General features: G+C 53.8%; 1 protein-coding gene, 5 long non-coding RNA genes and 1 other non-coding gene across 7 annotated transcripts; 2 read left to right on the top strand and 5 right to left on the bottom strand.

The window, feature by feature from the left end:
* Nucleotides 1-11,880: 11,880 nt before the first annotated feature.
* On the bottom strand, nt 11,881-61,726 carry ADGRL1 (adhesion G protein-coupled receptor L1). The gene is made up of 23 exons (XM_055543001.1): nt 61,452-61,726; nt 43,083-43,245; nt 38,737-38,950; nt 33,756-33,865; nt 25,668-26,468; nt 24,335-24,649; nt 23,495-23,598; nt 23,057-23,242; nt 22,686-22,724; nt 22,351-22,534; nt 22,059-22,181; nt 21,338-21,552; nt 20,871-21,041; nt 20,246-20,455; nt 19,907-20,127; nt 19,594-19,660; nt 19,031-19,122; nt 18,200-18,368; nt 16,826-16,954; nt 16,583-16,679; nt 16,373-16,501; nt 16,197-16,214; nt 11,881-15,734 (listed from the first exon to the last, which is right to left on the bottom strand). The coding sequence occupies exons 2-23, from the start codon at nt 43,150-43,152 to the stop codon at nt 14,995-14,997; spliced, it is 4,404 nt and encodes a 1,467-aa protein (XP_055398976.1). The 5' UTR covers nt 43,153-43,245; nt 61,452-61,726; the 3' UTR covers nt 11,881-14,994.
* Nucleotides 61,727-66,961: 5,235 nt separating this feature from the next.
* LOC129624777 (uncharacterized) lies at nt 66,962-67,681 on the bottom strand. The gene is made up of 2 exons (XR_008701165.1): nt 67,555-67,681; nt 66,962-67,451 (listed from the first exon to the last, which is right to left on the bottom strand). It is a non-coding gene; the product is annotated as an uncharacterized LOC129624777 (long non-coding RNA).
* Nucleotides 67,682-67,821: 140 nt separating this feature from the next.
* Nucleotides 67,822-80,580, top strand: LOC129624772 (uncharacterized). Its single transcript, XR_008701163.1, has 3 exons — nt 67,822-67,940; nt 77,272-77,468; nt 80,301-80,580. It is a non-coding gene; the product is annotated as an uncharacterized LOC129624772 (long non-coding RNA).
* Nucleotides 69,822-74,851, bottom strand: LOC129624779 (uncharacterized). Its single transcript, XR_008701166.1, has 2 exons — nt 73,957-74,851; nt 69,822-70,138 (listed from the first exon to the last, which is right to left on the bottom strand). It is a non-coding gene; the product is annotated as an uncharacterized LOC129624779 (long non-coding RNA).
* Nucleotides 80,581-86,912: 6,332 nt separating the features above from the next.
* Nucleotides 86,913-90,047, bottom strand: LOC129624774 (uncharacterized). The gene is made up of 3 exons (XR_008701164.1): nt 89,709-90,047; nt 88,302-88,392; nt 86,913-88,161 (listed from the first exon to the last, which is right to left on the bottom strand). It is a non-coding gene; the product is annotated as an uncharacterized LOC129624774 (long non-coding RNA).
* Nucleotides 90,048-96,276: 6,229 nt separating this feature from the next.
* TRNAC-ACA (transfer RNA cysteine (anticodon ACA)) lies at nt 96,277-96,348 on the top strand. Its single transcript has one exon. It is a non-coding gene; the product is annotated as a tRNA-Cys (tRNA).
* Nucleotides 96,349-96,603: 255 nt separating this feature from the next.
* Nucleotides 96,604-100,990, bottom strand: LOC129624721 (uncharacterized). Its single transcript, XR_008701119.1, has 3 exons — nt 100,932-100,990; nt 99,586-99,685; nt 96,604-97,580 (listed from the first exon to the last, which is right to left on the bottom strand). It is a non-coding gene; the product is annotated as an uncharacterized LOC129624721 (long non-coding RNA).
* Between the last annotated feature and the right edge of the window lie 246 nt (nt 100,991-101,236).

Here is a 101,236-nt window from a genome sequence, read left to right as displayed (position 1 = left end):
AGTCACACAAGTGCCAACCTGTACTTGTATGACTCTGAAGGCAAGTGCCTCCTACAATTTTGTCTAGACACCTAGCTTGCCTCTGGTGCTAGCCCTACCTTCTGAAACTTGCATTTTTTTGGTCAAGCATAATACTTTTAAGATGTATTTGTGACACATGTATAGCTGCAGTCATTTATTTTCCCTGCTGTATAGCTGTGCTGTATGATGTGGTAGCCATTAGCCATGTGTGGCTATTTTTTTTTCCAGTTAATCCAAATTAAATGAAAAATTTAGCTCCCTGGTTACTTAGTCACACTTCATATGTTTAATAGACACCATGGCTTGTGGCTGCCACATTAGACAACTCCAATAAAGAATACTTGCTTGATCACAGAAAGTTTTGTTGGACAGAATTTACTTATCCATCCACCTCTTGCTTGTTACTTGTTTCCACTTTTCTATTTTTTCCCTAAATTTAAAAAATTTACTTATGTTTGGCTGTGCTGGGTCACGATGCTGTACTGGCTTTTTTCTAGCTGTGACAAGCAGGGGCTACCCTCTAGTTGTGACGTGTGGGCTTCTTACCACGGTGGCTTCTCATTGCAGAACACAGGCTCTAGGGTTCACAGGCTTCAGTAGTTTTGGCTCCTGGGCTCTAAAGCACAGGCTCAATATTTGTGGCACACGGACTTAGTTGCTCCTCGTCATGTGGGATCTTCCCGGACCAGGGATCTAACCCATGTCTCCTACATTGGCAGGTGGATTCTTGACCATAGAGACACCAGGGAAGCCCAGTTTCCAGTCTTCTACTCTTAAAAACAGCACTGTAGTGTTCATTGTTGTGCATGGCTCTTGGTGTACATGTGCAGGAGTTTCCCTGGGATGCATACTTAGGTGATGATTTGCTGAGGTTTGGGAATATTTACCTTGACTAGATATTGCTAGTGTGTTCTTCAAAAGGATGGATCCAGTTCTCACTCCTGCCAACAAAGTTGCTGTTGCTGTGTCCTTATTACACTTGCTGTTGTCAGACTTGTCCTTATGAGGGGTGTGAATTACTGGTTTCAGTTTGCATTACCCTGATTAACAAGGGAAATTGAACTGTTTTCATGTTTGTTTGACCATTTGCTTTCGTGAATTGCCTGTTCATATCTTTGTCCATTTTCCTGCTGGATTGTCTTCATTTTACTGAGTGCAGGACTTCTTATAAGTGAGGTGTGCCTTTTTGTTTGTATGGTGTCTTTTTCATTTTTTAAAAAAATGTTTATTTGGCTGCACTGGGTCTTAGTTCTCTCTAGTTGTGGCGTGTAGGCTTAGTTGGTCTGAGGCATGTGGAACATTAGTTCCCCAGTAGTGAGTGAAGTCTGTCAGTTGTGTCCGACTCTTTGCGGCCCCATGGACTGTAGCCTACCAGGCTCCTCAGTCCATGGAATTTTCCAGGCAAGAGTACTGGAGTGGGTTGCCATTTCCTTCTCCAATTAGTTCCCCAACTGGGGATCAAACCCAAATCCCCTGCGTTGCAAGGCAGATTCTTAACCCCTGGACTGCCAGAGAAGTTGCGCTGTGATGTCTACTGATGTTCAGAATTTATTATTATTACTGTCACCATCATCATTATTTTAATGTCATCAGAATTATAAATCTACTTACGGTTTGTGTTTTTGTGTCTTGCTTAAGAAATTTTACACTAAAGTCAATAAGATATCTTGCTATATTTCTTCTGGAAGTTCTATTCATATTTAGCTTAAAAAAATCAAACTGGAATTTATTTTTGTTTATGATGTGAGGTAGGTTTAATTTTTTTCAGATGGATAACCAGTTGTTCCAGCTTCAGCTCCATTTATTGAGCAGTCCAGTGGTTCTCAAAATATAGTCCCTTGGGGATCCCTAAGACCCTTTCAGGGAATCCATGAGATAAACTGTTTTCATAATTTTCTAAGCATTATTTGCCTTTTTCATTGGTGCTCTGTTGTCTGTGTACTGTTGGTACAGAAGCAACAGTTAGTAAAACTACTGGCTGCTTCCAGCAATCAGTGCAGCGTCACTGTATTATGTAGTGGTCGTCGTGTATTCCTCACCACCTCACACACTCAGTGTTGAAACAGTTTCACTGAAGAATGTCCTTGAAGGAGCAGTGAAAGTATAATTGTGTTAAAGCTTAGCTCTGCAGCAGGTCTTCCTAATATTATGGGTGGTGAAATGGGACCTTTGCATAGAGCACTTGTATTGCATGCTGGAGAATGACGGTAAGGAGGTAATGCACTTATCCAGTTTGAGTGGAGGTGGAACAGCCTACTTTTTTCATGAACACCATTTTTACTGAATAATCGCTAATTATTAATTATTCAGATTAGGATATTGGCCATGTATTTTCTCAGAAATGAATGAAGTGAGTTGTCACTAGGAGGAAGATTGACAGTGTGTTGTCAGTGATAATATTTGAGCTTTTAAGCAAAACAGACATTTGGGAAGCTTTTATTCATCACCGTGAGCCTGATAACATATATATATATATATATATATATATATATGGCTGTTCCAGCTCTTAGTTAGTTGGGGCACATGGGATATTCAGTCTTCATTGTGGCATGTAGGATCTTTAGTTGTGGCATGTGGGATCTAGTTCCCTGACCAGAGATTGAACCCATGCTCTCTATTTGGAGCACCAGGGAAGTCCCCAACTTTTCCGTATTTGAAGGCTTTCCTGATGAGATCAGTGGTGATACAATTAACATATATTTTAAAAAATACTATATAGTGAAATATAATAACTCAGCATATTAATGTTTTCCTAAAGACCAATGCATGATGTTATAAAATCAGTCATAAAAGATCAAAATTTGTAAAATAGACCAATGAGTTCCAGTGTAACAGTATGAAAAATTTATTGCTAGAGTTTCATACTCTACATTGTAACTAACTTAATACACTACCACTTGTTGAGTTTTGATATAGTAACCAAGTAAAATATCCCAAATTAGTTGAAAAGTCTATAATACTCCTCCCTTTTCCAACTATATGTCTTTGTTAGGCTGGCTTTTCTTCATATACTTCAACCAGAACAGCATACTGCAATGGATTGATTGTAGAAACCTATGTGAGAATCCAGCTCTTCTATTACGCTAGAGGGTAGGAACTTTACAAATATGTAAAACAATGCCATTCTTTTCACTACCTGTTTTTTCAAAATACACAGTTATTTTTAATAGGTTATTTTAACATTTAAAAGATTTATTACCTAATCTAAATATTTTAAATTTTTCTCAGTTTTAATTTCCAATTTAGTAAATATAAATAGATATAATCTGTAGTCCCATAAAGAACAGCTCATTAGGGTCCTCATTAATTTTTTTAAAATTAATTTTTTAGAGCAGTTTTAGGTTCATGACAGATTTCTCACATCCCCTTCTGCCTCCTGCTTGCATAGTATCCCCCACTGTTAACATCCACCACCAAAGTGGTGAATTTGTTACAATTGATGAACCTATACTGACACATCATTATCACCTAAAATCCACAACTTACAGAAAGGTTCACTCTTGGTGTACATTCTATGGACTTCAACAAATGTGTGACATATATTCATCATTATAGTATCATACAGAGTATCTTTACTGCCCTAAAAATCCTCTGTGCTCCTCCCAAACAGCCCCTTCCCTACCATTATTTTTAAAATAAGTTTTTAAAAGTGAAGGGAGCTCAAGACCAGAAAATATCAGATCCTCTGGATTAATCCATCCTTTTCCTGCTGCTGCTGCTGCTGCTGCTAAGTCTCTTCAGTCGTGTCCGACTCTGTGCGACCCCATAGACGGCAGCCCACCAGGCTCCCCCGTCCCTGGGATTCTCCAGGCAAGAGTACTGGAGTGGGTTGCCATTGCCTTCTCCAATGCATGAAAGTGAAAAGTGAAAGTGAAGTCACTCAGTCGTGTCCCACCCGTCATGACCCCATGGACTGCAGCCCACCAGGCTCCTCCATCCATGGGATTTTCCAGGCAAGAGTACTGGAGTGGAGTGCCATTGCCTTCTCCGATCCTTTTCCTAGTGATTTGTAATCTCTGCCTAGAGCAAGTTCTCATCTAGCCACAGGTCTCTTCCCTCAGACTTTTCGTCTCTTCCCCTGCCAACACCCCATTGTGTGAAATATTAACACACTATAACCAGTCTTGGCAAGGCTAATTCCCCACCTTGTTCTTTCTTCTTCCATTTGTGTTGGTTATCCTTGGCCTTTTGTTCCTCCATAGAAAGTAGGACACACAAATACTTTTTCCTGTTGCAAAAGTAATATATGTGTAATGCAAACAATTTTTAAAATACAGAGTTTCAAGAAAGTTAAAGTTACCCCTGTTAATATTCTGATGTTTAGCTTTATATTCTGCATATATTTTATATTTATACACATACATACAGTGTCATGTTTCTGTATACACACTTTTTATATATACATGCCATCACAACAAAAGTAAAGTCATACTTTACCTTGTTTTTATATATAGGTTTTTACCCTTAGGATTATTATGAATATATTTTCACATTATTTAGTGTTCTTCTATATTATCATTTTAAGTGGCTGCATATGGATGTGCATTATTCACATAACAGTTCTCTGTGCTGAAATTTTAGATTATCTAGTGTTTCACTCTTAGAAGCCTTGTTGCAGTGAACCTTCTTGTTGCAGTCTTCATGGACATGGGTGTTTCCTTAGGATCAATTCCCAGGAGAGGACTGGTTGGCTTAAAATGAGGGCTTCAGGTTGTGAGAAGCTGGGATCACTTGGACAGAGGCAAAGGGTGGTGGAAAACAGTGGCCAGGACAGATAGAAGAGTCGTGGTTACAAGGGTTTTCATCAAGGAGAGGCCCAGTGACATAGGAAGGGATGCAGGTGGGAGCGGGTCCTGTCATCGCAGCTTGTTGCCATGACTGAGATGTTTGAAAAGGTGAGAGGAGCAGAATAAGCCTGAGGAGAGACTTTTCTGGTGACCCTGCTGTTAAGAACCCACCTGCCAATGAACAGGACACAGGTTTAGTATCCGGTCCGGGAAGATTCCACATGCCACAGGGCAGCTAAGCCCAGGCACTGCAACTACTGAAGCCCATGTGCTCTAGAGCCCATGCTCCGCAATAGGAGAAGCCACGAGAAATCCTGTGTACCGCAGCTTGAGCGCAGCCCCCACTCACCGCAACTAGAGAAGGCCCATGTGCAGTAACGAAGACCCAGTGCAGCCAAAAATAAGAAAGAATACTGTATCTCAGGGAACTCAAACAGGGGCTCTGTATCAACCTAGAGGGGGAAGATGGGAGGGAGGTTCAAGAGAGAGGGGACATATGTATACCTATGGCTGATTCCCTATAGCTCAAATAGTAAAGAATGCCTGCAATGCAGGAGACCAGGGTTCGATCCCTGGATCGGGAAGATCCTCTGGAGAAGGGAACGACAATCCACTCCAGTATTCTTGGCTAGAGAATCTCATGGACAGAGAAGCCTGCAGGCTGCAGTCTATGGGGTTGCAAAGAGTCAGACACGGCTGAGCGACTGACACACACATGGCTGATTCATGTTGAGGTTTGACAGAAAACAACAAAATTCTGTAAAGCATTTATCCTTCAATTGCCGAATAAATTTTTAAAAAAAGAATAAACTTGAGGATATTGTGGGGATAAAGGGGTAGCCTCAGCCTAGCACCTCTAGACCTTCCCAAGAGTTCATGGGAGAGAGGAGGTTTTCTCAACAACAGAGGCTCCAGTGTTTTCAGCCCTTTGGGTATCTGAGAGAATCCGCCATTGCTCTGCATCAGGGCCTTCCCTCTAGCTTAACTCACATGAATCCACTCTGGATAGTCCTCTAACATACTAGCTACGTGGGGACCATCAGGGTGTGGCACAGTTTTTGGGCATCTCTGATGTGGGGAGCCCATATAGTCAGCCCCCCTTAGTGTGATCTGATAGATAGAGTGCCTGATGAGCTATGGAATGAGATTCATGACATTGTGCAGGAGACAGGGATCAAGACCATCCCCATGGAAAAGAAATGCAAAAAAGCAAAATGGCTGTCTGGGAAGGCCTTACAAATAGCTGTGAAAAGAAGAGAAGCGAAAAGCAAAGGAGAAAAGGAAAGATATAAACATCTGAATGCAGAGTTCCAAAGAATAGCAAGAAGAGATAAGAAAGCCTTCTTCAGCGATCAATGCAAAGAAATAGAGGAAGACAACAGAATGGGAAAGACTAGAGATCTCGTCAAGAAAATCAGAGATACCAAAGGAACATTTCATGCAAAGATGGGCTCGATAAAGGACAGAAATGGTATGGACCTAACAGAAGCAGAAGATATTAAGAAGAGATGGCAAGAATACACAGAAGAACTGTACAAAAAAGAGCTTCACGACCCACATAATCACGATGGTGTGATCACTGACCTAGAGCCAGACATCCTGGAATGTGAAGTCAAGTGGGCCTTAGAAAGCATCACTATGAACAAAGCTAGTGGAGGTGATAGAATTCCAGTTGAGCTATTCCAAATCCTGAAAGATGATGCTGTGAAAGTGCTGCACTCAATATGCCAGCAAATTTGGAAGACTCAGCAGTGGCCACAGGACTGGAAAAGATCAGTTTTCATTCCAATCCCAAAGAAAGGCAATGCCAAAGAATGCTCAAACTACCACACAGTTGCACTCATCTCACACGCTAGTAAAGTAATGCTTAAAATTCTCCAAGCCAGGTTTCAGCAATATGTGAACCGTGAACTTCCTGATGTTCAAGGTGGTTTTAGAAAAGGCAGAGGAACCAGAGATCAAATTGCCAACATCTGCTGGATCATGGAAAAAGCAAGAGAGTTCCAGAAAAACATCTATTTCTGCTTTATTGACTATGCCAAAGCCTTTGACTGTGGATCACAATAAACTGTGGAAAATTCTTCAAGAGATGGGAATACCAGACCACCTGACCTGCCTCTTGAGAAATTTGTATGCAGGTCAGGAAGCAACAGTTAGAACTGGGCATGGAACAACAGACTGGTTCCAGATAGGAAAAGGAGTAGGTCAAGGCTGTATATTGTCACCCTGTTTATTTAACTTATATGCAGAGTACATCATGAGAAACGCTGGACTGGAAGAAACACAAGCTGGAATCAAGATTGCTGGGAGAAATATCAGTAACCTCAGATATGCAGATGACACCACCCTTATGGCAGAAAGTGAAGAGGAACTAAAAAGCCTCTTGATGAAGGTGAAAGTGGAGAGTGAAAAAGTTGGCTTAAAGCTCAACATTCAGAAAACGAAGATCATGGCATCCGGTCCCATCACTTCATGGGAAATAGATGGGGAAACAGTGGAACAGACTTTATTTTTCTGGGCTCCAAAATCACTGCAGATGGTGACTGCAGCCATGAAATTAAAAGACGCTTACTCCTTGGAAGGAAAGTTATGTCCAACCTAGATCGCATATTCAAAAGCAGAGACATTACTTTGCCAACAAAGGTCTGTCTAGTCAAGGCTATGGTTTTTCCTGTGGTCATGTATGGATGTGAGAGTTGGACTGTGAAGAAGGCTGAGCGCCGAAGAATTGATGCTTTTGAACTGTGGTGTTGGAGAAGACGCTTGAGAGTCCCTTGGACTGCAAAGAGATCCAACCAGTCCGTTCTAAAGGAGATCAGCCCTGGGATTTCTTTGGAAGGAATGATGCTAAAGCTGAAACTCCAATACTTTGGCCGCCCCATGCGAAGAGTTGACTCATTGGAAAAGACTCTGATGCTGGGAGGGATTGGGGGCAGGAGGAGAAGGGGACGACAGAGGATGAGATGGCTGGATGGCATCACTGACTCGATGGACGTGAGTCTGAGTGAACTCCGGGAGTTGGTGATGGACAGGGAGGCCTGGCGTGCTGCGATTCATGGGGTCGCAGAGAGTCGGACACGACTGAGCTACTGATCTGATCTGATCTGATCTGATCTGAGTGGGCTTGGCAGGAAGGGGGACGGTGCTGGGAAACCGCAGCTGAGTGCAGACAACCCTAGATGCAGCCCCTGGGATCAGAAGACCAAGATGGAGGCCTGGTCCAACTTTCTCTTTTTAGCCAGGTGAACGTCGGTGTGTTTCAGCTTCTGCACGTGTAAAATGGAACTAAGTAAAACCTGTCTCATTGGGTGGTTGGAAGGATTAAATTGGACAGTATACGTAAGGTATATACAGGGTGTGGGCACTTTGAACTGCTTAGTAATCTTACTTGAGTAAGTCATTTAATTATTCTTAACTTCAATTTCCTCATCTGATATGGGGATAATAATATATATCTTATGATAATTAAGATGAAATGTAGCAAAGAGCTTTGAAAGGAGTCTCAACTTAAGTGTTACTGTTCCTGGGCACATGCATATGGTTGACCCCAGTGTGGACGGATGCCAGTAACAAGCCCTGAGGGTCACAGGTTGTCCGGCACGGCAGGTTTCACTGTATGTGCGGAGGAAGGAGTCGTGTGTACAGTGCTGGGCAAAAAGGTGGAAGAACTGGCCTTGTTGTAGAATCTCATCTTATGCCAGGATTAAATTTCAAAGAGCATGAGATCAGAATCATATACAATTAAGTTTAACTATGCTTAAATCTCCCAAATTTGCTCACAGAGCATCTCTCAGTAAGTCCAGTAGAACTAGTTTCTCGTCAGCATAGGATATCATTGGGCATTAGCTAAACTGTTGAACTTAGATTTCAGGACCTTGCTGAGCTAACATCAGCATCACACAGAACAGTGTGTGGGAGCTGAGAGCTGCTGAGGGAAGGGTTTTAACTCATCTCAGGCCTACTCTGGGTCTGATGCTCAGTTCAGCTTTATGTCTTTTAACAAATATTCATTGATCACCTACAGTGTGTCAGACACTGCTAAACAGTAGGAAACAGCAGTGAAAAGAAAAAGACCCTTATGCATTATATTCTTGGGCTTATCTTGTGGCTCAGTTGGTAAAGAATCCACCTGCAATCTTCTCTGGGTTGGGAAGATCCCTGGAGAAGGGAAAGGCTACCAACTCCAGTATTCTGGCCTGGAGAATTCCATGGACTGTATAGTCCTTGGGGTCACAAAGAGTTGGATGAGACTTGTGCATTATATTCTAGTTTGGGAGGCAGACAATAAACAAGCAAAAAAGATAGTTTGTGAGATGGGAGACAAAGCAAGACGGGTTGGGAAATTCTGGAGCAGCAATTGCCATTTAAATGGAGTAGCCTGGTAAGGCCTGCTGGGAAGCTCTGATTTTCATATGCCCTGCAAGGAGAATAGGTGAACCCTAGGAACAGCCGGTGCAAATGTCCTGAGGCAGATAGGAGAGTGCCTGCATGTTTGTGGATGGTGAGGACCCCAATGTGACTGGAGTGGAGGGAAGGAGGAGAGCCATGGGGATGAGATCTGATGCTGGAGAGTCTTATGGGCCATTTTGTTGTCCTGGCCCTTTTGTCTGGGCCAGGAGGAGGCCTTCTGGGCTTTAAGCCGAGAAGGGACAAAAGTATGCTTATTGAGATCACTTTGGTTTCTGTGTTGAGAAAAGCCTGAAGAGAGACAAGGGAGCTAGTTCATGGACTGTTACCATGGTCCTGGTGAGAGACAGTGGGGGCTTGAACCAAGGTAGTAAGAACTAGTTAATTGGGTATTTTAAAGGTAGAGCCACCATTGCATCTGCTTCAGATTAGATGTGGGGTATGAAACAGCGAGTGAGTTCAAGGGAGGCTCCAAGGGTCTTATCTTGAATCTCAGGATGGACTTGCTGTTAATCAAGGTGAAGCCGGTAGGAGGAACTGGAGCAGGTGTGTGTGTGTGTGTATCTGTGGTATAGCTGGGTTCAGGACACATTACATTAGGAGGAACTGGAGCAGGTGTATGTAGCTGGGTTCAGGACACATTACATTTGAGATCTTACCAGACACCCAGGGGAAGATGTGGAGTGGTTCATCAGATGTAAATGAATCTAGAGCTCGAGATAGAAGTTCAGGCTGGAGCTCTACATTTGGAAGTCATCAGTAGAATAGATGGTACAGCTGACCTTGAGCAATGCAGGAGTTTGGGGTGCTGACCCTTGGCAATCAAAAATCCATGTGTAACTTTTTTTTTTTTCTGACTGCACTACACAGCATGTTCCCCAACCAGGGGTTGAACCCGTGTCCCCTGCAGTGGAAACACAGAGTCTTAACCACTGGACTGCTGGGGAAGTCTCTCCATGTATAACTTTTGTCTCCCCCAGAACTTAACTACTAATAGCCTACTGTTGACTGGAAGCCTTACCAATAACATAAAGTAAATTAATACATATTTTGTATATGTATTATATCCTGTATTCTTACAGTAAAATAAGCTATAGAAAAGAAACTATTAAGAAAATCATAAGAAAGAGAAAATACATTTAAGTTTACCTTCTCTGTCTACAAGATGAATTGTCTCTCAGTATCTACATCAATGTTTTCTTATATGATACAAAAAACACTATAGATGTTACACATATTCCTAGCAGTGGACATCAAAAATGAAATTAGATAACTGTGAAAAAGAAATTCATTTTTATTTACAGGTATAATGCTTCACACATTGGTAATGAAGAAGCAGCAATGATTGCTTTATGGGAGCCTTGCGTGGTCAGTGGCGCCATGTATGGTCTGTAAGTCCGAAAGCTTTGATAAGTTTTGACTTCAACTTTTTATAATCGATATGTATATATTTTATGATTGTTGTTTAGTCACTAAATCATGTCTGGCTCTTTTGTGACCCCACGACTGTAGCCCGCCATGCTCCTCTGTCCAGGTGATTTCCCAGGCAAGAACACTCGAGTGGGTTACCATTTCCTCCTCCAGGGCATCGTCCCAACCCAGGGATCGACCCAGGGTCTCCTGGATTGGCAGATAGTTTCTTTACTACTGAGCCACCTGGAAAGCCCACATTTTATAGTAGTAAATGATAAAATAGTATCTATATGTATTTTATGCATTCATGACATTCCTTTCTTAATTTTTAATATTTCTAGTCTATACCTGAGTTTTTACCAATTGTTGCAAATCTCCAAAAATGATTCCAATATACTTATTGAAAAAAAAAATCCTCATCTGAGTGGATCTGTGTGGTGGTGTGTTGAGCGCTCAAGGGTCAACTTTATTTAAAACCATGAAATGGGATGAGATCTTCCAGGGAGTGAGTGTAGGTAAAGGTCCAAGGCTGAACCCTTGGGCCTGTCAACATTAAGAGGTCAGGAGATGAGAGGGAACCAGCATGGAGACTGGGAAGGAGTAGCTGGGGAGAGGAATGGCGGAGGGTGGTACCCCAGATGCCTGTGTTGAGGGCAGACGGGTATGGAGAGAGGTTCTTGCACTGTTTGGTCATTCCTCTCTCTCTCTGAACACTGGCTGCTGTATTTGAGAAAGTGAAATACACATGATGCCATCCCACTGTGCTGTCACAATCAAAAATGCACCACTCCAGTAACATGTGGGAGTCCAGGAATGGCAGTTGGAATCACACAAGGCGCAGCGTATGGTCCCTGGGCTTGGCTCTCAACATAGCCTGTGGACAGCTGTCTGGGCCAAGAAGGGCTTGGCTGAGACACCATGTGGCACAGTGGCCTAGCCCAGAGACTGGGATGTGCATCCAGGTGCTACAGGCCTGTTTCCCCACTTGTCAAATGGAGCGCAAGCACCCTCCACCCAAAGCATTCATGAGGCTTGAGAGAGAAATTGCATCTGAATTACCCAGCTAGGCCCTTGAGCCCACCAAGTGCTGTGAACACTGGCTGACTCACCAGACGTCTGCCGTGGGTTCTGAACGGCAGTGCAGGCTCCTGTGTCACAGCCTCACAGGGATGCTCTGCAAAGAGCCGCTCACTCACCACACACCCCCAACCGCCCCCCGCCCCCACCTCAATGAGTCATGCCACTCTTGTCATTCCAAGAAATCTTAATTTCTTTATTGATTTTTGACTCAACAATTTTTTTTTAACTTTTTGTTTTTTTCTGAAACGTTCTTGTTGTTATGAGCCTTTTGTTTTGTTCTCGTTAAATGCACTCGACCCAAAATTGGTTTGGCATATCGAAAAGGAGACCAAGGAGGGACTGGGGTCATGGGAGAAGAGGGGAGGAGGCCCGAATGGACAGAGAGAAACTGAGGGTGAGAGAAGAGGAACACAGAGACAGTGAGACACAGGGGAAGAGGTGGAGACACTGAGAAAGGAAGGCAAGGAAAACCAAACCCCCCCCCCCCCAAAAAAAAACCAAAAAAACAAAAACACCAAACCCAGAGAAAAATAACAAGATTTCAAAGCAAATGAATTCAGGAGCCCAAGGAAGGGAGTAGGAGAGGAAACCAAGACCCTTCCTTCTCTACACTGTCCCAGCTGGGGTGGGGGCGTCAAGGCACCAGGTCTGGCGGGGGTGGGGGGACACCTGGGCGCTCAGGGTAGCCTCGTGCTGGACTGCGGCGTGTCCAGACCTACCGACCAGGGGGCCCTGCCACACAGCTCTGAGGCCTGGGAGCCCACATTGGGGATTCTGGCTGGAGTGGGACCCCGGGACCCTCTCTCCCCTTGATTGTCGGAGTCTGGAGAGAGAAAAGGACTCGGTAGGGAAGAGGAAGCGGGGCGCCTTGCTTGCCTCCAGTCCCCCGGACCTCTCCCCCCACTGCACCCAGCTCTTCCAGACCTCTCTGCTGGTGCCAGAGGCGGCCTGACTCTATAGCCTGGCTGATGCCTGGGCCAGGCCCACCCTTCCACCTACCCTCGTCTCCCAGCAGCTCTCTAGTCCCCAGAGAGGAGTTCTGGCCTAATGAAGTTGAGGAAAGCGGTGGAGCTGCCCCATACCTTCCTCACGGAGCCACCTGGGCAAGACCGTTCCCATCCTTCCTTCCCCTCCCCGCTCAGACCTGCCCATGGTCTGGTGAAAGGGGTTAACCCTCCCTTCCAGAAAACAGATGGAACCCAGCCTTACCTTCTCCCCATTCCTGTCCCCCGGCATGGGACAAACCAGCTTCTTTGGTCTGGCCCCTTCTCCCCTAACTGATGGGGACCAGCCAGCCCCAGCTCCTCAGGAGAAGGGAGGGGCTTTCTAGCAGCAAAAAGGGTCCCTCCAGCCACCCCTCCGCCCCTTTCCCCAGTTCCTCCCTAGAGTCCCTCCCCCTGAACCCGAAGTTCATGGCAGCAGCAGGCTGAGACCCGAAGATGTTTGAAAACTCATGGCACTTGTGAGAAAAGAGGGACAAAAGAGATGAGGGGTCAGAGCAAAGGTGGAGGGCTACCCTTGGGGAAATGGCAATGACAGGGCTGGGCTATGGCAATGGGACTACACTACCCCCGAAGAGGTCGGGGGAGGGGGAGGGTTGCTGGGAAGGCCAGGGAGACAGACTGGAGAGGGGGCAGGGAGAGGTCCTCAGGAGACACCCCAACCAGGCCCTAGTACCTGGCTTTGCCTCTCCTGCGGGATGGTGGAGGGGAGGCAAGGCGACCTCCCAGCTTCGGCCTCCCCACCCGGTGAAAGACCACCTCACCACTCCCATTCCTTCCTTCCCAGTCCTACCCGCCCCCAGCAAACACGGCTGCTCTCATTTTCCTTCCCATCAACGTCTCTAGGCAGGAAATCAGCCCCTTTTTCCCAGGCCCTGAGTCCCAGAAGCAATATACAAGAAGCAGGAACTCAAAGGGACAGCGCAGCCATCTCGGCAGAAGCATCTTTGGGCATGAGGGTGCCTCCCCGGGCCACAGGGAAGGGCAGGGGAGACAGGCCGAGCCCTGGGGCAGACAGTGAGGTACACGCCCCAGGAGGGCTGACTGATGCCGGGGAGAGGCGAACCGGGAGGGTCGGGGAAGGGGGGGGAGGGCGACAGAACCAGGTGCCGGGGGAAGGAAACGGTTCTTTGTTTCGATGTTGCTTCTAGATTTTGTTGTCTCTGGATTGTAAAAAGCTGCTCTGGTGGCCCGCCCACCCCGGCTGGGGGATGCACACATACATGGAGAAGTCCTGGCTGCCAGGGCCCAGCGGCGCAGCTCTGCTCCGGAAAAATCCCGGGCTGGCCAGGCCGCAGGCTCCCGGTGGCTTCAAGTGATGAGATTTTCTTTCTTTTTTTTTGTCTTTTTTTTTCTTTTCCATTTCATTGAAATATTTACAGCAATGGGGGAAGAGGAGGAGGAAAAAGAGAGAGGAGGGGGTAAGAGGGCCCCCTAGGGAAAGATCCAAGCCCAGGACCCACTCCCCAGGGAGCTCCAGACCCAAAATCTGCTCCCCAGATAGCCGAGCCCACAGGACTGGGAACTGCTCAAATACGGCCACCCCTGTGGGCTGGGGGCCCTGCGGGGAGTTGTGCTTCATCAGGAGTCGCCCCAAGGGAGGGGGTCATTGGGTGCACTCAGGGAGGGCTGAGGGGGCAGGCTTGCCGGGGAAAGCAGGGACGAAGAGCAGAGAGAAGGAGCTTCAGAGAAAGTTCCACCTGTAAACCACCAGCCACAACCGCCCATTCCTCTCACCCTGGGGCTTTCTCCCCCCAAGGGCGCTCTCCCAGGCCAGTGGCCCCAGTCTCCGAGGAGGAGCAGGGAACTGGAGTGCAGAGGAACCTGTCCATCTGTCCTGCGCCCACTGCTCCATCTGGGTGCAGCCGGCAGCACTTCCGGCTGCAAAGAGAGGAGCAGCTGACAGGCTTCATCCAGCAGGGCCTTTGGCCCAGGGCAAGCAGAACCCTCATTTCCCTCCAGGGACCAGGAAGGGTAGGGGGGCGGGGGAAGTCAAGGGTGGGCTGCACCCTTCCAATGTCTCCTTCCTCACTCCCCTGGGGGCCTCTTGGCTCCTCACTGCACTTCCCCCGAATTGAGCTGGTGCACATGGCTGGTGGGAAACCCTGTCTGTGAACCCTGCACCTCGGGCCCCCACAGTGCAGCCCCCAAGGGGCCTGGAGGGCCCACGGCGCCTGGAGAGAGTGGCCCATCGGCCACGGTCTCCATCCGTCTCCCTCTCCCACGAGCCCCGCCCAGAGGCCCCTCCCTGGCCCGGGCCACCAGCCCCCGGTCTGTGAGGTCCCTCAGAGACTGGTAACCAGTTGCATCTGCCCGTCCCCGTCGGGCCCTGGCCCTTCAAGGCCCGGGGCCGCCAGGTAGCCCTCGTGGCTGGGCCGCCGGACCTGGTAGTAGCCCTGCAGGGGGTTCCGGGCCACCAGGGCCGGCGGGCGCGAGGTGTAGTAGATTTCGGGGGGGCCAGGGGGTGCGGGTGGGGGTGGGGGCAGGGCCTCACTGGGCCCCTCGGGGCTGCTGTCCGGGTAGGAGGGCGAGTCCCGCAGGTTGGCCCCGCTGGCGTAGAGGGAGTCCCGGCCCGGAGGCGAGGAGAGGGGCCGGCTGGTGGCTCCATCCTCCGCCGTGCAGCTCTCCGACTCGTCCAGATCGCTCTGGTACAGCACCGACTGGGCCCGGGGCAGCAGCAGTGGCTCCTCCAGGGCCTTGTAGAGAAGTTCGATCTCTGCCCGGTCAGCCCCGGGCCCGCCGGCCTCTTCCTCCCCGCTGCCCCCTGGCACTGGCGGCACAGGGGGCTCCGGCGGTGGAGGACCCTTGGCTCCGCTGCTGCCCCCGCGCAGGTTGTTGTGCACCAGCTCCGAGATGATCATCTTCTCGAAGGCAGCGGCGTCAGCCAGGTTCCGGCCTCGAGGGGGCTCAGGGGCCCCGTCCCCGGGAGGGAAATCCCCGCTTCGCAAGGAGTAGCTGTTGTTGAAGTTGCCGTTGAGGGGCAGCGTGTCCATGCCGCAGGCTTCCCGGCCTCCCAAGGGGTGCTCTGCAGGCAGAAGGGAGCAGCTCAGGAGGAGAGCTGGGCAGTGGAAGGGATGTGGGCCACATGGGAGGTGGGTGTCTGCCTTCACCTGGCTTTCCCTGGGTTTACCCTGTCCCTGGGGTTTGGGGTCTTCTATTCCCTCTCTTCCTCACTGGCAGTGGGGAACCAGCTCAGCAGACTGTTAGTGGGGGTGGGGACTTATTTCCCCAGGGTCCCCTCCGATCTGGGGGCTTGGAGTCTCAGCAGTAAGAGGAGCCTGGGTGGCAAGGTCCCTTTCCCGTGATCTCCATCACCGTGACTCCCCACCTAATGCAACATCATCCAGCCGGCTGCCAAGCCAGAGACTCCTGTCTGTGTGGGGGGGCACCCCAGTTCTCTCTAAGGTGTGGTCACCTGAGGGGGCCGCTGTCGCATTCCCCTCTTGTCCCACCCTTGGAAACATCAACAGGAAACAGTCACACTTACTGGGTTCCCGGTAGCTCCCTGCAGGTGCCAGCCAGGAGGGAAGAGAGAGAAGGTGAGAGCAGGCTCAGAATGCCGGGTCTAGGCTCTGACCAGTTCGGGAGGCACGAGGGTGCCCCCCATAGAGACCCTCCCCACCCCCAGACCTGGCACCCTCTCCGGCACCAGCATGCCCTCACCTGGGGAGTTGAAGACTGGGGGCGAGGAGGGGTTGAAGCCCACCGACTCAGCAATGAGGGTGTTGTAGGGGCTGGTGCCCCCACGGGGCTGCAGCACAGGGTTGGTCAGCAGGTGGTTCCCCATGGTACCTGCCCAGGAGGGAGGACGTCACGAGGCAGCTGGGAGAACCTCAAAGGGAGCGCAGGCGGGGCTCAGGAGTGCCCCCTCACCTCGGTTCAGGGTAGGGGTGCTGTTGATGTCGCCCGCCATGAAGGAGGATTCCGTCTGCTTCCTCACGGTGTCGTTCCACATCCTCCGGATTCGGCTCTGGGGACGTAACCCAGACATGAGGGCCCTCAGGCTGCCCATCCTCCCCATGCCCAATGGGTACCACCAGGGACTGGGCGGAGAAGTGCCCTGCGCCTGGGGCGCTAGGTCTGGCCCTCAGCCCGGGGTGCGGGCCCTGCCTGTACCTGGGTCCCTGTGTAGTAGCGGGCGTTGCTCCGCATGGCTGAGGTCTTGAGTGAGCCGTGCGCACCCCCGGGTGGGGAGCGGATGCAGCAGTAGGAGTGCCGCAGGCACTTGCTGTACTCCTTATGCACCTGCGGGTGGGCGAGGAGGGCAGGCAGTTGGCAGACCCAAGACCAGGCTGCTGGTGGGCACCAGAAACCCTGCCATCCCCTCCTGCCTCCAGCAGTCAGCCCAGCAGGCTCTCTTCTCACTCAGGCCCATCTTCCTTTCTCCACCTTTACCATTAAGTTCTCATCTGTTCATCTGCTCAGCAGACCTTCAGGGAGCATCTTCTATGTGCCAAGTGTGGTTTAGGCCCCAAGGACAGATGCAAATCAGAAATAGAGCCCTCCTTCTCAGAGCTGGTATCTTCCAGCAGACAGAGACTGGACACCTCTACAGCAGCAGTGCGTTATGTGGGCTGTCTGCCCAGAGAACCATGGCTGGGGGTTAGGCAGGGCTGGCGGCGGGGGTGGGTGGTGATTTCCAATAGATGGGGGAGCGGGGGGACTCACTAAGGAGACATTTGGCAAAGACTTGAAAGAAACAAGGCAGTGGGCCCCGCAGAGATCTGGGGAGGGGGAGGGGACAAGCCCCGAGGAAGGCCCACGCCTGAGTGTCTGTGGACAGAAGACAAGAGCGTGGCTGGATGAACGGGGAGAAAAGGGGGGCCCAGGGTGGACCCCGTGGGCCAGTGGGGGAGCCCTGTAAGGATGCCACTGTCGCTGTGCGTCCAGTGCGGACCTGTCATCAGAACGGGAACACAGCTGACCTTGCAGCCAAGACCAGTGACCCCTGCCTTCTTCACTCCCTGTGCAGCCATGACCCACCTCACTGTCCTCCGAGACCAACAACGGCCTGACTGGGCCTCCCCACTGCTTTCAAGACGAAGTCTAACACTCCTTGGCTCCGTTTCCCTGGCTTCCGTCTTGAGTCTACAGCCTGTACGCTCTTCTCTACATTCCTCTGCTTCTGTTACCTCTTTATTTTATTTTTAAGATTCAGACTTTAACACCCTTTATTTATAAAGGAAACTTCCTGTCACCACAAAACTCATGGTTTACCCTGCGACTATTAAAGTAGGAAATGTTCTGTCTGGGTGGCACCCGGAGCTGTATTCCTCCACACGCTTGATCTACACCCCAAGCCATGGCCCTGAGCTCTCCCGACTCCCCATATCTGTCTTGCTTTCTCATTCCTCTGGGCTCCTGTGTCTTGCTCTCTTCCAGAACCCTCCTCACCACGGGCTAGAACCTGCCTGAGCCTGTGCTTCCCTCCAGGCAGACACAGGTCCCACTGCAGAAGACAGGCCCCTGACCCCCTTCCCCAGAACTCACCTTCTTCTGTAAGGCGCAGTGAAAGACGAAGATGAAGACCCCCTGGAAGGCGTTGAAGGTGGTGAAGAGATAGGCCATGACCACGGACTCCTTGTTGATGAAGAGAAGGCCGAAAGCCCACGTGAGGCCCAGCAGGAAGAGCAGCGCAATGGCCCCCAGGGCCCAGGATCTGGGGGGGGTGGTGGGGAGGAGACAGGACGTCAGAGTCCCCACCGTCGGGGACACCACCCCCAGGGCCCTGCTGCGCATCCCTATTTCAGCAAGTCTGGACAGTGCCGTGGCGTGAGCGGGCCTGCCCAGCGACACTCATCAGCCCAGCTAGGCCTGGGGGGCATGTGGAGGTCTGGGGGTCAGGGTTCTCTGAATAGCCGGTCATTCTCCTGTATCCTTCATCCTCTTGGCCACACTTCCAAACCTTTAATCTATCTTTTGCTGCCTATGTGTCTTTAAGTTACCCTGAAATGGACTCGCGTATTTTTTTCGGCCACCTTGCACAGCTTGCAGGATCTTTAGTTCCCCAGCCGGGGACTGAACCCACACCCTTGGCAGTGAAAGCACTGAATCCTGACCACCGGACCTCCAGGGGACTCCCTGCGCTTGCTTTGTGAACTCTCTCACCCTAAGCGGTGATGTGCCTGAAACCTTCATTGGATGTGCTAACACCGTGTTGTCTAATACTCGTTAAACAGACACACAAAGAACATAGTAAAACACCACCTTTGTCCTTAAAAAGCAACACAAGAGGTGAGAACACCACCTTTCAGGAAAGCCTGGGAGAGGCTGGGCCCAGCTCAGAGGTGCCAGGGCAGGGGTGCAGGGAGGGGTGCTCACTTAATGTTGTCAAGGCGACTGGAGTCAGGCTTGAGCACGGATGAGCTCCGGACCATCTTGTGCAGAGTCACCATGAGGAACACCAGGTTCACCTGCGGGCGGGCGAGGGGAGGGCTGGCCCGCGGCCCCTCTGCCTCCAGGCAGCGGCTTCTGACCGAATCCCAGCTGCCACCCCCGCCTCAGGGTCCCCTCTGCTGGTGTGTGTGCTCGGCCATGTCCAACTTTTTTGCAGCCCCATGGACTATACCCCCCAGGCTCCTCTATCCGTGGGATTTCCCAAGAAAGAATACTGTAGTGGGTGGCCATTTCCTGCCCCTAGGTGCCTGTTAATGTGGCTCCTGGGGCTGGAGGGACAGGGCTCGGGGGCCTGACATAGAGCAGGAGCTCACACCACAGCTAGACAGACAGACCTCAGTGCTGGAGCTTTACAGACACAAGCTGCTCTTTTTTGCCTCAGTTGGCTGCTCAGTTTTCAAGGGCTTGGGGAAAATGGGGGTCTGGGGGTCAGAGCTGGTCTGGATGAAGGACAGACTCAATGCTGGGGATACTGCCTTCCAACTCACCACAATAACAAAGGAGACGGGCCCAATGAAACTCCAGATGAAGTAATTGTCCACTCGGAGCCAACACCTGTAAAGGAAGCAGGGCCGGGAAGAGAGGTGTGGCGGTGGCGGGGAAGAGAAGTGAGGGGGGCAGGGGACAGGGGGTGCGCCCTTCCCTCCCTCTGACCCCCAGGGCCCAGGGACTCTAATGGCTCGGGCCCCAGAGCTCAGGAGAAGGGAGGCCAGTGCCCTGAGGGTCCTGGCTCAAGGGAAGCTGCTGAGCAGGGAACCAGAAGGAGGAGAGACTGGGTGGAGGGGTGGAGGGGGCACTCACGCCTTCTCGGTGCCGTAGCTGCGGTAGTCGATGGCAGCCGCAATGCCCACCACCAGGGCAGGGAAGCAGTACCCGCCCAGGTAGTAGTACTTGGTGCGGGAGTACTCGCTCTCAAACACCTCCACCAGCAGCAGGTAGAGATGCACACCCTCCAGGCACAGCCAGGAGAAGGCGGCCAGGAAGAAATAGTGCAGCAAGCCCGCGAAGATGGGGCAGGCGATCTGGGGGCAGGGGTGGGGAAGCAACGCAGGTAAGGGGCTGCCCTGGCTGCTGACCGGCCAGTGGGCATCACACCTCTCCTCCCCGCCCCTTCCGCTCCTGCCCCAGAGTCCCGCCCACCTCATACTGAGTCTTGTCTATCCCGACAAGGAAGAGCAGCTCTGCCAGGAAGAGGTTGATGCAGAGGTTCTTGTGGATGGTGTTCCGGTCGGTCTGCAGCCCCCGCAGGAAGCAGAAGGTGGAGATACAGATGGCCAGGCAGACCAGGGAGATGACGATGCCCACCCAAGTGATGACCGACAGCAGCAGCTCATTGATGCGGCCCTGGTACTGGGGAAGGAGCAGGGGGCATGCTGAGCACCTCTGGCCTTGCACACACACACGGGCCAGGCCGGGGGCCACGAGCTGCAACCCACTGGGCCTTCTGCCACCTACCTGGCCTTCTGCCCCACCCCAGTCTACTAGCCAGGACCCCACCCCTCTACAGGTGGCACGCTCACTTCCCATGCTCTGGCAGGCTTGTGGAGACATGACAAAGGTTGACACCAACTTGCTTCTCCAGCGGGCCTTTGGAAAAGGTGGAACTTGGACTAGGGAGAGCCAGACATGTGGCCTCCTGCCCTGGGCAAGACTCAGGGCCCCCCATGCCCATGAAGGTGGCCTTCCCTGGCACCACCCAAGAGGCCATGCAAGGCTGAGCCAGGAAGCAGGCCTGCCAGGAGGAGCGGGGTGCCAGCCAGCTTACGATCTCGCGGTGCGCCATGAGCACAGCAAAGTTGGTGAGGTGGCTGCAGGCACATGTGGTATGGGTCTTGTTGGACTCCACCAGGCGGCAGCCCTGGGTTGACCAGTAGCCCAGCATGGAGCGCTCTGAGTAGTTCCAGAAGGAGCAGTTAGCGTTGAAGTGGTTCTTGGCCTGTTGTGGGGTGGGGGCCAGGGGTTCAGAGCTGGGAGTCCAGCCCCAGTCCCCACACCCCACCATGGGGACAAGCAGGAGACACGCCTGGGGCTTCCAGCTCCAGGTCACAGCCTGAGATCTCTGGGGACAGATGGCCCGAGATGCTAAGGTGGGGGCTGGGGGGCTGCTTCTCCAGGGAGGGGTTGTAACTTGCTCTCGGGGTGGATGAACACACAGTGCGGGGTATGGATCTGTAGCCTGGGAAAGTGGAGGGTGCTGGAACACTCACGGAAGGAGTGGACATCTCAGCTCACCTCCAGGTGGGCCACAGTGAAGATGACAGGGTCCATCAGGAAGACTCGGCTGGACTCCTTGTTGATGGACGCTGCGATGACCTGCGAGTTCACCACCAGGGAGGCGCCCCCTGGGCCCCCTGAGCCTGCTTCACCCGCCAGCTTCACCGTGGCATTCTCGGTGGACAGGAAGAGGCCCAGGTTGTTGTAGAGAATGAAGACAACCTTGACCACTCCTAGGTAGGACAGGCCCAGCAGGCGTGTGTCAGCCCCTGGCTGGTGCCGCCCTCCAGTTACACTGGCCGCTGGGATTTTTGAAGTCAGGCTGCCGCCCAGGCAAGCGGGGCTCTAGGAGCCCTTCCGTGGGACTGCTGCTCAGTTGCAGGCAGTTCCCAATGGCAGGGTAGTGGTCCAGGACACACCTCACCCACCTCTCACTTTCTGTGTGACCTTGAGCAATTCCCTAACCTCTCCGGGCCTTAAATCTCAAATGGCACAACCTGCCCTAAACTCTGAGGATCATGCTGCTGTCACACAGGAGTGAGCCCTCCAAACTGTCTGAGGTTCTGTGGGGCTTTCTGGGGTCCCCCTGAATCCCTTGAAAAGTTACACTAGCTTGGATGAAGGACACCTCTGTGTGTTGCTATGGGCTCCAACCTCTCATCAGAGTCTTCAGCCTGTCAGAGTTAAGAACTTCCCCATGAGAAGAGCTGGGGTGCCGGCTCAGGGTTCGGACACTGACCGTTGCGGCTGTTCTGCTTGATGGTGTTGGCAGAAAGCTGGATTGAGTTCTCGCTCGGGTACTCCTGGGGGAACACCAGCTCCTGCACTTGGCCCTCGGTGTTCAGGACTGTGACCTCGAGGACTGTGGGGACAGGGGGTGGCAGGGCACACAAGGTTGGGGTCTGTCCACAGTCCAGAGGCCTGGGCAAGGTTGAGGGCCAGGGTAGCCCTGGGTTGTCCAGGAGGAACAGGGATCCCCCCCGTTCAAGTTCTGCACCCCGACTTGCCCCCCAGCTGACAGCAACACTCACCCACGTTCTGCTTGGCGGCCAGGAAGCGGGCCGGCTCCCTGACATTGTCCGCCAGTAGGAAGGCACCCTCTTCCAGGACGTCCAGCAGCATGGTGGCCGTGTGTGCCTGCTCGGTGGCATTCATGTCCTTCCAGGACTCAAGGGCCTCCGGCCGCAGCAGATTGTCCACTGTCTCCACCACAGCCTGCAAGTGTGGCGGGGCAACGCTGCAACTCCCCCCTCTGTCCCTCAGTCCCTCCAGCTGGGCTCCGCACCCCCTTCTCCGAACCTCTATCCCCCAGTGCCACCTGGGGCCAGCCCCACTCACTCAGGAGACAGGAGCCCCTGGGCCTCACCTTGATGTAGTCCTTGCAAGTTCTCTCCCGCTTGTGCATCTGGGAAAAGGAGGAGGTGGGGTGAGGGCTGGTCTCCCAGCCCCTCTCTCCTCGAACCCCGACACTCACGTCTGGGCACCAGAGAGATTCCTCTTCTGTCTCTGCCACTGACCTGGGGCTAGCCCACGAGCAAGAGCCATTGCTAAGGGAGCCCCATGGGAGCCCCCGCGCCCCCAGGACCATCCAGGAGGGAGTTCCGGCCGGCCTGGGCTCTGTCCCGCTTTCTCCTCTCCTGGCCGTGGATGGCCGCCCAGCTCTGCAGTGCCAGGCTGGGTGTCTCCCAAGTTCCTAGGGCGGTGCCCCTGCCCCACGGCCCCTGCCGCCAGGCCCACCTTGTTGTAGTTCTTGCCAGCTGACTCGCGCTCAATGGGCCGCAGCGCCTGTAGCTGGGCATCCAGAATGTCCAGCAGTTGCTCCATCAGCTTCACAGAGGAGGACACGTCACCCGCGTAGATGGAGCCCCGGGTGTGGCGGGCCAGCTCGCTGGCAATGTTGGCCGCGTTCTCCCCACTCTTGATCTGCAGGAGGCAGGAGGGGGAGGCCCCAGTCTCGTCAGGGACCATCCTGCTTCTCTCTCATCCCTCTCTGTGGTCCCTTCTCCCTGCCTGCCCTGGCCCTCCCCATCTGTCTGTCCCCTCTGGAGACTAGGGGTGGACCCCAGCCTGTCTCCCCAGGAGTTCCACCGCCCCCCGCTGTGCCCTGTGCCTGGGCACCCAGGGCCAGCAGGGTAAGCACGTGTGCCTGTCTGGGGGCAGGGTGGCTGCTGGTACCTTCTGGGCCACCTGGTTGACCCAGGGGGAGGTGCAGTTGCTGAGGTCAGGGCCCCGGGGATTCCAGAGCCCCAGGGCTGGTAGACACTGGAAGGAGGCAATTCCTGTAGGGACAGACACACAGGAACAGAGAAGGGAGCCACGGGGAGGGAGAGGGGGATGGGCCAGAGCAGGAAAAAGGAGATGGCAGAGAGAGGGGGACGAGCAGGTGAGGGAAGAGGTGAGGGGGCACGGAAGACCGGACATGAAACAGGCCAGACAGTCAAAGAGAGGTGTCACTCTGAAATGACATGAGCCACCCACTTCCCCTAAACCCTCCCTCTCGGCTCCTCTTCCAGCTTGGCCTACCACAGTCGGAGCCTTCCGGTCAAGCCTACCTTGGAAGCCCCACCACGCCTCTCGCAAAGCCTCTCTGACCCTTCCCTCAGATCCCTGGAGCCTGTGGTCCCGGCCCTGCCTTCTCTGGCGCGTCAGCTGCTGTGTCCTGACCCCCAGCTGCTCCTGGGCCTGTGTCCATTTCGGTCGGAGGCCAGGACTCAGGTTACCTCCCAGGGGCTCCCTGCAGGGTCCATCCAGGGCTTGGCATGGCAGGTGCTTAGAATTGCAGGAGGGGACAGGGGTGGAGCAGGGGGCACTAACTGAGCTGTGATTGTGCCCTGGAGACACAGCTGCAGACATGAAGCATGACCCTTGCATATAGCCCTCTTTGGCAGGGAAGGTGGACAGGTAAGTGCATCCAAGCTGAGTTAGGGGCATGTCCCCTGTCCCTTCCCTGGCCAGGCCAGCAGTGGCCTTTCCCCAAGCCAGCTGCAGCAAAGGTCACCTAGGCTCAGCACTCACCTCGAGTCCCCTTGGGGCAGGGTCTCTCCACCAGCATGCCCTGCTGGGTGGCCGGCCATTGGACCCGCCGCACCTCTCGAGGTTCACAAAAGAGTTCTGGGGACACGTGCAGATTGGGGGCAGGGGGCCGCCGGGTGCTGGGGGCCAGGGCGGTGGCTGGAGGTAGGTCAGGTCCCAGCTGGTTGATGGCACCCACGGGGTGCGTGGTGAGGGGTGCTCGACGGAGCGGGGTGGTGGCTGCGGGCGAGGCTGTGCTCGTCAGGGGTGTGGGCCGGGCTGTGGTGGTTGTGCTGAGGGGTGGGGAAGTGGCTGGGCCTGGAAGGGAGAGGGGATATGAGATGCGGTTACCCCCAGGGTTGGTCTCCCACTAGGTCTGAGAGATCTCCCCTAGCCCCTCTCTGCCCAGAGGCCCTGCACACCCCTGGGACTACACAGTGTCAGAAGGTGGCAGAAATCCACTCATTTGTCCTCTGAGGTCTGAGAGCAACCGCAGAGGACAAACCAGGAAGGTAGTGTTGCAGGCTCCCACCCTCATGCTCCTCTTACTCTGGGCTCTCTGGCCTGGCCACATCCCTTCCCTCTGGTGACCTCAGTTCCCCCTTTTTTATTCGAGGGGACTCTTCTTGAGCTGTGGGGCTGCACAGAGCTGGTTCAGGGTGGCTGAGGGGTTAGAACGAGACTGCCGAGGGGTTCCCAATCCTAGTCAATATCAGCAGTTCAGCTTTGCTGTTTTACTGGTACTCCCACCCAAGACTGGGGTTGAAGGGGCTCCAGGGCTCAAAACGCCCTTAGGAGACTCAGTGCAGCTTGGCTAAAAGCCCAGAGTCCTTGGTCTAGCTTCTCAAATAAGCAAGCTAGCTAGTCTCACATCCACCCAGTGCTTGTGTTTATGAAAGTCGCTCAGTTGTGTCCAACTCTGAGACCCCCATGGATTGTAGCCTGCCAGGCTCCTCTGTTCAGGGAATTCTCCAGGCCAGGATATTGGAGTGGGTAGCCATTCCCTTCTCCAGGGGACCTTCCTGACCCAGGGATCGAACCCAGGTGTCCCACATTGCAGGCTGATTCTTTCCCATCTGAGCCAGCAAGGAAGCTGACCCAGTGCTTGGGTTTCCTCATCTGTAAATGAGGCAACAGTAAGCCCTGGCTCTCAGACTGCAAGGATCAGAGGAGTTAATTGCAAAGTGCTGAAAACAACCTGTCCCGTTGCTACCTCTGTGACCTCCAGGGTTCCCCTGAACGCACCTCCAGGTCCTCTAGGAGCTCAGAGTGCACCCCACTCCGCTTGAGACCCAGGGGCAGGGGCTGTTGGGGAATGAATTCGAGCTGTCCTCACCCGCACTAGGGTCGGGCGGCCCAAACTCCAGGCTATAGCGCACCACAAAGTAGTTGTTCCAGACATAGAGCTGGTTGTCGCGAGGATTATAGTCGACAGAGGAGACGAACTGGTAGGGGTTGGGAAAGGCCAGGCTCACAGGCTCCTCACGGTTGGCGTTGGTGTTGAAGGCGTAGTCCACGCGGTTGCCGGCTGCCTCGCTGTCGTCGTCCACGTACACCGAGCGCAGCACGTACAGGACGCCGCACACCATGAAGGCGTTGGACGCGGAGCGCTTGTCGTAGCCAGTCTCCCACGTGCCCTCGAAGCGCAGCGTGTAGGGGTTGAGCTGGCTCACCACCAGCCGCCCGTTGTTGCCCTCAGTGGCGTAGATGACCCACAACCCGTTCTCGTCCACTGCCAGGTCGATGTCGGTCTTGCCCCCCCAGCGGTAGGGCGAGGTGTCGTGGTAATTGGCCGTATTGATGACCGTCTCCCCGCTCTTGATGCGCGTGCGCAGGTCGTACTTGACGATGTTGCGCGTGCGCTCCTTGTTGTAGAAGACAGCGCCGTCGTAGACCACGAAGCCCGTGCCGTCTACGCGGTTGGGCAGGCGATAGGTGGTGGTGTGGCGCGCTGCAACGTAGTCTTCCCACGAGGCGTACTCGGTCAGCGTGTCCGTGCGGTAGGGGATCCACGGCATGACGTAGATGCGGTCACCTGCCTGCAGCGGGTCCTTGCACCATGCACCAGACTGGTGCTCCGACTCGTGGGTTGAGGTGGGCTCCAGCACCTTCTGCAGGGTCCCTGGGCACACGAAGACTGGGTCGGGCGGGGAGGGGCAGGGAGGACACAGGGAGAGGAGGAGGAGCGGGGGGGGGGGGCGGGGGGGGGACGGGGGTGGCAAGGGAGGGGGAGAGAGAGAGGCGAGTTGGTCACGCGGCCAGCGGGGGGAGCCAGGCTGTCCCCTCCTGCTGCTGCAGTCACGGTTGCTTGGTAGGGCTGGTGATGGGAAGGGGGTTTCTGGGCTGGGACCCCTGCCCCGCCCAGCTGCCCCTCTCCCTGGAGATGTCAACCCTGGAGGCCATTAAGAGCAGGGTTAGTGGTTGGGGAGGGGGGAGGAGGTGCCCCTCTTTCCTTCCCTGGCTGCTAGAGACCCCACAGGCTGGGGATAAGGGGTTTGGCAAGAGCCATCCAAGAGTCAGTCTCATGTGCCTTTAGTGGGGGATGGAGAGATTTCCTCATTGGAGCCACTGGTGGCTTTGAGGTGCCAGGGACTCAGGGCCCTGTCCCTTCGCCATCATTTGCGCCCCTATGGAAGAGCTAGGGTCAAAGGTCCCATCTTTCACCAACCACACCAGGACACAGAGATATATATATATATACTTTTTTTTTTTTTAACTCCATTTTCTTCCTCCTGCAAAAACTGCAAGGTAGAGTGATGTTTCTGTACCCACTGTGGGTGGGTGTCAGGAGCGCACTCCTATTCCAGGGTGAGAGAGGCACCCAAGGTTCCTGACGCAGCCTGTGACAACCCCCAACCCAGCACCCAGGAAATCAGGAACTGAGGAAGAGTTTTCGGAAAAGTCCAGCCCCTCCTGAGGGGTGCCCAGCCCTGCCCCCAGCCGGCAGGGTCTCTCATGGGGTTTATCGAGCAGCAGACACTGATACTGGTGCACAGAGGTGGTGGGGCGAGGGCAGAGGGAGGGGCCTCCCGGGAGAGTTGGGTAGGGGGGAGGAGAGCTGTGTGGAGGGAAGAGAGACAAGTGGCGGTGTGGGGGCGCTCGGCGAGGTCCTGGCTCCAAGGGAGGCACGCCGGAGAGCACCTGGGAAGAAAGAGTTAGTGCTGGCGAGGAGAGAGGGGGGTGAGCAGAGAATTCACTCCAAGGCCCAGGCCCGACTGAGGGTCCCTTGGGGGGGCAGTCCCAGGTCCAGCTCAGAGGGGGCCAGGGAGGGAACCAGGTGCTAGGATAAAGACCCAGCCCGCCCCCGACAGGCCCCCCACCTCCCCTTCCCCGACCCGATTTACCTGCAACCATCCCCGGCTCGGGAGGAGGGACCAAGGCAGCGCTGATGTCAGAAAGGTGGGGGGCCCCGCCCCACCCCCCCATTCCCTGAAAAGGAGGAAAACCTCAACTGCATCTCATTGGCCACCAACGGCCTGCCCACCCTTGCCCAGTCACAACCCAGCGCCACTGACTCCTGAACTCCCCCTACTGGCCCGGTGGGAGTCTGGGCTTGCACAAACAGTGTGGCCAGGCTCCCCTCCTTCTCCCACAGCAGTGAGGTCCCTCCAACCAGGATGGCTGGGGGCCTCCCTCTCGGCGCCGCCCAACTAGCAGAACCCGAGGACTGGCCGGGGTGAGAGTTTGTAGTGAATTCTCTGCTCCTGCTTGGCCTGTCACCAAAGCAGCCGGCCCGAGGGGACAAGAGAGGGCTGGGACTTGGTGCTGGCTTGGGGAGGGGCGTGGCCCCAGTGGCTAGAGGGCCTTGGCCAGGAACCATTCCTCATTCCAATTCCAGCCCCATTCTTCAGCAGGGTTAGGTGGGTGGCTGGGGATTCCAGCCCGCCCGCCACAATGTCAGGGACTTTCTGATCCAGGGGTCTTGGGTCACAAAGCAGCCAGGTGCATGCCCTGCTTTAGGAGGGGGAGGGAAGCCTGGGGCTCCAGCGCTGTGTTCCCAGCGCCCTGAAGGGTTAGCCTGCACCTTCTGTCCAGCCCACTGGCCTCTGCCCTTTTCTCCTGTGCCTGGGTCTTCCCTCTCCCCAAGCCGGGCCCCCCAGCCAGCTTTGTGACGCCTGACAGATGTGTTTGTGTGTGTGTTGGAGGGGGGGGTGGGCAGTGGGAGGTCTCAGAGCCCGGCCTGGTGGGCAGGGCATGGAGAAGGAAAACGTGGTTAGAGGTTACCTTGGGGGGAAGGGGGAGAAGATGAGGAAGGGCCTGCTCGGGGCCTTTGCCAGCAAGGACCCTGCCCCAGCGCCAAGCTCCCAAAGCCTTCTCTGCCCTCCAGCCTCCTCCCACCCATCCCTTGAAGAGAAAAGATCCCAGGCTGCGTGTCCAACCACCACCGGGCCTGCAAGAAGAGTGTCTGGTGCTGGGCGGAGAGACTCCAGGAAAGAGAGGGAGAGAGTGGTGGGGTGCAGTGAGGGGCAGGGCAGTGGGCTGGTGGCCCAGGCCTCTATGAGATGGGGGAGGGACAAGGGGGAGGGGAGCAGCTCGGAGGGACCCCGCCCTGCCTCCCTCAAAGGGGACGCTCCACTGACCACCGTAATTTCAAGGCCAACGTGATCCCAAAAGGTCATCTCTCCCATCCCCGCCTCAGCGCTGTCCATTTCCCAAGACTTCCAGGGGAGGCAGTGGCCCTCCATGACAGCCAAGCCCAGCCCAGCCGCCCTCCCTACTGCTGTGGAAATTACGGTGCTCACGGAAGCCCCCAGACCCAGCCTGTGCCTCCCCCGCCCCCCTCTCTCTGGTCCTCTAACCACAACAGCCCAGAAGAAACCCTGACTGCAGCTTTGCAAGTATTTTAGAACCAAAGAAAAAAAAAACAAACAAACGCTCCCCCGCCCCTCGCTCCCCCAACCGTGAGGCCCACCCCCGCCCCCTCGGGCCCCCCAGTGATCTGGCAGGCGCCCTCCCCGGGCTGGGGGCAACTCACACCCCTCTCCCCAGGGGCTGCCCCCCACCACCCCCCGCTGGTGGAGGATGGGGTGGGGGTGGGGGAAACTGGTGCTCCGTGCTCCGAAACAGCTCTGGGCCTTGGAAACGCCAAACCAGAAGGAACTTAAACCACCAGGAGCCAGAGAGAGAGAGAGAGAGAGAGAGAGAAAGAGAGAGAGAGGAGGAGGAGAAGGAGGAGATAATCTGCTCCCCAAAAGGAAAACAAAGGTGTCCCCTCCCTCCTGCCTCCCCTGAACCAGACACAAAAGTTGGGGCAGGAAGAAAAGAGAAGACAGCCAGCTCCCCCCGTGCCCTCCGCCCCCAGTCGGGAGCCAGGGAAGAGGGTCCCTCCCTCCCCACCCACCCTGGATGCTTATAGACTTCTCCTGAAGGAGGCAAAAGAAGTATGAGAGAAGGTCAGGTTCCCCCCCCCATCCCTGCAGGGGCCAGGGACTAGAAAGGAGGGACAGGGAGAGACAGACAGAGTGAGAGGAGAGAGAGACAGAGGCAGAGAGAGCAGAAGGTCCTGCCAGAGCTCAGAGAAGCTCCCTTGGGTGTCTGGAGGGTGGAGTTGCCTGGTCGCACCAGGGCTGGCCCCACCAGTGGGGGACACCGGGGTGGGGTGGGGAGCGACTGGACCAAGTTGGGGAGTGGGGGGTAGAAGAAGGGGCCGGAGGGGAGGGCAGGTCACATAAGTGTGGTACAGGTAAAACAAAGTCTGAGTTAGGGGTTAGCATTGGTAACAGTGCGTTTACCTTTCTGCTCCACTTCTACTTTAAGCATCGGAAGAGAGAGAGAAAACAAATTGAAAAAAAAAATGTGCAAGAAAAAAAGAGAAAAAAAAAAAAGATTAAATTGCTTTTGTTTCTTTTCTGGCAACACGCCCCCTTTTCCTTTCTTTTCCTCACTCCTGGTTCCCCAACCCCGAAGGTAGCGTCAGCCCCCGCCCCCACGTCCTTTCCTCCTAGGGAGGATGTCGGGGAGACAGTCACAGGGAGGAGGGAGACACACGGGAGGACAGAGACCAAGAGAGACACGGGTGGGGGCGGGGAGAGGGGGCATACAGGTAGGCAGACGGACAGAGCCCTCAGCCCAGAGGGGGCACCCCCAGTGCAGCAAGGCTGGGGAGGGGGAGCCCCAGCCGGGAGGCAGCTCCGCTCCAGGGGGCACCAGGAAGGGATGGTGGGGGGGTGGAGGAACCCTTTGGTCCCCTCCAGCCCTGCCTGCTGCCCTTGTGCTAGAACCGGGGGCCCAGGAGGGGATTCAGTGCCACCCTCAGCCTGGGAGCACCACAGAGAAGACACGCAGGATGCCCTTCCCTTCTGTGCTGGCCTTAAAAAGAGTCCAGCTGCGTTTCCCCAAACCCTCGGAACCCCACCCGCACCCGGAAGCCAACACAGAGAGAGGGTGGCAGGTTGGACACAGAATGATGGAGAGGCAGACAGGCGGAGCCCGGGGCCTCCAAGAGCCCCGTGGGGGAGACGAGGCAGAGAGGGAAGAGGCTGGGCTGGGGGCGACATCACAGACGGGCAGGACAGCAGGAGGGGCCACAGACACGCTCCCCCGCTCCCCTGGGGGCAAGCCCGAGGCTCAGTCTCTCTGCCCAGCTCCCCACTGGGGGCCCAGGAGCTGGGAGCTCCCCAGCCCACGGCTGGGATGGGCAGGCGGGCAGCACCTGGGGAGGAAGGGGGCACGGGTTAAACTGTGCTCAGCTGCAAGGCAAATCCAGCGTTAGTTGGGCCTGTCAGGTCCATGTGCCGGGGGGGTGGGGGGGTGCCCCACACACCCACTGCTCCCTTCCCACGGTAGCCCCGCACCCACCCCCGACCAGCACTGGGGTCACCCCAGCCTCTGAAGCCCATGGCAAGAGGGGCTGCCCAGGCTGTGCCCCCTCCAGGCTCTGGGCCCCCCGGCCCCTTAGGAACCTCTGACCCAGGCCTCGCTCTCCTGCCACCTGTCTGCCGGGAGGGGCAGTGTCTGACTCCCTTCCCAGCACCTCTCCCAGAGCCTGGTACACAGGAGATGTTCAGAGTCTGGGGCTAAGTGAGTGCCAGGCCTCCCTGTTTGGTGGCCTGGCTTCCATCACCCTTGGAATGCCAGCCCTCTTCTTCTGGGATCAGGAGTTAGCCTAGCCCCCCAGATACATCCTCCGTGTCAGTGAGTGTGAGTGTGAGAATGTGTGTGTGTACGTGCGCACCCAAGCGCGTGTGCCACTGCCTCTCCCAGGGCTCAAGGTAGCTCTCTCCCATCAGACTGGGGGCTGCCCATTCCCTGAGCCCTCCTGGTCTCTGTGGGTCATGCCCTCCCGCCCACACTCGGAGGTTCAGCTCTAGGAAGTCTCTACACCTCTTCCCTGCTTCTATACCTGCATAGTATCCACTCATTTGTTTTTGTTTTTTTTCCCACTTGCTTTTGCACACCACTTGGACCAGGAGATTTTTTCCCCCCCTGCTTTTTATCTGCCTGGTCTCAGGAGAAACTGGGCTTGTCAGCTGGTGTTAGTTTTATTTTTGATTACCAATAGCAATAATAATTGGTAAAAGTCATGGTGAGTGGTCAAAAGAAAAGCAACGACTACTAAGTGCTCAGCGCTTATCAGGCACCAGGAAGCAAGCTAAGCACCCCTCTGGCAGCGTTTCGAGAATCCTGTCTATAAATGAGGAAACAGGTTCAATGAAGTGAAGCAACATGACTTCAATGAAGTGAAGCAAACAGAACGGGTGCAGTTTCCTTCACATCTCCCGCTGGGGGTGCACAGAGAGCTCTTTACCCATGTTCTCCGGAGTCCCAGCAGCGTCTCAGAGGTGTTTGATCCCCTCCCAGCATCACAGAGGGAGGTGTAGGCTCAGCTGGATTGAAAGGGCACCCAAACCATTACTGAGCACATCCCGAACCAGGCTTGGGTCTGGGCGCTGGGGAGGGGGTTGAAGATGCAGTCTCTGCCCTGTGGGAGGAGTTTACATCCAGCACTTTGCCACCATGACTGGGTTCTGTGGCGGGCCCTGGGCTGGGCTCCTTGCACACATGACCCCCCAGACTCTTGCCTTCTTCTGCAGCGGCCCAGAGAAATTTAAGTCATTTGCTCCAGTTTCCGAGCCAGAAAACCCAAGGGCCGGGGCTGAACCTCGAACCCAGTCTAGATTTTTCCACTGTGCTGTGCTCCCCAACTCCTGTCCCCCTTCCCCTGCTGCCCCAGCCCACAGGGGGTGGGCAGTGTCCCCAGTGCTGTGGGGAGGCTTCAAGGATCAGATGGGCGTCCCCCTCAGGCGGTGACTGGAGGCCTCAGTCGCTGAAAGGAAAGGGTAAGGAGTAAAAGAAGAAAGCTATGGAAGCACATGAGGCTCCTATCTCCCCCAGCACATCTGCGGTCACCTGCGAGGAGAAATCAAAGGTTGGGGGGAAGGCTGGGGTGGGAGGGGAGAGGAGAGAGAGTCACAGGGCCTCCTGCTCCCCCGCCCCTGCCCCCCACACTTAAGACACCCTGGTGGCCCTGCCTCCTCCCCCCTCTGCCCAGAGGGCCCTACCTCCAGGTTGGCTACGTGAAGCTGGGGGGAGAGGAGGGAATGGATGATGAGGAAGGGTGGGGGGAGCATGAGGGCTGGAAAGAAGGGCCATGTTAAGGGTGGGGTGCTGAGGAGGAGAGACCCTGTTGATGGTTTGCTTCCTTTAGTTGGGTGCAAGAATGGAAGGCCCCTGGCTCCCCAGATCACCTTCCTCAGGATGCCTGGGTGCCACCCTCAGTCCAACATGGCAGCACTTCCTGTGCAGACAGGAAGTACTGGCATGCTAACAGGCAAACCAACCAAGAGTGAGGAATCTGTGGAAGCTGCCCCTAGCCCTTCACATGAGATCTGCTGCCAGGCCTCAGAGGATGACCTGCTTTTCTATGGGTATAATGTCCAGCTTCCAGGATTGGGAAGGGGCAGGAGTGGGGGCCTGTGAGGAGTGAGAAGGATAAGAGAGAGGAGAGGGAGCTGAGAGGAAGCGGGGTTAGAGGGAAGAGCATGTGTGTAAGAGGTGGTCAGGAAGGGAAGGGATGTGGGAAGAGCAGGGGAAGAGGATTTAGACGGCAGTGAGGTCAAGGTCCGGGGAGAGGAGAGATAATAAGTGTGCCAAGTGGAGTACTTGGGTGCGGGCTTGAAGTGTATAAATAAGCCAAGGGCAGGTGAAGAAGCAGGGTGAGCAGGCCAGAGTAACAGGAGCTGGAGAAGGTGCCCAGTGGATGGGGACAGAGTCAAGGGTGGGGGTGGAGGTGGGGCAGACAGCAGTGTGGACAAGGGAGTCAGAACAAAGAGAATCTGTGAGGTGGGGAGCGGGTCCAGCCATCCCTGTGTTCCTGGCCCAGCTGGGCCTTGTGTGTGTGTGTGTGTGTGTTCAAGGTGTCTCCTCCTCACTTGCTTCTGGGAGGGGGAAGGGCCCGTGTCGCGTGAGGAACAAGATGACTCACTGTAGGGGACGCAGTCGTACTGCACCTCCAGGTACTTGTAGGTCCCAGGGCAGGGGTCCGGAAAGGCGTCGGAGCCAGCGACCACCACACACTGGGTGCGGTTGTTACACCTGTGGAGGAGAGATGGGGGGTTGGGAAAAGACGAGCCTGGAACTGGGCGGGGGAGGCCCAGGCTCAGGAGAGGAAGGGACATCTCCACTTGGGGAAGGAACCACGGTGACCATGCCAGGGGCCGTATGTGGGTGTTGTTTTCTGCCTCCTGTCTGCTCTCTCCTTCCAGATAGGAGTCTTCTATTCTCAGGCCTGGCACAGCAGGAAGCTCAAGGCTATGCCAGAGGGGTCACTCCATAAACTGTTTTTCCAGTCACCCTTCATCACTTTCCTCCTGAGTGTCACCTGTGCCATTATGTCTCTTTTTTTCCCATAAATTGACCATAAAACCTGTCCTTTGTTCAATAAGATGTGAAGCCATACATACAAGGTGGTATCTTTGTGAACACTGATGAAATGCTCAGTGCTTGCCACCGCATACCACATCTTGACACGTCCCACCTTTTGGACAGAGCTGCCGCAAGGCTCTGCAGCCAGAGAGGGGCAGAGTCGTCCCTTCATGCTGAAACCATCCTTGGTTCCCCATGCAGAACTTCCCCAAGTCCCTGTCAACTTCTCAGGAGTCTGGCTACCACGCAATGGGAAGTCTACTTAGCGACAACAAAAAGATGTTTCTTCTCTGCTGTCTATACCCACGGTCAAGGTCTCTGTTTCCTGGAGCAGCCGAGTCTTGGCTGCGCAGGACAGCACCTTGACTGTGGGTGTGAAAGAAGTGGTTTGGTTGTAGGGGGGCTTCCTGACAGGTATGAGGCAGAGGGGGCTCCTGCGTCTTCACTTCAATCCTGCTCTTAACCAATGAGTGCTTAACTCATGAGCATCTGCTCATACCCACACCCCTCACCTCCCCTTTTCAAAAATATAACACTGATGGGAGGTGGGAGGGAGGTTCAAGAGGCAGAGGACATATGTATACGTATGGCTGATGCATGTCGATGTATGGCAGAAACCAACACAATATTGTAAAGCAATTATCCTTCAATTAAAAATAGATAAATTTAAAAATATATATAACACTGAGCTCAGATGGTTAAACAGACTTCGTTACCTACGACCCAAAGAACTGAAAGCAGGTGCGTTCATCTCCTGCAACACTGAAGGTGTATTTGTGTACAACTGCTTGTATATGAATGTTCACAGCAGCATCATTCACACAATCACCAAAAGGTAGAGACAACCCACGGGCGAATGAGTGGATAAATGGAGCACAGCTTACCCACACAGTGGAGCATTATTCAGCCATAAAAAGGAAGGAAGCGCTAATACTACACCGTGGATGAGCCCTGAAAACATCATGCTCAGTGAGAGAAGCCAGCCCCAGAGGCCACGTGTTTCACAGTTCTATTTATATGAAATGTCCAAAACAGGCAAATCCAGAGACAGAAAGTAGATTAGTGGTTGCCAGGGACTCAGGGGAGAGGAGGGGGGTGGGGAGTGACTGCTCAGGGTGACAGAGTTTCCTTTTGAGGTGATAAAAATGTTCTGGAACTTGACAGAGGCAGAGATTGCACAATATCGTGAATGTAATTAATGCCACTTAACTGTTCACTTTAAAATGGTGAATCTTTTGTTATGTGGATTTCGCCTCTATGAAAACAAAAAGAAAAACACAGAAATGCTGGCCTTCCTGGAAAAACCGCATGTCCAGCCTCCCCTGCTGGGAAGTGCCTGTGACTTGAGTTCTAACCCAGGAGGTGAGAGTGGGTATGATGTAGCCTTTAAGGGAGTGGCCCCAGGGTGGAAGTGGGGGGCGGGGTTTCAGTACTCAGATAGAAGCAGGTGCTGAGGGTCTTTTCTATTCTGATCCTGTTTGTGAGCTAAATCTCTTTAGTCGTCTTCAACTCTTTACAATCCTATGGACTGTAACCCGCCAGGCTCCCCTGTCCATGGGACTCTCCAGGCAAGAATACGGGAGTGGGTAGCCATGCCCTCCTCCAGGGGATTTTCCCAACCCAGGGACAGACCCTGTGTCTCTTACATCTCCTGCATTGGCAGGCAGGTTCATTACCACTAGCCTCACCTAGGAAGCCGATCCTGTTTAGGTCACTGTACTTACTCTGGGGTGTCTCTGTCAGAGTCACAGAGCTGGACCCTGAACTAACGTAGAGTCTCCACATGTGACGACAGTGGGGGCAGTGGCCTCATCACGTTCGCTCGGCCCCAGTGACCGCACTACTGTGTCCCCCACCCCTCTGCCCCAGAACTGAGACCCCATGGGCGTTGGAAACTAGGCAAGTTTCTGTGCAAGCAACTTGGGGAGATGGCGAAAACCACCACAGACCCTGAGGCTGGTCCGAGTGAAGTGGGCAGGGAGGATCTGGAGAGGCAGTGGGTAGGAGAAAGGGGTGGCTGGACTGGGATGGTCCATGCAGGGGTGTTGGGAGTTGGAAATTAGGGAAGAAGGAGTAGATTGCTGCAGGGGAATAGTTTTTTGTTTTTTTGTGTTTTTTTTGCCACACCGCACGGCCCGTGGACCTTATTTCTCTGTGCTAAGTTGCTTCAGTTGTGTCTTACTCTATGTGACCCTATGTACTATAGCCCACCAGGCTCCTCTGTCCATGGGGATTCTCCAGGCAAGAATACTGGAGTGGGTTGCCATGCCCTTCTCCAGGGATCTTCCTGACCCACAGATTGAACCCAGGTCTCCTGCACTGCAGGCAGATTCTTTACCATCTGAGCTACCAGGGAAGTCCCCAAAGAATACTGGAGTGGGTTGCCCTGCCCTCTTCCAGGGGATCTTTCCAACCCAGGGATCGAACCCATGTCTCTTATGTCTCCTGCATTGGCTGGTGGGTTCTTTACCACTAGCACCACCTGGGAAGCCCCTGACCAGGGATCAAACTCATGCCCCCTGCAGTGGAAGCTCAGAGCCTTAATCACTGGACCACCAGGGAAGTCCTGAGAGTAGATGTTTGAGAAAGAAATGGTGGAAGGGAGAGGATGACGTGGTTCCAGCCCGGCCCACCCACCTGAGCCACTTGACCATGCCCATTCCCTGCCCCAAGCTCTCAGATGGCTTCTGGTGAACCCATCCAGTGAGGGATTCTAGAATCCCCGAGGGGCTGTGGAGCTGGCCCCAGGCCTCCTTCCCTTTTCTAGTTTTCTGCTCAGGTTCCTGGAGTGAACCCTGCTCTCTCTCAGGCATTTGGCAAAAATTCAGTGAGCGCCTGTGGGATAGCTGGCTGCGGACACAGTGGAGACAGACAGCACTCCTTTCTCCTGTGGGGCTGACAGCCCAGGGAGGGAAGACATAAAAGAGACATGATAAAGAGGCAATACAGCCAATGAACTGTGGGCAGAAGTCAGGACTAGGAGAGAGAGAGACAGAGAAGGGGCTGGGAAGTGGGGCGGGGAGCACTGTGATTTTAGAGTGTGGTCAGGTAGACCTCATTAAGAGGCTAGTTAGGCAAAAAAAAAAAAAAAAAAATCCCTTAATGGGGGACTTCTCTGGCAGTCCAGTGGTTAAGACTCTGTGCTTTTAATGCAGTGGGGGGGCATGGGTTCAATTTCTGGTCGAGGAAATAAGATCCCACGTGCTAGTAGCTGGGTGCAGCAAAAAACCATAATTCAAATGAAAGAACCTGAGTAAGGGGAGGGAGGAGTCATTTGGGTTTCGGGGAAGAGGATTCCAGACAGGGGGAACAGCCAGCACAAAGGTCCTGAGGGAGCCCCTAGCAGAAGGTGGGTGATGAGTCTAAGGAGTGGCCAGGTAACTGAAACCCAGTGAGGAGGAGCATGGAGAAGGTGAGGATTAGAGAGGACACTGCAGAGTGTCCAGGGCCTTGTGGACCTGAGGAGGACTTGGGCTTTTGCTCTGAGTGAGTGGGCACCAAGGAGGGATCTGATAGGAGGAGGGCAGAACCTGACTCAAGTGCTCACAAGCGCTCTCTGGCTGCTATGGCGGGAACAGACTATAGCAGGCAGGCAAGAGAAGGCATGGAGAGGGGGCAGAGCATGCTGTAAGCAGCCGTGGGGGGTTTGGCATGGAAGCAGCAATCAACCGGGGTTAAAAAAAATTTTTTTTTTAATCTGGCTGCACTGGGTCTTCATTGCTGTGTGCTAGCTTTCTCTCGTTGCGGCGACGGGTGCTACTCTCTAGCTGTGGGGCTCAGGCTTCTCATTGCAGTGGCTTCTCTTGTTCCAGAGCACAGGCTCTAGGCGCACGGGCTTCAGTAGTTGTGGCACATGGGCTCAGCAGTTGTGGCACACGGCATCAGTTGCCCTGTGGCATGTGGGATCTTCCTGGACCAGGGATCGAACCCATGTCCCCTGCATTGGCAGGCGGACTCTTAACCACCGGACCACCAGGGAAGTCCTAAATCTGGGTAAAATCTGAAGGAAGAGCTGATGAGCTCTAGGTGGTCTGGCTTGAGTGTGTAGCTTTGTACACCTCCCACCCCCACTCAAACACACACTTACAGAAAGGAACAGTCTTCACACTCACTCACTCCCTCACATTCTCACACACCTCTCTCTGACACAAGCACATAACGTTCTGCTGTCCATGTTTAGCGTCACCTCCTCAGGAAAGCCCTCTGGGCTGTCCCTCAGCTCCTCTGACACCGCCCCCTGTCCTGCCCTGGCTCTTACCCTGCAAGCCCCCGCTAATCTTAGGATGAGCGTCTGGAGGCAACGGGCTTTTGGCGAAGGGTACGGCTTGGGGAGGTGACAGGCTGGCAGGGGGTGGGCTGGGTCTTACTGGCTGTTTGCGTGGCACCCAGCCCCTAGTAGCTGCTCAGGAAACATGTGTCAAATGCCCACAAGGAAGGGTGAAGGGGAACAGGGTGCGCTGGCCATGGGGCGCGCAGAGGACAGGCACCTTATTTGGGGCCCCTCGGGACTGCTGCCACCCCTTCCTCCTGGAGCCCCTCACCTCTGGGACATGATCTTGAAGGCATCCGGCAGGTAGCACTGCACATTCTCCATCTGGAAAGGGTCGGCGTCGCAGATCTTGTCATCTGTGCGCCCATAGTTGGCGTTCTCCACCATGATGACGTCGCTGCCCGGGCACCGCAGCTCGATGGGGTAGCCTTCACATGCCAGCTCCCGGCGCATCAGCCCAAATGGGAGCCCAGCCCGGCTCAGGCCTGCAGGGACAAGAGGGAGGGAGTCGGTCACCACGAGGCCCAGGAGGGGTGGGAAGGAACCCCACTGAAGAGGCTCCACCTCCAGCTTGACTGTATCGGCCTGCGGGCTGTATGAACCTCAGTTTACTCATCTGTGAAATGGGCTTCCCGGTGTGACCACTTGTGTAGTAAGGCCATTAGCCCGGCCCAAGAAGAGTCTGGCTCCTGGGAGGTGCCCTGTGAGCCCTTCTAGTGTCCTTTGTGAGAAGAGTGTCTTTACTTGGGGGCCTGGAGCCATGCCAGGGTAGCCTGTGTGAACTGTTAATGGGTTAAATCAGATCTTCCCCCCTCCACCAATTCATATGCTGAAATCAAGCCCTAACCCCCAGTATCTTAGAACAGCGGTCCCCAACCTTTTTGGTACCAGGGACTGGTTTCATGGAAGACAATTTTTTCCATGGACAGGGGTATGGGTATGATTGTTTTCAGATGTTTCTCATAAGCAGCGTGCAATCTAGACCCCTTGAATGCACAGTTCACAGTAGCGCTCATGCTCCTATGAGAATATTAATGCCACCGCTGATCTGACAGGAGGTGGAGCTCAGGCGGTAATGCAAATGATGCGGAGCAGCTGTAAATACAGACAAAGCTTCACTTGCTGGCCCGCCACTTACCTCCTGCTCTGCAGCCTGATTCTGAATAGACCATGGACCACTACTGGTCTGTGGCCCAGGAGCTAGGGACCCCTGCCTTAGTTACGAGCAGATTTAGAGATAGCATCTTTACCGAGGTACTCAAGTTAAAATGAGGCCACTAAGGTAGGCCCTAATCCAATATGAGTGCCGAAGAATTGAAGCTTTCAAACTGGTGTTGGAGAAGACTCTTGCGAGTTCCTTGGACAGCAAGGAGATCAAACCAGTCAATCCTAAAGGAAATCAACCCTGAATGCTCATTGGAAGGACTGATGCTGAAGCTGCAGCTCCAATACTTTGGCCACCTGATGTGAAGAACTGACTCACTGGAAAAGACCCTGACGTTGGGAAAGATTGAAGGCAGGAGAAGGGGTTGACAGAGGATGCCATGGTTGGATGGCATCACCAACTCGATGGACATGAGTTTGAGCAAATTCCAGGAGATGGTAAAGGACAGGGAAGCCCGGTGTGCTTCAATCCATAGGGTTGCAAATAGTCGGATGTGACTGAATGACTGAACAACAACAAATCCAATATGAATGGTGTTCTTATAAAAAGAGGAAATTTGGACCCAGAGGCACACAAAGAAGGAAGATGATGTGGAGATGCAGGGAGGAAGATGATGACCACCTATGAGCCAAGGAGAAGGGCCTGGAATAGACCCTTCCCCAGTGGCCTTCAGAAGGAACCAATCTTGCCCACACCTTGATCTTGGATGTATAGCCTCTAGAACTGGGAGGGAATACCTTTCTGTTGCTTCAGCCCCTCAGTCTGTGGCATTTGGTCATGACGGTCCTAGCAAACTATTAATAGTTCACTAACAATGTGGTTTCAGGTATGTGTTTTGGGTGATGTATCAGTTGACCTCTAGAGGGGCTGGAGATTGAGGCCAGCCATGTCTATGTGACTGAGCCTCAGTAAAGACTCTGGACACCAAGGCTCAGAAGAGCTTCCCCGGTTAGCAGTATAACATGCATGGTGTGGCTCATCGTTGCCTAGAGAGTTCCTGCTGTCTGCGACTGCACTGGGAGGGAACCACCAGAAGCCACTCTGCACAGAACCTTCCCGATGTTGCCCCATGCCCCTCCTCTCCTGGCTGATTTTCATCTGTATCACTTCACTGTAGTCAACGATGTTGTTGTTTAGTCACTACGTCATGTCTAAATCTTTTGTGACCCCATGGACTGTAGCCTGCCAAACTCCTCTGTTTGTGGGATTTCCCAGGCAAGAATCCTGGAGTGGGCTGCCATTTCCTTCTGCAGGGGATCTTCCCAACCAAGGAATCGAACCTGGGTCTCCTGCATTGGCAGGAGGAATCTTTACCATCTGAGCCACCAGTAATCAACTATAACCGCAAGAGATGGTCTTCCCTTGTGGCTCAGTGGCAAAGTCTGGCGGCTACAGTCCATGGGGTCCCCAAAGAGCCAGACACGACTGAGCGAGTAAACAACAATAATGGTGCTTGTGAATTTCATGAATGCTTCAGGCAAATCATCAAAGCTGAGAGTGGCCTGGGGCACTTCTCTAACTTCGCACCACCCCCACGCACAGAGCAGAGAGGGTGTATTAGGGAATGTCCTCACGTTCTGGAAGAAACCACAGAGCCTGGCTTTGCTACTTCCCAGCTGACAGGCCAGGTGGGTCCTTTGGGCCAGGGTTTCTCCCAGTGTGGCCCTGGGCATATCCGCACTGTGTTCAGAATGCAGATTCTGAGTGTCCCCAGACCCAGGCCTGCTGATCCCGAATCTCGGGGGTGAAACCAGGAGCCCCTGAATGGGTACACCCACCCATGATTCTCATGCACACTCTCGTTTGGACAGCTGCTGCTGGCGCCTCACCAGGCCTGTTTCTGGATCTGTAAAATGGGCAAACCACAGCCCAGGGATGTACTGGGAGGCTTCTGTGCTAGAAGATGTTCTGGAAGGAGGTGCTGTGGACAGCGAGGGCATCCCAGGGAGGGGGCCCTGGCTTTCACTTGGGAAACTTCCTAGGGTTGCCATGACAATGGAAGAACTTGCCACGGGAGTGCCTGGCTCTTGCAGCACCACCCACGCCTGCCAGGGCAGCCACCTCCTTGCACACTGGTCCCAGCCAGGCCTATGCCGGGGGTCCGAGGGAAGCAGGGACACACAGCGGGGCCCCAAGCCACCAACGTGGAGACTGTCACTGGCGGATAGAGAGAAAGTCCCAGTGCGCGTTGGCAGCAGAGACAGACGGACCCCCTGTGTTGCGATCTAGTCCCTCTGATGCCAGCTGGGGGCCCAACAGGGTTGGCAGCCAGGCCCTCGGGGTTTTTTGGGGTGAGTTGAGTCCCACTTGGGGAAAAGTTTTACATGTGTTCCTCCAGCGCCATCTGCTCCCACGTCTAATTTTAGTCCTTCCTGGGTCTGGGAAGGAGGCTGGGGGTGGAGGGCTGGCTCAGATGGGTCTGGGGGTGGAAGCAGCCCCGCCCGGCCCCACTGGGACTGTAGGGCAGGACCTGGACGGGCAGAGAACACTGGTGCTGCGGGAGTGGAGGGTGCCAGCTGGCCGGAGCAGTGCCAAGGCCTGGTGGCATGGCTGAATGACGCCCCTTCCACCTTTGAGGCTCTCTGTGAGAGGGAGCGCTGGTGAGCAGGGCCCACCACCAGTGGCCTCCAGACAGGGCTGGGAAGGGCGAGGCAGGGGGCACCCCCAGGGCGAGGGTGAGGCCGGCAGGCCTCCTCTCTCTGCCTCTCATCCCGCGCTGCCCTTGCCCCCGCCTGGGCCCACCGTGGGGACAGTAATTGAATAATCGGGTGAGGGTGGGCGGGCAGGCTCCGGGCACTAATTGTGGCGTATGCGGGATCCCGGGGCCGGCATAGGGCCGAGCCGGATAATTAGTTGTTTTTAAATAAACGTCAGCGGGCATGCTTTAATTAAGCCTTCTTCCCAGCGAGAGCCTCGGAGATGTAATCACAGAGAGACACACACACACACAGAGAAGACAGAAGAGCCTCACCAGGAAGGCCTGTCCTGGTCCTGGAGGCCACAGCCCAAATCCCAGGCCCTAGGACCCCTGGCGGGATGAGCCCTGGAGCTCTGGGTTGGGGGTGAGGGGCTGATTTGGGGACCCCTTGAATCAGGGTGTGTGATCACCAAGTCTTTCTCTGCTCCGGGTCTGCCAGATTGAGGCTGGGTGGGGGCCTGATTCTCTTAACAAGGGACCAGGAGGTTGTAGTGGTTGAGTCACTAAGTCATGTCCAACTCTTTTGCGACCCTCCGGACCGTAGCCTACCAGGCTCCTCTGTCTATGGGATTCTCCAGGCAAAAAGTGGGTTCCCATGCCCTTCTCCAGGGGAATCTTCCCAACCCGGGGATTGAACCCAGGTCTCCTGCATTGGCAGGCAGGTTCTTTACCGCTGAGCCACCAGGGGAGCCCTGGCCAGGGGTATTTCGGGGTTTCATCCCCCCAACCCTGCCTCGGCCCCCTCAACACCTACCTTGGGTGGCTGAGGTGACGAGGATGGCTGTGACGCAGAGACTCCAGAGCGCGGCGGCCAGGCGGGCCATGGCGGCGGCCAGGGGCGCGTTCTCGGCTCAGAGGGCTGTGCAGGGGGCCTCGCCCCACATCACCAAGTGGGCACCACGGCCTGGTCCACCAGCCTGTGGAGGACAGGGAGAGTGAGGCAGGGGGCAGGGCGGGCCGAGGAGGAGGGCAGGTCCCCTCTCTTTCTGCAGGTGCCCGAGGGCCTCTAGCCCGCTGCCCCGAGAGGGGTGGACCAAGCCGGCCGTATCTGACAGAAGCGGCACCCCTGGGCCAGAGGCTGACCCCTCCAAGGCCTCTGGCTCACGGTGCAACCCCCCCACCCCAACAGGTGGACCCACCCATTTGGGCACCTTGGATCTCCCAGAAGCACCTCCTGGGGTCTGCCAGTGCCCCCTTCCCCAGGTGGCTGGGGTAATTCTTCGGGCAGTACCAGCTAAGAAGGGCCTACCTGCACCCAGGCAGGCCCCAGACCCTCCATCCCAGAGGAGAACCCTCTGGAAGCCTCTTGAAATTGAGACCCTGCCAGTTCGTCTCCCGTACCCCAGCTACCTCATCCAGCACGGCGTCCAGGGTGGGGGACCCAGGCGTCTTGGCCCCAGCCTGCAGCCTCCCGGGCTTGGGCAGGAGTCCAGGGCCCCACCCCCAGCCCCTTGGCTTCCTGTCTCTCTGGCTCTGGAAGCTAATTAGAATCCAGCTGGCTGGCGCCACAGATCAGGGACCAGGGACAACTAAGTCCCCTCTTTCCTCTCGGGGGGATCCTCAGGGTGAGCTGGAGATGGGCAGGCGGGGTGAGAGGTGGGTGCAGCCCCTGGGGGGGCTGGGGAGGCTGGAGGAGGGGTGGGAGCTGTGTGCCCTCCCAGGCTAGCCCCCCTTCCCCAGTCTGTCCTTCCCAGGCACAGCGGCTTCGAGGGCACAGAGCCGAGTTCTGACCACTTTTTCTCCCTCCCAGCCTCTCCTCTTCTCACTGCTTCTGTCTCCCCTGGGATACTCCTAAGATGGGACACCCAGATCTCCACGCTTGGTCCTTTGCTCCATCTACACCCCGGTTCTTCAAGTATGACCCTGGCCCAGGGGCACCAGCCTGGACAGCAACTTGCTAGAAATGTACCTTCTTTGAGGAGGGTCAGCACCCATGTTTCTTTTTTAAAACAGTTTCTCTTTTACTTATTTGGCTGCGTTCTTAGTCATGGTTCACCAGCTCAGTAGTTGTGCGGCCTGGGTGTAGTTGCTTTGTGGCGTGCGGGATCTTAGTTCCCCGGTCAGGGATCGAATCTGCACCCCCTGAATTGCAAGGCTGATTATTAATCACTAGACCACCAGGCAAGTTCCAGCACCCCATGTTTTAACTGGCTCTCATTCCCTGATAGCTCAGTTGGTAAAGAATCCGCCTGCAATGTGGGAGACCTGGGTTTGACCCCTGGGTTGGGAAGATCCGCTGGAGAAGGGAAAGACTACCCACTCCAGTATTCTGGCCTGGAGAATTCCATGGACTGCAGAGTCCATGGGGTCGCAAAGAGTGGGACACGACTGAGTGACTCTCACTTCACTTCTAGTGTGCAAACCCTTGGTCTGTCCTCTACTCGCATCCCCCCCGTCTGTCCTATGGTCTCAACACCAGGGACAAGCTCATACTTTCCAAGCCTCTTATTTACAGTTTGGAATCTCACAAAAGAGCCCTGACGACTGGTTTCTTTTCCCCCCACAGTTGAAAGCCTATCAACCAGCCCGGTAAGCTCCCTGACCCCACTCTTGCCTCCTGCTCTTCTTCAAGCAGCCCAGACCCTGCCCCAGGGCCTCGGCACTTGTCACTTCCTCTGGGTGAATCTTCTGCCTGCCAGTTATTCACACGGCCTCTTCCTCTGCTCCCTGGCCTCCTTCAGACCTTGGTTCAAATGTGACTATTTCTTTTTTTTTCACGGATGTGCCCCTCCACAGGCAGGGATCATTGCATTGTTTTGGTCCTGCTTCCACAACAGGCCTGAATGTTTGTTGAACAGCTGTTGTTCAGTTGCTCAGTCACGTCCAACTCCTTTGCGACCCCATGGACTTCAGCCTGCCAGGCTCCTCTGTCCATGGGATTTCCTAGGCAAGAATACTGGAGTAGGTTGCCATTCCCTTCTCCACGCTGAATCAGTCTCAGAACCCGAACCTAGGAATCCTCCTCAATTACCAACTTCTCTGCTCCCCTCCCCTTCATAAGCTCCTCCAGCAAGTTCCATGGGCTCTGCCTCCCTCCAAAGTACCCTGTCAATCTGCCGACTCCCCAGGGCCACCACCAGGCCCAAGCCGCCACCCTGCTGCCCCCAGAGGCTTGTCCTGGCCTCCTCCTCTTCCCAGCCTCACTGCCTCCACTCAGTGCTAAGGCCAGCATTCAGTGATGTAAATTTGAGTGTTAACCTCCCCTTCTGCTCTCCCCTGGGGTCTCCGTTCCTCACCAGGACCCAGAGGCTGCTGGTTGGGCTGGTGTCACCACGTTCTCCAATGCAACCCTCCTCGCAGTCCTAGGAGCTCCAGCTTCTTTCCGGCCTGAGCCCTTGCCTGGGCTGCCCCTCTGCTGAACAGTCTCCCAGTACCCCCATCGCCTGCTGCAGCTTCTCAACACTCAGGGCTCACCCTCAAGGTCACCCCAGCAGAGCAACCTGCCCTGACCGCCCCCAGCACTCCTGTACCCTCGCTTGCCATTCTTTAGCCCTGTTTTTATTTTAATTTATTCTGGTCACACTGTGCAGCTTGTGGGATCTTAGTTCCCTGACCAGGGACCGAACCCTTGACTCCTGCAGTGGAAGCGCACAGTCTTAACCACTGAACCGCCAGGGGAGTCCCTAGCCCCATGTTTAATTCACAGCACCTGAAATCACCTTCTTTTTTCTTTTAAACATTTTGCCTTTTTAAAGAAATTATTTATCTGGCTGCACTAACTCTTAGTTTCAGCATGTGGAATCTAGTTCCCTCACCAGGGATAGAACCTGGGCCCCCTGCATTGGGAGCCCAGAGTCTTAACCACTGGACCACCAGGGAAGGCCCTGAAATCACCTTCTTGTATAAGCAGGTCTATTGTCAGCCTTCCCCACTAGATCATGAGCCAGTTGAGGGCAGGGACTCAGCACAGCTTCTCAGGGAATGAAGATTTGGGCTGCTCACTCATGGGGCAGGACATCCCTCCAGGGCTGTCTCCTCTCATGAGAAATAGAAAGTAATTTTCCGGCGCAGCTCCCCCACCCCGACCCCCAGGACTTTCCCCAGCTCCCAGCCTTCAGCAAACTCTCCCCTCTACTTACTCAGCCCACAATCATCTCTCTCATCCCACAACCCTGTCCAGATGTGGCCTTGGATGGTTTCCTTTCATTTTGAAGCATTCTTCAATTTTACATGGTCTGGGGCGGGGTGGGGTGGGGGGCATCACCTCATTCCCACCCGCATCTTCTACCTTCCAGACTCGGGGTGGAGAGGGGAACTGGCGCTAGGCTGCTGGATGCTCCCCTCCCTGGCTCTCCCCTAGGGAGTGTAGCTGGTTAGCATTCTCCCTCTGGCTCCCTTAGGGAGTTAAACCAGTTAGCGCCTGGTTAATGCTGAAGAGGCTGCCAGATGCCAGGCTCTGGGTGCGGCCGGCCAACATGGGTCTGGGGTCCGACTCGGTCATTTCATGCCCCAAGGCCCTGAGTGGGTCCCCCACCCCCAGTTCCCTTGACACCTTGTTTCTGCAGGGTTCTCATAAGGACCGCAGCCTACATGCACAGTAGGCCAGCACAGGCCCATCAGAGGATGCTGTCCCAGAGTAAGGAGGGTCAGGACCCAGGAAGCATCCATGAAGGAGCTAGCTCTTCTCCTCCGGCCTGGCCCCGCTCCCCGGACCCCCAGGACCCCAGCCCTCTTCCTGTCCACACCCCACTCAGGGATTCCACCAGCCTCATGGCTTTAGACACCATCTGTACCCGTGACAACTGCCGCCTCTGAGTCCCAGCCCCGTTTCTGTCCTCACATCTACACTTCTGTCTGGATCTCCAAAGCACCTTGACCCGACAACGACCCGACCAAACTCCAAGTTTCAGGGCATGGTCCCCCCTGGCACCATCCTCCCAGGGCCTTGGGTCAGAATTCAAGGAGTCAAAATCTGGGATTTCCCTCTTCCCTCACCCCCACAGTCAGTTCAGGATTAAGTCCGGGGTCTGCACCTCCAGAACAGCCCAGCATCTCTCTGTCCATTCTCAGCATCAGTCCTCCAGACCTGGGCATTCCCATCTTCACCAAAGAGCTCTGATCCCTTCCCCGCTGCCCTCCAGCACCTCCACTCCCACATCCCAGGCTTCCCCTGGCAGCCAGAGAGGCTTTTTAAAAGATTGTGGTATCACACACACACGCACCGTTGTTTAGTTGCTAAGTTGTGTTCGACTCTTTGCAACTCCGTGGATAGTAGCCCACCAGGCCCCTCCATCCATGGGATTCTCCAGGCAAGAATACTGGAGTGAGTTGCCATTCCCTTCTCCAGGGGATCTTCCCCACCCAGGGATCAAACTTGCATCTCCTGCCTTGGCAAGCAGGTTCTTTACCAGGGAAGCCCTATATATATGTGTGTGTGTATATATATATATGATGTAAAACTTGTGATTTTAACCATTTTTAAGTATACAATTCAGTGGCATTAATTACATTCACAATGCTGTACCACCAGCACCTCTATCTATTTCCAAAACTTCTCTATCGCCCCGAAGAGAAACGTGTGTGTGTTAGTCGCTCAGTTGTATCCGACTCTCTTTGTGACCTCACAGACTATAGTCCACCAGGCTCCTCCGTCCATGGGATTCTCCAGGCAAGAATACTGGAGTGAGTTGCCATTCCCTTCTCCAGGGGATCTTCCTGACCCAGGGATTGAACCTGGGTCTCCTGCACTGCAGGCAGATCCTTTCCCATCTGAGCCACCAGAAACTTTGTACCTGCTGATCAAGAACTCTTGTCTCCCCGCTCCCCTCAGGTCCTGGCAACCACTCATCTGCTTTCTGTATCAATGGATATGCCTGTTTTGAGCATCACACACACGTGAAATCAGATAATCAGTGGCCTTTTACGTCTGGTTTGTTTCACTCAGCAAGATGTTTCTGAGGTTCACCCATGTGGAAGAGTATGTCGGTTGGGTTCCTCTTCCTGGCTGAGTAATATTCATTGTACGAATGGACCACATTTCTTCATCCATTTGGATAAAAAAATTTAATTGGAATATAGTTGATTTACAAGGTTATGTTAGTTTCGGGTATACAGCAAAGTGAATCCATTATACATATACATATATCCACTTTCTAAAAAGATTATTTTCATGTATACACCGCTACAGAGTACTGATAGAGTTTCCTGTGCTATATAGTAGGTCCTTATTAGTTACGTATTTTAACAGAGTAGTCTGTATATGTCAATTTATTTTTGTTTGTTTTTGGCCATGCCGTGTGCCTCGCAGCATCTTAGTTCTCTGACCAGGGACTGAACCCTAACCCTAGGCAGTGAATGGAGAAGGGACTGGCAACCCACTGCAGTATTCTTGCCTGGGAAATCCCATGAACAGAGGACCCTGGTGGGTTACAACCCATAGGATGGCAAACAGTTGGACAAGACTGAGCAGCTAATAACACCTAGGCAGTGAAGATGTGAAGTCCTAACCACTGGATGACCAGGGAATTTCCTATCCATTCATCAGTGACGGATACTTAGGCTGTTTCCACAGAGAGGACCTTTTCTTTCAATTTATTTATTTTTAATTGAAAGGTAATTGCTTTATAATACTGTGTTGGTTTCTGCCAGACATCAACACGGATCAGCCATAGATATACATACATCCCCTCCCACTTCAGCTTCCCTCCCACCTCTCGCGCCATCCCACCCCTCTAGGTTGTCGCGGAGCGCTGACCTGAGCCCCGAGTCATGTAGCGAATCCCCACTGGCTGTCTAGTTTACATACAGCAGTGTATATGTTTCTATGCTCCTGTCTTCATTCATCCCACCCTCTCCTTCCACCCCTCCCGCCCCCACGTCCGTAAGTCTCTTCCACAGAGGGGACTTTCTAAAGACAATCTTGGGACCTCCCTGGCGGTCCAGTGGTTAGGGCTTGGTGCTGTCACTGCCGTGGCCCGGGTTCAATCCCTGGTTGGGGAACCAGGATCTCACAAGATATGTGGCGCAGCCAAAAAAAAAAAAAAGAATCTGAACACACTGCGCCCCTGCTTAAATCCTTGCCAGAGCTCCCACTTCACATCCTGTGAGACCACACACGCCCGGCTCCTGCCCCTTCCCCGCTCCTCCGGCCACGCAGTCCTGGCCTGTGCCCCTTAGATCTCAGCTCATGTCCCCCCCTCAGAGATGCGGTGGGCCTCCACCACCCTGCACCATAGCCGCTGGCAGCCAGTGCCCGCCTGGCCCATTCCCACCGTCCCGTAACCTCCCACGGCTCCGTTTTTCTCTCAGTAAAATGGGGCTGCTGCTTAGGGTAGCTGCACAGCATGATGAATTCACACCCAGGGAACATGCAGGGCCCTGCCTGGTGTGCAGTGAGTTCAAGGTGTCCCCTGCTGTGCTGTCATCCCCGCGCCCACCAGTCACGCCACTGCCATGTGACTCGACTTGTCCACTGGCGGATTTCCTTCATACTCCTCCCCCGCCCCCAAGAAGGGAAGCTCCCGAGGCTCCCCCTGGCATTTATATGTGCAGTACTAGCTGTCGTTCAGTTGCTCAGTTGTACACTATTCTTTGCAACCCCATGGACTGCAGCCTGCCAGGCTCCTCTGTCCATGGGATTCTCCAGGCAAGAATTCTGGAGCGGGTTGCCATTTCCTTCTCCAGGGGATCTTCCTGGACCAGGGATCGAACCTGCATCTCCTGCACTGGTAGGCAGAGTCTTTACCACTGAACTATCAGGGAAGCCCAGATGTATAATAGGTCCACAAACAAATATTTACCAAATGAACACAGGAATGGTGGTGGGGATGGCTGGGCAGGGCATCTGCCCTGTGACCTAGGGGCCAAACCTGACCCACACGGGCTGGGCACCATTGCTTCAGGGGCACAGAAAGTGTTCCCTATGGGCTGCTGCTGCTCCTGGAAGCCCCATTCCTGGAGCAGCTCCCCCACGAAGCCCCAGGCATCCCCAGGGCTGTCCCCACCTCGGGGTTGGAGTCGGGGGAGCTGGGCACAGCAGCTCTATCCCCTCTCTTCCTGGCCTGACTGCACATCCACTCGGCCCTGGGCAGTTTCTCCTGGCACCTGGTGCTCACTTAAGTGAGGAGGCGAGGTCAGACGTGGTGAGGTGGGAACCACCTGGGAGATCCAGGCCTGACCAGCCCTGAGGCCTTGGGGTGGATGGAACTATATTCCCCCCAGAAAAGATACGATGGCGCCCTATCCCCCAGCACTTCAGAATGGGACCTTATTTGGAGATAAAGATGTAATCAAGTTAAAATGAGTGAGGTCATCAGGGTGGGGTGTGTGTGTTTGTGTGTCTGCGCGCACTCAGTCATGTCTGACTCTTTGTGACCCCATGGGCTGCAGCACGCCAGGTTCCTCTGTCCATGGAATTTCCCAGGCAAGAATACTGGAGTGGGTTGTCATTTTCTTCTCCAGGGGATCTTTCCAGACCAGGGCTCAAACTCTCATCTCTTGCTTTTCCTGCTGTGGCAGGTGGATTCTTTACCACTGAGCCACCTAGGAAGCCCCAGTACGGTGGACCCTGATCCAATCAGACTGCTGTCCTTATAAAAAGGACATGGACCCAGACCCACACACCCCCAAGGAGAACACCCCGTGAAGACGAGGCAGAGATTGGTATGACGCGCCTTCAAGCTAGGGATTGCTGGCCAACCTCCAGAAGCTGGGGCAGAGGTTCCTTCTCTGTGCCCCTGGAAGGAACCAACCCAATGCTTCCATCTTGGGCTTCTGGTGTCTATAACTTGGAGACAATACATTTCTGTTAAAGCCACCCAGCCTGGCTTTAACAGCAGCCCCAGCGAACTCACACAGGGGGTCAGGGCAGACAGGGCAGGCAGAGATGTGTGATGGGCCTTGAGCCTCACAACTTCAAGAAAACCTTTCTGCTCCAGGGGTGTGGGGGGTCAGCTGGGACCTCCCATTTGCCAGAAGCACCCACGATGGCCAGGGGCAGCAGCTGACAGCACTGTGCCCCATTCTGAGCACTGCATGCCTGTATCTCATGTAATCCTCATAAGGACTTAGTAAGGATGGGGGGTGCATACCCACATTTTATAGGAGAGGAAAGTGAGATACCAAGGGCACCCAAGTGGCAAGGGGGCTTGGAACCCCAGGCTGATCACAGCAAGCTGGGGAGACCTGGGGGCCCTCAAGAGGTCGCTCTTCTGGGCCCAGACTGCTTCTGTAAGCCTGAGTGGCCTCCAAAGTGGGCATGCCCCCAGGGGTCAGGTGAGCGCACACCTGTGTCTGTCCCCACTTCGAGCCTCAGGGAACTGGAGTGTTTGGGAAACTTGTTTCCCAATTTAACCCATGGGAAACAGGGCTCGCCACCCTCACGTTGAGAAGGGAGACTGGGCCCCAGGTGTGTTAGACCCCCAGGTCATGCAGGCTGCCCACTGACCCCACACCTGCCTCTGTTTTTGCCTGAGCCCCACCTCAGTCTCAAGTCAAGGGGCAAAAGCAGGGATGTCCTGGGGGCGGGTGATGCAGCCCAGGCTCTGTCCTCAGGTGCCCTGGGATGGGGCAGAGGAGGGCAACAGGAGGAAAACCGGCTGCTGGCAGAGAGGGGGAGCCGCGAGCTTGCCCTAGAGTGTGGTTGCCATGGCAACCCTCTGTGCTCGAGTGGGTGGGAGTCTGAATGCCTGGAGGTGGGGGACACCACCAGCAGGATTCTGGGCCCCTGAGAACAAGTCTCCTTCCTCTTGCTCCCTCCTCAGCAGCCTGAGTCCTCCCCAAACCCAGCAGCCAGAGAGCCCAGCTCCATGGGCCCGCCTCCTCCAGGGAACCCTCAGGCGTGGCCGAGTGGGTAAGCGGCAGACCTGGGCTAAGGCCAGGGACTTGGCTCCTGGGTCTGAACCTGCTGTGTGCTATTTGCTCTCAGGCCAGACTCCTGGCCTCTCTGAGCGCATCTCCCCATCCCAACTCTGGGACTGACAGACTGCCGTCACAGAGGTGGAGCAAGTGCCAGAGAGTGTCCGGCACATAACCTTCTTCAGGAAGGGGGCTGTGGGCTCTGGGGGTGGGGTCAGGCTAGGGTCCCCACTGAACCCTTAGCTCCACCCCTTCATCTTCCAACATCTCAGCAGAAAGCAGCCCAAGTCCTCCGAGGTGCTCAAGAACCTCTCCTCCTCCCATCCCCGCAGCGGCTCCTGCGGCTCCTCCTTCGGCATCTGCTCACTGTCTCCTCAGGCCTTGGTCCCCTCCCTGGTCCAGCCCTGCCACCTCCTCCCTTCTCTCCTGCTCTCCACCCTTGCAGCCCAGCCTATTCCCCCTATAGCTGCCAGAGGGCGCCGGTGAGCACCTGAGTCCCCACACTGTCCCTTTCCTGCTCAGAACCCTCCATGGCTCCCACCACATTAGGAGCAAAGGTCAAAGCCCTTCTTCGGCCCACAAGACCCTGTGCACTCAGCCCCATCCCGTCCTTACCCTCACCTCCTTCCACCTTTTCCTCCTCACTCACTAACACCAGGCACAGTATCCTCTCAGGGCCTTTGCACAGGCTGTTCCCTCCTCCCCAGACCTGCAAAGCTCCTCCCTTGCCTTCTTCAAGTCTTTACACAGACGCTGCCAGCTCTGGGAGGTCCTGCTAGCCCCAACATTCTTGCATCCTGCTCTCCCTGGCACTCATCCCTATCATGCCTGCCATGCTGCTGCTGCTGCTGCTGCTAAGTCGCTTCAGTAGTGTCCGACTCTATGCGACCCCATAGACTGGACTATGCAGCCCACCAGGCTCCCCCGTCCCTGAGATTCTCCAGGCAAGAACAATGGAGTGGGTTGCCATTTCCTTCTCCAATACATCAAAGTGAAAAGTGAAAGTGAAGTTGCTCAGTCGTGTCCAACTCTTAACGACCCCATGGACTGCAGCGCACCAGGCTCCTCCGTCCATGAGATTTTCCAGGCAAGAGTACTGGAGTGGGGTGCCATTGCCTTCTCCATGCGTTTTACTTATTTGCTTATTATCTCTCTCCCACTAGATGTCGGCGCCACAGGGTGGGGTTTGTCTGCCTATAAATTTTAAAAGGTCACTCTGGCAGTCGAGTGGCAGGGGTGGGACCATTCAAAGCCTTCCCTTCTCCACGGATGCCTCCTCCTTGGTCTCCTCCACATCTATCTGCCACTCCCACCCCTTCTGATCTCCATCCTGCACCCAGAGTGCTCTTGGCAAAATGAAAACTCCACATCACTGCCTGCCTACAACCCTCCATGGCTCCCTATTGTCTCAGAGGCTGCGACTTGGCATTTCAGGCTTGGATTTCCTGCTTTTTTCATCACCTTCTCTGCTCCGGCCTATTCTTTCCTCACCCCCCACATCTCTCACCCACATACCCAGAGGACTCCTGCCCTCTGTGCCCTCTTCCTCCAAAAGGCTCTGTCCCCCAGGACTGCGTTGGAACCCACACTAGCGGCACACTGGGCCTCCACATTTTGCTCCCCTCATTGGACTTGGGCTCTGCGGCTGAAAGTCTATCTATCCCATCAGGGAACATTCCATCATGGGTTGGCCTGGCTCTCTGTTGCATGCCCATTTCTGGTGAGGAGAGCGTTCTCGTTAATTCGTTTAATGAACAAAGATGAAACAGACCCTTGGAAGAGGTCGTCCATTCAGGGGGTAGTTACCCAGTTCCCACCTGGTCACAAGTACTTTGGAGGAAAATAGACTCGAGGCAGAGAAAGAATGGGGGTGGGGTGGGGAATATGTGTCAATACAAACATAGATGGGGTGGTCAGGGAACACTTGGCTAAACAGGTAACAATTTAGCAAAGGTCACAAGGAGGTGAGCCACTGAGGTACTGGAGAAAGAGTATCCAGGCCATGGGAAGAGCACACGCAAAAGCCCTGAGGTAGGTAGGAATGTGCTAGAGCATGGCTCTGGTTCAGAGAGAAAGGGGAGAGTGGGAAGGGGTGAGGGCAGGTGTAGAGGGCAGAGCGAGCAGGGCCTGCAGGAGTGAGCCGGGAGCAGTGGAGCTTCTTTTTTTTAATATTTATTTATTTGGCTAGGCCAGGTCTTAGTTGCGGCACGTGGGATCTTTAGTTGAGGATATGAACGTTGAGTTGTGGCATACGGGGTCTAGTTCCCTGACGAGGGATTCAACCCAAGCCTCCAGCATTGGGAGTGTGGAGTCCTAGCCACTGGACCACCAGGGAAGGCCCACGCTGAGACTGAGTGGGGACAAGACGTGCCCTGACTCGGGCGAGGGGAGATGAGACTCTATGTGTGGGGGGTGATGATGAGGGCGGAAGGTGCTCCCTGCCCCCACCCTCTTCGTTTCTCTAGGTCCATCCTGCTGTCTGAACCAGAAGCCTGCAGTTTCCCCGCCCCCTCCTTTCCTTCTGCCTTCCAATTGGTCACCCACTGAATCATGTCAACTCTGTCTCGAAAGCCCTGCACGGGTCCCTCTCTGAGGTCTCAAGGCCCCGCCCCCGCCTTCATGTTGACAGCCGTGGTGGCTCCACCCACACCGGCCTCGCCCCCACCCCCCCTGCCTGGGCTCCCTTCCCGCCTGCCCTCCACAGTTCCCGCCTATGAAGCAGCCAGAAGGAGCGCACACTAAACATTCTAACCCCGTTTCATGGCCTTGACCCCTTCCCAGGCCTCCTCAGCCCTGTGCACAAGTAGAAACCCAAATCCAAAACAGTCCTTCGGGCCCCAGGACCGGCGTCCTGTCTCCCTGCCTGGCCAGGGAATGTCTTTCCTTTCCAGTCTGAGCTGCCCACTTCTTTCTGACCTCAGGGCGGGTCCCTTCCTTTCACTAACTCTCCCTGACTCCCCTCCACTTTATCCCTCCTTCCCTTCCAGGCCTTGGCTGGGAAGCCCTCTCCGCCAGTAAGCTCTCCCTTACAGGCCATCCGGCCACCTCTTCGATGCTCCTGTCCACAGCGGGTTGGAACCACGGGCGGCCCGAGACCCATTTCCACCCCAAGGTGCTCCCTGACCGGTCACACGCCTCACATACACTCCAGGTCCCGTAGCTGCTATCTAGTCACTCAGCTGTGCCTAAGTCTTTGCGACCCCATGGACTGTAGCCCGCCAGGCTCCTCTGTTCCTGGAATTCTTCAGGCCAGAATCCTGGACTGGGTTGTCATGCTCTCCTGCAGGGCATCTTCCCAACCTGGGGATCAAACCCTGGTCTCCTGCATTGCAGGCGGATTCTTCACTGCTGAGCCACCTGGGAACCCCCCAGGTACTGCAGAGCAGTGCTGAAAATGGTCATGGGAGCCAGGGCCTGTGGCAGACATGGAAGAAGGCTCTGCGGCCCTCTGCTACCACCAAGCTGGCAGTGAAGGGGCAGAGACCAGAGGGTGAGGGAGATGGTGCTCAGCGGGGCAACAGGGAAGAGGCCCCAGGTCTCAGGGTCCTAGGTTTAAATCCCAGCTGTGCCCACTTTAGGCTGTGTGACGATGCAACTCCCCCTGCCCCCACCACGGTCCCTCCTCTGCCTTCTGTCCTGGGGAAATGGGACGAAAGTCTCACAATGGTGGTTGTGGGGCTTAGAAATAATATTCAGCGATTCTACATGACTCTTTTATCTTATTTATTTGCCACACCTGCACAGCCTGTGAGACCGTAGTTTCCCCGACCAGGGATCGAATCTGGAACAAGGCAGTGGAAGCCTGAATCTTAACCACTGGACCACAAGGGAAGTCCCCACACATCTCTTTTAGGGCACCAACTATGTGTGAGGCACTGATCGAGGTGTGGAGAGACAGCTGTGAATGAGCCAGACATAAAGAACACTAAAAAAAAGTCAGTCCTGTGATGTACTAGTGGTTGGTGTGTGTGTGTGTGTGTGTGTGTCTGTGTGTTGCGCAACGTTAAATACAGTGATGGAGAAAAGCCAGACATGTCATAAAGCTCTGGGAAGGTGAGGAAGGAGCCACAGAGGTGCCCAGGGAGGAGAAGAGCATTCCAGGCAGCAAGCACAGCTTGTGCAAAGGCCCTGGGGCTGTTCTGCGGAGGCCCCACTGGTTTGACAACCAGTGAGAGAGTGGGCACAGGCGAACGGCAGGGGGTGTGGGCAGGGAGGTGAAAAGGACAAACACCACCAGACTCACCCCTCTGCTGATGAGGGTGCATTCAAGGGCACCCTGACCTCCATCACCAGGGGCAAAAAAGGGTGGGTGGGTCTGCCAGGATGGGAGTTGACTACCTATGGACTGGGCACTGCACCCAGCCAATAAGCTTTACCGCTTTCAAAGGATTAAGAAGACGAGGAGGAGGAAATTTATGCAACAGAGCTGCTAAGCCTGCCAATGTCTCCAACACTTGCTGTCTGGGTCTTCACAGAGGGAATCTGCAGACCCTCGATCCAGAGCAGTGGTACTCACCTGGGAGGGCCCATGATTTTGCCCCACCTGCCCCAGGCTGTTTGGCAAAATCTGGAGGTCTTTTTAGGTGTCATAACTCAGGGGTGGGGGGATTGCTCCTGGTATCTAGAGCGTGGAGGCAAAGGATGCTGAAAAGTCCAGGTCTCCTCTCAAAGAATGAACGACACAGCCCCAATGTGAGGAACGCCATGGCTGGGAGACCCTGCCCTGGGCCCCTCGCCTGTCTGCCTCACCTCCCTGACACCAGATAGGAGCACCCACCTGGCTTCCTGGTCTGTCTGGTATTTTTAACCTCGGAGGGAAGAGCCCTGGCTATTTTTAGTTTTGGGAGAGGGGGAACAAGGGTATTTTTAGCCTGAGCATCTAATTATTGCAATTTTTATCTTCCCCAAATTTTGGATTTGGGGGAGGATGGTGTGGGAGGGGGTGGCGCAGTAGTAAAGAACCTGACTGCCTGTGCAGGAGACGCAAGAGACGTGGGTTCGATTCCTGGGTCGGGAAGATCCCCTGGAGGAGGACCTGACAACCCTCTCCAGTATCCCTGCCTGGAAAATCCCATGGACAGAGGAGCCTGGCGGGCTACAGTCCATGGTCGCAAAGAGTCAGACATGACTGAGCGCTGAGCTGAGCTGAGGTGGGGGGCAGGGGAGCTTTTGCTTGGCTGATTTCCTAGGATCTGAAACAAGGGTAGGGTGGGGTCCCATCATCCTATGAGAGTCTGAGTCAGTGTCCCCCTGGATCAAAGCTGCTCAGGCCTTGACCATGACATTCCTACCCCCAGCAAAGGCGGGGGCCCCCACGTGACCCTCTGGGCTCTAAACCCTATATGCACACTGCCCCATGCCTGCCCACAGGGACACCCTCACACACTGGGGCACCCATGAGGCCCTCTCAGGGAGCTGCCTCACAAGTGTGTGCATCGGGCAGGTGCTGGGCTGGCCTGGCCTGGCCCCTGGTGGGTAGCCCTGGCTCCCCTAAGAGGACCAGGGTCCACAGGGACCCCTCAATGTGCAAAGCCGGCGAGGGGGAGTCCCTTGGGGTCTCCGTCCTTTGAGAGACTCCCCCACCTCCATTCACTCAGCTAAGAGTTCTCAAGCACCTACTGTGGGCCCGGCCTGAGTCTAGGCACCTGGCGTCCAAAAGCAAACCAGGGAACAAATTCCCCAAGAGCTCGGGTCCTGATCGGGGAAGACATACAATAAACAAACAGGCACAATAAATCAGTAAATTACAGAATGTGGGCAAAGTCATCCTTGCTAGGGAAAGTCAGGAGGCGGGTGGGAGGCTGAAATTTTAAACAGGCTACATGGGATAGATAAAGGTTACTGAGGAGGGGACAACCCTCATCCCTGGGTGAGGGAGCAAAAGCTTTGCACGTGTCAGGGGGAGGGGCCCGGGCGAAGGAGCCGCCAGTACAAAGGGCCTGTGGTCGAACTGCATGCTTAGGAGCAGTGAGGAGAGAGGGGGCGAGGTGGAAGGGGTGACAGGGAAGATCATGAAGGTCTGGACCCTGGGACACCCCATGCTTGGGGTGCCAAGATGAAGGGGCTGCCCCACCCCAGCTGGTGCTCTGGCCACTCTGGAGGGGAGATATATGCCTTCTTCCCAACTCCTATGCTAGGAGCCCCTTGACTGAAATTGCTCACGTCACTAGACTGTGAGCTCCCTGAGGACAGGACTGGGGTACTGTCCCCCTGGCGTCCCCAGCACAGTGCCAAGTGGAAAAGACACTTGGCAAATATTCACAGGTTTCATGAAGAGGTCTGCTCAGCCTTGCTCCCAGGAGCCACATGTGCACACACAGCAGGTGCACACAAGACACAGACAGCTCCTGACACGTGGAAACACACACACATCCCCTCTGCAAAACTCACAAACACTAGCACCCAGGAGAACCTTATGAACACAGGACCAGCCTGTCGGACACGTGGCCACACACAGGCCTGTCCAGGTTACCATCCTAATCACAGCACACATACCCACAGGTCACAGCTGCCTGGATTCTCAGGGCGGTGGGACCTGCTCCCAGACCTCTGTTCTGCAGCCCCCCTGCCACCTGGGACCCCGCTTCCTCTTTCATCAGGGTGGCTGAGCCCAGGGCTGGGAGGGGCGCTGGTGCAGTCAGGTACAGTTCTGGACCCAGGGAACCCCCATCTCAGGAGCATCACCCCCCTCCTCACCTCCCTGGAGGGTCTGGAAGAGGGGAACTGTCTGGCGTCTGGAAATTGAATCCTCGAGAGGAGCCCACACAGAAACCAGAGCCTTCTGTGTGTCCTTGGTCACACGTCTGGGTCTAGCTGGAGAGGTAGGAGGGGGCAGTGACTGACAACTTCAGCTCCCTGTGGCCAGCAGGGGCTGGGACGGGGATGGCAGGCGGGGGGGCGGGGAACTGCTCCTCCTGTTCTCCATCAGGGGCACCCCCTCTGGGGCCAGGCAGCACAGCCTCCTGGGGTTGGCACCCCCAACCCCTGATGCCCAGGCTGGGGCTGAAGCACCACGCTCTCTCCTGTCAGCCCCCCACATGGCGGTGGTGCCCAAGCCAGGACCAGACTGCTTGATGTAGACAGACTCCAGAGGGGCCAGGACCCCCTGAGCTCCTCCCCTATGGCCCACCTCCCAGGAGAAGGGGCTCCCCAGGGCAGGCTGGGAATAGAAACCAGGCTGCGAGTCTCCTGCCTTCCACCTCCTCCCTGCAGGCCCCACGGCACCCAGGTGCAGCTGGTCCCCAGCTCCCTGCCCTCCCTCAACCCTAGGCATCCTCTCCACGCCCAAGGGCAGCAATCAGCATGGATCAGCCAGCTCCCCAGGAGAGGGGGTTGGGGTGGGCACCCCATGCAGAGCAGGAGTGACAAACGTGGGGTGAGCTGAGGCCCTGAGGGAGTTCCCTGAGGGAGAGGAGGAAGAAGGTGGCAATGCCAGTGGGAAGGCCGGGCACTCACATGTGAGCACACACATATGTGGCTTGGTGCACCGGGGCCCTTGCTGCCAGCCAGGGATTGAATTAGTTCCCTTTTCCGCTTTCCAGATGATTTTTCATCTCTGTAATTAATGGGCAAGTCAGTTCTGAACAGCATGGCAGGCAAATTACTAGTTAGGAAAATCACGGATAATTTTCTCGATATGATAATGAAGGTTGTATTCCTTCTCTTATTCTCCCTGTTTTCATCCTACTTTTAAGTAATAAAATCGGCATTAGAATTTGGGGGTGGGGGAATGGGAAGGAAGGAGAAGTCACCTGCCCCCACAGCTGGGGCCTGACCCATCAGCGGGTAGTGCTCAGTCCCTGGCCATCAGGCAGATGGAGAGAATGAGAGACGGGGACCCTCCGTGGGACACCCTGATGACCCATTCAGGGTGCCAGGCCTAGGAGACCAGGTGGAGGGCGGGCAGCTCCCAGGCTGTTAGGCCCGGGGGTGAAGGAGTTGGGGTCTGCGATCAGGTTACAGGTTCCCGCCCGGCCCTTGGGTGCTTGGAGAGGGGAGCAGGGATCACCCGCCTCTTCCCAAGCAGAATTGAGATCCACCAGCCCTGAGCAGACAAGTACTCTCATGTGTCCCCCATATCTGTCCCTCAGACTGTCCAAACCCCTCTCATCGGTGACTCCTGTAGCAGCGAAGAGAACAGGGCAAGCCGAGAGAGGGAGAGAGAGGCAGAGAAAGAGAGAGAGGCGGAAAGGCAACCAGCCATCTTGGCAGCCATCTTGAACCCCTCCCCCTGCTCCCCCAGCTCACCACATGTTTGGATGTGGGCCGAGGAACCCAGGCCCCGGGTCCTGCAGGAACCAGGAGGAAAGGGGGCCCTGTCTCAAGGCTGCGATGGAGGGACACCCACTCAGCTGCCATGACTGTGTGCGCGCGGGGGGCGGGGGGGTGGAGAGGCGGGGGAGGGAGGAGCGGAGCGCGAGGAAGGTCCAGTGAGGGGCCGGGCAGCGATGGGGCTGGGTGCTGACCGAGCCTGGAAGGTTAGGGCCAGGGATGTGTCTGAGGGCTGTGTGCAGGCGGGGGGCAGTGTGCCTGTGGGGCCACTTTGGCCACGGCGGGAGCACACACACAGCGCTGCCCAGGCTCTTCTGGCACGGACTCCTGTCCCAGGCAGATGGAAAAATGACAATTGAAACCCCAAGCTCTACTCGGCGAACACCTGGGAGAGTGGGAGGGCTGGACCTCAAAGCCCGAATCCGGATGGATGAAACCCAACAGCTTCCCAGGCTTAACGCGGTACCGCGGAGGGAAGATGCTGTGGACGGCTACAGCCGACCAGACACCCAGACAGACCCCTCCCCATCCCCCGCGCCTCTGCCTCCCAGAGAAAAACAACCCCCAGCCCGGCTTCGTGGGGTGCCAGCCCCCGACACGGCTCCTCCGGGGGCTGGGGCCGGCGCGCGGCGCGCACACGCACCCTCTCCGCTCACACCCAGACACCTACACAAACAGGGCGCCAAGCACCCGCGCGCACACGCACCGGGGACACGCAGGCACTGCCGCGCCGCTTCCCCACAAAGGCTGGCGCGCGCGCGGGCACACGCAGCCACGCGCGGGCACACTCGCGGTCCCCTCCCCCCACGGGCACCCCGCGGCCGCGCATCCGCACCCCCGACAGTCCACGGGGGCTGCCCCTCCCGGCCCCCTCACCGGTGGGGTGAGGTGCAGGCCGCCCTCCATCCCCCTCGCGCTCAGGTGCTGTGACCCGCGGTTCCAGCATCCCCTCCCCCTTCCTGGCCCGGACAGGCCCGGGCTCCCATCCTTCCTACCTCGGCCCCCACACCTGGTCCAGGTACGGCGTCTCCCTCGCCCGGGGTCCTCAGACACTCACCTGTCCAGCGCCGCTCCGGGGTCGGCCTTGCGCGTCTCTCCTGCGGCTCCGCGAACCCAGGACCCCTGCCCGGCACATCTCCCGGAACCCGGACAGGGGGGAAATCGGGCGAGGGGTGGCGGGGCCCAGAACCGCTGTCACCAACCAAAAATTTAAAAAAAAAAGAAGAAGAAGAAGCGGATTACACAGCTCCAAAGGCGGCCCCCTCGCGGCGGCAGAGACTCGGGGCTGGGGGCGAGCGTCCGCGCCCCTCCCGGGGAGGGAGGCGGCGGAGGCGGCGGGGCGGGGGCGGTGTCAGAGCTCCGGGGGCTGGGGCGAGGCGGAGCCCCCCGAGGCGGCGCCAACAGCTGCCCGCATCTTCCCCGCAGCTCCGCGGCCCCGACGGAGGCGGCACGTGTGCGCCCAGGCGACTTCCCAGCCCCCTCCGACGGCAGCAGCCGAGGGGTTAACCGAGCAGCTAGGGAGCCCCTGCAGCCCCCCGCCGCCCGGCGGCGCCGCTCCGGGGCCCACGCGGCCCCATTCGCCGGGGCCTCCTCAGCAGACGGCGGGGCGGGGGCGCCGCAGAGCCGACAACTCCCGCGCCGACGGCTCGGGCTCCCCGCAGTGGCCACGGGGGGCTCGGGTAGGGGGCGGGCGGCGCGGAGCTTGTTGGGGGGGCGCGGTTGTAGGCGGGCGCGGCGGCGTCGCGCCCCCGGGGTGGCCGGATGGGGGGGCGCCGGGCCGGGCCCGTGGGCACCGCAGGACGCGCGGACCGAGCGGGCGCCGGGCACCAGCAATGACAAGCCGCCTGCTCGCCCCTCTCCCCGGCGCACCCGCTCCGGGAGGGGGGCGGCGGGCACGCGCAAAACCCGGCCCGGAGCCGCCGCCCGGGACCGGCCGCCGCAACCTGCCCAAGCGCACCGGAGGCCGGTCCGAAAACCCGGAATGGACTTTCCTCCCCTTCGCCCCCCCTCTTGTCCCTATGGAAAAACCGGGAGAGGGAAGGAGTTGTGCTGGATCCCGGCTTTGGAACGGGAAGTGGGGGAGGGGAGACAGGCTCGAGGAAGACCCGGAGCGGATTTTGCAGGTAGTGGAGTAAAGGAGCTTTGCCCGGTGAGGGGAGAAATGGGAGCGATCTGGAAGGCGTCTGCAAAACCCGGGTTGGATTAGACAGAGATGGGAGGAACGAAGGTAGCTGCGACAGGGCCAAATGCACCCCGGGCACGCAAATTTCGGGCCGGACTCTTCCTCGGGAGACGGAGTAATGCGTCATGCCTAATGCAGTGGGAATAAGCAAGACCTGGCCTAGAGCTCCCAGACCTGGGCTCGCAGGGGTCTCCGGGAGGGGGCTATTTAGTGGCTGAGGCGGCGTGGGCTGCCCTCGTCTTCCTGGCAGCGACGTGCAAGAAGGAGGGGCAAAAGGAGGGCTGGACTCGGGCACGAAAGGATCTGGAGCGCCGGCTGCACCGAAGCAGGCAGGTAAAAGCGGTTTCAGGATCCAGGGGCGATGCGAAGGGAATGCAATGAGGAGGCCGCTACCCTGGGAGACCAGACCTACAATATAAGGCAAGGGAAGACCGCAAAGCCAGGACTGGAATATGCGGGATGGGACAAGACCCTAGCTAAAGATCTGTGGCAACTGGTCAAGGACTGGGAACTGACCGGGTCGCAGGAGCGGAGAGGGTGGGTATTTGGGGGAGGTTAGTATCTATAAACGCCTCAAAGGTCTTGCTTTGGAGGGGGTGGGGCGGCCGAGAGAAAAAATTGCATTTTAGGTTTTCGGTAAGTGCAAAAACTCGGTATGGATTTCCGCAGCCCAGCAACTATACTGCAGCTGGTGGACTTGAAGTAGGACAAGGAACCAGCGGGTTCCTAGGCATCTGGCCGAGTGAGGCCTAGGGCCGGCTTCATGCTGCAGCTGCAGAAGGGAGCCCCGCACCCCATCTCCCTGGTTGGGGAAGGCAGTCCGACTTGGCGTGGATTCCCAGAGCCAGAGCTGTGACTGCCAAGACCCACAGTGGGGGCTATAAAACCGGGCCCCAGGCCAAAAATAGGCACTTTGGCAGAATAGACAGCTCAGTGCAGGGTAGGGGCTGAGGAAAAACTAGAGGGGAGCGGGTACTAGAAGGTCCTGAGAGGTAAGATCCGGTGAGGATCTCGGGAGAGCGGACCTGGAAGCCTGGCGTTTTATGAAGGATGGGTGCAAGGGGAAGACTGATGGATGGGAAGGAGCAAATCCCTGGTTTGGATCCTTAGGGAAGGGAATCATCCAGTGGAGGTCTAATTAGCACACGGGCCAGGGCATACCAAGTCCCGGCTGAATCTCAGGTAGACACAGAGCAGGCAATAGTGGGGAGAGTGGGGCAGACAAGTCCGGACCTGGATTATAGAGGAAGGGGATGTGCTGAGGACGAGGAAGGTGGCAAACCCTGGTCTCTATCTCCAGGGAAGAGAATGCATTGCCATTCCAACTTGGCTCTGCAGAATGGGTGAGGAATTGAGAAACAGCGTGGAAGTAGCAATGGAAAGGGTTGGGGTGACAAATAGACAAAACTTGGGGCAGGCTTAGAGGGGAGCTATAAAAATCTAAGAAACCCTAAAAGGAACATCTGCAAGTGAATAAACCCGTCCTCTAAAAATCCCTTCCCAGAAGCCTGAATTTAGGGAAAAGCAGAGACTCCCCAGGTGGTACAGAGGTAAAGAATCCACCTGCCAGTGCAGGAGATGCTAGAGATGTGAGTTGGATCCCTAGCTCGGGAAGATACCCTGGAGAAGGGAATGACAACCCACTCCAGTATTCTTGCCTGGAAAATTCCACGGACACAGTCTACAGTCCATGGGGTTGCAAAGAGTCGAACAGGACTGAGTGACTGAGCACGCACAGAGACGCCAGACTTCCAGGCTGACCGGGTAACCGGGGGCTACCTCTATGGCACCCACCACCCTCCACCTGCTTCTGTGGGCAACCATCATTTCAGGACTGGGCAGGGATTCTCATAGCCTGGAACTGGGGCCAAATCCAGCCCTCAGACTTCAGGGGTGGAGACAGTGGGCGGGCTAACTTCATTCCTCCTTCACACGCAGGGTTCCGTGGCTGTAGACCTTGGGCCTTAAATACGGATGGTCAGGCCCATCGGCTGGATCTAAGGGACCAAATATGTATGAAGTGGAGGTTGGTGGCTGCGGAGGGGGTCCTATCCATTTATGGTTGGTGCAGTACCAGGATGGGAGAATGGGGGAGGTTCGGCTTCTCCACACGTCAGTTTCCCACTTTGAAATATCTCCGCCGCACCTGGTAGAATCCATGAAAGGCTTTGGCGGTACCGCAGGGGGCAACCAGGAACCCTCCCCCCACATCCACACAGCCAGCTTTCTATAAACCTGGCAGGATTGAAAGGGGGACGAACGTGCAGCTCAAGGAAGGCTGAGCATCTCCAGAGCCCCCTGGCTCCTAGTCCTCCCACCACCCTGCCGTCCAGCCCTGAGTAGCCCACCCACCTGCTCTATGGAGGGACCCTCGGAACCAATGAATGTGCCTGGGGGACGGTACTAACTTGCGTTCTTCAGTGGCTGCGAGAAGCGGTGTCTTTAATTTATACGAGGGAAAGGAGTGCCATGCTTTAAGGAACCCCCGGCTCAGCTTGGAAAAATCCTGGCTAAGACTCCCCTCCCCCAAACCCTCCTCTTTTTTCTCCAAAGCCCGTGGTCAGCAGAGCGCCCCGTGTTGTGGCCGGGATCGGTTTCACTAGCCTCCATTCTATCGCGGTTTTTAGGCCTCGCGGGCGAGGGGCTCAAGAGGCGAAGGATGAGTAGAGGCTGGGGGCGCAAAAGAGCCCCAGCGCTTCTCCCCGAAGACCCCCGGCTGCGCAGCCGCAGTTGAGGCCGCGCCAGCAGCCGGGCTCCTGAAACTAACGCGTCCGCGCCCGCGCAGTCTCGCCCCAGCTCCCGGCGCCCAACACCGCGCGTGTCCGTACCCGCGCCCAGGACGCCCTACTCCCAAGGCGCTTCTCTCTTTGCGCATCCTACCTGTGCCTCGGATTCTCACGCTCAGCGTGACCCGTGTCTTGGATACCCAACGTCCTGTCCATCCGGCGCCTGGACATCCACTTTTCTCTTTACCCTATGCCAGAAAACCCTCACACCCAGGTGGCCCGCGCCTAGGACACCCCACGTAAGGATCCCCCGGCGTCTTGGAGACCCTACATTCTGCGCATCTAGCATTTGGCGCACCCTGACCTCAGACGTGGATAGCTCTACTCACCTGTGCCCTCCTCCTGTGTCCACGTGTGTGGACCAGTGCTGACCGACCTGGGTGCTGCGTTCGTCCACCTTCCTCTGTCCCCGATCTTCTGAGTCCTCTACCTCAGGGCTGGCGCCCTCAGTCGTGGGTGTCCTGTTTCTTCGTGTTCCTTAGGTCCGTGTGCCGGAGGTGCGGGAACTCATGGGAGGGCGTCGCAGGGGTTGGGGTTGGTAATGAAACACGTTCCTGGTCTCAGGAAAAATGCTCAGCCCTCCACTGCCCACCAGGCACCTGCAGCCCAGATACACCTAGAGCCCACTCAGCCAGCATGTATGACCCTGAGGGGCTTCTCATTCAGTGTATTCATTCCTTCCATGTATTCCTCAAACACGGAGGACCCCCTTACAGCCTTTAGTGGCTGGGGGCTAGATGTTGAGAATGCCCTAGTGTCTTGCCAGTAAGACTGGAGTTCCTCTCTGGGGCATCCCTGTTCAGTGGGTAAGGCAGGCACAGAAAGCATGATGGAAATAGCCCTGTAAAGTGAGCAGGGTGCTAGGGGAGTGGATGGTGAACTGTCCAAGCCTTGAAGAGTGGGTGGGGTGGAGTTCTGTGTGCCCCTGGCTCTCCTGGAGGCTTCCTATACCCCCACCTTGGGCACTGCCGGAGCCCCATCCTGTCCTTTATGCCTCGGCTCAAGTGAAAAGGCAGGTAAAGGGGTCTCAGAATTGAGCTGGGAGGATATTGTGTGGGTGGGGATTAATTCCAACTGCTGTCATTGGCGGGGGCAAGGCAATGCATTCAGTCAACAATCATGTGTTGAGCACCTACTGTGCACCTGGCATTGTGCTAGCTGCTGGGAACACAGCAGTGAATAAGGCAGACAAGCTTCTCTGTTCTTGGGGCTGACATTCCAATCAGAAAGACAGATGAGAAATCAGACAATTAAAAGGTACAGGATGTCAGAGGATGATCAGTGCTATGGAAGAAAATTAAGGAAGACCTAGAACATGGTGACCGGAGAAGGCAATGGCACCCCACTCCAATACTCTTCCCTGGACAATCCCATGGACAGAGGAGCCTGGTGGGCTGCAGTCCATGGGGTCGCTAAGAGTCGGACACGACTGAGCGACTTCACTTTCACTTTTCACTTTCCTGCATTGGAGAAGGAAATGGCACCCCACTCCAGTGTTCTTGCCTGGAGAATCCCAGGGACGGGGGAGCCTGGTGGGCTGCCGTCTATGGGGTCGCACAGAGTCGGACACGACTGAAGCGACTTAGCAGCAGCAGCAGCAGCAGCAGAACATGGTGATGGCTGCAGTTTTAGGTAGAGGAGGTCAGGGAAGAGCTCACTAAGAAGGTGGTATTTGGATAAAGACTTAAAAGGAGTCCTGGGGAGACCAGGGATGGGGGGGGAGGGGGTTCCAGGCAGAGAGAACAGCCAGCATAAAGGTCCTGAGGTGGAAACATGCTGGGTGTTCAAAGGATCAATGAGAGGGCCTGTGTGGCTGGAGGGAGGGGGTGAGGGCAAAAGGAGAGGAAGGTGAGGGTAGGGAGGTAATGGGCTAGACCGTCCTGGCCTGATGTGCTTCAGGGAGAATTGGTTTTTAATCAGAGTCACCTGGGAGCAATGGAAGGTTCTAGGCAGAGGAGGGTTTTCCCCTGACTTATATGTTCACAGGAACCCTCTGGCCGTGGTAAGATTTGAGAGGGAGCCAGGAGACTGGGGAGATGGATTCCACAGTCAATCCAGGTGAGAGGTGATGGAGGCCTGGAACAGGGTGCTGGGGAGAAAGGGCCAGATTTGAGGCACAGCCTAGGGACAGAGCCAATAGGACACCTTAGTCTTTGAATCCCCCTTCCCCAGCAGAACTTCTCAAATTTCACCTCTGGATCACAGTGCGGAGGCTGCACCTTCCTCACTCCCAGGAAACAAGAGTCCAGGAAGCCACCCAGGTCCAGTCTGAGCAACAGCTGGCAGGCAGCAATGGTGGTCCATTCCCAGTAAGGCACCAACTGGGAGGGGAGGCCAGTTGGGTTGCACTTCCCACCCCGACCGCTAGGGGCCGCTGCCCCGCTGCTCTGCGGCCGCCAGGTGAGGAGGAGGCCCCGCCTCTTCCCAGCAGGTGCTCTGGTTGGTCGAGAGGGCAGGGGACTGGAGTAAAGAGTGCAGGGCTGGGGGAGGAGTTGGGGGGACGAAATGGGGGTGAAGGGAGAGAGCTGAGCGAGTCCCATGTAGAGGATGCTGAAAGAGGCGAGGTTGGAGGAGGCAGGTGAGGAGCCGGAGATGGTTGACTGAGTGCTTGCGAGAAAGCAGGGGCGAGGAGAGGGAGTTGAGGTGTCCGGAGGAGAGAGGAGTTGGGGAGGGGAGGAAACTGAGGGCATAGAGCAAAGTTGAGGGAAGGAAGATGGGTGAGCAGGTGAGGAGTCAGGGATGGCCCTGGAGGTGAGGTGGACGTGACTGGGGGACATTTGGACAGTGCGTGGGGACTGCTGGGATGGTTGAGGGCTGGGCCTGGTCTGTGGGAAATGAGGGACCCCAGAGAAGGCGCCTGGCACTTTGCCAGTCGTGGCTGGTACGGACAGTGGGAGGGGGGAGGAGGATAGTTTCTCAGATCTTGACCCCATGGGTCAGAGATGGGGGGAAAGCTTCTGAGGAGTGAGGTGTGCAGGCCAGGCTCCACGCAGGAGCCCAGTTTGCTTCTGCAATCTGGCACTGGGGCTCTCCTTCATACCCTGTACCCCCATGGCTGGGATTCACAGTGCATTGAGCTGGGTGGTAAGCAGATGAATGAGACAGAGGCAGTCCCCGTTGGTTGGAAACCAGCAAGATGTCCACGGATGTGTGGGATGGAAGACAGGGTTTGTGGGAGAGTTCAGGCCAGAGGCCCTCCCCAGCCAGGGGGCTCAGAGAAGGTTGCCCTGGGGAAGTGACTTGTAAGCAGACAGCAAGAATCCATCAGCTGAACATCGAAGACCCTGATGGTCTGGACAGAGAGGAGATTCTGAGGACATTGACAATAAAAATGCCAGCAGAGACTAGGCTGCAGTAGAGCCATAAAAAGGGGGAAAAAGTGATGCCTGACCTTGCACGGGCCAGGGCCAGGGCCCTCAATGCCAGATGCTGACACGGGAACAAGAAACAGAAATGGGGCAGGGGTGAGGCAGTGAGAAGGGAGGGTGACAGCTGTGGGGAGCTGGAGATGCACCCCCTTTTAAGCCAGCAGCTGCTTGCTATTCCTCAGCTTCAGCTGAGAGCTACCACATGGGAAGCCAGGCTCTTGGAATTGCTGGTACGGATTCTTCAAGAGAAGCTAGAAGTCAGGTGTTTTGTGTAAAATTCCCTGAGCTTTAATTCTCTCAGACTGATCTACTAATTGCTATCAATTGCTGTGGCCCAGCAATTCCATTCCCTGGTTTATTCCCAATGGGAATGGGAGTTTCTGCCACCAAAAGACATATATACATACATGGATGTTCACAGCAGCTTCATTCACCATCGCCAGATACTGGCCACCGGCCATATGACCGTCGACTGGCAAATGGGAAATTAATTGGAGTATATTTGTTTAGAATATATATTGGTGGCTCAGACGGTAAAGCGTCTGTTTACAATGCGGGAGACCAGGGTTCCATCCCTGGGTTGGGAAGATCCGCTGGAGAAGGAAATGGCAATCCACTTCAGTACTATTGCCTGGAAAACCCCATGGACAGAGGAGTCTGGTAGGCTACAGTCCATGGGGTCGCAAAGAGTCGGACACGACTGAGCGACTTCACTTCACTTTCACTTTGGAGTAAATTCAATGGAATACAATACAGTGATGAAAAAGAACAATGCATGAACACATACACAGCCCACAGGACACAAATGGGATGCAATGCATGACGACATTCCTATCACTCAAGGACAGATAGAAGTAATCTGTGGAGCTAGGGAGCCCAGGGCTTCCTAACCATGGACCACTGACATTTGGGGCTGGCTGATTCTTTGCTGCATGGGACCTATCCTGTGCATTGGAGGATGTGGAAAAAGTATCCCCGTCCTCTCCCCCACCATATGCCAATAGCATTTGCCTAGTTGTGCCCTCCCTTGTTGAGGGGGCACAGTCAGCTTCAGGTGAGGATCACTAGGAAAGTGACATATTTTTTAAAGATTTATTTATTTTATTTGTTGGCTGTGGTGGGTCTTCGCTGCTGCTCGTGAGCTTTCTCTAGTTGTGGCGGGAGCAGCAGCTACTCTTTGTTGCCATGTGCGGGCTTCTCACTGCGGTGGCTTCTCCTGTGGTGGAGCGCGAGCTCTAGGCATGCAGGCTTCAGTAGCCACGGCGAGTGGGCTCAGTAGTTGTGGTGCACAGGCTTAGTGGCTCCTCGGCATGTGGGATCTTCCCAGCCCAGAGATCGAACCAGTGTCCTTTGCATTGCAAGGCAGATTCTTAACCATTGGACCACCAGGGAAGCATGGGAAAGTGATCTTTTGAGGTAAGACAATGATTAGAAATTGGCCTTGGAGAGCTCCCAAGGGGCTGGAATATTCTCTATCTTGAGCTATGGTGATGATCAAGGTGGAGCATATTTTTAAAATACACAGTGCTGTATTTTAGGAAGCATATGCTTCACGATAAAAGAGTGAACCCTACGACATGGATGACCCTTAAAACATGATGCTGAGTGAGAGAAGCCAGATACAAAAGGCCACAGGTTACGTGACTCCATTTATACAAAAAGTCCAGAAGAAGCAAATCCAGAGAGACAGAAGGAGATGAGCGGTTGCTGGGGGCAGGAGTGAAGGGAGTGGGTAAGGAAGAGTGGCTGCTAATGGGTCTGGGGTTTCCTTTGGGGTGATGGGAATGTTCTGGAATTAGTCGTATAACACTATACAATAATACACTTAATTGTTCACTTGAAAATGGTTTATCTTGTGTGAATTTTACCTTAAAAACAAATTATTTTTTTAAAAAGGTTTTTGATGTGGACCATTTTTAAAGTCTTTATTGAATTGGTTACAACGTTGTTTCTGTTTTATGTTTTGGTTTTTTGGCCCCAAGGCATGTGGGATCTTAACTCCCCAACCAGGGATCGAACCCACACCCCCTACATTGGAAGGTGAAGTCTTAACCACTGGACCGCCAAAGAAGTCCCAGAATTTTTTTTTTTTTATAGAGTCAACTCAAACAAGCTGAACAGGACCGGGGCCTGGGCCAGCTTGGCCACTTTGCGATGGAGGGAGGGGATGGTGGGAAAGTGAGGTGATAGACAGCCTCTGTCCAGAGAAAGTGTGAAGCAAAGCGGGAACTGTGGGCCTTCTTGGAAAAGGGAGGGCTGAAGCAAAAAGTATGTCTTGGCTCAGGGGAGCTCTCTCTCTTAACCCAACCTGTCAGCCCTGGAAAGAAATCGCAGGCAGGTCAGAGGCTAGCCTGCAAGCTGTTGAAGGGAATACAGAGTTCTGACGGGTGGAAGAGAAATGACAACCGCTCAGCCCAGCCTGACGCCACCGAGGGATGATCAACACCCCCACAGTGCTTGCAGGGGGGTCGTGGGGATGTTCTCTGAGAGCTGAAAGGGGGCAATGGGGGCTCACAGAGGAGCAGGCTTCCTGAGAGCTTGGCCTGCACTGGAAACAGAAACCCATGGGGGACACTGGACCTATTGATTCCCTCCCACCCACCCCCTGCTGTGTGGGGGGATGGGAAGGGGAGAACCACCCACTGTGAGCAGCCAGAGACCAGGGGCCAGGGGATGGGGTTCCAGGATCTTGAGTCTCCACTGGACTTCCCTGGTGGTCCAGTGCCTAAGACTCCATGCTCCCAATGCAGGGGGCCAGGGTTCACACCCTGCTCAGGGAACTAGATCCCACATGCCACAACTAAAAAGAGTTCGTATGCCTCAACTAAGACCCAAAGCAGCCAAATAAATAAATAAAAATAAATATTAAAAAAAATTTTGAACGAGTGAAGAGAGAAAGCAAGCTAAGGGCTCCAGGAAGCTGGGGGTCCTGGCTGGTAGGGGCCAATGGTGACTCTCACAAAATATGAACACCTGGAACCTGGGGCTGTCACCTTATTTGGAAACAGTGCCCTTGCAGATGTAATTAAGACTCTTTCGATGGATGAGATCATCCTGGATTAGGGTGAGTCCTAAATCCAATGACAAGTGTCCTTAGAAGAGAAGAGAAGGGGTGAAGACAGAGGAGAAGGTGGCCATGTGAAAACAGAGGCAGAGATTGGAGTGATGTGGCCACAAGCCCAGAGCCACCAGAAGCTGAAAGAGGCCAGGAAGGATCCCCCCTTAGAACATTTAGAGGGAGCACCACCCAGCTGACACCTTGATGTCAACTTTGGACTTCAGAACGGTGAGGGAATAAATCCCTTGTTTTAAGTCACCCAGTTTATGGTCCTTTGTTATAGCAGCCTTGCTGCTAAGTCGCTTCAGTCATGTCCGACTCTGTGCGACCCCATAGATGGCAGCCCACCAGGCTCCCCGGTCCCTGGGATTCTCCAGGCAAGAATACTGGAGTGGGTTGCCATTTCCCTCTCTAATGCATGAAAGTGAAAAGTCAAAGTGAAGTCGCTCAGTTGTGTCCAACTCTTAGCGACCTCATGGACTGCAGCCTACCAGGCTCCTCCATCCATCGGATTGTCCAGGCAAGGGTACTGGAGTGGGGTGGCATTGCCTTCTCCGATAGCAGCCCTGCTGCTGCTGCTGCTAAGTCGCTTCAGTCGTGTCCAACTCTGTGCGACCCCATAGACGGCAGCCCACCAGGCTCCCCCGTCCATGGGATTCTCCAGGCAAGAACACTGGACTGGGTTGCCATTTCCTTCTCCAGAAAGCAGCCCTAGGGAAGTATAATAATAGAGGCCCTGACTGTCAATTCTCTGAATATTTACAAAGCCCCTGGAAAGGATCATGGTACAGTGGAGAAAGCAAACACATGAATGGATCACTTCTGTATATATATAAGGGTTTCCCCAACTCAATGGACATAAGTTTGAGCAAACTCCAGGAGACGGTAAAGGACAGGTAAGCCTAGCGTGCTGCAGTCCATAGGGTCGCAAAGAGTCGGACACGGCTGAGTGACTGAACAATAGGGCTTCCCAGATGGCGCAGTGGTAAAGGATCTGCCTGCCAATGCAGGAGATGCTGGTTCTATCCCTGGGTCAGTAAGATCCCCTGAAGAAGGAAATGGCAACTCAGTCCAGTATTCTTAAAATTCCATGGATAAGAGGAGCCTGGTGGGCTCTAGTCCACGGAGTCACAAAGAGATGGACATGACTGACTGAGCACATATGCATAGATAGATAGATGGATAGATGGGTACAGGTACAGGGCCATGCCATGAGGCTTTCGGGATCTTACTGCCCTGACCACGGAGTGAACCTGGGCTACGGCAGTAGCCACTGGACTAAATCCTAACCACTGGACTGCCAGCGAATTCCTGGGGTCAGTGTGGAAGGATGGACATCCCGTGGGGTGGAGGACTGCCTAGGAACTCTATAGCAGGGATGACATCACACAGCTGCTGACAACACACGCCACTACTTATCGGGGACAGCAGGTAATACAAACAGTCTGAGCAGTCAAGAAGGCATCTGCATGAGCAATGGCACAGGTGACCTTCACTTCAGTGTCAAGGGGCAATAAGGAGCGGTGACTGACACAGAATAATGATAACTGCTAACGTTGATTAGCACTTGCTAAGTTCTTTCCTTGCACAGTATTAACTCATGTATTTTCTCATAACTCTACAGTCAGGTGTTATCCCCATTTACCAGAGAGCTTAATTGAGGCATAGAGGCTGTAGGGCTGGAAACTGATGGTACATTTCAAACTGGGTAATCTGAGCAGAGCTAAATGATGGGACAATATTACACAGCATGGACAGATGTACCACAGGAACCACAAGGAATAACGCCACGCCTTGGACTAGGACAACTGGGAGCTATTAGCACCCCTAGGTCTGAGGGGCAAGGGGAGTGGGCAGTTGCTATGAACTGGAGACACTACATGCTGTGTGGATGGGGGAGACCTGTGACCTCCAATAGGGATGCGAGCAGCCCTCAGAAGCCACAGAGGCTGAACTGGGGAACAAATATCTCCCTCACTTCCTCTCCCCTCACTGGCTGAATCCAACCTGAGCCTGAGGACCCAGGAGCCCGGCGGTGTGGTCCACACAGCCCAGACTCCCGAGACACTAAGCTAGGTGGAGAAGCCAGGAGAATTGTTCTAAGAGAGGAAAGCGGAAGATTCCCTAACAGTGACTCTGCCTGGGTCCAGTTCCCTTGAATCACTCACCATGTGAGAACTGGCAGACCTGCGCTGTCTCCTGGGGGTGGGGTCCAGTCTTACTGAGCACTGCCTCTGAGATTCACAGAGGCTGTGTCTTTTGATGGAAAGCAGGAATACAGATTTTTATGCAACAATCACCAGGTATTTAAGAGCCGGTACCTTATTACCATTTTACAAATCCTGCATGGGCAAAACAAATCGCAGGTGTGGGCTGGATTGGGCTCTGGGTGTCAAGCCCCTGGTTCAGAAGGTGGAAGCGGACAGCGCAGCATACCCAACTGTGAAAACTGGGAGGTTCAGAGAGGCAGCCGCGCAAAGCATCATGGGTGAGATGGGGACCGCGGATCAGCCCGCTGGTTTGACTAGAAAGGGCCTGGGGCCTGGGGCCCAGGGCAGGTGCGCAGGTGCGGGACGTTAGGATGAAACTGAATAGGTGTTTTGGGGGTCTAGATTGGGAGGGGCCATTGGAGTCACACTAACAGGTGTCAGCTTTGAAGAAGAGAAGCCACGGATGGCTTTTAAACAGCCGAATGACTCAGTCAGCCTTGTGTCTCTCCACCCCGAGGCTGGCTGTGGATCAGGCTTTCTTTGCGGGTGGAAGGACCGTGGCTCCATAGATGAGCGAAAGAAATGAAAGAGCCCCCTCCTTTGAGTGCGCTTACAGCTTGGCGAGGAGGGCAGATGCGTAAATAATAACCTCAGAACATGATGCGCGGGGGTAATGAGTTAGCCCACGTCTGTGGATATTTGATCAACTGCTGTGTGTTCCGCGCCGGGGATGAAGGGACAGGATGTGGTACTGCCTTCGAAGAAAGGGGCAGTGGATGAGGGAGGAAATAAAGGGAAAGGAAATTTTCAGGTGGTGATAAGAAAATGTAAAACAGCAGAAGGTGATCAGGGGAGGCAGCCCACCAGCCCAGGTGGCAGGGCAGGCAGTGGGCAGGGAGACAGGGCATCCTGGGTGGGTCCCCTGGGGCCCAGCAGCCTGGCCGCCTCCTCCCAGAGTTGCCCCCATCACACCTGAGAACAAACCCAGGGCTGACGTGGATTCCTGACTTGGAGCCCGAACAGGCGGAGAGAGGGGAGAAAAAACACCCATCTGTTCCTCCTCTGATGGAACGCGATTCTTCACCCAGTGCTTAAAACCCCGTGCTTCTCCCATTTCCTCTCGGCAGCCACGTGATGTGATATAAATCGCTGAAAATGGGTTTTCCCAGCCGGTTGCCCTGTTGTTTTAATAATGGTTCATTTTCTGCCCTGGGGAAAAAATATTCCGTGGAGAAATTGGGAGCTGGGGGCTCATTTTGTCTGTGTGTGTGTGTGTGTGTGTGTGCGCGTGCACACACACACACACACTCACTTGTGCCTAGCGTCCCCTTATCTCAGAGAAGATTCCAGAATATCACTGAGACACCAAGTCACCTGTCTAGTTGGGTGATTCCCAGCACATCCCCCTCACCTGGACAAAGGAATTCCTTCAGAAAACTGGGCACATTCTGATACCTGCTGTGTGTGCGCTATACCTGAGCTAGATGCAAGGGTCACAGTGATCTCCCAGGCCTGGCCTCCCTAGGCCAGCATTCTGGAAGGGGGGGGATTGACATTTAAAAATAATTGTAAATTATTGTAAAAAATTGTAATAATTTAAAATAATTGGACTTCCCTGGTGGCACAGTGGATAAGAATCCGCCTGCCAATGCAGGGGATTGGGTTTGATCCCTGGTCCAGGAAGATCCCACATGCAAAGCAACTAAGCCCAAACGCGGCAGCTGTTGAGCCTGTGCTTCCCTGGTGTGGTGGCTCAGACAGTAAAGAATCCGCCTGCAATGCAGGAGACCCAGGTTTGATCCCTGGGTGGGGAGATTCCCTGGAGAAGGGAATGGCAAACCACTCCAGTATTCTTGCCTGGAGAATCGCATGGACAGAGGAGCCTGGTGGGCTACAGTCTATGGTGTTGCAAAGAGTCCAACATGACTGAGCGACTAACGCGCACACACATACTAGAGCCCGGGAGCCACAACCACTGAACTTGGCACACCCAGAGCTCATGCTCTGCAACAAGAGAAGCCACCGCAGTGAGAAGCCTGTGCACCGCAACTGGAGGGTAGCCCTGGCTTGGCATAAGTAGGAAAAGCCCGAGCACAGCAATGAAGACCCAGCACAGCCAAAAATAAATAAAACATAATAATTGTGGAAAACTATGGAATTACAATCATGGAAACTCTTCAGGAGAGAGAGTCTGTGGTGTGATGGAGTGGACAGCATCCACTATAGGGACTTTGGGCATCGCTACAACCCCATCCATGAAGCAAGAGACCCTTAAGCTGAAACTTGGAGGATAGACAGAGTTGCAAGAGGGAATGCCATCCAGGTCAGGGGAGACTTCCTGGGCAAACATCTTAAAGCTTGAAAGAATACGGTGCAGGCTCAGATCCAGGAGAAAAGTCATGGGTCCAGTGTAGGCAAGGGCTAAGTGGGTTACAAGGAGTGGTGTGTATCAGTGGACAGAGACTTGGGGACTTTCTCCCTGTTTCTGGGTAGAGAGGGTTTCTCCATGAGATAGAGCCATGACAGTCTTGTGCATATTCAACCTTTAGTCTCAAAACCAGTCCTTGTTTTGCCTATTTGGAAAGAGCAGCTCTGGGAGGCCATGTGGATTGCCAAGGTCACTGCCTCATCTTCCCCATCCCCAACCCTGTTCCTTTCCTCCCTGTAGTGGGTTGAATGGTGGCCCCTCTCCTAAAGATATGTCCACATTCCTACTGCCAGAACCTGTAGATGTGACCTTATTTGGAAAGAGAGTCATTGCAGATATCACTAAATTAAGAATCTTGACTTCTCCAGGGGATCTTCCCAACCCAGGGATCGGACCAGGGTCTCCTGCATTGCAGGTGGATTCTCTGCTATCTCACCCACCAGGGAAGCCTATCTAAGTGAAGAGAAAGACAAATATCATATGATATCACTTATATGCAGAGTCAAAAAAATTATACAAATGAATTTATTTACAAAAGAGACTCACAGACTTAGAGAACAAACTATAGTTATCAGAGGAGAAGAGGGCAGGGAGAGAGGGAATAATTGGGAATTTGGGAGGTTATCAGAGGAGAAGAAGGCAGGGAGAGAGGGAATAGATTGGGAGTTTGGGATTGACATGTACACACTGCTATATCTAAAATAGATAAACAACAAGGACCGACTGTATGGCAAAAAAAAAAAATCTTGAGATGAGATCAAACTGGATTAGAATGAGCTCTAACTCTATTGACCAGAGTCCTTACATTTTGTTTGTTTGTTTCCTTTTTTGACCGCACCTCACAGCATGCAGAACTTCCCTGAACCCATGTCCCCTGCATCAGAAACATGGAGCCTTAACCACCAGAACACCAGGGAATTCCTGACCAGCATCCTTAGAAGAGAAGAGGAAAGGACAGTGGAAAAGGCCACATGAAGATGGAGGCAGAAGTTGGAGTGATGCAGTCACACAGCAAGGCACACCTGGAAATGCCAGACGCTGGGTGAGGCCAAGAATGCACTCTCCCCAAGGGCTACCTTGACTTTGGCCTGATGATACTGCTTATGAATTTCTGACCTCTAGAACTGTGAGAAAACATATTTCTATAGGTTTTCTGGTTTGGTTTTGCTCTATTTTATTTATTTAGCTGCATCAGGTCTCAGCTGTGGGTCACAGGACCCTCACTGTGTCATGCAGGATCTTTCGTTGTAGGGCACGTATTCTCTCGCTGTGGCATGTGGGCTCAACAGTTAAAGCGTTTGGGCTTCAGCAGTTGCAGCACGCAGGCTTAGTTGCCCCGCAGCATGTGGGATCTTAGTACCCCAACTGGGGATTGAACTCCCATCCATCCCCTGCATTGCAAGGCAGATTCTTAACCACTGGGCCACCAGGAAGCCCTGGTTTTGCTTTGTTTTTGTTTTCTGTGGTATTTAAGCCTCCCAGATCATGACTATTTGTTACAGCAGCCACCGGAAGCAAACACTTCTCTGTCCATGGGATTCTGCAGGCAAGAATATAGGAGTGGGTTGCCATGCCCTCCTCCAGGGGATCTTCCAAACCCAGGGATCAAACCTGCATCTCTTATGTCTCCTGTATTGGCAGGTGGATGCTTTACCGCTAATGCCACCTGGGAAGGCCAAATACATTCAATGTCCCCAGCAAATCATTCCAAGAGCTGTCTGTCCTCCCCACCTCCGGATCCTCCCCCTCTAATCCCCTCTCCTTCCTGCTCCAGTTGTCTTTTTGCCCCTGCCCAGCTGAGGAAAGGGCTCCATCCTGCTGAATTCAAGGGTGTTTTCTCAGCCTCCAAGATGCTATGCTCCCCGAGTCCTGCTTCCACCTCCCTGGCTGCCCCTGCTCATTGTCTTCTGCTGACTCCTCCTCATCCCTTGTCCTTAATGTTGGAGAGAGAGCCATGGGGCTTGCCCTCTTTATTCCTGTGTCTACTTCTGGTCAGCTCCCTGGGGATCTTGACCAGCCTTGAGGAGTTAAATGCCACTTAGATCTAACAATGGTATCTTCCAATGACACCTCCAGCTTGAGCCTCTCCACTGACCTTCAGCTGCCTCCCTGGGTGTCTGCACTTGGAAACATGATGGGTATGCCCAGGTATCATGTCTGAAACTGAGCTCATTTTAGAAAAAAATATTATTTATTTGTGTGTTTTGGGCCACTCTTGGCCTTTGTTGCTGCACATGGGCTAATCTCTAGTTGTGGTGCGTGGGCTTCGGTAGTTGTGGCTCCCTGGCTCTAGAGCAAGGGCTCAGCAGTTGTGGGGCATGGGCTTAGTTGCTCCACAGCATGTGGAATCTTCCTGGACCAGTAATCGAACCCATGTCCTCTGCATTCGAAAGTGGATTCTTAACCACTGACCACCAGCAAAGTCCCGAAATAGAACTCTTGATCCCTCCACTCACCCCAAACCTGCACCTCTCCTATCTTCCCCATCTCAGTTAATGGCAGCATCACTGTTCTCCATCATGTAATGGGTGGAATAACACGCCCCAATAATGTGCTGAAGAATTGATGCTTTTGAATTATGGTGCTGGAGAAAACTCTTGAGGGTCCCTTGGACAGCAAGGAGATCAAACCAGTCAATCCTAAAGGAAATCAACCCTGGATATTCACTGGAAGGACTGATGCTGAAACTCCAATACTTTGGCCACCTGACGTGAAGAGTCGACTCATTGGAAAAGGCCCTGATGCTGGGAAAGACTGAGGGCAGGCCGAGAAGGGGGTGACAGAGGGTGCCATGGTTGGATGGTATCACTGAATCAATGGACAGGAGTTTGAGCAAACTCCGGGAGATGGTGAAGGACAGGGAAGTCTGATGTGCTGCAGTCCATGGGGTCGCCAAGAGTTGGATGTGACTTAGCGACTGAACAACAATGCCTCCCAATTCACATTCAGCTGGAACCTCAGAATGTTACCTTACTTGGAAATAAGGTCTTTGCATATGTCGTTAGCCAAAGATCTTGAGGTGGTATGTACTGGACCTAGTGAAAGTGTTAGATGCTATTGTGTCTGACTCTTTTCAACCCCACAGACTGTAGCCCACCAGGCTCCTCTGTCCATGGAATTCTCCAGGCTAGAATACTAGAGTGGGTAACCATTCCCTACTCCAGGGGATCTTCCCAATCCAGGGATTGAACCCAGGTCTCCTGCCTTGGGGGCAGATTCTCTACTGAATGAGCCACCTAGGGTGGGCTCTAAATCCAATGATGAGGCATCATGCTAAGAGGAGGCAAAGACACACAGAGAAAAAGATGCAGGTAGAGACTGGGGTGATACAGCTGCAAGCCCAGGAAAGCCAAGGATGGCTGGCAGCCACCAAAAGCCAGGAAAATAGGCAAGGAAGGATTCTCCCCTAGAGCCTTCAGAGGGATAACAGTCCTCCTCACACCTTGAAGTCAGATTTCTAGCCTCCAGAACTATAAGACAATACAATCCTGTTGTCTTAAGCCACCAAGTTTGTGGTTATTTATTACAGCAGCCCTAGGAAGCAAACATAGCTGTGTTCTCCACAACGAGCTCTGAGACACCTTGATTTGAGTACAAGTGATTTACCTGGAAGGCGACTGCAGGAAGCACTGGCAGGGGAGGTGGGGGGAAGATAGGGGAGGGAGGGCACCCAGCAAAGAGTATATTGATGGGGACTTCCCTGGTAGCCCAGTGGTTAAGAATCAGCCTTCCAATGCAGGGCATGTGGGTTTGATCCCTGGTTGGGGAATTAAGATCCCGCCTACCAAAGGGCAACTAAGCTTGCATGCTGCAACTAAGACCCCACACAATCATTTTAACTAAATAAATGTTTATTTGTTCGTTTGTTTTAAAGAGTGTGGGGCTTCCCAGGTGGCCCAGTGGTTAAGAATCTGCCTTGTAATGCAGCAGACACCAGGTTCCTTCCTGGTCTGGGAAGACCCCATATGCTGAGGGGCAACTAAGACAGTGTGCCACAACTACCGAGCCCACGTGCAGCAACTACCGAAGGCTGTGTGCCTTAGAGCCTGTGCTCCACAAGAGAAGCCACCACAGTGAGAAGCCCACGCACTGCAACTAGAGAGTACCCTTGTTGGCTGCAACTAGAAAAAGCCCTCGAGCAGCAGTGAAGACCCAGTGCAGTCAAAAACAAATAAAAAATTTGAATTAATTAATTATTTTATTGAAGGATAATTGCTTTACAGAATTTTGCTGTTTCTGCCAAACCTGAACATGAATCAGCCATAGGTATACATATATCCCTCTCCCTTTTGAAGCTCCCTCCCATCTCCCTCCCCATCCCACGCCTAAAAATAAATAAAATTTTAAAAAGAGCATATTCATGAGCAGGTTATACTGGAACACCTAGGACTTAATTCTCCTCCGTCTCCGGAGACCTGTGGCACCTGCACCTCAGAGTCATCTCGTTGAGGGTTGAGGGAGCTGGGGTGTGTTCTTTGGTTGAAGGATGCTCGCAGGGGAATGGATTCTCCGGAAGGTCTGGTTACTCCCAGGCAGGTCTGAGCTGCCTCCGCAGCCAGAGGGAGCTGCCAGGCAGAGTTGCAGGTGCTGGTGATATGGAGCCGTTGGACCGATGTGCACAGTGCAATCTCTAAATGCCTCCCATCAACCCGCACTCTTGTGTGACTCCTTCTCCTTGAGTGTGGATGAGGCTCTATGACTTGTTTTTAACCAACAGAATGTGGCAAGGGCGGGAATTCCCTGGTGGTCCAGTGGTTAAGACTTTGCCTTCCAATGTAGGGAGTGCAGGTTCGATCCCTGATTGGGGACCTAAGATCCCACATCCCTTGCAGCCAGAATCAAAACATAAAACAGGAGGACTATTGTAACCAATTCAATAAAGACTTGAAAAATGGTACACATTTAAAAAAAAATCTTAAAAAAGAATGTGGCAAAGGTGATGGGATATCCCTTCCACATCTAGGTTACAAAAACTCAGGGACTTCCGTTTGGGGTACCTCTCACTCTCTCTTGCGCTTTCTGAGGAAAGCCAGCTATCATGTTGTGAGCTGCTCCGTGGAGAGGAGCTGAAGGAGGCCTCTGACCAACAGCCAGTGAGGGACTGAATCCTGCCAACAAAGAGTGAGCTTGGACGTGGATCCTCCCCAGTCAGTCCTTCAGACGAGACCATGGCCACAGCCACTGTCTTAGTTGCATCTGTGCGAGAGACTCAGAGCGACCCAACTAAGCCACACCTGGATTCCTGAGCCACATAAACTGTCAAATAATAAGTACATGCTGTTTTAGGCCACTAGGTTTGGGGATAATTTGTTATGTGGTAATGCTGAGTGCCACAGGGACATGGGGGAAGGCACATAAACAGTGACTGGTGGGACTTCCCTGGTGGTTTAGTGGTTAAGACCTGGAGTTCCCAAAGCAACCCCTAGTTGGGGAACTGGATCCCACGTGCTGCAACTAAAGAGCATGCTGCTGCTGCTGCTGCTAAATCACCTCAGTCGTGTCCGACTCTGTGTGACCCCATAGAGGGCAGCCCACCAGGCTGCCCCGTCCCTGGGATTCTCCAGGCAAGAACACTGGAGTGGGTTGCCATTTCCTTCTCCAACGCATGAAAGTGAAAAGTGAAAGTGAAGTCGCTCAGTCATGTCCAACTCTTAGCAGCCCCACGGACTGCAGCCTACCAGGCTCCTCCGTCCATGCGATTTTCCAGGCAAGAGTACTGGAGTGGGGTGCAGCAACAAAGATCCTGTATGTTGCAACTAAGATCTGGCACAGCCAAATAAATTTTTTTTCTAAGATAGAAAAAGCATCATTAAAAAAAAAAAAAAAACAACAACAGGGCTCCCTGGGTGACTCAGTAGTAAGGAACCCACCTGCCAATGCAGGAGACATGGGTTTGATCCCTGATCTGGGAAGATCCCACATGCTGCAGAGCAATTAAGCCTGTGTGCCACAACTATTGAGGCTGTGCTCTAGAGCCTTGGAGCCACAACTACTGAAGTCCATGTGCCCTAGAGCCCATACTCCACAACAAGAGAAGCCACCGCAAGGAGAAGCCCACACACTGTAACTAGAGAAAAACCCCATGCAACAACAAAGACCCAGCAGAGTCAAAAACTAATAAATATTTAAAAAACAAAACAGTAACTGGTAAACCATCCACTTGATCACCCTAGACTTCCCCTTCTCTCACATCTTATATCCAGTCCATTCGCAAGCCCTGTCAATTCAAACTCCAAAATCTGTCTTGAATCCATAGACGTTTCCCCACTTGCACTGCCACTAGCTCATGTCAAGCTAGCCTTGTCTCTTACTTTCATCAAAGCAGGAGTCCCTCCTCCCCATCAGTCTCCATCCAGCTGATTCTCTCCTGCTAAGAGGCTTTTGTATCATAAATCATATACTGGCATACAGTAGGTGCTCAGTAATGATGGAGTGAAGTGTCAAGTCAGGCTAGATTGGATCTCGCATCACCCCTGGTCAGCCCCTTTCCCTTCCTGTACCTGCATAAGGAAGAAAATGATATAAGGGAAGAGTTCTTAGTCCACTGGTGCTGACCGTATGGCCCCTGCGGGGCAGCTCGCTGGCCTCACATCTTTCTCCACGCACACACTCTGCCAGTGCTGCCCACTCATGTATGGAACCAACACTCATTACACACTTACTGTGCATCTAACTTCCGAGTATGGTATGATCTCATTTAATCCTTGAAGGGAGCGAGAACAAAGCCAGAGGCATCAAACATCTTGTTTTCACACTGTATTACAAAGTAATAGTAATCAAAACAGTATAGTATTGGCATTAAAAAAAGACACATAGACCAGTAGGATGGAATCAAGAGGCCTGGAAGTAAACCCATACATATTTGGCCAACTAATATTTGACAAAGGACCCAAGAAGATTCAATAGAGAAAAGGTGAAAGTGAAAGTGAAGTCGCTCAGTCGTGTCCGACTCTTTGTGACCCCATGGACTGTATCCTATCAGGCTCCTCCATCCATGAGATTTTCCAGGCAAGAGTGCTGGAGTGGATTGCCATTTCCTTCTCCAGGGGATCTTCCCAACCCAGGAATCAAACCCGGGTCTCCTGCATTGCAGGCAGACGCTTTACCGTCTGAGCCACCAGGGAAGTCTGGTTCTGGGAAAACTGGATATTCACATGTGAAAGAATGAAACCAGATCCCTTTCTTATATCACTGGTGAAATGAACTCAAATGGATTAAAGGTTTAATCCATCATATACACAGTACTGTATATCAAACAGATAAACAATAAGGACCTACTGTATAGCACAGGGAACTACTTGATACTCTGTAATAACCTATACGGGAAAAGAATCTAAAACAGAGTGGATATATGCGTATGTATAACTGACTCACTTTGCTACATACCTGAAACTAACACAGAATTGTAAACAGTTATGTGTGTGTATGCTGTGCTTAGTCGCTCAGTTATGTTGACTTTTTGCAACCCTATGAACTATAGCCCACCAGGTTCCTCTTGTCCTTGGGATTTTCTAGGCAAGAATACTGGAGTGGGTTGTCATGCTCTCCTCCAGGGGGATCTTCCCAACCCAGGAATTGAACCCGCATCTCTTGCATTGCTGGTGGATTCTTTGCCACTGAGCCACCAGGGAAGCCCTAAAGCAATTATACTTCAACTTAAAAAAAAAAAACATAATCCTTGAAATGGTCCAACCAGGTAGGATTGCCACTATTCCCCATTTTACAGTCAGAGAAACTGAGGCACAGAGCAACAAAGTCACTCACTTACAATTGATTCAGCCAGTCCTAGGTTGGACTGGGATTTGAACCCAGGCCATTTTAACAGCAGCACTGGGGTCTTCACTGAGATTCAGCTTGTGTCACACATGTAAATTCTCTTGCTTTTGACCAGATGGACATTACTGAGTGCCTGTGCACCTAAAGGGAGTTACACCCCTTTGTTTTACCAGAAGATAGTTCTGTCACACTGGGCTGCATCAATGAAAGGCCATTTCTTGCTCTCAGGGAGGTTCTTGACTTGCTGGAGAAACAAGGACATCAATAGCCTTAAATTCTCAGTAATGACAGCAGCCACCTAACCCTGCACTGAGGCACTTGGAATGCATTAATTCTGCCTGGGGAGATTCTGGAAGGCTGGAAGGGCTTCGCAGTATGTGAAGTGATGCCATGTCCATGGACAGAGGACCCCTGTTGTCCAGCTTTATGCGTTGGGACTGCAGAGAGTGCTAAGCATACAAAAGCCAGGAGTGGGCAAAAGATTTGCTCCAAGTCATTGAGCTGAAAGGCTTCACTGGTGGCTCAGACAGTAAAGAATCTGCCTGAAATGCAGGAGACCCTGGTTTGATTCCTGGGTCAGGAAGACCCCCTGGAGAAGGGCATTGCTACCCACTCCAGTATTCTTGCCTGGAGAATTCCATGGACATAGGAGCCTGAAGGGCTACAGTTCATGGGGTCACAAAGAGTCGGACATGACTGAGCCACTAACACTTTCACGGAGCTGAAGCCACCACAATGAGAAGCTTGTGCCCTGCAACAGAGTAGCTCCCACTCGCCACAACTAGAGAAAACCCATGTGCAGCAACGAAGACCCAGTACAGCCATAGATAAATAAATAGCAAAAAAATTTTAAAAAGAAATATATCATCTCACAGGTCTGGAGATCAGAACTCTGAAATCAAGGTGTCAGCAGGGCCCCGCTCTCTCTGAGGTCTCTCCATGCCTCTCCCAGCTTCTCGTGGTTGTCAGTCATCCTTGGCGTTCCTTGGCTTGTAGACACATCACTCCAGTCTGTCTCCATCACCATGTAGCATTCTCCCGTTGTGTGTCTGTCTCTTTCCTTAGAAGAAATGTATAATATAATTCAGTCATATTGGATTAAGGTCCCACCCTACTCCAGTATGACATCATTTTAACTACACACATCTGCAACAACCTTCTTTCCAAATCAGGTTACATTCAGAGGTACTGGGAGTTAGGACTTTAACATGTATTTTTTTTGGAGGGGGGACACAATTTACCTTGTAACTCTCTCCTTCCCTTATAGACTGTTTCTTATCACCTCTTCCTGGGCTGCACAGGGGCCCAGTTAAATGCACACACTTCTCCATTTTTTTTTTTTTTTAATGTTGCAGTGCCTGAGTCTCAATCTATATTTTGTTAACATAAAAATGTTCATAAACAGCTACCCTATCCCTGGTGGCTCAGTGGTAAAGAATCTGCCTGCCAATGCAGGAGACTGGGTTCAATCCCTAGGTCAGGAAGATCCCCTGGAGGAGGAAATGGCAACCCACTCCAGTATTCTTGCCTGGAAAACCCCATGGACAGAGGAGCCTGGCAGGCTACAGTCCATGGGGTTGCAAAGAGTTAGATATGACTTAGTGACTAACCAACAAAACCCTATCCTGAGTATTTTTGGAGATCCAGAAAAATTCAGTGTCATTATATGGGAATACATTGGGCTGCAAATATAAAAATACCTGAACAGCAGTGGCTTAAACAAAAAGTTGCTTTTTTCTCACCAGACAATCTGGAGTGTGGTGCTGCTGGAAACCAACGGCTAACACCACTTGGATTCCCATGGTCACCTGGATATCCCTCTAGGTCAGTTGTGTGATCTTCACCCCAGCTCGTTGCTGTTGTTAATCCCCATTTTATATATAAGGCAATGGCTGCTGCTGCTGCTAAGTCGCTTCAGTCGTGTCCGACTCTTAGCGACCCATAGACGGCAGCCCACCAGGCTCCCCCATCCCTGGGATTCTCCAGGCAAGAACACTGGACTGGGTTGCCATTTCCTTCTCCAATGCATGAAAGTGAAAAGTGAAAATGAAGTCGCTCAGTCATATCCGACTCTTAACGACCCCATGGACGGCAGCCTACCGGCTCCTCCATCCATGGGATTCTCCAGGCAAGAGTACTGGAGTGGGTTGCCATTACCTTCTCCCATAAGGCAATGGAGGCTCATATAAGAGGCTCATCCTTCCCTGAACCCCTCAGCCAACTTTGGCTTGGGTTTCATTGGCTAGAAATGTGTCACTCAGCCACACTTATGGCCAATGAGAAGCAAGGGAGGCTGGGCGGGAAGCAGAGAACAGGGAATCGGCCAACCAATCAGAGCAAATACTCTGTTAGCAAAGGAAGAAACCAAGAGTGTTGAAGGCAGTAAAAGGTATCTCGCATAATTCTCCCTGCTTCTAGATCTAGAATTATATATTATATACAATATTATATGATATACAATTACATATATAATACACAGTTACATTGTGTACTAAGTATTAATACTAGGTATTATGTTTGTAGACTCACTGAATTACTGCAAAAAATAGTAATAGCGCTTTTTTCATGGAGTCCTCAACATCTGTGAAGTACATGCTATTATCATCCCATTTTACAGATGAGAAAACTGAGACTCGGACAGGTCCAGTAGAACCTCTCTTATTCATTTAACAAACAAGTATTGAGCATCTATTAGATACCAGGTCATTTGAGTACTGAGAATAGAGCAGTGAATAAAACAAAGACTGCCCCCTGAAGTATTAGCCCTCAGGAGGGCATACATTCTAGTTGGGGGTGGGGCTGGGAGGGAAGGAGAGAGGGTACTCAAAAATAAGAGAAACAAAAGTAGTTTTGGGAATACCACCTAGTGTGGGCCACGCACTGTTCTGAAGGTTTTCCATCTGCTAAGTCACTTATTCACCCAACAGTTGTACGAGACCGGTTTTATTACTATCCCCATTTTAAAAATGAGGGGATTGAAGTTCAGAGGAGTTAAGTAACATGCCCAAGGTCACACAGCCAATAACTGTGAAGCCAGGGCCTTTGGGTTGCGGAGCCTAAGCTCGGGTAAGTAATATAATGCCAGGTGGTGATAAACGAGTGATGGCTAACAGCCTGGCGATGGCTTGGGAGGGTCCTTCTGAGGCGGCGGCACACTAGCACAGATGTGAGTGAAGGGAGGAGGGAGCCGTGGGGACATCTGGAAGGAACACCCAGTGGGAAGCCTAGAGGTAGGAGCACGCCGGGTGTGTTTGGGGTTTAGTGAGGGGCCAGTATAAGGGCTTCCCAAGTGACGCTAGTGGTAAAGGACCCGCCTGCCAGTACAGGAGATATAAGAGACTTGAATTTGATCCCTGGGTCAGGAAGATCCCCTGGAGGAGGACATGGCAACCCACTCCTGTATTCTTGCCTGCAGAATCCCCATGGACAGAGAAGCCTGGTGGGCTACAGTCCATAGGTTCACAAAGAATCGGACACCACTGAAGCAACGTGGCACACATGAGGAGCCGGTGTGGCTCCAGCAACAGGCCTAGGGATTCTTCTACCCAGTTTGCACATATGACCTTTCAGCATCATAAAAGTCTCATGACATAGGTTTCCAAAGCCACCTTCGTTTGACAGATGGGGACACTGAGGCTCTGAATGGTTAACCAAGCTGCCGGTGGGGGGGGGGGGGGTGGCGGGGGAATAGAGGCAGAAAGAGGTGAGGCCTGGATCTGAACCTAGGCAGCCAGAGCCCACTGCCCAGCCCCATGGGAAACAGTAGGGAGCAAGCGCCAGCAGGCTGGGAGGGCTGCCTGGAGGAGTGGATGTCACCAGGACCTAGAGGGGCTTGAGGAGTAGGAAGTGGGGTAGGGAAGGTGCTGCGTGGAGCATAGCACTGGAATCCATCCCTGGGGGCAGTTCTTCAAGGGCAGATTTCCATCGTGGACCCAGACTCCAGTTCCCCCAGTCAGGATCTGCTTAAAGAAAAGGCAGGGATGTGAGCTTCATTAGTGCTTCGGAAACCCCAGGAGCCCCCGGGGGGAGGGGAGGGGGACAGAGGGGGAGAGGGGGATGAAAAGGGCCCGAGAAGGGAGCCATTCTAATTTTGGCACACCTGGCAGGGGGCACAGGGCCACTGAAAAGGAAGCAGCTGGGGCTGGCTGGGCAGGCCCCCGTCATTGTTCCAGCTGGATCCTCTGTCTGGGCTTCAAATGCAAAACGAGAGTAAGGGGGGGGGGGGTGGGAGGGGGCGCCCGTGGCCTTTGCTCCTCCTTTAACAGACCAAAGGACCCTGGCGGCTTAGCTCTTTTTCCTAATTTAAAGATATTTTCAGGCGTTTGGGAGCTCCCCTATGGTGAAGCAGGAAGGTTGGAAGAGGGGGAGGGGGGCTTGAAACTCACCGTGGTTGCCACGGAGGATGGGGAGTAGGCCAGGAGCCGGGTGGTGGGGGGACTGGGGGGCACTAAGGGTGGGACCCTTGGGAGGGGTGAGGCGGTCCATACTGTGCTTTGGCTCTCTTCTACTGCAGTTTCCCCTCTCTGGAACCTCCGCATGCCTCTCCAGAAGGTAGGATGGATGTAGATGTACCCAAACCTCCTTCCCGCTAAGGAAAGGGGGCTCTTTGGGGTCAACCCTGGAGGCCTTGAGTTGGGGGACACTGCGGGTATTGCCACATACATGCCAGTCCCTGGGCAGGGCAGGATGCCCAGAGAGAGACGGATGGAGGAGGTTGTTCCCTCTTCGTTTGCCACCCCTGGTGCCAGGACAAGAGGGTTAGGAGACAGGCCAATGGGGTGTAGCCACCTCCTTGAAGGGGGGGCTCCTAGGCTCGAGTCTTGGGGTGGGGGCAGTGCATAGGAACCAGCAATGAGCCGGCGGGGAGCCTGGGCTGGAGGGCGGGGAGGAGCCCCGCGACAGCTCGGGGTGGGGGTGGGGGGGCCCTTCCCTCCGGTCCAGGCGCCCCTCTGCCTCCTGCTCCCATTTTCTTTCACTGCCTCCTTCCCTCGCCCCGCCCACTCCAGCTCACCTCGCTTGCCGGCCCCCGCCCTCCCCGCTCCTCACCTCTCCCCAGCCTGTCTCCCACCCCCAGCTCCGGCGTGCTGTCCTGTCACTCTCGGCGCCACCTCCTCGGGCGGCCTCTCTTTTCCCTCCTTCCGGTTCCCAGCCATCCTCGCCACCTACTGAGGGGGGCGACTCAGTACCGCCCTCCCCGCCACCCGTCCCCAGCCCGCCGGCCCTGCTCCCGCCTCCCCTTCGATCTCCCAGCCCCTTCCCTCCCTCCCTCTCTCTCTCTCTCTCTCTCTCTCCTCCCTTCCTTCATCTCTGCCCACTTTCCCCAGCAGGAGAGAGGGCCGCACTCCCCGCTCCTGCCACCCCCTCTCCCCGGGCCGGCGGGCTCGGCTCCGCGCCCTCCCCTCCGCCGGGGCCGCCGCCATCTTGCAGGATGCTGGGGAGGAGCGCGTGCGGTCGAAACAATACATCTTTTATGAAGCGCCTCCTGCCTCCGGCCTGGAAATCTTACATTAACGCGGCATTGATTTCCTTCGGAATGGAGGGGCCTTGGCTCCCCCCGACCACCACCCGGAGGCTTGGGCTCTTAAGGGGCAGCCCCCGCAGGCGGGCTCGCTCGGCCGTGGGGGGGCGCCGGGGACCCGGCAGCCAGCCTTGGGCGTTGATTCCTAGAAGAAGGGGTTTCGGGCTTCTGGCTTTCTAGTAACTCCTGAACTGAAGGAGTCCCTCGTCGGCCTCGGCATTGGCCGGAAAAGGCTCTGGAGACCCTGGGTTGCCCCTGGGACCCGCTTTCTGCTGCCACGCCGTCTGGGACTCGTGCCCGCTCCCAGAACCCGCCGTGGCTCCTCCTCCCCTCCCGGCCCGGTTTCCTTCCCCTCTTCTCTTCCATCTTGTTACCTCACTCCCATCCTTTCCGTTTGCTGCCTCCCTCCTCCTCTCTCGTCTTCTCCCCGTACCCCCCTCCTCGTGCTGACTGCTCCCTACCCCCCACACCCCCTTCCCTGCGTGCTAATGACCGCGAAGCCGGCAGCTCCCCGGCTGTTTCCGGGGGAGTCTAGTTTGCAGCCAGGGGAGATGCTGGAGCTATTGGGGGTTGGAGTGGGGGGAGAAAAATTATACACATAAATCTAGGATAATGACGTTGGTGCTAATGGGGCTGGCAGCCGCAGCGCCCAACCTCCTCCTCCCCACAAAGATCGGGTGGGACTTCCAGGGTCTCTGACGACCCATGGCCCCTGTCATCTCTGAATGGTCTACCCTGGCTGTACGGGGTCCAGACTAGTTTGGATCACCTCTCATACGTCTGGTCACTGGGTCTCCGTTCAATTTGTAGCTTGCTGCTTACCAGCCCTGCAGTCCAGGGACAAGCAGAGTCCAACTTAAGGACAGGTAGATTTTCTGGGTCTGAGGCCCCCTCCCGTACCCCACCAGCACCCTGGATCCCCACCTCTGGGTCTCCTGAGGTCACTCTGTCCAGAACCTGACATCTTTCATATAATTGACAACCTGACATCTTTCATATAATTGACAAGTCAGGCTTGAATTTTCTTCCCTGTTCCCCATTTCTGAGCTGTGTGACCTTGGGCAAATCACTTGACCTCTCTTGAGATTCTGTTCCCTCCAAATTGTGGATGATAATGTGCATGCGTGCTAAGTCGCTTCAGTTGTGTCTGACTTTTAGCGACCCTATGGCCTGTAGCCTGCCAGGCTCCTCTGTCCATAATAACCGGCTTCAAATAGAGCCTGAATTCACTTACTTCTTCCCATTCCTGTGTCCCACACCCTTGTCCTGTCCCTGTCAGGATTACTTGGCTTATCACAGTTGCCTCTGCCTTGAACTCCCAGCTTCAACTCTCTCTGCTGTCAGGATTGAGTATTCAGGACGCTGCAGTCCATCCCCATGGCTCTTAGATTCAATCTAAATCCTTCACTCAGCCTCTTCTGGATCGCTCTCCCATTTCTTACTCCACTTTGGCCCCACTGAGCCTTTATGCTAGCTGTTCCCCCACCTCTGGAGGCACTGTTCACCCTAGATTTTACATGGCTGGTTTGACTTTGATCTTCAAGCCCCAGCTCCATCTCACATCCATGGGATCTTCCCCACCACCCCAGTTGCTCTCCATCCACCACTTTTCCAGCACCCTCCACCCTCTGATCCTGCCTTGGTTTTGTATTTTCATGTGTACAGTATGCCTCACCACTTGCCACTGGAACACAGTCTCTTTTTAGACCCTGACTCTTGTTCTCATTGTGTCCAACAATTTCTGGCACCTGTTCTATTTTCAGATATGTGTTGAATAAGTAAGTTAAATAAATAAGAATGTTGTGACTATTTAAGGGTATGACTGATGTAAATAGGAGATCCTGGGTTCGTATCCCAGCAGGACCTGTTGATTTTGAGCTTCCCTGGTGGCTCAGGTGGTAAAGAATCTGCCTGCAGTGTAGGGGACCCAGGTTCTATTCCTGGGTAAGGAAGATCCCCTGAGGAAGGAAATGGCAACCCACTCTAGTATTCTTGCCTGGAGAATTCCATAAACAGGGAAGCCTGGAGGGTTACAGTCCATGGGGTCCCAAAGAGTTGGACACAACTGAGCAACCAACACTTTCACTTTTCACTTCACTGATGTAAAGTTCTTGACATATCACAGGTATTCAATAAAGCAGGGCACCTGCTTTCTTTATGATGATGGAACTAGGAAAGGATAATCTTGTTCTTGTGGTCACTCCCAGCACAAAATTTGGGGAGAAAATTCGGAGTAGGACATGTTCTCCCAGAAGGAAGAAATTTGCAGGAGGAGGAGGGGACAACAGAGGATCAGATAGTTGCATGGCATCACCGACTTGATGGACTTGAGTTTGAGCAAGCTCTGGGAGTTGGTGTTGGACAGGAAACCCTGGTGTGCTGCAGTCCGTGGGGTCACAAAGAGTTGGACACTGAGCGACTGAACTGAACTGATATCTGACAAAGGACTCATATTTGGAATATATAAAGAGTATCTACAAATCAAGAAAACCAAACTGATAGAAGAGTTGAAATGACAGTTATCAAAATGGCCAATAAGCTTTTGGGAAAATGTTTAGTGTCATTGGTCATCACAGAAATATAAATAAAGCCACAATGAAATATCAGACTCACCAGAATGGCTAGAATGAAAAACTACTAATGCTAAGTGTTGTTGACAGAATGTGGAGAAGCTGGAACCTTGATGCACTCTTGGTGTGAACGTGAAACGCTATAACCACTTTGGAAAACGAGCACTATCTCCTAAGATTACATGTAACACCTGCCTTACTACCCACCAGTTCTACTCCTGGGTACTTACCCAACAGACATGTGAACTTGTGTTTCCCAAAAGACACATACAAGAATGTTCATAGCAGCTTTAGTCACAGTAACCAGTTATTGCGAACAATTCAAATATCCATCAACAGTAGAGCAAGGAAACAGAGTAATCCTTACAACAAAATACAACAACAAAAAAGAACAGGCTAATAACACCGGAGGTTGAACATAACATGAAATACACAAGATACAGAAGAGGACACAGGGTTCCACTTACATGAAGTTCAAGCACAAGTAAAACTAACCCGTGATGATAGAGTCAGATTGGGGAATACTGACTTTCAGGAAAGGGTGTAAGGGAACTTTCTGGAAGAATGGACCTGACCTCTCCTGAGCTGGGTGGTATAGACACACAAAAATTCATCAAGCTGAAACAATATCTGATCACTTTACCTTATGCAAATTATACCTCATTCAAAGGGAAGAAAAGGAAAAGAGAAAAACAAAAGAAAAAGTCCCCTAGAGCTATAAGTGACCTATATGCTGAGTGAATCCTGCCTGACACTTTCCTCCTCAGATGTTTCACAACAGTCTTTGGTGCAAACAAAAGTTGGAAAATTTAAGCAGCTGCCCCAGATTCAGGAGTGGGGGCCAAGGGTGGGAGTGCCTCTCCCCCGTGTCCTGGGACTTGGACTTCTAGTCTCCACTGGCCCTGGAGAGTAAGTGGTCCGCTCTCAGAGCAAAAGAAAGCTCTTAAAGTTTCTTTTCTACCCTTCAACTTCTCCAGCCCAAGCTGTGGGTCCAAGCAATGTTTCTGTACCAGAAACTGCTAGTGAGTCTGGTTGCTATGGCAATGGGGCCATGAGGCCCCCAGGAACCATTGCTTCATCTCATCGCATGGGGGGGTGCTTTTCCCCGATAAAAGTGAAATGAGAATCAGGAGAGGGGAAGCCCCCTTCCTCTGATCTTGAAAAAGATGCTTCCCCCTACCAGTTTTGCCCCAAACCCCTCCCTGATTTGGCAAGAAAGGTCTGAGTGGAACTCAATGGTTAAGAAGCGAGAGGGAGGGGACTTCCCTGTTGGTCCAATGGCTAAGATTCCAAGCTCCCAATGCAAGGGGCCTGCTTTGATTCCTGGTCAGGGAACTAGGTCCCACATAACTCAACCAAATATCCCACATGCTGCAACTAAGACCCAGTGCAGCCAAATAAATAAACACTTTTTTTTTTTTTAAAGGAGAGGGATGGGTACACATGCTCCCTGGGTTATTATACTAGCCACCCACCTCCACCTGCCACCAGCTCCAAGAAAAGCCCAAGAAAATATAGTCTTTCTCCAGCTCTGACATTCTTCCATTTGTTCATCTGTTCTTTTCCATGGGAGTTACGGGGTTGTGGGTAGAAAAACCACTGCATTTGGTAAAGGAAGGTCAAGGGTCCAGCAGCCTCACTGTGGGGCCCCAGCTCATTCTTTAACCTTCCTATTTCCACTTTCACCAAACTGAATCTCTAAATCCTACTTTATAGTGTTATTGTGAGACTTAAGTGGATTAACACGGGAAAAGCGATTAAACAACTTGTAGCACATAACTGTCACTCAATACGTCTATTACCGTTTTTTATGTTCCCGGTCCTTTTATGTGTAATGATGTTGCTAACTCTCACAGTGACTTTGTGGCATAGCCATGATTATACCCATTTCATGGATTAGGGAACTGAGGTTTGAGCACTCTTGGAAATGAGAGCATTCCCCAGACTCTTAGTAATCCTGGACCCTTGAACCACCCAAGCTGACAGCTCTAAAATGGACCCATGGCCCCACTGAGGGTACAGAGAAGGGCTGCCTGCCCTCTGCCTCCTTCTCACTTCCTGTATGTTAAGAGTCACAGCTGCTTCAGGACTTGTGTCCGGATGGCTTCCTGATCCTGTCCCTTGCTCATTTACATTCCAGAGGGGATATGTGAAAGTAAAGTCACTCAGTCGTGTCCGACTCTTTGCGACCCCATGGACTGCAGCCTACCAGGCTCCTCCATCCATGGGATTCTCCAGGCAAGAATACTGGAGTGGGTTGCCATTTCCTTCTCCAGGAGATCTTCCCGATCCAGGGATTGAACCCGGATCTCCCGCATTGTAGGCAGACGCTTTACCGTCTGAGCCACCAGAGTTGACTCTTAAACAACCAGGGGATATGAGGTAGGATAAATTAGTTCCCATGTGGCCTTCAAGACCCACTTTTAGGACTCCCCTGGTGGTCCAGCGGATAAGACTTCAGGCTCACAATGCAGAGGGCCTGGGTTCGATCCCTGGTCAGGGAACTATATCCCACATGGCTTTACTAATTCATATGACACAGCTAAAAGATCCTGCATGCCTCAACTAAAGATGCCCTGTGCTGCAACTAAGACCCAGCACAGCCAAATTGAAAAAAAAAGACCCACTTTCATTCCCCTCCATCGAGCCTAGGATGCTGGAGTGGATCGGAGTCTCCCTGGTCCTCTGGCTTCCAGTGGATTCAGGAGGTACCCAGTAGGTGAAGGTGGATGGGAGAGGCGGGGGGATAGCTCTAAGCCTGTCCTGCAAACTGGTCACTCCCCTGACCAGAAACCACTGCTCCCAGGGGTGGTAATGGTTCCCCAACCTCACTGGGCCCCAGGAAGTTGTAGGAACTTTTCCTACAGCTTCCTTAAACTTTTTTTTTTTTAGCTACACCATGAGGGCTACAGGATCTTAGTTTCCCAACCAGGAATTGAACCCGTTCCCCCTGCAGTGGAAGCTTGGGGCCCTAACCACTGGACATCCAGGAAGGGCCTTTCCTGAATCTTTATAACAGACCTTAAGTCACATCCCTAAATTTCAGAGTCTGCTTTCTGTGCGGTTGTTGTTCAGCCGCTAAGTCATGTCCGACTCTTTTCAACCCCATGGACTGCAGGACGCCAGGCTTTCCTGTCCTTCCCGTGGGGACCCTAACCAAAAAGGCTTCTTCCTCTTGAACTTTCCTCTTACCTATATTTAGGGAGAATTTTTTAATATTTGGCTTTTTTCTTATTACAGGCAGGAAACATACTCCGTGTATACCAGAAGACAATAAATTCTGCCCAAACTTCTGGCCTTGAGGAAATCACTGTTGATCTTCAGGTGTTTATCCTTTTAATCTTTCTCAGGGCAGGATTTGGGGTCAGACAGAGCTGGGACTTGTCCCAGCCTGACCACTGTATGCTGGGTGACTTTGGGGAAGTTTCTTCACTTTTCTGAGCTTCTATTTCCTTCTCTATAAATGGCATTATTACAGTATCCATTTCATTCAATTGCAGGGAGGTACAAATGCCCTGGAGCTGATAGATGTCAGCTCTTGTTACTTATATCAATGTTATACGTAGTTTTTCAAATCCCCATTAGGCTTTCTGTAAATAACAGGATCTTAGTCCTGCTTTTTGTGGCGGAAACAAGTTCTGATCTTGTTCAATAGCTCTCCTCAAATCTCACAAGGTTGTTCCTAGGCTGCCATGCTTTTTGAGATTTTGTGTCTGTTTTCGTAGTTTTCACACTGGCCTCCTCAAAAATTCAAGTTAATATTTAAGTGACAAGCACCATGCTAGACACTTGAAAGATACACCTTTCAGTAACCCTTATGATAACCCATTTTACAAAAGAAGGAATCCAGACACAGGAAGATTTCCTCCCATCTCTTGCCTTCATCACTGTTGGTTTGTCCACCTTGATTAGTTCCCTTCGCTCATTTAACATAACCAACTATTATGGTAGTTATTATTATGTCTAAACTATGAGTAAATGTGACTTCCCTGGTGGCTCAGATGGTAAAGCATCTGCCTACAATGCAGGAGACCCGGGTTCGATCCCTGGGCTGGGAAGATCCCCTGGAGAAGGAAATGGCAACCCACTCCAGTACCCTTGCCTGGAAAATCCCATGGACGGAGGAGCCTGGTTGACTACTGTCCATGGGGTCACAAAGAGTCGGACACGACTGAGTGAGTTCACTATCGCTGCTGCTGCTGCTAAGTCACTTCAGTCGTGTCCGATTCTGTGCGGCCCCAGAGACAGCAGCCCACCAGGCTCTGCCGTCCCTGGGATTCTCCAGGCAAGAACACTGGAGTGGGTTGCCATTCTATGAGTAAATAGGCTATATGTCAGGGCCACAACCATGAGTCCGATTCATCTCCACAGAAAGATACTGACCACTCACCCCATGCTGGTCTTTATGCTTCTCAAGATAAGATTTATGGGATCCCCATCTTCCTGGAGCTTATAGACCTTCTGGGCTATGTGCTTTGGCTGGTAGTACGTGCCTCATTGCCTAGCTACTTTTTCCTTTCATCTGGATGCTCAGTTGACTTCTAAGTGGTTAAAGGTGCCATAAAAATGACTGGGGACGATATGGTGGTGTTATTGGTGTTACCTTGTCTAGCGGTCTGAGCAGGTCAGGGGATGGGGAGAAAGTAAAAGAAACTGTAGTTCACAAGGGTGGGGGCCCAAGCTTTGGTTCCCAAGGGCCTGGATTTGAATCCCAGATTCATCATTTACTTTTTTTTTTTAATTAATTATTTTTATTTTTGGTTGCACAGGTGTTTGTTGCTTTGTGGGCTTTCTCTAGTTGCCTCAAGTGGGGGCCGCTCTCTGTTGTGGTGCCCTGGCTTCTCGTTGCGGCAGTTTCCTTTGTTGTGGAGCACAGGCTCTAGGCGCATGGACTTCAGTAGCTGCAGCGTGCAGGCGCAGTAGTTCCAGTTCAAGGGCTCTAGAGCGCAGGCTCAGAAGTTGTGGTGCGCCGGCTTAGTTGCCCTGCGGAGTATGGGGTCTTCCCGGGCCAAGGATAGAACCCGTGTCCCCTGCACTGACAGATGGATTCTTAATCACTGGACCACCAGGGAGTTCAGTTCAGTCGCTCAGCCCTGTCCAACTCTTTGCGACCCCACGGACTGCAGCACGCCAGGCTTCCCTGTCCATCACCAACTCCCGGAGCTTACTCAAACTCATGTCCACCGAGTCGGTGATGCCATCCAACCGTCTCGTTCTCTGACCAGGGAAGTCTTCATCATTTACTGGTGATGTGACCTTGGACAAGCTCCTTCACTTTTCTGTGCCCCGTCTGAAAAGTAGATATTGTGTTAGCGACTGCTCCCAGATTGTGGTCAGAACTGTGTGACAGGTAGCGGCACACAGCAAGCACCCAATAAACGATAGTGACTATTCGGATGATTCCCTCCAGAATACCCCAGGGAGCATACCTGGTTGGAAGACCCAGATTCGGAACAGAGGGCTGGTGTGGAGGAGTAAGGAGGGAGCCGGGACTCCAGCCCTCGCTTTGGGGGCTGCTTGAGCACTTGGGTGGGGGTGGGGTGGTACTCCCGCCCAACCCCTGCAAGCCTGTTAATTACCTCTCGGGGTCACGGGTCTTAACGAGCCCCTCCAGGGGATCTTGGCCCAGCTCTCTGTATATTGATCTCAGCTAATCTCTCAGCAGGTGGGCGGGTCTCTAAATCCTCCTTAACTCTCCTTTCCTGCCCTTTCTGGGCAGGGAGGCCCCAGGCAGGGTTTAGCTTGCAGGAATCAAACCTGGGAAGCCTGGGAAGCTTTGAGGTGGGGGGAGCTTCTCGACCCCCTGTAACAGAGGAGGGGCAGTGGTGTGTGTGTGTGTGTGTGTGTGTGTGTGTGTGTGTGTGTGTGTGTATGTGTATATATATATATATATATATATATATATATATATATATATGAATCCCCCTGGGAAGGGCAGGCAAGCACGTCTTTCCCTGTGCCTGCCAGCATGCCAGGACACTGCCCGTTCCTCTCCCCATCTGGGAATCCACCGATGTGGCTACAAAGCCCAGGTAAAGGGCCCCTCCTGGTCAGGCTGGCCGAGGCCTCCCACCGTTCCCACAGGGGCTGGATGAGGATTTCAGAGCTGGCAAGCTGCATTTCTCTGGTGCCTCCTTGAAGCCGAAGCTGCTGGAGGAAGCCTCCTGGCCCAGGAGCTGCCTGGCTGGGCCCTGTTGGTGTAATTAAGCTGCATCCGCGGAGGGCGCCTGGACTTTCACTCGAGTTGCCAATTCTTTTCAAGCCCTTGGGTGATGGTGACCTTTTGGGGGGGGGTGGCTACCTGGATGCCTAGGAGGCCTCAGTTCCCACTTTGGAAGGGAGCTCTGGTTGGATGATGGTAAAACCAGTACCTCTGCATGACTGCTGCTCTCAGGGGCTGGGTTGAGGGGGAAGGTTGTGGGAGGCTGGTGGGACACTTCGGTGGCTAGTGGGGAACGCAAGGGCAGCCTCAGAGAGGCAGGCTGGTGACATTTTTAGAATATTAATTAATTAATTTTATTTTTTGGCTGCGCTGGGTCTTCATTACACAGACTTTCTCTAGTTATGATGAGTGGGGCTGCTCTCTAGCTGTAGCTCTTGGCTTTCTCATGGCTGTGGCTTCTTGTTACAGAGCTTGGGCTCTAGGGCACGTGGGCTCCAGTAATTGGGGCTCAAGGGCTTACTTGCTCCTCGGCACATGGGATCTTCCCGGAGCAGGGATCATACTCGTGTCCCCTACATTGGCAGATGGATTCTTAACCACTGGACCACTAGGGAAGTCCCTGGAGACATTTTTACAAGCTCCATAGACAGAGCAGCCTGGATTTGAATTCTGCCTCCATCCCTTTCTGCTGGCAGACACTGAGTGGGTGACTTTGCCTCTGACAGCCTGTTTCCTTACCTGTGATCTGTCACTTCCTCTATTTGGGTTGAGAACTGAGTGAGTGAAAGGACTCGGTTCCAAGTGAATCAAGAGAAAAGGATGTCAGTCGGCAGATACATGAAGGACAATGCGGGGTATGGCAGACTCCTAACTCTCCCAAAGGTTCAGGGCTGCAGGCTGGAGCTGACAGGAGCACTTGCCCTTGCCCAGGGAGCATGGATGGTGTGGGGTGGGGTGCGTCTCTGTAGGGTTGGGGGGTGCCTGTTGGCCCAGGGCAGGCTCCAGCTCACCTTTCCCAGCCCAGAATACATGATGGAACTCTATGGTCTTGTCCAGGTTCAGGATCAGGCACAAGTATGCCCTGGCCTGGACCTCAGTGATTGGACATCCCTGGGATACACCTGGTGCATACCTGGAGCGTACCTTCCAGGCTTCTGGCCACTAGTCCATCTTGATCCTGCTCAACCAGTGTCAGAAGGACAACAGGCATCTGAATGGAATCACTTTTCCTGCTGAAACACAAAATTGGGAACACGCACGGGGTGCTCACTACGGGCCAGGCCTGATCCTTAGCACTTCACACTCATTATGGACTCACAACAGCCAGTGCTGCTGGCCAAGAATGGTGCTTCCTGCCCATCTTGTGGGTGAGGTCATGTGACTAGTTCTAACCAATGCACTGCGAGTGAAACTGACACACATTATTCCCATGCTAGAGCTTAGTGACCCCATGGACTGCAGCCTACCAGGCTCCTCCATCCGTGGGATTTTCCAGGCAAGAGTACTGGAGTGGGGTGCCATTGCCTTCTCCGAATTGCCTGTGCAGGAACTTCCAAAGCTCTTACTTCCTTCTGGTGTGACAGCCAGGAATGTTTCAGAATGTGAATGCCCCACTAATGACTATGATGTGCAAAGCCTCCCCTCAATGACCCAAAACAGACATAAAACACGAGTGAGAAATAAACTGTGATTTTCAGCCACTGAGACGTTGGTTTTTTTTTGTTTCTGCAGCTGGGCCTAGTCTTGCCTAATGGTTTGAAATTATACCCCCATTTTACAGGTAAGAAAACTGAGGCAAAGTTTAAGTCACTTGCCCTCAGTCACACAGCTGGTAAGAGACACTGTCAGAGATAGTGTCTTGGCAACCTGACTCCAGGGACTCTGCTCTGATTTCTAAACTGTCTTTCTGGGTGAGATGCAGTCATCCTGGGGACCAGGAATGTATGGAAAGTTCATAAACCACAGTGGGTTCTGGGTGGGGTTGTTTCCTCCTATCCTGTTTCCTCTGATTGTTTGGGGATTTTCATTTCTTTCTCTCATGAGCACTAGCTCTCCTGGAAGGTTTGGCTCTATCATATCCTCTGGGGGAGACACAGGAAGCTGGGTAAAAGGACAGGGAGCTTTCTCCTCCCCAGTCCTCACTCAGAAAGTTTAATTCATTTGGCATAAACTTGACCATCTGGGGGCCCAATCCTTCCAGTCCTAGCAGACCTCCACTTCCTTCCCCACCTCCTACACCTTCATGTGGGAGCCCCAACCCTTCCTCCACTGCTGCCTGTATGAGCTGGTGATCAAGTATTACAGGGGAGAAAATTTCCAAGGCCAGAGAGCAGAGCTCTGAGCTGAGGTTTTAGAAATGTCCTTTCACCTCTTCCCCAGCCTGCTTCCCTTCCTCTTCCAGGGCCTGCGAGGTCCTCCTGAAGCCCCCAGAGAACAAGAACCATGCCCCCACCTGCCCTCAGAGATTCCCAGGGATACCTAGCCAGGCAGGGCTCAGGACACCTCCATGCAAACCTCAGCAACTCCTGCCCTGACCAGTTAACTCAATACTTACTCTACATTAAATACCAATTGGGCCAATTTTCTGCTGTAATTAAAACCTCAGCAGATGTGTTCCCTGCTCATCAGTGATGAGTTTATTAACGTCCAGCTCTGAAGGAATGTGGGGCAGGGAGAAAAACAGAATGGGGCTTGCTCTGGGACCGGGAGAGTGGATGCTGGGAGAGGCTGAGTTTGAAACTGTTCAGTCTCCTTGTTTGGCTCCAGGCAGGGGGCCGGCAGCC

The sequence above is a fragment of the Bubalus kerabau genome, chromosome 1, assembly GCF_029407905.1.
Source record: "Bubalus kerabau isolate K-KA32 ecotype Philippines breed swamp buffalo chromosome 1, PCC_UOA_SB_1v2, whole genome shotgun sequence".
In the NCBI taxonomy this organism is placed as follows: Eukaryota; Metazoa; Chordata; class Mammalia; order Artiodactyla; family Bovidae; genus Bubalus; species Bubalus kerabau.
The sequence above is the reverse complement of the archived record's forward strand: the minus strand, read 5'-3'. Positions and strand labels throughout refer to the sequence as shown.

Coding starts and splice junctions, on each gene's coding strand:
- ADGRL1 (XM_055543001.1), bottom strand. CDS start 43,152: ATGGCCCGCCTGGCCGCCGCGCTCTGGAGTCTCTGCGTCACAGCCATC. Junction 21,553..22,058: donor CAAGCAGAACAGCCGCAACG/GTCAGTGTCCGA, acceptor TGTCCTACCTAG/GAGTGGTCAAGGTTGTCTTC. Junction 20,128..20,245: donor TAGACAAGACTCAGTATGAG/GTGGGCGGGACT, acceptor CCCTGCCCCCAG/ATCGCCTGCCCCATCTTCGC.